Raw genomic sequence first — 144,179 nt, 5'->3', positions numbered from 1 at the left:
CTCCCCCAGCATCCAAGAAGAGCAAACAGAATGAGGAATGCCCTTTCTACCTCTACCAGACAAGTGGTATCAGGAAAATCATTGAAGAAATCAGAAATCACCACCTTCGGATGCTTGTGACCATATCCAATATGTGACCACTTATTTGTAGACACCAATGCTAATCATTAAAACAATTAATCCTGATTTTTCAGGTTGATCTCGACAGCAAGTCTCAGTATAGAAAGAGCAAAAGTCCAGCCTAATTTCCCCCTAGTCATGCAGAGACTCAGGAAAATGGTAGAATTATTGGTGCTCCTAATGGGCCTGATCTGATATTAGTAAATAAACCTTATATTACAGTAAGGTCCATTACTCTGTATCTCTTGAAGTGTAGTTTTAAACAAAACGAGGTAATCTCATTTAGCTGAAACAAATTCAAAATTCAACCATTTATTTTGATATGAATTTTAAAAAGAAGAAAGAAAAGGAGCAAATTAATTTTATATAACAGCAAAACTGAAAAAAAAAAAAACACTACTACTGCCTGGCCTCCCTTTGGCCTCCATAAACCTCAGAGAAAAAAAAAAAATCAATATATTAGGAATTCAAAATGGCCAGAAAACCAAAAGAACGTTTATTTCAACATTATCTGCAAAAGCCCCATGAGTCAGGGAAGTGCCCTCACAGCCCTCCTCACTTACAACAACTGACCAACCTAGAGTCAGAGAGCCTTGCCATCAAGGGTGGTGCTTCTTAACCATTTTGGCTTCATGGATCCCTTAGCATTACTGCTGCTGGAACTAATATCACTATACTTATGACTCCTGTTCCCAGCTTGCGTTTATTGATTGAGTGCACTCTGCTCTGCACTTACACAAACTCTCTATGTTAATGCTCAAAACAGCCTAGTGTGAAGAAATATCATGATGTCCTTCTCTTTTAATTGAAGGATAATTGCCCTACAGAATTTTGTGGTTTTCTGTGATACATCAGCAAGAATCAGCCATAGGTACACCTATGTCTCCTCCCTCCTGAAACTCCCTCCCATCTCCCTCCCCATCCCACCCTTCTAGATTGTCACAGAGCCCCTGTTTGAGTTCCCTGAGTCATACAACAAATTCCCGTTGGCTATCTGTTTTACATAAACTTCCATGTTATTCTCTCCATATATCTCATCCTCTCCCTCCTCCCCTCCCACCATGTCCCTCGGTCTACTCTCTGTGTCTGTTTTTCCATTGTTGCCCTGAAAATAAATTCATCAGTACCATCTTTTTAGATTTCATATACAATATTTATCTTTCTCTTTCTGACTTATTTCACTCTGCATAATAGGCTCTAGGTTCATCTATCTCATTAGAACTGACTCAAATGTGTTCCTTTTTATGGCTGAGTAGTATTTCATTGTGTATATGCACCACAGCTTCTTTATCCATTCATCTGTCGGTGGACATCTAGGTTGCTTTCATGTTCTAACTATTGTAAATAGTGTTGCAATGAACATTGGGGTATATGTGTCTTTTTCAATTTTGGTTTCCTCAGGGTATATGCCTAGGAGTGGGATTGCTGGGTCATATGGTGGTTTTATTCCTAGTTTTTTTTTTTTTTTAAGATATGTGTATTTATTTTTATTTTTTGGCTATAGTGAGTCTTCATTGCTGCACGTGGCTTTCTCTAGTTGCAACAAAAGGGGGCTACTCCTCATTGTAGTATGTGGGTTTCTCATTGTGGTGGCTTCTCTTATTTCAGAGCAGGGACTCTAGCTGTGGGCTTCAGTAATTGCTGCATGGGGTTCAACAGTTGCTGCTCAGGGGTGCTAAAGCACAGGCTCAACAGCTGTGGCTCAGGGGCTTAGGTGCTCCAAGGCATGTGGAATCTTCCCAGACCAGGGATCAAACCAGTGTCCCCTGAATTGCAAGGCAGACTCTTTAACCACTAGACCACCAGGGAAGCCCCTATTCCTAGCTTTTAAAGGAATCTCCATACTGTCTTCCATAGTGGCTGTATCAATTTACATTCCCACCAGCAAAGCAAGAGGGTTCCGTTTTCTCCACACCCTCTCCAGCATTTATTGTGTGTAGACTTTTTGATGATGGCCATTCTGACTGGTGTGAGGTGGTATCTCATTGTAGTTTTGATTTGCATTTATCTAATAATGCATCACTACGAACAAAGCTAGTGGAGATGCTGGAATTCCAGTTGAGCTATTTCAAATCCTGAAAGATGATGCTGTGAAAGTGCTGCACTCAATATGCCAGCAAATTTGGAAAACTCAGCAGTGGCCACAGGACTGGAAAAGGTCAGTTTTCATTTCAATCTCAAAGAAAGACAATGCCAAAGAATGCTCAAACTACCGCACAATTGCACTCATCTCACACACTAGTAAAGTAATGCTCAAAATTCTCGAAGCCAGGCTTCAGCAATACGTGAACCATGAACTTCCAGGTGTTCAAGCCGGTTTTAGAAAGGGCAGAGGAACCAGAGATCAAACTGCCCACGTTCGCTGGATCGTCAAAAAAGCAAAAGAGTTCCACAAAAACATCTATTTCTGCTTTATTGACTATGTCAAAGCCTTTGACTGTGTGGATCACAATAAACTGGAAAATTCTTCAAGAGATGGGAATACCAGACCACCTGACCTGCCTCTTGAGAAACTTATATGCAGTTCAGGAAGCAACAGTTAGAACTGGACATGGAAAAACAGACTGGCTCCAAATAGGAAAAGGAATATGTCAAGGCTGTGTATTGTCACCTTGCTTATTTAACTTATATGCAGAGTACATCATGAGAGACGCTGGGCTGGCTTAAGTACAAACTGGAATCAAGATTGCTGGGAGAAATATCCAGAACCTCAGATATGCAGATGACATCACCCTTATGGCAGAAAGTGAAGAGGAACTAAAAAGCCTCTTGATGAAAGTGAAAGAGGAGAGTGAAAAAGTTGGCTTAAAACTCAACATTCAGAAAACTAAGATCATGACATCTGGTCCCATCACTTCATGGGAAATAGATGGGGAAACAGTGGAAACAGTGTCAGACTTAATTTTTTTGGGCTCCAAGATCACTGCAGATGGTGACAGCAGCCATGAAATTAAAAGACGCTTACTCCTTGGAAGAAAAGTTATGACCAACCTAGATAGCATATTAAAAAGCAGAGACATTACTTTGCCAACAAAGGTCCGTCTAGTCAAGGCTATGGTTTTTCCAGTGATCATGTATGGATGTGAGAGTTGGACTGTGAAGAAAGCTGAGCATCGAAGAATTGATGCTTTTGAATTGTGTTGTTGGAGAAGACTCTTGAGAGTCCCTTGGACTGCAAGGAGATCCAACCAGTCCATTCTGAAGGAGATCAGCCCTTGGTGTTCTTAGGAAAGAATGATGCTGAAGTTGAAACTCCAGTACTGTGGCCACCTCATGTGAGGAGTTGACTCATTGGAAAAGACTCTGATGCTGGGAGGGATTGGGGGCAGGAGGAAAAGAGGACGACAGAGGATAAGATGGCTGGATGGCATCACCGACTCGATGGACGTGAGTTTGAGTGAACTGTGTGAGTTAGTGATGGACAGGGAGGCCTGGCGTGCTGCCATTCATGGGGTTGCAAAGAGTCGGACACGACTGAGCAACTGAACTGAACTGAACTGAACTGAATGGCTACTGATTTATTGCCATATTTCCTTCAATCATTTTTTTTAAGCACTTTTAAGTCAAAATAGAGGCGTCATTCTTTTTTTTTAACTGCTTAGTTGAAATATAACTCACATACCACATAACTCGCCAATTTTAATGCCTATGGATTCAGTGATTTTAGTACCTGCACAGAGTTGTACAATCATTACTACGATCTAATTTTAGATTATTTTTGTCTCTCCAAAAATGCTCCACAGGACTTCCCTGGTAGTCCAGTGTTAAGAATCCACCTGCCAATGCTGGGGAAACAGGTACAATCCCTGGTCCGGGAAGATTCCACATACCAGGGCATCTGAGCCTGTGGGTTGCAACTGAGCCCTGACGCCACAACCACAGAAAGTCCACGCGCAGCAACAAAGACCCAGCACAGCCAAAAATAATAGGATAAATTATAAATAAACAAAGCCAGCCTTAAAAAATGCTCCACATCAATTCCCCCACCCTCCTACCTCCTGGCTATGGGCAACCGCTAACCTACTTTCTGTCCCTACAGATTTTCCTATTCTGGGCATTTCATATAAATAGACTCATACAATATATGGTCCTTTGTGACTGGCTTCTTTCACTTGTCATGATGTTTCCAAGTCCATCCATGCTGTAGAATGTATCAGAACCTCATTTCTTTGAGTCATATTTCATGATATGCATATACTGCATTTTGTTATCTAGGCATCTGTTGATGGACATTTAGGTTGTTTGTACTTTTTGCTATTAAATATAATGCTGCTTTGAACATCCACATATGGTATTCTGTGTGGACGCACATTTTCATTTCTCCCAGAAATGGAATTTTTGGCTTATAAGGTAAGTAATCAAGTGTTAGTCGCTCAGTCGTTCCCGACTCTTTGCGACCCCATGGACTGCAGCCCACCAGGCTCCTCTGTCCATGAGATTTTCCAGGCAAGGATACTGGAGTGGGTTGCCATTTCCTCCTCCAGGAGATCTTCCCAACCCAGGGATCGAACCCGGGTCTCCTGCATTGCAGGTAGATTCTTTACTGACTGAGCTACAAGGGAAGAGGCCAGCTTATAAGGTAACTCTATGCTTAATTTTTGAGGAAATTCTAAACTATCTTTCCAATTGAGTGTACCATTTTACACTTTCACCACAACGAATAAGAGTTCTAATTGCATCACATTCTCAGCAGTGCTAATTGTTGTCTGTCTTTTGATTATAGCCAACCCAATGTAGCTCACTGTGGTCTTGATTTGCATTTCTGAATAACCAGTAAGGTTGAGCATCTTTTCATGTCTTATTTGCAGAAATCTATTTAAATCCCTTGTCTGTTTTAAAAATTGGGTATTTCTTTTTATTGTTGAGTTATGAGTTCATTGTATATTCTGGATACATTTCTTTTATCACATATCTGATTTGCAAATATTTTCTCTCATTTTATGCTCATTTTTTCACTTTCTCAGTGGTATTTTTAAAAAAACAAAAGTTTGTAATTTCAGTGAAGTCCAATTTATCTTTTTTTTCTTTGGTTGCTTGTGCTCTTGTGCTTTTGATGTCATGTATAAGAAGTTCTTGCCTTATTTTTTATAAAAATATTTTTAAACAAACCAGAATCATATTAGAGGAAGCATTTTGTGTCCAGCTTTTTTTCATATTATACTTTCTCATGTGTATTTTCACCTAAAATTTCCCCCCAAATTTTACTTTAAGGTTATGCTATTAAGTTTTATCAAGCCTTCAGAGATATTACAGGATTGGAGAAGACACTGGAAAATATTGCAAAAAACACTTCAAACTAACAAGTCAAATCTCTAATACAAAAAGTTTAATAACATTTATTTTTAAAGTAATATAATTATGTTACAAAAATGTAGAAAGAAGAGAAAATAAAAATAGCCTTCTCACCCTAACAGCCCCATCATTATCATTTTAATGCAATTTATTCCGGCACTTTTTAAAAAGCATATCTCTGAAGAATTACAATCATACAGTATACATACATTTGCATTCTACTGTTAAAATTTAACACACCATAAGATTTCTTCCATGTTTCTCCCTAGTTTTCATAACTGTCATTTTTACCAGCTGCAGAATATATCAAATGAATGTACTATATAATCCACGTAACTATTATTTTATTAGATATTTAGCATTTTTTTCTGGGACATCTACTTCCTTTTTTCCCCTATTATGAGTGATGCCTAGATTAATGTTTTCTTGTTTATAGCTGCTTCCATGCTTGGGATTATTTTCTTAGGATACATTCCTATAACTGGAATTGCTAAATTGAAAGTTATAATTTTTTGTGTCTCTTAATATTATATTGCCAGATTACTTTCCAAGAGGTCTGAATCACTTTGAAATGCTTCCAGTTGGAAGGACTGATGTTGAAGCTGAAATTCCAATACTTTGGCCACCTCACGCGAAGAGCTGACTCATTTGAAAAGACCCTGATGCTGGGAAAGATTGAGGGCAGGAGGAGAAGGGGACGACAGAGGATGAGATGGTTGGATGGCATCATTGACTCAATGGACATAGGTTTGGGTGGACTCCGGGAGTTGGTGATGGACAGGGAGGCCTGGTGTGCTGCGGTTCATGGGGTCGCAAAGAGTCAGACACGACGGAGCGATTGAACGGAATTGAACTGAACTGAAAAGAACTTCTACATATCAATATGTATTCTAGTAAGAAGGAGCTTTGAATTCTTTCCATTTTATACTACAGTCTCTATCTTGCTCCTTAAAGTAATCGTATATGTAGCCAATAAGTCTCAAGGAGTTCCTTTAGATAAGCTATGAATTTTAAAACTAGCCCACATTTTTATTGTGCTACAAAAGTACATGCTAAAGGATTTTCACTGCGTGTTTTCGTGCCTTCACTAAGCACTTTTCTTTCATCTGATTATTCAACATGCTGTTTTCAATGAATACCAACGACTTCTATTTGGCATTCTATTTCTTAGTGAGAAGGTGGATTCACCACATTCTAGTTATCATTATTATTCCATTAAACAGGTAGTCCTTGGAGACCACAAGGATTTGTCCAGTTACCTGCAGTTACGGTCAATCATCACACCCAGAACTAACGCACAATTAAGGCAAGTCATAAATATTCTAATTCAGATGTCTATCTTGAAAAACTGAAGTTAAGAAGGCATTTGGGGCAATTTCAGAATACATTTTTTTCCTCATTGCTTTTTAAAAGAGCCCATCAAAAGTTTACAAAATGTTATCCACTTACTTACCACTTAACTTTGGGTATTTTTTAGAAATTTAGGACACTCTGAGGAGAGGCACTTATTTGAATCAAAATGAGGGCATTTATCGGTTCCACTTCTCCTCCTCCATTATTATATTCATCCATCACTGTGGTGGGTTTCTTCTTTCTCTCCCTGATACTCCTTTAATCTCATCCAGATCCCTGTTTCTACCTTATTCCCTCCTTTTGGGTGCCCTTCCTTTTATCTTGCCCTGACCTTTCTCTGAACACCACCAAATGTCTAGCTGCATCTCTAAGTTATCTTACTTTTCATATTAATGTTTGTTATCTTAATTTTCATTGCTTATCAAAATAATTCACTCCCATGATAGAAACTGGAAAAACACAAAAAGTAAGAAGAATCGAAAACCACCAGTTATTCCAACAAGTAACTACTATTAATTCATCACTACATTCCCTTTGTCTTCTTCTCATTTAAAAAAAAAAAAGGATATTAGAGGCTTCTCTGGTGGCTTTTTCTAGTAGTCATATATGGATGTGAGAGCTGGGCCATAAAGAAAGCTGAGCACCGAAGAATTGATGCTTTTGAACTGTGGTGTTGGAGAAGACTCTTGAGAGTCCCTTAATCAGTCTTGAGTATTCATTGGAAGGACTGATGCTGAAGCTGAAGTTCCAATACTTTGGCCACCTGATGCGAAGAACTGACTCATCGGAAAAGACCCTGATGCTGGGAAAGATTGAAAGCAGGAGCAGAAGGGGCCGACAGAAGATGAGATGGTTCGATGGCATCACCGACTCAATGGGCATGAATTTGAGCAAGCTCTGGGAGTTGGTGATGGACAGGGAAGCCTGGTGTGCTGCAGTCCATGGGGTTGCAAAGATTCAGACACGACTGAGCAACTGAACTGAACTGGTGGCTCGGTAGTAAAGAATTCGCCCACCGATGCAGGAGTTTGATCCCTGGTCCAGGAAGATCCCACAGCTGCAGGGCAACTCAGCCCTGTTGGCCACAACTATTGAGCCTGCGCTCTAGAGCCCGAAAACCGCAACTGTTGAGCCCACAGGCTGCAGCGACTGAAGCTCAGTGCCCTTGAGCCTGTGCTCTGCAGCAAGAGGAGCTGCTGCAATAAGACTGAGCAATGTGATGACAAGCCCCCACAGCAGCAAAGACCCGGCACAGCCGAAAATAAACAAGGTTTTTAAAAAAGAACGTTAAATCAGGATCTTATTAGCTATATTTTCTGTCTCGCTTTTCTTCACATTTCATCTACAAGCATTTCACCTCTGATTTATCTAAAATGGAAAACAGCATTGAAGAGAAATTGAAATATACAGAAAAGAAAGAGGAAAATGAAAATCACTCAGAGATGATCACTTTTAACATTTTGATCTATTTATTTCTTTACTCTTATGCATATTATTACAAAAGCTGGATCATACTTTATATATATTTTTATAAAATACTGAATTTTGTGTGAAAATTTTCTACATTTCCTCAACAAACATTCGTTGAGTACTTAGCATGTCCTGGTTGTTGGACAATATAGAGGAGGGGACAGGAAATGTTTTTACCTTCACAGAGCTTACATTCTAGTGAGGAAAGAAAAAAGACAACAAGCAGACAAATAAGAATAGATATGACATCCTGAGGGACAGGTGCTATGGAAAGAAAGCAGAGTGAGGGGATGGAGACCAGTATAAGGGTGCTGCCTTCCTTGTATGGGGTGGTGAGAGAAGGAGGGCCCCCCCAAGGAAGATGATATTTTAGAAGACACCTACATAAACAATAATAAATAAAAAATATAGTGTTGTTATTCTCACTTTGCCGACCAAGGTCCAGACGGTCAAAGCTATGGTTTTTCCAGTGGTCATGTACAGATGTAAGAGTGGGACCATAAAGAAGGCCGAGCGCCGAAGAATTGATGCTTTTGAATTGTAGTGCTAGAGTAGACTCTTGAGAATCCTTTGGATAACAAGGAGATCAAACCAGTCAATCCTAAAGGAAATCACCTCTGAATATTTGTTGGAAGGACTGATGCTGAAGCAGAAGCTCCAATACTTTGGCCACCTGATGCAAAGAGCCAACTTCTTGGAAAAGACTCTGATGCTGGGAAAGACTGAAGGCAAAAAGAGAAGAGGGTGGCAGAGGATGAGATGGTTAAATAGCATCACCGACTCAATCAACATGAACGTGAGCAAACTCTAGGAGATAGTGAAGGACAGGGAAGCCTGGTGTGCTGCAGTCTACAGGGTCACAAAGAGTTGGACATGACTTAGCGATGGAACAACTATAAATTATTATTATTCTAGATTTTTGTGTTATTTGTGGTGTACTTAAGCTTTTTAATTATTTAACTTGAGATTTTTCCTTTACATTCTAAATAAATATCTGCCTTTATCCCAATTTTGTATTCTTTTTCTTAAAGAGGACCCCTAAATTGTATGGGCACCCGTGCTCACAAATCGCAGATCTGTGGTTGGCAGTGCTCTCTATGAGGGAGGCTGGCAGACATAACTCTTTAAGGGAGAATGGGGTTGGACATCAGTCCTTAGACTGTCATACTGGTGGGTGGTCACTGACTTAGCAGACTACAAGCCCAACTGGCAGTAGAAAAGCCCAGAAGCAGATTCACATTACATAATTCTGGGCAGGTTTAAGATCTGGACTGGGAATTCCCTGGCAGTGCAGTGATTAGGATTCAGGGCTTTCACTGCTGTAGTCCAGGTTCGATCCCCGGTCAGAGAACTACGATCTTGCAAACTGTAGGGGTGTGGACAAAATAAAAAGATTTGGGGCCACAAGTATATCTGAAAGTGATGCTGAAAACAAAAGGACGGGTTGAATATACACATACAGCAAAAAGTTACAGCCACCTCCTGCCTCTCCCCAGCTGACGGAGCTTAGTTTACTCAGTTCATTCTCTGAGCTATTGCTATCAGCAATTCACCTTCCTCAGACACCTCTGTATTTTTTTTTTCAACACATCAAAGTCTTCTGAAAACCCAGTGTCTGCTTGCATTCAGATAAGACCCTCTATGCCTTCACGTGTTAGTTTATTTCTTGACAGAAGAATTTTGAAACCCAGACCAATTTGCTTCCATGCCACAGAAAGTGGAAGATTTGAAAGCCTCAGATGATGACAGGAATTAAAGTCTGAGTCTGCCGAGGTTTTAACACCCTGTTAGAGGAGACATTTACTTGGCAGACTCCCAGTCTGGATGCCACGCGGAACTCTCAAGTGATACAGCAGCCTTTGAAACATGCTCTGCGTGTGATGCTTATTCTACGGTCTGGAAAAATAGAGTGGTGGTGTTATTACTGTCACTTACTTTGCTGCCTTTGAATATTAGAGCCACCGTTATATTAGCTACACGGATCCTGTATTGCAGTGATAATGTGGATGGATTTACATATATAGCTCCCTAGAGAATGTTTTTTAGAAACAATTTTCAGGAGAGTTAAAAGTAGTAATAGATGACAAGCAACTTGATTACTTAATCAAAATGAAAAATGACCAACATTTTGGAGAATAGTGTTGTTTGAAAAATGTCTTTCCCTTGATTTTTCCATTTTCCCAGGCTTGTTTCCATTCATATAAAAAATAACCACCACACTGCTGAAGCCTGTAATACTCAGCTCATTTCTGAACTCCAGCTGCACTTTAGAACAATCTGGAGCTCTCTGCAACCTATCAATGACAGGACTCCATCCCCAGAGACTCCAGTTCAGTTGCTTTGGGGTGGGGCCCTGGCTCTGATAGCTTTCCAAGCTCCCCCAAGTTGTTAATCAAGCGTTCAGGATTGAGAATCATAGAACCTGGGATAAGATGGCATGAATGGTGATCTATCTTTTTCCCAAGAAATGAAATAGCAGAAAATCCAGCTGATTGCAGAGAACTTAGCCTCAGGGGTTACCAGCTTCCAATGACAGCATGCTGATGTCATCTCTTTCTTCCTTTTCCTCATCATGACATACCTAGGGTTTGAGGTAGGAGGGTATCTGGGGTCCATGGGGCACAACACTCAGCTCAGGCTGTGAAGGTGACTGTCATAGAAAACATGCCCTCCTTCTAAGCAAAATACTCAGAGTAAGAAGACAGGGACCTGAAACTATCACAACTATCACAACAAAGTGGATTGGCTATACACCAATACAAAATGTTTTGGGAGTTAAAAATTAAATTTAAATTAAAAAAGAAGAAGAAGGCACAGACCAAGCCTTTACTGTTAAAAGTGATGCTGTGATAAGAAAAGGAAGGTCTCCATAAAAGAATCCGGGCAGCGGGGCGGGGGTAGGTGGGTGGGAGGGGGCGCATTTCATTGGGAGGAGGACTCAGGTCACAAAGCACAGGGAGCAAGGAGGATGCACGAAAGTGATCCTGAGAAGAGTTCCTGGAAGTCTAGCTACTGAGGCTTGCAGCGAAAAGCTACAATGACAGAAAGGGCAGCTTCAGCTAAGTTCAGAGTAAGAGGTTCCAGGAGGGAGATCTGATCTGGGCTCATTACTTGGAGACTACTTCATAATGTTGATGGATGAGAAAAGAAAGTGAAACTCCACAACTTTTTATTCCTGTTTATTCCATTAAAGGAGGTAATCACTGTACTGAAAAGGCTAGGCTGACTTTGGGTTAGAAAGAACTGAGATCAAAGATAGAAAGTTTAACTGAAAAAAATAGTCTAAGCAGCTAGGAAATTTCTATTCAAAAAGAAAGTAATTAAAATGGAATTTTAAAAATAAAATAAAACAGGAATAAATGGATTGGTGGAATCTGGCAGAAAAGTAAGGCATCTGAACACATTTTGAAATCTACCATATGATAAAAGTGGCATTTCAGTGGGGAAATGGTAAATTAATCAAAATGATGTTGGGGCAAGTGGCTAGTCATTCTGAAAAACAAAAAGCTGGATTCCCACTTCATTCTTTATGTTAAAATAAACTTGAATTTGAGATGTATTTTTAGATACCAGAAAAGCAAAAGTAAAAATGATGATCTTGGAGAAGAAAAGAATTTTCTGAATCTATATAACTATATGGGGACTACCCTGGTGGCTCAGCAGTAAAGAATCTGCCTGCCAATGCAGGAGACACAGGTTTGATTTCTTTTTTGTTGTTGTTGTTGTTTTTAGCTGTCTCGTTTAATATTTGCTTTTCTTTATTTTTTTTTAGAAGTCTAAGTAATACTTTATTTTTAAAAATATAAATTTATTTATTTTAGTCGGAGGCTAATTACTTTGCAATATTGTATTGGTTTTGCCATACATCAACATGAATCCCCCATGGGTGTACACGTGTTCCCCATCCTGAACCCCCCTCCCACCTCCCTCCACATACCATCCCTCTGGAGCCTATTATACAGAGTGAAGTAAGCCAGAAAGAAAAACACCAGTACAGTATACTAACGCATATATATGGAATTTAGAAAGATGGTAACAATAACCCTGTATGTGAGACAGAAAAAGAGACACAGATGTATAGAACAGGTTTGATTTCTGATCCAGGAAGAGCCCCTGGAGAAGGGCACGACAACCCACTCCAGTATTCTTCCCTGGAGAACCCCATGGACAAAAGAGCTTGGTGGGCTATAGTCCGTGGGGTTGCAAAGAGTTAGAGACAACTCAGTGAATGAATACATGCACACACATGTATCTGTATACACATACTTATATACATATACATACACACATAAAAAGCATGCTACATGCCTGTTTATGAACCAAAAAAAAAAAAAAAAATCCCCTAAGAAAATGCTTGGCAAGATACATATTATAGTTAACAGTTGTTATTTTGGGGGCATGAAACCAGAAGTCAATAAAGTGAAACAGTTTCTCTTCTCTCTCTATTCTTTTTCTATGTATGTGTAATATATACACACACACACACACACACACAAAAATATATATATATACAGAGGGAGACATATAGGTAGACACAGATACACTAAGTTCATAACTAAATACATATTTTATCTATAATATAATATATTTAATATGTATTTAGGTATTAGTTGATTTAGTTTTACAGAGAAGTATAGAATTTTTAAAATTGTAAAAAAATCAACATTGGTCAAGAGTTTGAGGGAAAGCAGTTGCTTTCTCTAAATAATTTTGGATTTTTTTGGCCCAGACACATTTGCCCCCAGGTTCCTGAAGGAATGGGTGAGTGAAGTCACTCAGTCATGTCCAACTCTTTGCGACCCCATGGACTGTAGCCTACAAGGCTCCTCTGTCTATGGAATTTTCCAGGCAAGAGTACTGGAGTGGGTTGTCATTTCCTTCTCCAGGGGATCTTCCCGATCCAGAGATTGAACCCAAGTCTCCTGCATTGCGGGCAGACACTTTACCATCTGAGCCACCAGGGAAGTCCAAAGAATGGGGGACATGGCTAAATGATGATCCAGGAAAGGGAAGACTTACTGAGCAGGCATTATGCTGGGGAGTTTGATACTGACTAATGGGACTTAGAAAGGAAGCCATAATTGCTAGAAGCAAGGATCACCACTAAAAATTTTGTTGGTCATGGCAGAAAGTAAGGAACCCTGTGTCCTATCTGAGCTGTGCTACTTACCACCTCTGTCAGCCTTTATACATTACCTAAACTTCCTGAGCCTCAGCCTCCTCATTACAATATCATGGAGTTGTGTGAATGTTGTATGAAATGATTCTAAAAACACTTCCCATATGTAAGGGACTAGCCACAGGTAAAGGATTATTAGACTATTTCATCAGAGGAATGTGGTAGACACAGCATACCCAGACCTCAACAAAACATCTGACAGTATCTTCCACTGTATCTTTTAGGAAAGGTTGGAAAATATGAGCTGGGGGCTGGGACAAGTGAGTGCTGGATGGCTGTACCTGAAGAAGCTGAACTATTGGACTGATGGGAAATTTCTGTTGGCCTGATGCAGGAGTCTAGGATACACTCACTATCTTTTATAGTGTTTTAATTCTCATCAAAGCTGGAAGTGACATGAAGTTAAAGAGAGAAAACTTGTCAGAGACAGAAACGGAATATAAAATGTCCTCATAGGCTAAAACAAAGAATTTTCAAGATGGAATGTAACTAGGACGACTGTGCTTTACAATTACACTCGAACTTTAAACACCTTGGGGATTAAGGGCACTGACCCTTTGGGGAGTCGAAAATAGCATTACAAGATGGTCACTTACAGTTGGCCCTCCACATCCTCCAATCCTCCATATCTGTGATTCTGCACCCATGGATTCAGGAACCATGTGGATCAACCATGTAGCACTATAGTATTTATTATTGAAAAAAATCCAAGTATAAGTGGGCCTGTGAAGTTCAAATTAGTGTTATCAAAGGGTCAACTGTATATAAAAAATAAAATGTGCAAAGATCTTTAAAAATATATATAAATCCCAGAGCTAGCAAGTGTTGGGAAAACAGATTACTTCAAAAACTCTTGGTAAGAGTGTAAAGAGGTATGCTACTAAAAGAAAATTAACAATGTATATCACTGGCCTTTAAAAAACAGACTTTTAAAACAAGTATATTCTTAGACTCAAAAAGTCACTTTTGAAAATGTGTAAAATATATAAAATAACAAAAAGAGAAATGTCCATCCCAGCATTATTTATGATAGACAATAGCTATGTATAGCATACATTGATATATCTAATGGTATGACTATATAAATAAAGGATAGTAGTTACATAGGATAAAGTACTATAAAGCAGTGATTCTCCACTGGGGATAATTTTTCCCCCAGGGGACATTTGGCAAAGCCTGGAGATATTTTTGGTTGTCACAACCTGTGGGGAAGGGGAGATGTTCCTGGTATTTAGTGGGTAGAGATCAAAGGTATTGCTAAAAATTCTACAATGTATAGAAAATTTCCCCACAATAAAGAATTATATGTTCCAAAATGTCAATAATGTTGAAAAATAGTGTTGAGAAACTCTGGTATATGGTCTTTAAAAATAATGAGGAGAAAGAATATCTGATGGTACAGGAAAATGTTTAAACATCTTCTAAATATTTTCAGTTATAAAATACTAAGAGATTGCATTTGTGTGTGATTTTAAAAAATGAAAGATGTAATCAAAATAATCAGTAGTAACTGATGAGCAGGGCTATGAATGATTTAAATTTTCTTTTGCATGCTTTTCTTCATTTTCAAAGTTTCTTATAATACATGTAGTATCTTGAAAATAAAGAAAACTATTCAATGAAAATTAACTATCAAGGTCTTTTCTGTGAGCAATGTGAAAAAGTTTTGATGGTGTTTGCTGACAATGAGTCTGCAATCTCAGACTAGATTAATGAAGATATATCCTATAAGATCTGGAACAAGGGATTCACGGTCCTCTCACCACTGTGCTGGCCAGGTCTCACCTGGACTCTTATGTTCAGGTCCAGGTATCACATTTTGTCGGGAATGTGGAATATGTATATTTACACTGCCTATTTATAGAGGGAAATTGTGTGTGTGTGTGTATTTTTCTATTGATTGATTTAGTAGAACTGGCGATCTCAGTCTGATCCAATAAACTGAAACTTCTCCTTAGGTAGCTCTAGGGTGACTCCTTAGATAAATATTCAGTCTTTCAGAGGCCCCCTTCTTCCTGAGGCATGGACAAAGTGAAAACCAGGCAGAGGGACCGAGATCCACACCAGGTCCTGCGGGTCCTGGCGCCCCCTGCTGGTCCTAGGCTGCACCTGGCATGGTGGCTGGGGAGGGGCACGGGGTCCTTGCTCTGAGGTATTCCGTCGCTATCTGCTCCTGAAGCTTTGGCTCATGCACCTTCCTTTCTTTTCCAGTCCTTCCTGAGCACCACCTCGTTCCTGCTGGTGCTGTGGACCCCTGAGCTCAGTCTGTAAATCTCACTGAGGTGACATTCTCTGGCAAGAGCATCAGCCAGACTCTTAGCCCACTTCTATACCCCTCAGTTGGGGACACAGGAGAAATCGGTCTCAGCCATAAAGGAAACAGGGCTGCCTAGAGGGAGTTAAACTCAGGCCCTAGTTGTTAATCTGGGTCACTAAATTATGAGACATGTTTGATGTAATTTCCAACTTTTAAAATTGTAAGTTACATTATACCCTTTACCTAGATTCACCAGTTATTTACCTTTTGTCTCTTTAGCCTTATCTGTGTTTGTTTGCACATATTTATTTTTTTCTGAGTAATTTGAAATATTAAAAATCTAAGAAAAATTCACATATAGATAAGATTATTCTAAATTTTATATGAAAAGGTAAAACAATTTTGAAAAAGAAAGATAGTGGGAGAAATCATTCTACTTGATTTCAAGGCTTACTATACAGATACCAGTAAATAAGACTGTATGGTGTTGATAGACATAGATCAATGAAACAGAGAACCCAGAAATAGAACTCTGTTAACTGACTTTTTACAAAAATGTAAAAGCAATGCAGTGGAGGAAAGGTGGTCTTCAACAAATGGTGCTGGAACAACTGGACATAGGTAGGTCAGAAATGGATCCTGACTTGAGTCTCACATCTTTTCTGAAAAATATTTATTTAATCTATTTATTTGGCTGCACCAGGTCTTGGTTGCAGCACACAGGATCTTTGATCTTCATTGCAACATCTGGGTTCTTAGTTTTGGTATGTGACATCTAGTTCCCCAATCAGGAATTGAACCTGAACCCCCTGCATGGAGTTTTAGCCCCTGGACCACCAGGGAAGTCCTGAGTCTTACATCTCATATAAAAATTAACTGAAAATAGATCACATATTTAAATGTAAAACCTTAGGGAAAAACATAGAAGACAATCTTGGGGAACTAGAGCTTGATGATGAGTTCTTAGATATGACACCAAAAACATGATCCCTGAAAGAAAAAAAATTGATATATTGGACTTCATCAAAATTTAAAACTTAAAGACCCTGTTAAGATGAAAAAAAAAAGATATAAACTAGGGGAAAATATTTACAAGGACTAGTATCTAGAATATACACACACACACACACACACACACACACACACACACACACAACCTCTCAAAACTCAACAGTTAAAAGAAAACAACCCAATTAGAAAATGGGCAAAAGACACAGATAGAGATTTCACTGAATATGATACACAGATGACAAACAGATGAAAGAATATCCAGCATCACATCTTTAGGGAAATAAATGTATAGTAAGACCATAATGGGAGAAGGCAATGGCACCCCACTCCAGTATTCTTGCCTGGAGAATCCCAGGGATGGGGGAGCCTGGTGGGCTGCCGTCCATGGGGTCGCACAGAGTCGGACACGACTGAAGTGACTTAGCAGCAGCAGCAGCAAGACCATAATGAGATACTACTACACACTAGTTAGAACCACTAAAACTAAAATAACAGCAACAACAACAACAATAATAATACCAAATGTTGGTGAGGATGTGGAGAAATTGGATCTCTCAAAATTACTGGTGACAAAGTAAATGATACAGTCACTTTGGAAAAGTATGGCAGTTTCCTTAAAATCAAACACACACATGGCCCAGCAATCATACTCCTGAGTAATTACCCCAGAGAAATAAAAATTTACATCTATACATAAAGCAGCTCTATTGTAATGGTCCAAAACTGGAAACAACCAAAATGTTCCTTAATAGGTAAAAGGTTAAACAAACTGTGGTACATCCATACCACGGTATCCTGCTCAGCACTAAACAGGAAGAAAATATTAGTACATGCAGCAACTTGGATAGCCCTCAAGAGCATTACACAGAATGAGAAAAGCTAATCTCGAGAGATTATATGTTGTATGGTCCCATTTTTATAACATTCCCAAGTGGCGAAAGTACAGACAGGGAAAACAAGTTAGCAGGTACCAGGCTTTAGTGGTGAGAGGGAAAGGGAGAAAATGTGTGAACATAAAGCGATATAAGAGAGAATTTTAGTGGAGCAGTTCTGCATTTTGATTGCAGTCCTGGTGATACAAATCTACACATATGATAAACGGCATAGACATAAGGAATTTCAAGGGACCTTAACAGCCAAAACAATCTTGACAAAGAACAAACCTGGAGGACTCACACTTCCTGACTGCAAAACTTACTACAAATCTACAGCAAGCAAAAGAGTGTGATCGCAGCATAAAGGCAGGCACACAGACCAATGGGATAGAATACAAAGCTCAGAGGTTAAATTCTCACATACATGGTCAAATGATTTTTGATTAGGGTTCCAAGACTGTTCAATGAGGAAAAGATAGTTTTTTCTACAGATGGTGTTGGGGAAACTGGATATTCATATGCAAAACAATAAACCTGGACTCATACCTTACACTTGACTCAAACTGGATCAAAGTCACAAAGGTAAGACATAAAACTCTCAGTAGAAAACATAGGAGAAAAGCTTCAAACTCAGCAATGATTTCCTAGAAAAAGCACAGACAACAAAAGAAAAAATAAATCAGACTTCGCCAAAATTAAAAACTTGTGTGCACTCAAAGACACTATTAAGAAAAGCAAAAAGAAAGACGATCCACTGAATGGAAGAAAATATTTGCATATCACATATCTGATACAGGATTAATATCCATAATGTATAAAGAACTCCTACATGGAAACAACAATAACAAAACTCCACAAACAATCCATTTCAAAAATGGGCAAAGGACTTAATAGACAGTTCTCCAAAGAAGATACACAAATGGCCAAAAAGCAAATGAAATATGCTCCGCATCACTAATCATTAAGGAAATACAAATCAAAACCACAATGAGATACCACTTTTCGGCCATTGTTGTTGTTCCGTTGCTAAGTCATGTCTGACTCTGTGTGACCCCATGAACTGCAGCACGCCAGGCTTCCCTGTCCTTCACTATCTCCTGGCGTCCGCTCAAACACATCCATTGAGTCAGTGATGCCATCCAACCATCTCATCTTCTGTTGCCCCCTTCTCTGGACCTCAATTTTTGATGGCTATTATCAACACACACACACAACCCCAGAAAATAACTTTTGCCAAGGATGTGGAGAAATTAGAACCTATGTGCATTGCTGGTAGAAATTTAAAATGGTGCAGCCACTACTGAAAATAGTACTGTGATTCCTCAAAACACTAGACATAGAATTACCATGATCCAGCAATTCCACTTTCAAGACGACTGAAAGCAGGGACTCTCAGACAGATGATTTGCACAATTTTGTTCACAAGAGCATTATTTGAAATAGCCATAAGGCACAGATAGCATAAACGTCCATTGACAGGTGAGAGGATAGATGAAATTTGGTGTATTCATATGATGGAATATTAACCTGCCTTAAAAGGAAGGAAATTCTGACATATGCTATAACATGATGAACCTTGAAAACATCATGCTTAGTGAAATAAACCAGACACTGAAGGACAAATATATGCTCTAGCTTATATGAGGTACCTAGAATAGGGAAATTTATAGAGACAGAGAGTAGAATGGTGGTTACTAGGGGCAGGGAGGGGGGGGATATGGGAAGTTCTTGTTTAATGAATATGGAGTTTCAGTTTGTTGTGATGGAAACGTTCTGGAGTCGGATATTAATGATATAATGATACGAGTCCGCACAGCAATGTGAATATACTTAGTGCCACTGAACTGTATAAACTTGAAAAGGGTAAATTTTATGTTATATATATTTCATAACAAAAAAGGCACTCACACACACACTTCACAGTTGCAGTAACCACATTCCCAATACTCAATAGCCATATGTGGCTAATAGCCACTATGTTGGACATTCTCAGCCTAAAAAAGGATTTGGGGGCAGGCATATATTTGGTAGGAACATAACAGTAATTTGGTTTTCACATTTAGCTCAAGGATATCAGTTCCATTTTTCCAGCCTTAAAATAATAAAATAATTGTTGTTCAGTTGCTAAGTCATGTCTAATTCTTTGTGACTCCATGCACTGCAGCACGCCAGGCTTCCCTGTAACTTCACCATCTCCCGGAGCTTGCTCAAACTCATGTCCATTGCGTCGGTGGTGCCATCCAACCATCATCCTTTGTTGTTCCCTTCTCCTGCCTTCAGGCTTTCCCAGCATCAGAGTCTTTTCCAATGGGTCAGCTCTTTGCATCAAGTGGCCAAAGTATTGGAGTGACAGCTTCTGCATCAGTCCCTCCAATGGATATTCAAGGTTGATTTCCTTTCGGATTGACTGCTTTGAGTAAACAGCAAAAACATACCTGCAGGGAGCTCAGTTCTAACCAGCAATGCCGAGTCACTGTACCTGGGAGCCTCTTGGGAACAGGACTGGCCCCTCCTCCACTCTGTGTGATTTGGGCAAGCCATGTGAGCCCCAGGCTTCACCTCCTGGTGCTTTCTAGATGAGATTACACATCTTTTTACCTTGGAGAAGCAAATCTGTTCCTGAACCCAGAGCACCACCTGCCTGTGCCTGGCATAGAAGAGTTTCTGGAAGCCAAACATCTCTAGAAAGGGAGGGTACCACATGGGGAGATGGGAAGGGCTGGGGGGCCAGCCCTGGTTAGTGCTGATGGGCAGTCACCTATGGCGAGAGGCACAGGGGGCCACAGGGTAAGGAAGACCAGGAGGGAATGGACTGGAAGCAATGACCCAAAAGAGAGAAACTGAGGTGAAGGTTATGCCAAAGCCACCAGAATGAAGACTGGAAATCCATTTTTTCCGAACTCATACCCTTGCTTTTTGCAGAGAAATCATCCAGCAAAGGTAAGATCTAGGGAAACTGAGGGGATAATGGCAGGTCCTTGAGTGAGGGTTAGGGAGTGGTCTGGGCTGAAGATTGGGTTCCCCAGGTGGTTCAATGGATAAAGAACCTGAAGACCTGGGTTTGATCCTTGGCTTGGGAAGATCGCCTGGAGGAGGGCATGGAAACCCACTCCAGTATCCTTGCCTGGAGAATCCCACAGACAGAGGGGCCTGGCGGGCTATGGTCCATGAGGTTGCAAAGAGTTGCACATGACTGAAGCTACTGAGCACGCACGCACACTGTACTGAAGACCAGTGAACCCCCAATGAGCCAAGCATGGGAATGAACCAACCACTGGGAATGCGACTAACCAGGGGCCATGCTCTAACCAATCTACACAGAGCTCAAGAACTGGGGCATGGGGGGAGAGGCAGGGGGTGGGAGAGTGGAGGAAGAGAGCTCTGTCTGCAGACGCAGCTGCCCAGAGCTGGGCTGAACTTGCTCCAGTCATGCCCAAAGTCAGAGCAAACACTAGACACTCTGACAAGGGCTCCATAACTAACAAATTCTGCAAATAAAGAGTGAAAAGAATGCCATTTCCTGATGCTTTCAAGTTCTCACACAGACGCCAACCCAGACTGTGGAATAAGAATGAAAGAAAGCCTTGTGCTTTGAATGTGAGCACCAGTGGCTGTCAGCCAGGGAGTGGCTTTTCTCAGGTATTAAAAATGCAGTTAAAAACATTTTTGGAGACACAAATACGTTTCTCCCATGAATACTTCAAACAACTGTTAAGCATGCCCATACGCGCACACACTCTCACAAGCCCCTTGCAGGAGAGGGTATATGACATTCAGCATCAGGATTAAATGGCTCCTTGTCTGATAGTGTATGGCACCAGGGGAGATCAGTAAAGATAAACATGTGCTTCTTTCATATCCGCTCACCTGGAGGGAGACCAGGGGCCACTTTAAAAAGTGGGTGCTTAAATAAAATAAAAGGTGACCTGGCAGTGGGTAGACTGGGAAGTTGGGACACTGCCCCAGAACAAGGGTATTCAAAGCCTTCGGGCTCACTTAATAGCACTATGTGCAGTGGCAGCTCGTCAAGGCTCCCATCCCTTACTGGGGAACCCATCAGCAGGAAAGCAGGGGCTGCAAGGGAGGGTCTGGTCCAGGAAATAGGACTGTGCCCACAGGCTAACTCCCCCATAAGGCCACCAAAGTGTGCTGCCCAGTGTTGCAGCTCTGGGGACGCCACCTCTGAACCACCCCGAGGAGTGCAAGACCGCTGCAGAACACTGAAGTCCAGATAGTGGAGCGAGGCTGCTCTGCTTCCCGCGGAGAAGGACCATGGCTCTGGCAGAAGTGCTAAGCTCAGGGCTGTTGCTACTCATGCAGGGATACAGAGAGCAGGCCTAGTGGGAAAGACAGTCAGGAAAGAGATATGAGAGTGTCAGAGTGAGGCCTGGATGGTGCCCGTCCATGAGAAGCATGCTTGCAAAGATTTGGAGGTTACTGTCGTGAGGCGAGGGAAGCTGGTTTACAGACCAGCATCTGCACACTGAGACTAAGCCCCCACATCCCACACACCATCCCTTCCAGCCAGGGTGAGGAGCAAGCTGCTGCACAAAGCGGCCCCCGGCCCATGCCGGATACTCCCCAGTCCACTCTAGATGCCCTTCCAGCCTGGGCTTGACCATTGCACCATCCCCTGGAGTGGAGACTTAGTCTTCTTTAATGGGAGAGCTGGGAGGGGATGGAGAGAAGAAGACAGTAATAGCCAGAGAAAGAGAAATATGCAAATACATTCCAGGGAAACACACCCAAACTAAAACCACAATGATCCAGAAAAAGCTAATGCTTGGTTCCCATAAGCTTCACAATCCCATTTTCCTGACCATCCTAATGCATTTCCCTCCCCCCACCCCCCAAATCAGTCATTGTCCAACAGGCTATCTCGTGATCCGATTCCCCTGTTACGCTCTCCAGTGGCTGACTGGGGCCAGTATCCCTGCCTCCCTCCTCACCCGCCTGCTGCAAGGTCTCTCCTGGACAGACGTGACCAAGGAGTGGGGCTCCCTGTCCCCCAGGAGAGGACAAAGAAGGAGAGAGGAAACGGCATCCACCTTTGGGCTCCGCGGAAATAACCCACACCACCAAACAATCGGTTTAGTTTTATTTCAAAATTGTACAAAACGGCCATACGCGGCTATAAAAAACTTCGTCTTCAGAACACGTGGAAATTCAGAAAGAACAACAAAACAGGTATCGTTCACAGTGTAATGGAAAAGCTTTCTCTGAGGCAGAAATTACAACTCTTCCTTCTTCTTTCCGAGTCTCTCATGGTCTCCCTCCCGGAGCGTTCGGATAAAACTGGTAAATCCCAGCTCCTGTAGGGGAGGAGAGACGAGGACCTGTAGCTCCTGTAAGGCCCTCCCCTCCCGCCCCTTCCCTGACCCTCCGTGTGCTCACACTTCTGCACACATAGAGGTGCCTGAGGGGGCGGCCGGGGCCATGTGGGCAGCATCGGCTTGACTATGGAGAAGCCCTGAAAAGTGGGAGAGGAAATTCTCCCCGACCCTGGAACCCTGGAACTCTCCTCTGCCCCTACCCTGCTCTTGGGCCAGGACTTGTACGAGAACCTCTTGGGATACCCTTCCAGCTGGGCTGGAGCCTCGCCTTCTTGGCTCTGAGCGTTGCAGCTGACTGTGCTATCTGGGAAGCCCCTCAGTGGCTGTTTCCCTGCCCCTCAGCAGACAGAGCTCAGGGCAGTGCCCCCACCATGACTCACCGTCGGATTGGTGTCATACTTCTCCACAAACTTCCCATAGTGGTAGTAGTGGAAAGTGGGGTAGGCCTTGACAGCCTCCTGCTGACACAAGTCCTTGTTCTTCTCTTTGACGCAGTCAATAGCGGCACAGGCAATCTGCAGGGAGCAAGAATGCGAGGCTCAGGATGGGGGTCTCCAGTCTGAGAGCTGAGGCCTGGACCCTCTGTGTGAAGGTTGCACCCGAGGCCCAGATCCTGTGACTTCTGAGCTCCTCCCCAACAGCAGGGACACAATGAACCAAAGCACCCCCAGCCCATGCTCCACTGAGGCCAACAGCACTTGGCTTTTAATTTTCCAGGCAGACAGGTGAGGAATGCCCTCAGACTACCCTTTAAAATCAAGAGTACAATGTAAAGGAAATTAGGACTTGAAAGCATCTGTAAACACTACAAGTTTGTGATACTTCCTGTGAGGCACTGTGAGACTTATTCATTCATCAGCTAATATTTCCTGGACATCTTTTTGGGGAGGCAGTGTAGCACCAAGGTCAAGAATAAGAACTTCGAAGTCAAGTTTTCCATGTGTAAGTCTTGGCTTGGCTGCATATTACAGGAAGTCACTTAGCATCTTCATGCCTCAACACCCTCATCTGTAAAATGGAGACAGTACCAATACCCCAGCTATCAGGATATCCTGAAGACTGAATGAGATAAGTCAGGGGAGATGAAGGGCACGTGGTCAGAGGTCAGTACACACTAGCTGCTGTTAGAGGCACTCCTACTGGCCCAGGACACTGGCTCTGTCCCCAACAGGAGCTCAGAACCTGGTCAGGGAGCTGGGTAAGGAGGCAAATCCAAGGCATGGCAAGAGGTGTGTGGAGGTGCTCCACGGTGCCAGGATGGCTTGCAAAGGGGTTCAGAAGCACTCTGCAAAGTTTGCCCCCTTGGCGGAGGACTGATGGAGGGGGAAAAGCAGATTCCATCCTGGGGAACACATTCCAGAACCCGGGACAGAGTTCAACATGACTAAAGCAAACAGGTTTTGGCCAGAAAGAGATTCCTAAATTGGCCACTGCCTTCTTCTTTCCCATTTAACAAATTTCACATGCTGGGCAGTTTTTCCTTATTTATTGCTCTTTCCCTACAAGAGGGTACAAAGCAGACATGGGGAACTTTTCTCCTGTTGAGGGTCACAGAGCAGCCGGGGAGAGGGGAAGGCTGATTAATGGCAAGAGCAATCCACAAGCGTTACAGAAGAGGGGTGGGATTGATGAAGCCAAGCCTGCTCTGGATGCTATGAGCACAGTGGTGACCTTGACAAAGTCAGCCATCGAGCAACTGACATTCTTACTACAGGAAGGCAGCACAGACACATAACCAGAGAGATCACTGTGGAGTCCAAAGGATGCCCTGAAGGAACTAAGAGGGTGCTTGGATAGACCACGGCCAGAGGGGCTGCCTTCACCAGGATGGCCCGGGAGGCCTCTCCAAGGAGCTAACATTTGATCTGAGCCACCAGTGATAAGGCAGCCAGCGGCACGAAGGCCCGAGGGAAGAGCACCCAGCTAGGACCAGCCCATGCCAGGACCCAGGAGAGGAAAGGGCGTGGCGCCTTGAGGGCCAGAACACACTCAGGAGCCCACGCAGAACTATGACTGTGCTGGAGGTTTAAAACTGCTGAACAGCCGTCACTCACAGGGTTCTCTGGCTGCTGGTTATTCACATTTGGATGGAGGCCCCCTTTCCAGGCAGGAGAGCCCTGCAGGGCACCAACAGTCATGCTTATTTACCTGTGCCCAGGTGAGCAGGGCTGACAGACAGCGAAGAGCGAGCCTTGCATTCTGGTTACCAGTCACTCATCCCCCACTTACCCACCCTCAAGCCCCCTTCTACCTCCTCGGCTACACAGCATTCTATACGATGAGACCTCTTAGAGCAGACTCTGCAAACTGCCCACAATCGCTATTTGACTCTCAGTCCTCTTCTGTTTGGCCCACAGGAAAAAAATAAATAAATAAAAGAATCTGACTTAGTCGCCAACCTAGAAAAAGAGCCCAGAGATTTTTATATAAAGTTTGGCTTTCCAGCTTTTCTTTAAAAGCCAAATCCAAGGGCACTTGCCCTGTATTCCCATAGGCAATATGTGGCTAGGAAAGTGGGGTAGCTGTCTCCTTGAGGCAGGGTCAGCTTGCTGCCTGTCTGTGTCCACACGTACCAGCAGGCTTCTGAGAATTCCAGCTCATCCCCTAAAGCCCTCCCTGACTTATTTAGGAATGTGAGGCAGAGGCTCCTCTGGCCATCTTCAGGGCTCCGTGTCTCCGGGCAGGAGCTGAGCGGCCGGCCCGGTGGGAACCGTGCACCCGGGCAGCCCTCGTCTAGGGGCCATCACCCCCCTGCTAGGCTGTGAAAGTGTTTAATGAGCTTTGCTCCAGGCCGCTGCTCTCCCTGCATCCGCTTTAAATTATGAATTTAATTTGTATACATTCCCTGGAGCTGTGGGAAATGTAGTGTATGGTTTTATAAATTGACTAAATAAAAAATGGGTACTTATTCTGAATCCCCTAATATAGCTGCCAGTTACATATCCGAAGTGCTTCTTCCAGCTGCAAAGGCTCCTCAGCTCTCAGTCTCTACAGCAGAAGGGGAGACAAGCATGAGCCCTCTACAGGAAGTGGCTTAGACTCTCTGGAAAGAAGGCAGCAAATAAACCTCTCCACATCTATCCCAATTTCACCCCAGTGCTGCCCCCCTTATACCCCCTCTAGATTTGCACCCACTCACCCACAGCACTGAACGCACACTAACTTCTAGATTTGTTCCACGGCAGGTGGCTGTCAGTGTCCTGCAACGTCCTGTCCGTCCAGCACTTGCCAATGGCACCTGCAACTCTTGGCTGAAGGGAGCTAGAAATGAGGCCAGTGATGGAGAGGCTTGAGGGCACCTCGCCTGGCTTCCTCGACCTCCGAGGGGGGCGACTCTGTCCCTGCTGAGGTCTCCAGGGACTGAGCCTAGTTAGCCATGCAGTGATTTGCTCATTAACACACCTGCTCTGGCTTCCCTTCCTCCGTCCCCTCCACTGCTCCCCAAGACCACCTCCCCAGAAAGCCCCTGCACAGGAGTCCAGGCCTCGAGTCCACTTCTGGGAGACCTCTGACAATGCCTATACATTCAGTTCTGATGCTGCCCCTTTCCATCTGGTAGCTTTGGGCTAGTCACTTAACCTCGCTGAGACTCAATCTCCTCATCTGTAAAATGAGAGAGTAATATTACCGAGGTGACTAAACTACTGTGAGGACAACGTAACAAAAGGCTTTAGAAGTAGTATCAGCAGAAGAGGAGGAGCACTTAGGAACTATCAAACATGCTACCCAGGTCCTTCATCCAGTCAACATCTACAGAGATGTCAGGCGTCGAGGCTGGGGGGATTCAGGGTCAAATGAGGTCTCTGTCCTCAGGGAGATCTCCCTTCTATGAATTCGAGGGATGATACACAGCACACAACACACAGCCAGAGCTAACCTAGCTTCGCCAGCCAATCACAGAGGGGCTCCCGCTGCTCCAGGGCCTGCTCCTGGGATGACCTTGCACCTGGCCGGGAGCTGTGCTGAACTGCTGACCCCTCACCCCCAGGCTGGGACACTTTGCTGAGCCGTGAAAGACAGGCCCCACTTTGCCAGGCCAGTGGTCAGCCTTCCACTTGAGATCCTTGTCCTCACGGCCACCTCCAGAACGCCTCCTGTTCCAGCACTAACAGTGTGTGGCCCTTTCTCCCCCCAGCACGTCAACTGCTGAAGTCCCCAGTAACCTCCTGGGAGGGGGAGGCTCCCCAGTTAAAATATGAGCTGCCTCATGTGGCTTTATTGATTCAGTAAAATAAATCTCTGCAGGAGCTAATATTGACTTTAGCTATGAAAATGGAAGTGAACAACCAACTGCATATTGATTGGGGAAGGAACAGGGACAAGCTTCTGGGTGGAAAAAAAATGCAATTCTGCCTCACAGGTGGCAGCATGGGGTGTCAGGAAGAATTGGGAGTCAGGAGACCCACTTCAGGCTGTCAGTGACACACAGGGTGTCCCTGGGCAAGAGACACAGCTCCTCTTTTCTGGGCCTTCATCCCTCAGGAGGAGGAGAGGGCTGGACAGCCCAGCAGTCCCTAAACACCAGCCTGTGGCCAGCACAAATTCCTGGAGCCATCCCCCAAGGCTCTGATCTGATAGTTCTAGGATGGCACCCAGCCATCACGGCACCAGTGCCCCTGGCTGAAAACAGGATGCTTCCTGCTGCTACTGAGAGCCGTCTCCAGGAACGCTGGCCTGCCAGCTGCCTGGGACAGAGAGCTAAGTGTGTTCCTGAAAATGAGTGAGGGCGATGCCTGGCTTGGAAGGAGAGACAAGGAATAACAGGGGGAATAACTCTAGGAAAAGGTCAGCAATGTTACTGGCCCAAGTTAAGATAATTAAGCAAAGGCATATCGGTATCTCAGAGAAGGAGGGGTTCACCATGGAAACGAGACCCCTGTGCATCAGCAGGGGGGATGGAGAAGAGAAGGAACAGCCCTCAGCTGCCAATGGCGGGCACAGCCAGCCTGGTCTCATGAGGACTGGTGTGATCCCCTCATGGGCCCTGGAGACCTGAGCAGCCAAGGGGCAGGGTGCCCCCACTCCGGTCACCCTCCTGTGTGCCCAGGGCACCAAGTGTTCTGGGTAAAGAATGATGGGAGCTGTGTTGGAGAGACTGCCAGTCCAGCTCTGGTCCTGGGGCGTAAAGGCCTCCCTGAACCAACCCACGCCCAGCCCTGCAGGGATGAGCAGCGTGGGCTGAGCTGGAGCGGCCAGACTGGGAGCAGCCACCCTGCTCAGGTCGAGGGTGGCAGAAGCGGGTGGAGGGGTGAGGGAGACAGAAGACAGGAAGCACCTCCCTGCTGTGCCCCTCTCAATGCAAGCCAAGTGGCAGGGAGAGGACAGAAGTGTTCCTGGTCCTTATATTCCCACTTGACGGTGAAGGGTGTCTCAAGGGCACAGGCAGGGCTCGCAGGTGACCATGGGACTTCCTGATTCAGGGACGGTGTCTGGAGCCTGAGTCTTCCCACATGTGCCTGGCTTCCTCTGACTCACTGTTTCTATGCAGCTCTCACCACCCCATCACTGCCATCCTGGGGCCAATGCAAGGAGATCTCTGCATCTGTATCCCACCTGCCCCAGCTGCGCCTGACAATTCAACCTGGAAAAATAAGGCAGAGATGTATTGGACTTTGGATTTGGGTGTGTGTGAGTGTGTTTGGGGAGCATTTCAGGGGACAGGTTCCTACGATGGAGTCCCAGGCTGGGAAGAGTCTTTGAGACCATCTAAGCGCTGTGACTTTAGAAGAAAGAAACATTGAGACCTGGAGAGTCTTACAGCTCACGCAGCTTAGCAGCAGCCCAGATGCACCAGCCTGAGTTCTGGGGTCTTCTCGCTGCCATATGCCCCCGCAGCCTCGGAGTCTGCCTGGTCTGCTGGAGCTGCCTGGGGGAGTGCCTGGGGCACCCTCCCTGTGCTCTAAGCCGATCTGCAGCTCTAGCTTGTTAATTTTCTGCTTCATCAGTCAGCAGCTGCAGGAGCCTTTCACTTAGGCGGGATGAGGCTCTGTTCCCATGGCCTTGCTCTCCTCCACCTTGGCCGCCTCCAGTTGACTTTTGTGGGATATTTTTATTGGTACTTTTAATTACACAAGTAGTGCATGACTACAAATCCTACCGTAAAAAGATGTGAGCATTAAAAAAGAATGAACAAATGACCCCTTTACCACCCCCTCCTTCAAGGAAGGGCTGTAACGGTTCAGTGTATCCCTTTCAGTCGATTTTGCAGCATAAATGCAGCCAGCTCTATCCTGCCTTCTAAAAAGGATGTCCTGGTTGCCAGAAATCCCTCTGTCTCAGCAGAAGCTGCTTGGGGAGGGCAATATGAACAGAAGGGAGGAAGGTGTGGGCACTGGAGTGGGAAGCTGGAGGCGGGACAAGAGACGAAGAGGAAGGGTGTCCTTACCTTACGGTCATCTTTGAAGGCATCAGCAGTGGCAGTGAAGTGTGGAATGGCCTTCTTACAGTGCGGGCACCCTGTGTGAGAGGGAAGGAGACAGCCTTGCACATGGAACTTCCAGAGAGGCCTTTCCAGGAGTTCCTCTCCTCCCAGCAGACTTCAGGGTTCATCTGACTCCCACCGTCTGCACACCCACCGTCAGGGTTCAGGTATCAACCCCACCACTCGAACCCTCCATGGTGCGTCTGCTGTCCACACGAGGTCTCTGCAGGAGGCCTGTGCCAGTGTGAGATTCACAGTGGCCTGGGACCTCCCACCCCATGCCCACCCCCAAGGCTGGGGGTGGGGGACACAGACACTGTGGTCTTGCTCTGCAAGCTCCTTGCACGGAGGGCTGCCCTCAGGGTTCAGAAGAGCCTGATCCAGGGTGCAGCGGGAGCTTCAGGCTTCGAAGAGAAGGACACGTGCTCTGGCTCTTCTGAGCCTGTTTTGAAGCTCCTCCTTGTGCCCCAGTGACAATGGCAGAGCTCGCCACTTCATGACTGAAAAGGTGCATGTGGGAAAGTGGAGGGCGGGAGGAAGCACTCCTGACTCGGGCAGCTCATGCACTGCTGTCGAGCCCCACAATCCCCCCAGCCCTCACCCCCGGACCGAGGACCCCTGGTTGTCATGCTGTCCTTCCACTCCTGCCCTAGAGTCCGCCTGAACTCTGGATCCAGAAACGGGAGCATCAAGGTCAGGCTAAGAGGAGGACAAGCTGCTGGATCCCTGCCGCTTCTCAGGGCCTGGGTTCCCGACTTGGGGACGAGGACCACAGCTCCAGAGGCCCTGAATGGGACAGTGGCAGGTGTGCTGCCCCGAGCCCCTCCGGTTCCAGTGACAGGTCCCTGGCATGGGGCCCACCTGCGTGCAGCCTCTTTCTTCTGTCTCAGCAAGCCCGGGACACCGTCCTCCAGGAAGGAAGCCCAAGAAACTGCAGGCTGCTCTGGCCCAAACCTGCTTTCCTGGCCTTCCCCTCAGCTTTGGTCCATTAAAACCCAAACCCACCTCTCCCTACCACTCTCCAGACACTGAACCCAACTGCCAAGAGAACAGAACTGCTCTGAGGGAAGGAGTTCCCTGACTGTGGTAATTAATTCTGATCAAATCACAGGTGGGAGAGGCCAAATGCCCCCTGGGGAGCCCGGGCTCCAGCCAACTTCTTGACCAACAGTCGGACCAGGCCTTCGGGCCCTCCCACGGCCTTGGGGAAGCCAAGGCAGAGAACAGAGACAGCCTGGCTCATCTGTTCTCTCTCTTTTTAAAATAAGGTAATAATGACTGACATTTCAAAGGGTTTTGTGAAACCAAATTAAGGCAGAGCTACAACTTTAATCTGAATTTAGCACCTGAGCTGGTTTCTGAGACGGGCGGAACCACCCATATGGCCTGGCTAGTGGAGTGGCCAGCTGGCCCCACAGCAGCATGGATGGCGGTGATGGGAGGATTTTCCCAACGTCCATCACAGGAGTGGAGAAGCGAGCTGGGCTGGTTACAGTTACACCACAACTGAGACAAAGTACTGAGCACAGCCTAACTCATGGCAGATGCCAATGGCAATTATAAGAACATGGTACTAATCTGACCCAATAGAGAGAAGAATGGCTCAAATTCATGCAAATATCAATACTACAAAGGAATGATGGTATAGAGCTTTCAAAACATTTAAAGAGCAAAATATACTGGTCGAGAGTTCATCAAAGTGTGCCCTGCAGTACCTAGAGGTCCCCTGTGAGTGGCACGTGAATGCCCACTAAGACATCAGGTTGGCTGGAAATAAGCTACTCCCTTCCCCCAAATCTGGTATCACTACTAATTTCTCCTTTTTAACTTCTCTGCTTACTGAAAGCATAAAGGTCACTGTCAGTTTAGTGCAAATTCCTGCTACCATCAATTTAAAGCATCCAGGTCTCAGATTAATGGCCTTCTGCTACATCTCATTTTCTCATTATCCAAAAGAAAGAGCATGGCAGATGAAGAACTAGAGGGGCGGTTGTTTTAGAAAGGGCATGAAGATGTTCCCCAGACATGTCAGGTGGGCCAGAAGAGGCATGATTTTTTAATATGGGCTCTTTAAAAAGGCACCACCTCTGTGTCGCAGGAAACTAAAGCAGCCTCCCAGAGTTGGGAGAGAGAAACAAAGACCAAGGACAGGACAGAAAATTCCAATTTCAACTCAGCCAAGCTGGCTTAAGAGGGGCGGTCACCACGACCAGACCATTCAGAGCCAACAGAGGGGCTTGGAACAGGAGAGAACAACAAAACAGCAGGAGAAGGGGCTGTGTAGAGACTATGGAGGGAGGATGTGAGGGGAGGTGGGATTGGGGGACAGGGCAAATGGGCGCCTGCTTTTTACTTTACACCTGCCTTTATCAGGTATGTGACCTTTCTGCAGTATTTAGATTCTTTATATACAAATTAAGTATATGTTGCAGTCCATGGGGTAGCAAAGAGTCAGACACGACTGAGTGACTACCCTTTTACTTCACTTCACTATACACTACCTATAGGATAAATAAGAATATATTATTTTATTGCCAAGAAAAAGAAATGCAAAAAAGGCAAAATGGTTGTCTGAGAAGGCCTTACAAATAGCTGAGAAAAGAAGAGACGCTAAAGGCAAAGGAGAAAAGGAAAGATATGCCCATTCGAATGCAGAGTTCCAAAGAATAGCAAGGAGAGATAAGAAAGCCTTCCTCAGTGATCAGTGCAGAGAAAGAGAGGAAAACAATAGCGTGGGAAACACTAGAGATCTCTTCAAGAAAATTAGAGATACCAAGGGAACATTTCATGCAAAGATGGGCACAATAAAGGACAGAAATGGTATAGACCTAATAGAAGCAAAAGATTTTAAGAAGAGGTGGCAAGAATACACAGAAGAACTGTACACAAAAGATCTTCACAACCCAGATAACCACGATGATGTGACCACTCACCTAGAACCAGACATCCTGGAATGCAGGCCTTAGGAAGCATCACTACAAACAAAGTTAGTGGAGGTGATGGAATTCCAGTTGAGCTATTTCAAATCCTGAAAGATGATGCTGTGAAAGTGCTGCACTCAATATGCCAGCAACTCTGGAAAACTCAGCAGTGGCCACAGGACTGGAAAAGGTCAGTTTTCATTCCAATCCCAAAGAAAGGCAAAGACAAAGAATGTTCAAACTACTGCACAATTGCACTCATCTCACACACTAGCAAAGTAATACTCAAAATTCTCCAAGCCAGGCTTCAACATTTCCTGAACCATGAACTTCCAGATGTTCAAGCTGGATTTAGAAAAGGCAGAGGAACCAGAGATCAAATTGCAAACATCCGTTGGATCATCAAAAAAGCAAGAGAGTTCCAGAAAAACGTCTACTTCTGCTTTATTGATTATCCCAAAGCCTTTGACTGTGTGGATCACAACAAACTGTGGAAAATTCTGAAAGAGATGGCAATACCAGACCACCTGACCTGCCTCCTAAGAAATCTGTATGCAGATCAAGAAGTAACAGTTAGAACTGGACATGGAACAACAGACTGGTTCCAAATCAGGAAAGAAGTATGTCAAAGCTGTATTTTGTCGCTCTGTTTATTTAACTTATATGCAGAGTACATCATGAGAAATGCCAAGCTGGAGGAAGCACAAGCTGGAATCAAGACTGCCGGAAGAAATATCAATAACCACAGATATGCAGATGACACTACCCTTATGGCAGACAGCAAAGAAGAACTAGAGAGCTTCTTGATGAAAGTGAAAGAGGAGAATGAAAAAGCTGGCTTAAAACTCAACATTCAAAAAATGAAAATCATGGCATCTAGTCCCATCACTTCATGGCATATAGATGGGGAAACAATGGAAACAGTGACAGACTTTATTTTCTTGGCTCCAAAATCACTGCAGATTGTGACTGCAGCCATGAAATTAAGATGCTTGCTACTTGGAAGAAAAGCTATGACCAACCTAGATAGCATATTAAAAAGCAGGGACATTACTTTGCCAACAAAGGTCCGTCTAGTCAAAGTTATGGTTTTTCCAGTAGTCATGTATGGATGTGAGAGTTGGACTATAAAGAAAGCTGAGTGCTGAAGAATTGATGCTTTTGTACTGTGGTGTTGGAGAAGACTCTTGAGGGTCCCTTGGACTGCAAGGAGATCAAACCAGTCCATCCTAAATCAAATCAGTTCTGAATATTCATTGGAAAGACTGATGCTGAAGCTGAAACTCCAATACTTTGGCCACCTGATGAGAAGAACTGACTCCTTGGAAAAGACCCTGATGCAGGGAAAGGTTGAAGGCAGGAGGAGAAGGGGACAACAGAGTATGAGATGGTTGGATGGCATCACCAATTTGATGGACACGAGTTTGAGAAGGTCCAGGAGCTGGTGATGGACAGGGAAGCCTGGCGTGCTATACGGTCCATTTGGTTGCAAAGAGTCGGACATGACTGATTGACTGAACTGAACTGATTTTATTGCTGAAAACATTTTAAAGATTTTTTTCCATTAGGTAGTCCCCTCCCCCCTGCCCCTGTCCAGTGATGAACACACATCTCAGAGCCTGGAGCAGAGCTGAGGGCAGGACATGGCAGCAAGGGAGATGGGAGACTCCAGACACCAAGCCCTCTGCCAGCAGCTGAGTTGCTCAGCAACAGGCCCTGCATGGATCACATTTAGTTATTTCTCATTGGGAAGGACTGTGAGACTTTTGAAGTGGGCAGGGACCAGGCCTCTTTCCCAGGTATCCTGGGTCCCAGACATGAAGCACAAACTGTTACTTTAAGGAGGTCATTAGCACCCCAGCAGGGTAGGTGTCCCCACTGAGGTCTGGGGGCAAGGGGAGAGAATTTGGGGAAAGTATTCAGTCTGCAGTACTCTCTCAAGTCCACCCCATGGCTGGTCAAAGACTTTCTCCAACCAGGTTCTCACCAGGTGCTGGGAAGTAACTACCATCTGAATCAGGATTGTGACTAAGGCAGGGCATCAGCCCAGGCCGCAGAAAGGGCTCCATCATCACTAACTTGCTGCCAAGCCTCAGGCAAGTCAGGCATCTCCTGGTCTCAGTGCTGCACCCCCAACTCTGCCTGGAAGGAAGACAGCTTCTTAAGATCTACAGTCTTATGGACTTACTCTCAGGACAGAGGAAGACAGGAGGAAGCTCTGCAAGGAACTGAAAGAGCGCAAGGCCCACTTGCAGAAGAAAAGGCACAACCAGAGGAAGCGTCAGCCACAGGAGGGCGGGGTTGAAGGCTAGGCTAGGAGGTGACCTGCCTGGACAGTGAGAGCTGAGCAGACCTTCCTCACTGGAGAGGAAGGGACGGGAGGCTAGGACTAGACTGAGCCGCCTGCTTCTCTGCGGAGCGCAGCTTTGTTATCCCCATTCCATTACACTAAGCTGTAACATGGGGGAGAAAGGGCAGAGCAAGAAATTCAAGAGACTTTCCCTTACGAATCAGTGAGCAACTTTAAAATGGGAACACACACAATTTGAGATCACAAACATCTACATCAGCAGACACGTCATCCCCTCAACTTAAGCTTTGATTAAAATGGGGATCCTGGTGGGGAGCTCTGAGCGAAGGTGACTGAACTTCCACCACAGCTTCAACCCCATGGCTTCCGAGCCACTCAGGAAGGTCAGGGAGAGGAGGCTGGGCTGGCGGTGCTCAGGAAGACAGGGACACAGAGGCCTAATGAGGCAGGCTGAATTCCCAGCTAAGAAGTGCCAGGGTTCAAAGGTGAAGTCAATGGCTGGAGGGATGGAGGGAGCCAGAGGGGAGGGAGCCCAGGGACGTGAGGTGGCTGAGTAATCATTAATACAAGGCAGGCCCCAGGCACAGGCAGCAGCAGAGGGCTTTAGGACTGTTGTGAGAACAGAACTCAACCGAGCTGGCCCTGGATTCTGAAGGACCTCAGCCAGGAATGAAACTAGAGCCCTGCTCACAGCAAAAATGGCCCAGAGTTGGCGTGCGGCTGCCCAGGTCCCTAGGAGATCTCTCACCCCATCCTTCACCCCTCGGTGAGCGCCCCAGCGACTTACATGGGGCGTAGAACATGACCAAGGCGTGCTTCTTCCGCTTCAGGCTCTCCCGGAAGTTGTCCCCAGCCAGATGCAACACGCTGGTTTGCTGCTCTTCCCAGGCGGGGTCTGGGGGTGGCAGGGACTCGGGGCTAAAGGAATTGGAATGGAGGGGAGACAGTCACTGGGAGAAGTGCTTCCACCACTGCCCCAACCCCCAACCACTCAGGGGAGCACATAAGAGAAAATCACTTTGCATCCTTTCCAAAACTGAGTTCAAATCCTCAGTTTAAACAGAAAGAAAAGTGAACTGTCTGCAAAGATTCCCTCCAAGGAGCCTCTTAAGAAGCCATTTTGTGAAGGTGTGAGGGACCTGAGCCTGTTCTGGGGACAAGGAGTCTCTCCAGTCGTCTCCTCGCCCTGGGGAGAACCCCAGCACCTGCGCGCCCTCTTTCCCTCCCTCCTGCCTCTTCTGGTACCCTAAGCACTCCATGATCCTCTGCTCCCAGGCCTTTGTTCTGGTGGAGAGAGCATGAGCCACAGAGTGAGGAAGGGTCTGCGTTCAAATCCAGATTACCGATCACCTGCGTGACCTTAGGTTAGGTTACCAAACCCTTCTGAGCTTCCATTTTCCTTTCTGTTATATGAGTACAATGATACCTACTTCCTGGGGTCCTTAAGAAGAGCAGAGACAGAGAATGTAAAGCACCTAGTCGGTCAAGCAACTAACAGTCGCTAAGAGCCTGTAAGCGCTCATAAAGGACAGGCATTCGAGAAAGGTTCACAATTTTTCAGTCTACTTCTGTCCACTGGTTCCCTCCACTCTGCCTCACAGAACTATAGATCTCCAGGGTCTTTTAAAGCCCTTGTTGCCCTTGACCCCCTTCCTACAATCGTGCTTCTCTCTCCCTTCTCTGAGAAGTGGCTCTGGGGAGTGGTCCAGAACCCATGCTGCCACGTCCACTCCCTGCCTGCACTCCCTTCTTCTCCCGGTGCCACATAGCTCCTGCCCGCTGGACCTCAGGCCTCGTACCCAGAGAGGGCAGCATAGCGCAGTGCCAGCTGCCCCAAGTTCACACTCACCTTTCAGAAGCCCTCCTTCCAGGCACCTGCAGAGACCCCACCCACCTTCCCCAAAGCCCGTTCTCTTCTTCTGGTTCCATCTCCATGCTCCTGCAATTCTCAAAAGGTTTCATCCATCTGCGTGGCTTCCATAACCCCCTAAGCTGAGGATGACTCGAGCCCTGACCTCTCATCCAAGCCCATTTCCAGGTGTTCTCCCAGTATCTCCACCTGGAGGTCCAACTGTCAACCCAATCCCAACAAGATTTAGAATTGTTCCCCTTCTTCCACACCTCCCAAAACAGTTTTGTTCCCCACCTTCTTCATTTGGTTAATGGCACCCCTGCTCTTGTGACCAAGACTGGCCCCTCTCAGCCTTCCTGTCTTGCCCTGTTCTTTGCCCTCCAGATCCCCTCATACACCCTGGGTTCCTCAGCTGACACCACCCACCAACCCTCTGCTCTGTCCCAGGATCCTGCTTCCCTGGGCTGGTCTGCTGGTGGGCACATCTCAGTCACCTGATTGGGTCACTCGTGCACAAGCCTGCAGGCACCATCAATCTAACCCGACACCATCTGCTCGCCCTCCTGCTGGTGGCCTCAGCTCCTCATCATCTCAAAGCATCTGCTGTTAAATGATGCTCTGCCTGGTGGATTCCTTTTGAGCTTCCAAAGGACCACAATTTGTCCCGAGGAAAGGCACTTCACCTCTCTGAACCAAGGAAATAGGGATAGGCTTCGGTAGGATCTGAGTATAAAATGGGGCAACAGTTATACAAGCATGCTGCCAAGGCTGGGAGGTTCCAGCACTTAGGTGGTAGCACCATCAGTTACTGCACCACATGAGAACTGGCATCAATAACAAACACAGCTTCCTCTGCGTATTTCCACACACCATGCACAATAATCCAATTTAATTCTCTGAACAAGTCTATGGGAAAAGTATTGTCTCCACTTTACAGATGGGAAGCTGGGGCTTAGCAGGGTCAAGTAAATGGCCCAGGGTCATGATCTGAGTACAGGGTTCTCAGACTCTGAAGCCCATGCTCTTACCCTAGTGCTTTTTCAGGTGGTGACTAGGACAGGAAGGACAGAGACCCTCCATGCTCACTATCTGTGTCCAGTCCTCTGGACCAAGGATTGGCAATAATCAATCCTCTGGTTCCCGCAGCCCTCTAACCACAGTGCAAGCACCAGGGACCTCACCTGAGCCCCTGCCCTGCTCAGACCTTCCCAGGGAACCAGCCCTGGCAGCAGAGCGAGGCCAGAGAGGTAGGTGTGAAGAGCAACCTGCCTCCTGCACCAGAGGACCGGCAGAGAGAGCATCTCGTTCCTCTTGGAGATGAACCCCTGCTCCCTCTAGTCCTAAGACAAGGCCTGGCTACTCTGAGCATCTACCCCTAGCGATCAGCAGGAGACTAGAGGGGCTGAGACCAGGACCTGACCTGTCCACTCACCTCTTGCCAGGAGCCTCTCCTGAACTGAGTGGTAACTTTGCTCCTGTTCCATAAGCTGGTGTTTCTCAAAACCCCATCACTGATTTCTTTCATTCACATTTTCCGAATCAAGGGTTCAGAATCTGCACTTCAATAAGCATCCCAACACCAGGTAATGTTTACACACATCCAAGTTTGAGGACCAGTGTTCTGACAAAGTAACTGCCCCTGGATGCTGCCATTTCTCACAGTTCTCGCGTCACTGGGTGACTCTCAAGTCTTGGTTCTCACTCAGGCATGATTATGCCACACACCAGGGGCCTCTGCAAAGGCTGGAGAGTGTCTTCTTTGACTTTACCTTTCTGTCAGTGCAGAAATGGGGCGGTATTCTCAAATATTCAAGTTATGTATGGGTGTGTGTCTCGGGGGAAGGGTGAGGACAGGAGAAAGCACTTGTGTGGTGGCGAGGGGAGAGGCTACTAACTGCAGGTTCCAAAGTCCTCGAATGAATAATTGCAAGGCTCCTCAAGATGTTTTTTTGGACTTGCAGGCTGCCACGGAGTAAACTGTGTCCCCTACCCCAAATTCTTATGCTGAAGTCCTAATCCCAAATACCCTAGAACGGGACTGTATGTGGAGAGAGGGTCTTTAGAGAGGTAAGTTAAAATGAGGTCATTCAGGTAGACTCTCATCTGATCTCACGGATGTCCTTTAAAGATGAGGAGATTAGGGCACAGCTGGTGGAAGACCATGTGAGAACACAGGGAGATGGCCACAGAGAGGCCTCAGGGAAAGCACCCCCCCCCACCCCCCGCCGACATCTTATCTGCTCTCTAGAATTGTAAAAAAAAAAAAAAAAGAAAAAAATTAACTCCTGCCAGTAAGCCACCCAGCCTGTGGTCCTGGCAGTGGCAGCCCTCACAAACTAATACCCAGACAGAGGGAGCTCTTCAACCCTTTCTTTTCAACCCAAAACCACCACGGGCCACCCCATGGACACTACTGAAGGCCCAGAATTGGGCCCCTGGAGTCCAGCTCTGGATGTGAAGAGCTGCGTTTCCTTTGTCCACTCACAAGGAATGCAATAAAGTGTATATGATGAAACCTGGGGCTAGCACACTGGGGAAGGCTGTCCTAACAGAGAAACACATGGCTTCCTGCAGCTGATGCCACCACACCTAGAAAGGTTACTGTGACCTGCTGGATGCAGACATGGGGTCAGCACACCCAAGGTGCCCTAAGGATTGGGAAGCCCTGTCTGTCTTGGCTCCCAGGCCCTGAGCCAAGGTCAGCGGCTCCTAAGTTTACTTCATCTCCTCAAGGCCCTGTCCAGTGACTGCCAGCCAGGGACCAGCATGTGCTATCGAGACCATCAGACTCACTTTCGCATCCACTCAATGAAGCTCTTCTTTGTTCTGAGCGCAGGCACGGCATGCTTCTCTCCATTCTTAAAATATTTGAGCGTAGGAAACTCGGAGATGTGGAATCGTTCTGCCAGGGCCTTGTTGACGGTGGCATCGACAGCTGCAAGGACACCAGAGCTCTGGGACAGGGGAGAGGCCAACCATGCGTGACACCCTCAGACGCGGTGCTGGCAGAAGAGGAGCCCGGACGCCGGCCCCAGCCCACCCCGGGCCTGTCAGAACCTCACGGGGCGGGAACTCCACACATGTCCACCCGTCTCATCTGCGGCCTGAGATGAAGCCTTTTTATCACCCCCATCAACCAGGTGGAGTAGACTGCGGCTGTTCCCAGTAGGCAAGGTCCCACAGAAAAAGAGCCATGGGGCTTCATCCCAGAGCCCAGGGCCTTGGCAGAGGCCACCTGGATGGGTACCTCTAGTATATTCCTCTGAACCAGACCCCATAGTCTGAGCATGCTCCACCCCTGGTAGGAGCCCCACCTGCTTGACTAAGACACATCTACTCGGGGACAGAGACGTCCTGCAGGGCTCTATGGAGCTGGCGAGCTGCTACAGAGCTTGCAGGGGAAAGCTGTCCTAACGGTTCGTATTACTGAATGATACGAATTTAGTAGAGAGCAACGGGGGAGGTTAAGGAAAGAAAGCTTACATCTCCTTCTCCGTGGAGGACTTCTGCTGCATTCTCAAACTCTGGCTTCATTTTCTTACAGTGTCCACACCCTGTGGGAAGAAATCAAGAGAAACCATCCCCATGGCATGGAGGCTCCAAGGATGTCCCCTGCCTCCGGAAAACGGCTGGGCCCTAGTACTAAATATCAGGGGTACCCAGGAGAAAAGAATAACAGTACCAGCTCAGAGAAAAGAAAGCTTTCACCTGATCCATTGGGGGTGGGAGGGGCACAGAGGCAGAAATGAATCAACTACATCAACAATACTGGTGATATGTATATAGGTCCCATGTGCCAGGCACTGCTCTAGGTGACTATCTGTATGACAGCCCTACAAGGTCTGAACTACGTTATCTCCATTTTACAGATGAGAAAACTGAGGCACTGAGAGGGTGGATGACTGCTCAAGGTTACATACACAGCCACAGGTCACAGAGCTGGGCTGAAAGCCCAAGCAGTCTAGCTGGAGGCCACAGCCACCAGCAGCGTGTGCTTCCTAGCACCACGCAGGCAGAAGTGAGCTGGGCCCTGAACTGAGAATAAGAATTCACAAAAGCAAGAGAATGGGGAAAAAATCAAGTTCTGACTGTCCCCACAAGGGAGGTGGTATAATCTGACAAGCACTTGTCATTTCCAAACAAACCATTTTTCTTGGGATAGATTGCTTTGCTTTGCCCTCTTCTCCTTACAACCACTTGAATGCAATAATGTTACAAATAATAACATTTGATACATTAAAATGAAGCATCAACTACTTTCTGTAGTTGATAACAGGACACTTTTAAATTGCTTTCATTTTGGCAGAAAGAGAATTTTCTAGCATCTCGGCAAAAGGGGCTACGAGGCCAGTAGGACCAGACTGGTTCAGGCTGGAGACCACTTTCAAGGGAAAGCTGGCTGGGGTGGGTACACACAGACAAGGCTAATTGGATACAGGGATGTGACCTGGCCTTCTTGTGGTATGTGCTACTGCTTGAGATGCAGAAAAGCAGTTCTAAGACATAAGTTTATAATGATAAAGGGGAACTTCAAGAAACATCTCAAATAAACAACCTAATCTATCATCTAAAGGAATTAGAAAAAGAAGAACAAGCAAACTTAAAGGTCAGTTGAATGAAGGAAATAACAAAGATCAGAGAGGAAATAAATAAGACAAAGACCAAGAAAACAATACAAAAGATCAATGAAACCAAGAGTTGGCTTTTTTAAAAAGATAAACAAAATTAATAAACCTTAGCCAGGCTCACTAAGAAAAAAAAGAGGACTCAAATAAATGAAAGAGAAATAACAACCAATTATCAGAGATATGAAAAAATCTACTATGGTTATACACCAAAACCTAGAAAAAAAATGAACAAATTTCTACAAACATAATCTTTGGAGACTGAATCAGGAAGAAATAGGCAATCTGAACACATTGATCACTACTAGTGAAGCTGAATTTATAAAACAAACAAACAAAAAAAAGCTTTCAGCAAACAGAAGTCCAGGACCAGACGGCTCCACAGGGTAATTCTACCAAACATGTAGAGAAGAGCTAATATCTATTCTCAAACTAGCTCCTCAAAATGGAAGAGAATGGAACACTCCCAAATTCATTCTACAAAGCCACCATCACCCTGATACTGGGACCAGGTAAAAGCACTACAAACAAACTACAAACTGATTTTCTGATGAATATGGATGCAATATACTCTCCACAAAATATTAGCAAACCAAATTCAACAACATACATAAAGAATGATACAGCATGATCAAGTGGGATTATTACAGGGATGAAAGGATGGTTTAATATCTGCAAATAAATCAATGTGATACAACATATTAACAAAGAGATCATGTCAATAGATGCAGAAAAAGCTTTTGACAAAATTCAGTGTACATTCTTGATAAAAACTCTCATCAAAGCTGGCACAGAGGCAACACAGCTCAACAAAATAAACACCATTCATGACAAACTCACGGCTAACATCATACTCAGTGGTGAAATGCTGAAAGCCTTTCCTCTAAAACCAGGAACAAGACAAAGATGTCTCGCACCACTTTTATTCAACACAGTCCTAGCCATAGCAATCACACAGTAAAAGAAATAAAAAGCATTCAAACTGGAAAGGAAATAAAATCATCACTATTTACATATGACATGAAACTACATTTAGAAAACCCTAATGTCTCTACCAAAAACCTGTTAGAACTAATAAATGAGTTCAGTAAAGTTGTAGATATAAACTTAATACACAGAAATATGTCGTTGTCTTTATACGAATAACAAACTATCAGAAAGAAAAAGCAAGAAAACAATCCTGTTTAAAAACTGTACTGAAAAGAACAAAGTATCTAGGAATAATCTTAAGGAGATGAAAGACCTATATTCTGAAACTATAAAACAGTGATGACAAATTGAAGGTGGTACACAGAGGTGGAAAGATGACCTGGGTTTGTGGATTAGAAGAATTAATTACTTCATTATTATAATGTCCATACTACCCAAAGCAGTCTACAGTTTAATATAATCCCTATCAAAATGCCTATGACATTTTTCACAGAGTTAGAATAAATAACCCTAAAATTTATATGGAGCCACAAGAGACCCTGAATTGCCAAGGTCATCTCGAGAAAAAAGAACAAAGCAGCTGGAGATATCACATTCCCTGACTTCAGACAATGCTACAAAACTCAGTCAGAACACCATGGTAGTGAGACAAAAACCGAGATCAGTGGAGCCGAACAGAGATCCCAGAAACAAACCCACTTAGGGTCACTTAATCTCATCTATGACAAAGGAGGCAAGTTTATACAAAGAAAAAATGACAGTCTCTTCAATAAGCGGTACAGGGAAAACTGAACAGCTGAATGTTAAAGAATGAAGTTAAAACATTTTATTACACCATATATGAAAAAAAAACCCAGAGTCAAGACCTAAATATAAAACTTCTAGAATACAAATGGAACACTGACAAATTGTAGTAAAATTTGTTTGGATTTGTCTCTTAAGGCAAAAGAAACAAAAGCAAAAATAATCAAACGGGACCTAATTAAACATAAAAGCTTTGTGTAGCAAAGTAAACCACTGACAAAAGACAACCTACTGAATGGAAGAAAATATTTATAAATGATATGACTGATAAGGGGTAAATATACAAAACATAAACAGCTCATATCACTCAAAATCAAAAACAATCTGTTAAAAATGGGCAAAAGACTTGAACAGACATTTTCCCAAAGACATTGCTAATCATTAGAGAAATGCAAATCAAAACCACAATGAGATACCACCTCACAGCTTTCAGAATGGCTCTCGTCAACAATGAAAGTTGGCAAGAAGTAGAGAAAAGGGAACCTTGGGACACCATTGAGAATATAAATTGGTGCATTCACTATGGAAAACAGTATGGAGGTTCCTCAAAAAAACTAAAAATAGAACCGTCAAATGGCCCAGAAAGTCCACTTCTGGGTATATATTTTGAAAGAAAAACAAAAAACCCCCACTAATTTGAAAGGATATATGCACCCCAATGCCCATAGCAGCGTTATTTACAACTGCCAGGATATGGAGGCAACTTGGCCACCTCATGCGAAGAGTTGACTCATTGGAAAAGACTCTGATGCTGGGAGGGATTGGGGGCAGGAGGAGAAGGGGACGACAGAGGATGAGATGGCTGGATGGCATCACTGACTCGATGGACGTGAGTTTGAGTGAACTCTGGGAGTTGGTGATGGACAGGGAGGCCTAGCGTGCTGCGATTCATGGGGTCGCAAAGAGTCAGACACGACTGAGCGATTGAACTGAACTGAAGTGTCCTTGAACAGATAAACGGATAAAGAAGAGGCAGTACATGTATACAACGGTCTATTATCCCACCATAAAAGTAATAAAATTCTGCCATTTGTAACAATGTGTATAGACATAGAGGGTACTATGCTTAGTGAAGTCAGACAGAGAAAGACAAATACTCTATGTTAATCAGTTATATGCGGAATCTGAACAATAAAAGAAGCAAATGTTTATAACAGAACAGAAGCAGACGCACAGATGGCACAAACCAGAGGTTACCAGTGGGGAGAGGAAAGGGAAAAGGGGCAAGATAAGGCTATGGGATGCAAAGTTACAAACTACCATGTATAAAATAAGCAACAGGACAGAGCACAGGAAGTATGGCTATTGCTTTGTAAAAGCTTTAAATGGAGTACAGTCTATAAAAACGTTGAATCACTATGTTGCATACCTGAAACTAATATAACACTGTAAATCAACTACACTTTAATTTAAACAGAGAGAAAGAACTGGGACAAAAAAAGAAAGGAAGAAGACACACACCAGTATTGTCAGAGGAGCCCTCTCACACCCACCCCTCCTCCCCAGAAGCCACTGGGCCACGTACACAGCTTTCTTTCCTGCCTCCATCTGAGCACTCTGGCTAGGACAAAAGTTCCTCTTTCCTTCAAGGTCATTCCTGCAGAGCTCAGCTCCACGTGACCTTGAGACACAGGTTCGATTTCTGTTTCAGCTTCCTCAGTCTATGCACACTTTGTTCCTCCCAGTGACGGAGGCCCCACAGTGTCTACCCTAGCTGCAACTCCCCAAATACAAATGCACACACACACATATATATATAATGGAAAATACAGGGGCCCCACAGTGTCTACCCTAGCTGCAACCCCCCAAATACAAATACACACACACACATATATATAGCAGAAAATGCAGGGGCCCTACAGTGTCTACCCTAGCTGCAACTCCCCAAATACAAATGCACACACACACACACACATATATATAATGGAAAATACGGGGGCCCCAGTGTCTACCCTAGCTGCAACCCCCCAAATACAAATACACACGCATATATATATAACAGAAAATACAGGGGCCCCACAGTGTCTACCCTAGCTGCAACCCCCCAAATACAAATGCACACACACACATATATAACAGAAAATACAGGGGCCCCACAGTGTCTACCCTAGCTGCAACCCCCCAAATACAAATACACACACACATATATATATCAGAAAATGCAGGGGCCCTACAGTGTCTACCCTAGCTGCAACTCCCCAAATACAAATGCACACACACACACACACACACACACACACACACACACACACACATATATATATATAACAGAAAATACAGGGGCCCTACAGTGTCTACCCTAGCTGCAACCCCCCCAATACAAATGCACACACACACACATGTAACAGAAAATACAGGGGCCCTACAGTGTCTACCCTAGCTGCAACCCCCCAAATACAAATACACACACACACACACACACATAACAGAAAATACAGCGGCCCCACAGTGTCTACCCTAACTGCAACTCCCCAAATACAAATACACACACACACACATATATATAACAGAAAGTACAGGGGCCCTACAGTGTCTACCCTAGCTGCAACCCCCCAAATACAAATACACACACACACATATATATATATAACAGAAAATACAGGGGCCCTACAGTGTCTACCCTAGCTGCAACCCCCCAAATACAAATACACACACACACATATATATATATATAACAGAAAATACAGGGGCCCTACAGTGTCTACCCTAGCTGCAACCCCCCAAATACAAATGCACACACACACACATGTAACAGAAAATACAGGGGCCCCACAGTGTCTACCCTAGCTGCAACCCCCCAAATACAAATACATACACACACATATAACAGAAAATGCTGGCCAGTGTTGTCAAACCCTCCTCTGGAGAGTGCGCTCTGGGGAAGCCATGAGATGACTCGATGGACGAAATTCACTGATGGGATCCAGCCCGGGGAGTGGCCACAATTCTCAGCTGCACTAACATGTTGGTGCTTCTCAAACGAGCCCGAGGAAGAGGGACACCTGTGGGTTCATGGTCTGACTAGAGTCCACTTGGGACCCCAGTGAACCATAGAGGTATCAAAGTCATCACAATATTAAAATATAAGAACATTATTCTCCAGAGCTGAACATTTAGTATGATCAGAACCCATGTGTACTTTATAAACAATTGAGCAACAAAAGTATGTTTTGTTTTGTTTTGGTAAACTTTGTTTGGAACTGAAAATGTGATTTCCCCACAGAAACAATCTTCTACACAGATTCTATGTAGAGCCTCAAGAAGGACCACAAAAGCCCATTTAACAGGATGTTCCTGAAGCATGTAGAGCACAGCATTATTTCTGTTTAAAGCATGCAGCCCACAGTCCAGCTTGGGACTCCCCCCATGGGCCTCTCCCTGCAGGCAGCAGCCGCCAACAGCCAAACAGAGAGCATCCTCCTCTGGTCTGGGTGGACTCTGGGCTTTTTGGGGTCACTAACATTCTTGAGAATTTAATGAAAACTTCTCTTTCACCTCTCCCATATTGATGCACATATAGTCTATATTTATGAATAACTTCAGAGGGCTCTGAATGTCCTGACTGGTTCACAGACCCCTGGTCTTACAAGAGGCCAAGACAGGGAAGGGCTGACTCTGAGGCAGTCATTTTCCCGTAGTGGTAGGGGTAGAACAAAGGAGCTGTCTACATAGGTGTTAGACTGAGGTTCCCTTCCATGTGGATCCCCATGTCTAGTGTAAATCAGATATTCTAAGGAGGATTCTACTGACTTAACATGAATTATATTGACTTAAAAAAAAATTTTTTTTGATCTGACTAAAATAAAAGGAATAAATCTCTCTCTGGGGTTTACAGTCAGGAGGGTCTACAACTCTTAGAGAAATCCACAGGCCTGCCTCCAGGCTGAGAATTCCCTGCACCCTGCCCCGAGGTGACCACCCCCTCCCCACCACTACCTGCAACTCCCAAGCTGACTTCCCCTGGGGTGGAGGGGGCTCACCTTGCATGAAGAGACATCGAGAAAAAGAAGCTCACAGGCTCTCCCCCTGCTGTGGGGTCTGACACCCAAGAATTCTCTCTGCCTTTACCCAGAAAAGCAGAAGGAACGAGGCCTGGGCAAGCCTCAGGAGACTGGGGCTTCCGGCTCCAAGAGGCCTCCACGGCAGGCAGGAGGGGCAGGAAGGGGATGCTCCCCTGACCACCCCCTCCTCCACCAGGATAAGAATGTGATGTCAGGCAAGTGCTAGCAGGGCCCATGCTCAAGGTGGGCAGTGGAACTATGTGAGAGTGAGAGCAGAGAAGACAAAAAAGACAAAGTCACTCCCAGAAAACCATTTTTTCTTTCCAAAATGTACCAGTCAATGAGGCAGGACCCCTGAAGATCAGCGAGTTCACCCTCATACTTTTGACAGACTCAGTCCTTTGATGCTACTGCTCCCTGGGGAAGCACACGGACTCCACATCGCCTGCCAGCCTCTATCAGCGGCAGGCTGGAGGTGGACTCCTGAGATGGAAAACTAGCTCACAGGGAAGAGGAGCTGTGATCGACCCGTGAGGCCTGCTCTAGACATGGGGGGGAGGCGGGGGGTGGTGGCTGGAGGACACGCGGAGGTGACAGACTCTGTGGCGTGCACACACGGCTCTCCTGAACCTCCAGCCCCGTCTGTAGGACTCTACCAAGTAATAAAAGGGCTCACTCTGTCTGCACTGGCCCTCCACACACTGTCTCCGCAGCCTCACGAGACACAGGATAGAGATCCTATCATCAGAAATGACAGCTCTGGGAGATGAAGCGATAAACTGGGGGTGGGTTCCCGGGGCCACAGACAAACAAGATGGGATTACAAAGTAGGATTAGAAGGCTTCTGGCTGGAGCACACTGCGACCACGCAAGCCAGTCTTTTTCCCGAAGTTCTGTCCACAGCCCCCAGCTCACTCCATCAGAGCCTCAGCCCTGATGGACAAGGCCTCTGCAGACCAAGAGTCCACCCCAGCTCTGGCCCAGCCTTTGACCCTCCAGTTCACTCCAGCTCCACTAGACCACCTATTTCTCTTCTACTCTTAAAAGACGGCTTATTCATATACTCCTGTGGTAGTTCATTTTGCAATGCCCTGTGACCGTTAGATTGCTGTCTCCTGATATTTAGGGGGTGACCAGGGCATCTTTTCAAATCATAAATCTTATCAAATTCCCTTGGTCAAAACTTTCCAATGGCTTCCATCACAAGTAGATTGAAATCCAAACTCCCTCCCACAGCCACAAACTCCACATAATCAGACCTTCCTGCCTCCAACCTCAACTCAGGGAGTGTCCCTCTGTCCTCTACACTGCAACCATGTGACCTCTTTCTGTTTTCCTATCTCAGCAAGCTCATTTCTACCCTCACAGCTCTTAACGAGCTATTGCCTGGAACACGATCTTCCCCCAGGTCTTCGTATGGCTGACCGCTTCACATCATGCAGGCTTTAGCTCACATTTCACTTCTACAGAGAAATTCCCTGACCACTTAACCCCAGGGAGCCTCAACCCATCACATTCACTTCCAACAGCCTGTTTATTTTCTCGACTGTTCTCCAAATAGCTGGAGTAATCTGCTTACTTGAATCCTCCAATCCCCCAACTGGGATGAAGCTCTGTACAGACTGATCTCACTTAGTCTCACTCCCCACCACATCTCTGGTACTGAAGATGGCATCCCACACACACTTTGTGAATGAATGGCTGTGTTGTTCAGGTTTAGAGCAGTGCATACAAGGTTGAACTGAATCATTCATGCCTGGCTGAGGAGGGGATGGTCAGGAGAGCATCCGCTTTCTTTTGGGGGCAAAAGCCACACCAGTTACTAGGTTGACTAAACCTCTATTTAGTAAAACCAGCAGCTATGTCATTTACAATGTGCACAGCCTCACCCCCCGCCCCCCAAATTTATACACTTCCGTGCTCCTTACTAGGTCTGGAAAACATCTTTGGAAATCTTCAATCTCTCTAGATGTTGTCCTGAAGTTTCCCATTCATTTCCAAGAGTTCTCCTGATAGCATTACTGGTTTTCACTACTAGCCGCTATTCCCTCTGCTTCCTGAACAAGATACAAAGGCTAAGCAATAACCTTCTGTAAACAGTTTGGGTTGAGGAAACCAGCCAGGTCCCTGGGAGGAGAGCTGTCTGGTTGAGCAAAGGTCTCCCTCGCTGGCAGCGCCTGCCCTGGGGAGCTGAGGGTGTGAGTGGTGACTGCCTGGACCCCAGCCTCCAGGACGGCTATGTGGATAGGACAGTGAGAACTCCGGCCCGCTGCATTTTACTGTCCTGACTGCGATTTGATGGGCTATTAAGTTTTACTGCCAAACTTCCTTGTTGGGTTTTTATCAGCTGTGTAAGTACACTTACACTGATTTTCACAACCTGGCAAAGAGGCTGCCCAACAGCTCCGCGACCACACTCTTTTCTGGCTGTAGGAATGCTGGCCTCCTGTCAACCTTAGGCCTTCACATTCCTCTGGATTTCATTAACTTCAGTTACATCTAGGATTTTATTACAGACCAGCAATGGAGACTTTCCTGGCTCTTGTAACCAGAATCTTCCAGGGGACCAGATTATTCTAGAAAGCTCCCTAGTACCTGGCACTCGATAGGAACCTGGATTTTCCTACCCACATTCCTGCTGCCTTGCCTGGACCTTGGCTTGGACAAGCCAGGGAGGTGGGGCTCCTAAAGATGCTAGCAGAAACACTAATGCTTTAACATTGTTACAGCCCCGCACCACCCCCCCACCCCCCGCCCACCCCAGAGAGACCTCAGGGCTCTTTCCAGGCTTCCAGCTGTACCTGCACCAAAGCTAACTGTAGACACGCAGACACTCTGGGGCAGACACATCCTGATGAATGGCTCATCTTTCTCGTTTAAAGAGAAAGCATGGGGGGTTTTTTTGCCCTTTCTTTACATTATTACAAAATGTAAATAACAAGCTCTAAAATTTTTTCTTCCAGGCTTCTATCCTAAGGAAATAATCTGACATGTGGACAAATATTTATACATGAAAATTGCCCTCTGCAGCATGATTTATAAGGGGAAATACAGTAAACAACTCAAACCTCCAATATTATGGGGCTGGTTAGGTAATTTATGGTGCTATTATATAATGGAATATTATGTGACCACAAAAGCATGAACAAATAAGCATTTTTAATAACATTATCTAGTATTATCTTATGTTAAGAAAAATATAAATGAAAAAGCATGGAAAAAAGAACTTAAAATGAAATCCCTTCCTCCCCCCGGCAAAACAAATGAAAAATCCAGATGAATTAAAAAAACAAAATGAGAAAAAAAAAAATATCACAAAATAGATGCATGCTAAGTTGCTTCAGTCTTGTCTGAATCTTTGAGACACTATGGACTGTAGCCTGCCAGGCTCCTCTGTCCATGGGATTCTCCAGGGAATACTGGAGTGGGTTGCCATGCCCTCCTCCAGGGGATCTTCCCAACACAGGGATCGAACCCGCATCTTTTGTCTCCTGCACTGGCAGCTGGATTCTTTACCATCAGCACCACCCAGAAGTCTTAGGACACTATTTTTATATCCCGGGGATGGATATCCCAGAGGTCAAGAGGGAAAAGGCAGGTTCTCAGAGGGCTTGGTCCTTGCAGGCTGTGGCCCCTAGGACCTGGGTTTTTCCCTGGCCCTACCTTTTTGGCTAATGTGACCTCTGGCAAACTTCTCAACCTTTTGGTGCCTCCCTTTCCTAAGCTGTAAAATGGAGGTAATCATGATACCCACTTTACAGGACTTGTTGTGAAGATTAAATGAGTTCATATATGGCAAGTGCTTAGAGCAATGCTTGATCCACACCAAGTGCTCAATAAACATTCTAGCTTGTATGTGACTATAAAAATGTAATGCTGTTGTACAATGAAAAGGCAGCATAGACAAAAGTAAGCAACAGACCAACAGGGAACATCTGGAACACAGAAAACAGATAAAAATGAATAACCCTAAGTATGGAGCTCTAGGTCAAGAAGAAAAAGACAACCCACAGAACAGCGGGCAAAGGGAATGAACAGTTGGTTCACAGAAGAAATACGAAAGGCTGATTGCCGCATGAAGGGATGCTCACTTCCCTGGAGGCCTGGGAGCTGCGGACAGGTTGTCCCCTTGCCCCATCTAGCAGGAATGTAAATGGCTGACAGTATTCAGGGCTGGCGGGGATGCAGGCTCTGTCACGCACTGCTCACCGGGTGTGGTGAGCCCTTCCTGGAGAGAAGTAGGTGGCATCCATCAGGGCTCAAGCACACTTACCACAGGGCCTAGTACCCTCCCTTCCCGGAGTCTAACACATCTCCACATTTAGACGTGTTCCCTAATACATTTGTTGATAAAGGTTTACTGCATTGTCTGGACAAATCCTGGAGATAGATGTCTATGATGGGATGGTTTAAAGTCCATAGCATATGTAAATTATAAAATACTATTTATTAGTTTAAAAGATTGTGGTAGATTTATATGCTAACATCTTACATTTACACAAAAATATATTCAAGACCTATATACTGATAAGTGAAAAAAATGCAAATCACAGGAAAATGGGTAAGAAACAATCCCTGCTGTTCAGGGAGAAGCACAGGAGGAAAAAGGACAGCCAACAGTCAGCACTGGTCAACCCTGAGAAGGGGGGCCCGGTGGGGAGGGGACTGTCACTGCTTACACTATATTCTATGTATCCCTTGAACTCTGTGCCCCCAATAACAAGAATGTTAACATTGTTCTTAAATTATTTGTGCCCTTAAAAAATAAGAGTGATCGCACAAAGGAGTTTTATAGCAAGATGGTTACACAAATCTACATATATTAGGAAAAAAAGTCAATTTAACTGTATGTTAATTTTTTTTTAAGTTGAAAACAAGGGAAAAAGAAAAAAGAAAAAGCAACTAGAAAGAATGATGACAAAAAAGAACAAAGTGGCTGCTTCTGAATAATGGGATTATACGTAGTTTTTTTCCTTGTTTATATTTCTCTGTACTGTCCCAGGGATCACATATTACTTGGAGTAGACATAAATGAAGAAAGAAGCAGAAATTCTGGAGTCTGACAGGGGTCTGATGCTGAATCCAGACAGGCAGCCCAGCTCCTGAAGGCAGGCCGGGCCCACAATCTCTGGCACACACCTGCTATTGGGAGTAATGGCAAAGAAAACCTCTCATCCTCGGCGGCCTGCTGCCAAGAAATGGGGCAGAGCTGTGGGCAGGCTGCCACTGCCCTGGGGAAGGAGCGGCAAGGGTGCTCTGATTCCCCAGCAGCTTCTCCTTAGGCCGCAGGACACCCATGGGAGAGACAGGCTGCTCCTCAGGCCCCCTCCTTGGAGCCCCACTTTGTTCCTTCTATCTCCCCATGTGAGTGACAGTCACTGTGGGGGGTGGGGGGTATTACAGCAGCATGTCCTGCAGGCACACAGAGAGGGAGCTGGTAGACATCACAGCGGCAAAGCAAACGTTGGAGAGAGATGAGTGACAACGGGCAGTGACTTTTCTCATTCAGAATGCAGCAGGAAGAAACACAAGGCACCACGGAGCGCTGGCTGCGGGGGTCCTGCTACCTCGCCCTCTTCAGATACTATTTACTGCTCTGCAGACCAGGGCACTGGGCCTGGGGCTGTGACCTCCCCCCAACCACTCAGAGCCCTGTGTCAAGGGCCATATGGACCGCAGAAGGGACTGGGCTCTGTCCTTGCCCGGCATGGGGCACGACCCCTCTAGGAACCCACTGCTCGCAACACACTGTTCCTTGGAGGTGGCCCAGGACCTGGACAGTGAGCTCTGGGGGCACACCTGCTTGTGAATCTCAGTACCCCCTGTCCCCTTGTTGTGACTGTTCCCTCGTTGTGGCCAGGCTGAGTTTATTTGTTCAACGACAACTCAGGCATCGGGAGTAGAAGCTGCAGAAAGATCTGTGTGGGATTTCTCCAGGACTCCAGCTGGGAGGGAGATGGAGGAAAAGGCTGGGATGGGAATTGCATGGCAGGAAAGCTGGAAAAGAGGGTAAAGAAGCAGGGGGTCCATGGAGGTGTTTGATAATCCCAGGCGCCTCTCCTGCCAAGAACCCAGGAGTGCAGTTCTACAGGGACTTGATGAAGGTTCCAGGCAAGTGGGACTCTGACGGAAACTAACATTGAGCACTTCCTCTGTACAGAAATAACACGACAAAGAGGGACCACGGCTCTTCTTGGGAATCTGTACCAGGATCAAGGTTAATCTTCTCTGTACTTTCCTCTGTTATCCCTTTATAAAGCATATATGCACTCCCTTTTTAATTAGCAGAAAATCATAAAGATAAATTCAGCTTTACAATTTGACTTCCAGTATTTCAGTCTGTGGGGATCTTTTAAAATCTTCATGCAGTTGCTCAGTATTTTAACTAGCTTTCCTTACTCTAATTCTAACCCTCGTAGATTTGAAAGTCTGCCTTTTTTTTTTTTTATAATTTCAACAAAACTGCTGATTAAAAAACAAGTAGCACCCTCTAGACAGAACCAGGCCAGACTCACAGTCACATAGCACCAAGGGGAGGTGTTCCCCTCGGGGTGGCCCCACCCTGCCCAGTTCTCCCAGTTGCACTTGGGAAAATAGCAACTCACCTTTGATAAAAGAAAGACATACTAATCCATCAACCTGGCAATCCTATACCAAGAAACAAACCAAGCTTATATGACAATCCTGAGTAGAATCCATGGTCTTCTATGTTGATAGATCCCAACTAGTGTTCCTAGGTCTCCAAAATGGTCTGTTTCTTAGCCACTCCCTATATGGTCTGGGATTGGCACCTATAACACTGTGATTTCCAGAACTCATGTTTTATTTAGTATTTGCTTGGGAACTCTGAGGCAGCAGTGCAATCTCTGGCCTCCTGACATTTGTCCTTTTCTCTAGGTCCCTCGAATATCACAGAAGTGGTCTCCTGATCAGGGTGGGTTCTCGGGAGCACTCCAGCAGAAGATACACACAGCTAGGCAGCTAGGGGACCCTGCTGTCTGTTAAACTCCTGGGCTCAGATTCCTCTCAAAACCACGTGCATTCCATCCCTTCTAAAGCCCAGGCACCTAGATAGAGAAGGAGAACTCTGTAGAGAGATTATTTAATGTGGAGCCACACGCATCAGATGTAATTTAAACGGGCAGTTCCTCAGGGAGCTTCACCTCGGGCTTCTGCCCTGGCCCTGTCACTTTGATAGTCCAGCAGAAACACACACACACACACACACACACACACACGTGTGCACGTGCGCAGGGGACAGGCAAACACCTTGTTAGAGAATGTAGGGTCTGTGATCTGCAGACACCTAACAAGCGAAACTCCAATTCTTTGGCCATCTGATGTGAAGAGCTGACTCATTTGAAAAGATCTGATGCCAGGAAAGATTGAAGGCAGAAGAAGAAGGGGACAACAGAGGATGACATGGTTGGATGGCATCACTGACTCAATGGACATGGGTTTGAATAAACTCCAGGAATTAGTGATGGACAGGGAGACCTGAGGTGCTGCAGTCCATGGGGTTGCAAAGAGTCGGACACGACTGAGCGACTGAACTGAATAAGCGAAATCTCAGCTCTATTCATTTGTTAAGTCTGAAGCTGGAACAGCCTCAACAGGGCTGGTATTCATAATACTCATTCACAATGACTAATGGGGAAACAAAAGGCTGCCATCTGGTTTCTAGTTCTCATTTTCTAATTTAGCTCTCAACAACCTCATTTGTTCGTTTTCTCATTCATTAAGCCCTTACTCTATGCCCACAGATGACTTAGATGGGGAAGTGATGATCACTCTGGTTCAGGGAGCCAGGTGGGTGCATTGCAAGGGGAGAGGGCAGGAAAGAACTCGACAACCAGGCTCCGGGGCCCAGACCCTGCCAGCATCTGCTACTACAATGAATTCCTTGCAACCTAAGAGTGCAAGAAAGAATACAGACAAAAATTTTCCCAGTTTGCAACCAGGGTTCTTTTTTTTTTTTTTTTTTTTTAAAGGGCTTAATAAACAATTGGGTTTCCCTAGTGGCCCAGCAGTAAAGAATCTGCCTGCCAGTGCAGGAGATGTGGGTTCGATCCCCGGGTTGGGAAGATGCCCCGGAGGAGGAAATGGCAACCCACTCCAGTATTCATGCCTGAAAAATTCCATGGATAGAGGAAACCTGGTGGGCTGCAATCCAGGGGGTTGCAAAGAGTTGGACATGACTTACGGACTAAACAACAACTAATAAACAGTTAGTTATTAAACAATTCCAATCTATCAGGTTCATGTTGTTAAGATTCATCAAAGGGGACACATACTCTTCATGCTGTGATGCATAAGGCACTGTTCAAACCACTCTGTAATATTCCAGGAGCCAGAGGGCTCTCTCTGGCACAGAGTAGAAGCACCAACACGCAGGGTGAAGTTCCCAGGAAGGAACTGAAAACAGTGAGCCCGGGCTCTGCCTCTACCACTGGGGCAGGAACTGGGGCAGGGTGAGTTCAGCTCTGGATGCAGCCTGACTTCCCGTAAGACTTGCTTTCAATAGCAAATCTGAGACTGGCTAGGAGAGTGTATCTCAGCAGGGAGAGGGCTGCCGTGCTACCTGGCGGATGTTCATTCATCAGGGTTCCTCCAGCCACAGGGACTGAGCCTTGGCAGGGCTGGGGTGACATGCTCCTAGGGCCCTCTCTGTCACTGCCCTTAATCAGAAGCCCTTTGAAATTTGGGTTTTTTAAGGGTTTTTTGGGGGTCATTTTTCAGGAGAAAGGCCAATAATTTTCCTTTGGATTCTCTTCAGAATTTGGCACTTATAAAACGGACTTGGGGAAATCCCCAGGAGTGGTCTACTTATGAACAATTGCTAATTAACCAAACCCCTGTGATACTGCAGGGAAGCTGAGTGTGGCAAGGCCAGGGCTCAGCGGTATAGGACTCAAAGAGCAGTGAGTGCCATTTCTCCACACAACTGTCTACTGGTCTGTAAAGTGGAGTTAATCATATTTGCTTTGCAGCACTGTGGGTGAGACAGAAGGAGATGGCCCTGTGGGCAGCCACTTTGTCACCACAGAGCAAATCACAATCAACAGCAGAAAGATCTCTATGACTAAGAGAATTAATAAAGTAATCTCTCACTAAAGATGCCTCTGTGGACTGGCAATTATGACACTGATCTGTGAAGAAGTTATTTTTGCTTCTTCTTCTCTTTCACAATCCCTTACCCACCATCACTGGGCCAAAGAGCTGGCAAGAAGCTATAAGAGAAGAGCACCCCACACCTGTACCCTGTCCCAGGGTGCTGGGGACCCAGCTTCATCACCCATTAGGATGGGCCCGCCTTTCCCAGAAGCTGCTCCCAGGAACTCTGGCCAGGGATTGTCATCCCTTGTTCACCTTTCCAGGAGCAGCCTTCTCCCTCTTAGAAAGGAATTACAATCCATTTCTATCCTTCATGGGAATGGGAAGGACACTGGCCTAGAAAAATCCTGAGCTACAGGGCTGTCAGTCAATATTGCAAACACTTTACAGGATTCACGTTTTTCTTCCCTTGATCCACGACGGCCACTGCAGGCCATGACAGATACCAGGTGAAACAGAAAGAAGGGGTTCTAGGTGCTGTGGGGACTGAGGCTCCAGCCCTGGCTTCACTGTGCCCTTTCAACTACTGGACAAGATACAGGCTCTCTCAGGGCCTCAGTGTCCCCACCTGCAAGCTAAGGGATGACTGCTGCTCTAGGTAAACAGCTAAAGGCTCAGAGAGGTGTCCACTCTGAGCTGAGGGAGAGAGGCTGTGGCGGGGAGGAGCAAGGTTCCACTCACATGGGGCGTGGAACATGACGAGCACAGAGGAGTGTTCCTTCACAAACTGGTCAAAGTCTTCATCGCTCAGGTGATAAACGGAGCCGCCCTCATCTGCCCAGGGAGTCTCGGGGACCTGGGGCTGTGGCGGCTGCGGACTGGAAGACCAAAAACAGGCAGAGCTCAGAGCACACTCCGGGGCCAGTGAAGCCCTCACCCCCACTGGCTCACACAGCCTGCTTCAGGGCTCCCCGCGACCCCCCGGGGGGAGCAGGGGGTGGGGGACTCCTCGGCCCTGCCCACCTCCAGCATCCCCTCAAGAGCCCAGAGGTGCTCAGCTGATATCCTCTGGCAAACAGTGGCTCCCAGCTGTGGCTCTCTAGGCAGGTCAGGAAACCTCCCTTCCTCCCTGTGATCAGGGTGGGGTGGGGGGATTCATTAGCATCTAAAACTTTAGCCAACTGGCAAGAATATAAACTATGGCAACAAAGAGTGACCTCTGACAAAGCTAACTGTTGTGCTGAGTGCTGCCCACAGGGTGAGGGGTGAGAAGCAGAGGGAATAAGAGGGGAGGGGTGGTGGGTGAGGAGGAGAGAGAGAGGCCAGGTGTCTTGAGAAGCACTGGGGGTGGAGTGGGGGCTGAGAGGTGCTCACTAACCAGTGTGGGAGGAGGGTCGTAATGAGAAAGAGTGGGGCCCAGGGGAACAAGGCTGGGGGCTCCCTAACCATGAGAACACACACTACCGTAGGAACCCTTCCTCAAGACCAGGAACAAAGTTCCCTAGTTCTCCAGAGGCGGAATGCTCAAGCAGAAAAGGCCAGTCTCAGAGGTCAGGTCAAATCCCTGTTCCCACCATGAGCTGCAAAACCTCGGGCTGTGGCCCACCTCCCTGGAGCCTGCCCCACCTGGGACAATTGTGTGCTGACTTTTACATCACCAGCTGTTACAGTGGGGGAGGCTCACAGCTGCCCTCTCTTGCGTCAAAGCCAAGGGTAAGCCTGCCAGTGACACAAACTCCCTGATGCTTTATGAACACCTTTGCCAGAGCCACCTTAATCATTACTTTGAAAAAATACCCTTTAGGATGACAAATGTGAAAAGACAACCATTGCTTCCTGCCTTTGAGAGCCTACAGTAAAAAAGAAAAAGTGCAAATTTCCAGCGGTCAGGACTGACAAGTCATAAGAGCAATGTGGCCCAAACAATGGAAGCTGGCTGTCCTCTCATGTGGCTGACGTGGTGGAACCTGCCACCCCCACCCCATGGCAGAGCCTGGGTCTGACAGCACCTTCAGAAACCCTCTCTGGTGCTCTTGACTAAGCCCCACTGGTGGTCTTAGCAATGGGAAGTAGCCGGGACAGGGTCAAACCACTCTGAGCCCATGTACATCTGACATTAGATGGGGCTGATGGCAAAGTCAAGCTTTAGAATGAGTCACCACCAGCCATTCAGCATTCCCAACACCAGGAAACCTAGGCTCCCATACACAGACTCAAGATACCAATTCCTGAAAGCATCACCAATTCCACTTCAGGGAATTTATCTTTTCAATATACCTGGACATGGTCATATTATACATATTCCAAGGTATTTATTAGAGATGATTTGTTATAGCAAAGACTGGAAGAACCCAGTACCCACTGGCATACGAATTGCTTAGGTAAATTGCAGTCCATCAGGACCCCAGAGGGCTGAGTATGGTGCAGGCGGACAAGGAAGCTCCCTACACTCTGATGTAGACAGCAGGGTCAGACCCAACAGGCCATAATATGCTAACTTTTGCATAAAATAGAGAGAGATAAAAAAATACTTATTCATATTTGCATGTGTCTGCATAAGGAAACTAATTAAAGTTTCTACCTCTAGGGGGTGGGAGGGAAAATAGGATGGAGGAAACAGGTAAAAGGAAGATGTTAATGCATAATTTTTAAGTATCTTTTAAAAACTTATTTAAATTATGTGAATGGAATCTATTCTAAAATTAAAATAATTTTTAAAAATCCGGCAAGAGTACACACATAGAATGGAGGAGCCATGCCTTAGTGGCAGCGCAAGTAAATGAAGGTGACTGTATTTCTAGTTAAACCTAGAGGAGGACGCACTCCAAAGCCACTAAAATAACATCACAAGAGCTAAAAAAGAAAAAGGTAATGAACTCACAGGAGCAAAAGCAAAGACAGAAAAAGAGGTCATTGCAAATTTAGAAACTAGAAAACTGACTTGGCAAAAAGATTTTTGCTTTTCTTAGAAGACAGAAACCAGAGGTGCTGGGTGCTCAGAGAGGGCAGGGACCCAAGAACTACCCCAATATGCAAAGGCTCCAGAGAACCAGAGGCTCCTCTTGAAGTGGGGCTGGGGCGCAGCGCTGGAAATGGGAGATCTTGGGATCTCCAGCAGCCCCTCTCCCACCCAGTGGACAGTAGGAAGTTTGCTTTCTGGAGGGGCCTGCAGACCTAGGCACAGCGGTAAGAGGGCACAATGACTGAATCGTGCCCTTTACTGTGTCTCCCCTTAAAGACAGGGGCTCCCTCTAGATCATCTCTCTACTTCCTGTGCCTCCCACAAAGCAGGTACCCAATAAACACTCTTTGAATCAATGCGGGAATGAGAGCAGAATGGTTCAAGGAACTGGAGGTGTCTAACCAGGAGAAAGAAGAGACAAGGGGAACATAATAGTTTTCTTCAAACATTTCACACATTAGCGGGAAGAGGAAGTAAGATTGATTTTCTACAGCCCCATAAAGGAGAACCAACACCAGATGGAAGCTCTAGAGAAAGAAACTTCAGCTCAACAGAACTAAGAACCTCCTATCTATGCAGATAAGAGAGAAAGAGCCAGACTAGGAGTCAGAATACCTGGCTCTGAGTCGTTTCCTCCACCTTTCAGCTCTAGGGGCTGAGGCAACCAGTCCGACTTAAAACATCTATCAACATACGTGCAGGCCCTTCTTCATCTGCCCTGCAGGTATATCTAGACAGACAATGGCCTTGAGATACTTTGTAAATGTATAAAGTACTACCCAGGTATCCCTAGACATCACTCATAACCTAGATCATAAGAATCACTCAAACATGAGTGGGCCCTCAAAATGAGTCGATGTAACTGCAAAGGGTTAATTTTAAATTCACACAGGATCTGCTTCAGTGACTTTAACCCTTTTTTGTTATAACGGCCTGCCTCCTGTGAAGGACTGTAAGGAAGTGAAACTAACACAGTCCCCTCCCTGCCTGAGGCTTGCCACTCTAAGGGACATTTGCAAGGATTGAACAGTCTTATTACTTTATTTCCTCTCCTCCCCCTCATCTCTGATCCATAAAAGAACCTGGCAGCCAGGCCCTGACAAGATGGTTATTTTGAAGCGCTAGTCTGCCACCTTCTCGGTCAGTTGGCTCCCAGATTAAAGTTTTTTCTTCGCCTCGACACCTCATCTCTCGGAATCACTGGCCTGTCGTGAGGGAAGCAGAGCGAGCTTGGACTCGGTAACACCAAGGCCCTGTTCTCTAAGGTGCTCAAGCATGATCAGTAACTCCACCTGTCCTAGAGATAAAGCAACACTGAAAGGGAACTGCTGGGGGCAGGTTCACTGACATTCACATTCCCTTACCATCCTGTGACCCTAATTCCCGGACTCTCCAGGACCGCGAAATGCACACAAAGCAGGTCCTTGCCTGAGGGAGGTGCACATGCCAGAGACGAGAAGAGGCAACTTAAAGCATGACAAGTCAAGAACACTTTGTGTTTATTTCCAATCCACTTCTGCTTCATATAAAAATACACAGGCAGAACTGGGTAGCCAGGTCAATACTGATTGCCACTTGTGAACACTCTACCTGCCAAGCCCAACTCAGCGGCATGCAATCTGCAGAGAGCGGAATGAGAAATGCAGCTGCTGGGAGCACAGAGGGCACAACCACCAGGATCACTGCAACCACCCCAGAGCCCCCGGCCGCTCCGACACAGGGATGCCCTGCTCTGCCCACTCGCCAGAGTCACATGTCACAGGGCAGGATTTGGCCCTTCTCTCCTGGGCTTCTGAGAGTCATCTGGAGAACTAGGAAGGCTGGACCATCCTCCTCATTGTTCTGCATTTAGCTGCCATAAGCCATGAGCAGCCAACGGAGAGGCCCAGGGAAGAAGTGCAGGGCAGCAGGAAAGGTGGGATCACTTCAACCCACAAACCAGGATGTGGGGGAAACCTGGTAAAGACTTAAAACACCTGATATCAGGGAAAAACACACACAGAGCGGGCTATCTGTTGCGGGGAATCTGTAAGAAAATGTCAAATGCCACAATACATTATTCTTGGGTAGTAGGGTAAGGGGGCCACTTTCCCCTTTAAATATTTGAGTTTTCCAGTAATAATATACCTCACTGAATAACCTTAAAATCAGAAAAGACTTTGAAAAAAACAATTAGCTACCTGGAAGCACAATGGCACTCCTAGATCTTGTTGGGGCATGAGATGAGGCAGTCCATGAGGGATCCTTCAGGAAGCGCCTCTCTGCCCCCACCATGCTGGGAGAGTGGGCTATGGTCCTGCGTTTGGAGGAGCTGCTGCCCAGAGGTACCCAGAGGCTGCCTTCTCTTCCCCAGAGTTACCCCATCAACCTCAGCGTGGAGACTGCACACCCAGGGTGAACCAAAAGCTGCTAACAAGGTCTCCTTTCCATGAGGGGCAAGGAGAGGAGAGGTGGGAAGTGGGGAGGTGCCAGCCCAGGACAAGGTGGAGGAACCAGGCTGGGGCTGTGTGTGGGGTGGGGACAGAGTGGTGGGTTCCCACGGGGAGAAAATAACCTGTCTCAGAGCCCCCACTGACATGCTCCCCTGGTCTAGGAGAGCAAGCAGTTCTGAACACTTTCTGAAAAAATAAATAATAAACCTTATGCATTTTGAAACCAGAAAAGTGAGTGCATTTTGAAACAAGAAAAGGTTAGAGAAGGGGGAGGGAAGCAGACAGATTTTATGCTCTGGTGACAAATGAGATTGCCATTTGTTGAAACCTTCTCCCAAAGCAGAGTGAGATATGTCTGGCTGGAGGAGAGGACATGCTTATTATCAAATGAAAAGGAAAACAGGGGTGTGAAAGCCCAGGTTAAGACAATGAGTACAGAATAATGGGGAGCTGCCTTCCTGGGCATGGGCTGGAATTGAAGTAAGAGATGGAGACAGAGATGTGGAAACGCTTCTAAGAAATAAAAGACAACAGGCAAACATGGTTTGGCTGTGGTATTTTATCTCCCGGGCCCCTGGGAACCCATGGAACAGAAGATTGAGAGTTTCAGCCTTCAGAATCAAACCGTTTGTTTCCTGTGGATTCTGGCGTTTTTGTTTTTTTTTTTTTGTACAAAATTTATCCTCCTTTCTCATTCTGAAAACACACATTTTCAAGCTCCATGTCTTTGGATAACTAATTCTTTAACCCTGTGCCCATGCAGTAATAATGCCAATAAATATCCACCATGCTGGCATCTGGGTAAAAAGGGGAGGGCTCCAGCCAGAACTCAGGGGAGCTGCTGCCCGGGGCCAAGCCTGGCCCTGCCCCTGTCAGCTGCAGGAGCTTGGACGAGCCACTCCATCACTCTGCTTAGTTACCTCATTCATGAAATCATGAAATAAGGATAATAGTATCTGTTCTGAGGATTCCATAAAATCCACAGAAAGTGCTTAGAACAAAGTCAGGCACAAAGTGGAGCCCCCAAAATACTATTATTCCAAGGACTGTGCACAAATAGCTGCACATGGGCAATGACTGGCAGAGCCCAGAGCAGGTGAGCGCTTGGGGCAGATCAGGGTGGTCAGAACTCCAGCCATGAAGAAGGGGGGTGGGGGAGACAGACTCCCCATCCAACACACTGGTCAGGGTCCAAGCATCACACAAAAGTCACACGCCTAGCATGGTGGGGGTGCGGGGCGGGGATAGTTTGGGTTGTAAGGATCTAATCACATTACAAACAGGATCACAGGGTGCTATGAAGCAGCTCTGCAGGGATGCATGGTGAACCGCAAAGCAGTCTGCAAATCTAAGGCATTAGGACACTTCTTAGCTTCACAGCATCTAATACAAAGTGTTATGTTTAAAATAAGCATTCGACTGACAACTCTATTTTCAGAGAGACCTGCAGCGGAACCTCTCTCAAACCTGCCATCCTGAGTGAGAAATGCTTCTATCCATCAGGTAGACAGTAAGGGGGGGAAAAAACCTATCTGAAATGCAGTCATCACAGCAAGTCACATGAAATTCTCCCAACTTTCACATCCTGCACTCAAAGATCCCTCACCTAGATGCCGCCCACAATCAGCTGTGTGGGCAGCAAGAAATGGTCCTTTCCTTCCTCATTCATTCTCCAACCGCCAGGCAGAGCCCTGTGACCAGGGAAATACTGGGGCCCGGCAGATGCCCCTCCCTCTGGGTAACCCCACCAAGGCAAATGCCAACTTACTTCTTCAGCCACTCCACAATGTCCTCAGCTGTGGACCCGTAGCTGTCATACTGGAACAGAAACCGTCCTTTCCTGTGAAATGTGGGGAGAAACCATGGGCTCAGCCAGGGGGCAGACACCGTGGGGGGAGCAGCGTCCACAGGGAGGCAGGGGACTTACTCGAAATAGCAGATGGTGGGGTAGCCACGCACGCTGTACTCCTCCTTGATGTTTTCAAATTCCGAGGGGTAGACGTTCATCCCGGCCAGCACCTGGGAGCAGAGGGAGAAGAGACCTGTCCACTCGCTGCCCGCAGATGCCCTTCACTTCAGCCACACACGGCTCGTTCAGCTGTCCCACCAGAAACAGATGATGGGGACTGAGCCTCAGAGACTGCTGCGTGCAGTGCAGAGCGGAGCAAGGCACGCCAAGCCAGCTGGGAACAATGCCCGAGCGCTCTGGAAAGACAGGCATCTGGGCCGAGGGTTGCCCCCCAGACAGGCATTCCCACCTGCCTGCCCTGCAGGGAGGATCATCCCAGAGCAAAACATAGTTCTGAGGACTGAAGAGGAAACCTGGCCTCGTTACCAAGGTCAACCAGGTCCGAGAGTAGGGCCACTGCCTCCGAAGTTCATACTATGCCTCTTCTCTGCCCATGTCAACTAAGGGTGGACTCTTCACTCAGTCACTCCACAGGGACACCTCAGTCTGTCCACCCCGGCTTCACACACCACATTCTCAGATTACACAGCTCATGTGGCCAAAGAGGGTGCGTAGTTCTCAGGACGACCCACCTGCCTGACTCTGCTCCCTCCAGACCCTGTTAGGTGACCTGTGGGTGACCATCACCTATGGCCTGACCTGACCATCATTTCTGAAGTCTGAACACACTCTGGGTCCTGGGGTCCACATATGCCAACACCCCTGAATGGAAAAGGAACTTCAGGAGCTGTGTTACCGACAAGACTGTATGCTAAGAGCAACCCAGAATGAGTCCCCAGGAGCTCCTTTCCCAAAGCAGCAACTTTTTCCTGTAGGGCAGGATCAGGTGCCCAGAAAGAGGACTTTGGCTCTGTCATCACAAGAGAACAAAGCACGACCAGATGCAGGAAGACCCCCACAAAGCCAGGTAGCATAGAGGGGAGGGAAGAAGTAGTTCAAAAGAGCCAGGAGTGGTTAGAGAAGCAGAGAGGAGAAACCAGGAAGTAGAATTTTGCTGAACAATACATAAGGAGGCATATGGAGAGAAAACGAGGAAGAGCAGTCTCAGTGGACAGTGAACTTGACTCAGAAGACTGCTTCCACTTGGCAGTAGTGTGACCTTGGGCAAGCCACCCTCCCTGAGGTTCCTTGTTTGGAAGATGTGGTTCAGGAGAAGATCATAGGGTTCTTAAGAGAACTGAAGGAGATGACCCAAGTCAGAGGGCTTCCCTGGTGGCTCAGATAGTAAAGAATCGCCTGCAACACCAGAGACCTGGGTTCAATCCCTGGATCAGGAAGACCCCTGGAGAAGGAAGTGGCTACCCACTCCACTATTCTTGCCTGGAGAATCCCACAAACAGAGGAGCCTGGCGGGTCACATGGGGCCACAAAGAATTGAACACAACTGAGCAACTTAGCACAAAACTGCTGCTCAAATTCATTATTTCCTACCAAATTCTCAGTGGTGGGAATCACCTGGGCCTCTGGCAGCTCCATCCCGCAAGGCATCTAAACATACCAACCATTTTAAATATCCAGCACAGTTTCTGGCATAAAGCAGACAACAATGCTGCTGCTGCTGCTAAGTCGCTTCAGTCGTGTCTGACTCTGTGCGACCCCACAGACGGCAGTCCACCAGGCTCTGCCGTCCCTGGGATTCTCCAGGCAAGAATACTGGAGTGGGTTGCCATTTCCCTCTCCAATGCATGAAAGAGAAAAGTGAAAGTGAAGTCGCACAGTCGTGTCCGACTCTTAGCGACCCCATGGACTGCAGCCCACCAGGCTCCTCCATCCATGGATTTCCCAGGCAAGAGTACTGGGGTCGGGTGCCACTGCCTTCTCCGAGACACACAATAAATGCTTGCTAATCTGATTTTTTTCCTCCCATCCCATTTTGGGGTGCTACAAGGAATACAGGGAAAATAAACCTGAGATAGATTTACTAGAAGCTCTGGAACCCTCTAAGAGCCCTTCTGCTCATTTCCCCAGACTGATTCAGCAGCCAGTTCCAGTAATAACTGTCTACTTTAAAGTTCTTTTTTTATGTCTAATTGATCTCCTCATTGTTGGTGCACATTCACCACAAGATTAATCTTCCACATCCTCCTCTTTCATTACATCACTTCCCTGCACAAAACCCTTCAGTTCCATTGAATGGAGGCCAACGTCTAACCCCACACTCAAAGATCATATGGTCCCTATCTCATTTTTTAATTCTTCTTTCCTACAAAACCCTTAATTGTACATCTGCTAGGCTCTAGATTTTTTATCCTCCCAGGAATGACACGGTCTGAGATCTCTGCTCAGGGAGGCAGCTGGACTCTTGGCCGTCTCGGGCACCTTGAAGATAGAAATGTACCACAGTGTGGGCTCGGGGGTCAGGATGCTGGATCTAAAGCCTAACTCCCCTCTCGGCAGATGTTCTCCTTGAACAAGTCACAGTTGTGTCTGCACCTCACTTTCCTCATCTGCAGCCCCGGCTTCTGGCTTCTGTGAAGACTAAATGAGACAGTGCGAGCAAAGTATCTACAACACTCAGAATCTGTTAGCTGTCACCACAAACATGAATACCACTAGAAGCCCTGCAAATCCGCTTACGTTCCCAGAGCCCACACTGTGCCTTCTTGGCACCGACTCCTGAGTCTTCTAGCCCTGTGCTCAGGTTGCCCACACCCCATCTCTTGGCCACCACAGAAGATGCATTCATCTCTTGCTGCTAAGTCGCTTCAGACATGTCTGACTCTGTGTGACCCCATAGACGGCAGCCCACCAGGCTCCCCCGTCCCTGGGATTCTCCAGGCAAGAACACTGGAGTGGGTCGCCATTTCCTTCTCCAATGCATGAAAGTGAAAAGTGAAAGTGAAGTCGCTCAGTTGTGTCTGACTTTTAGCGACCCCATGGACTGCAGCCCACCAGGCTCCTCAGTCCATGGGATTTTCCAGGCAAGTGTACTGGAGTGGGGTGCCATTGCCTTCTCCGATCCATCTCTTAAGGCAAAGCAAATCCCACCCAGAAGGTGGCCTTTGTCAACCACCTTTGCTTGTAATGAAGTCTTAATTCTCTGGGTTTTTGCAGCAGTTCTGACTACTTTGGGGGCATTCATTAGTTAACGAGGTAATTATTTTTTGAACAACTACTGACAAGCACTTTTTGGAGTTTGTGATTCCAAATGAGGCAAAACTGACCTCAGCCTGCAGAGAAGTGAGGGCTGCCTGACACGGAAACATGTGTGCTGGGGGTCGGTCAGCTGGCACCAACATGGCCTTCCTCCTGTCCAGCCCACGTCCCATGGTTGTGGGGACAATCACAGAAGAATCAGAAACTCCATAAAGCAGGAGCATGTGAGCAAGTAGTCAAGAAGGGTAAGATTTCCACAGACATTCCAGAAAGAGAAAACAGAGGTAAAACAAACCAAGATGCGGCTCAAGAACTGGGGACCACGTTGGTTTAACTGCAGGACACAAGAGAAGGCAGTGAGAGAAGGCAGGCAGGTTCACTGAGGCTGTGGACCAGCCTTTAGTGTCTAAGAAACCAAGACTTCATTCAGGAGGTGCCTGGGGGTTGTAAGGGGAAAGCTGTGGGGTCAGGGAGATAAGAGAGCAGTCACAGCAGCCACGCGGGGTGGGTTCAGTGGGGTCTGACCCAGGCTGGTGGGCAGGTGTCTTCTCGGATGGAGGATGTATTGAGGGGGAGATGGATGGTGACAGCCTGGCAGAGAAGCCTGCAGTGCTCAGGAGGAGGCATGGAGGAAAGCTGGCCACCTGCCAGATGGAAAGACACTGAATTTTAGTAAATATTTTAGACTCCCTGCATCTGGGACCCAGGGAGAGAAATCCAGACCAAGATGTCAAGCAAGCAGTCCGACACATGGTACTCGAGCTTAGAGACTCCGTCTCCATGGAGCTACCTCTTATGAGCTATCGACACAGATAAAAACCACTGAGGGACAGTCCGCAGAAGACAAGGAGAGCACAGTGTCAGGCCCTCATGCCAGTGCATTACTAAGAAAGAAAAGAGAGTGGAAAGCAGAACCCTCGGAGCACTCCATGCAGTGAGTGGAAGGAACAGCGAGCACAGAGCAGCGGGCTGGGGGGTGCCCATCCCTGTACCTGTGAAGTGTCTGCAGGCTACAGAGCTGTCCCCGTGCACCAGCCCGTTCACTCTTCCAACAGCCCGGTGAGGCAGGCAGGGCTGGTGTTATCATCCCCATTTTAAGAATGGGGAAATGAAGCCTCCAGGGCTACTTGCCCAAGATCTCCCAGCCAGTTAGTAACAGCCATCAGCAAAGTCTGCTCTGCACAAACCTGTTGCCAAGACCAACCCATTTCACCATTTACACCCAGATGGCCCATCATGGCCAAGGTTAACAAAAGACTTGGCGTGGACGTCGATAACTGGCAAGGCTGGGAAGAGGAGGTGGGCAGGCATGGGCTTGTTCTGGCAGCTGTGCTGGCTGCTAAGGGTGTCAATCAGCGGGACTAGATGGGACAAATGCGATGACTCAGTGACAGCAAAAAAGAAGAGGAGGATCTGAGTTTGGAAAATGGCAAAGGCTGTGCATCCCTGACCCAGCCTGCCTTCCACCTTAATGACATCATCAGACTGGATGCCTCCCAAGAAATCTGTTGAGGAGGAAGGTTTCTAACCCCTGCCACAGATAGGGCCAGCCAAGGAGGGCTCAAAGATGACAGAGATGAAGAGAAGATAGAAGGTGCTAACCAGTGGATTTCAGCAGGGTGGAGGAGGTGAGCTTTCGATTTCAGGGAACAAGCAGTCCATCTCTGCCCCAGGTTTGAGGACAAAAAGGAACCCACCCCTCTGGCTGCCCTGTTCTTGGGAGGCTATGGCTGCAACCATGAGCCCTGGCCTCGAAGGACTTCCTGAAGTAGGTGATGTTCATAGTGGTGAGGACCCTTCCCCTAATGGAGCTAGGAAAGGTGAAAACTTTTCAAAAGATACTTTCCTAAGAAACCAAGGGGAAAGAACAAAACAAGCCCCAAGTAAGAAAATACAGAAGCAAAGAAATGGATGAGTTCACATAACACAGAGGCAACTAACACCTGGTCAAAGCTGGGGTCAGTCGGCCAGACCCTCTGACCTGGGCCCAAACAGGAGCAGCGAGCACTGTTTTATTTTGTTTTGTTTTGTTCTTTCTTTCCTTTTTTGGAAGCAGGTACCCTTAACAAGTAATCTGCAGGGCAAACATTGTAGAGACTAGTGTGAACCTAGTATGAACTCAGGGCCAGAAAAGAAGACCCTTGTTCCACAAACATCCTTCCTCCTTTGCCTCTGTCCCTAGGAACTAATGCTCTGACTTCTTTTAAAAAGGAGAACATCACTTTTAATGTAAACATACAGCTTAAAACAAAATGTACTCAGGAGCGGTAAGCCATATGCCCATTCTTTCATTCATTAGGACATGTTGTGCTTCTACTCTGAGCTTGGCCCATACTCTGTACTGAAGAGATGCTTAAGAAACTCATCTCTCAGTTAGAAAACCTCCTCATAATTAGTATCAACTGCGGATAAAGTGACTCAGAACATAAGCAAAGATGAGCAGACAAGACCATGCAACGCAAGGACAGGCTCTTGGGGACCACGGGAGGGGCCAGGAAAAATGCTTTTGGCAGGGAGATGCAGCATTGGCTAGAATCTTCCAGAAGGTGCTAGAATTGGCACCAATTCCTTACCTGCTTTGATGGGACTGGCTAGCTAATTTGTGATCTGACTGGGGCTGGACCAGAGTTTGGAGGGTGAGCTGAGCACTTGTCTAAGTGTATGTGGGTAAGAAAGTGAAAGTCACTTAGTTGTGTATGACTCTTTGCAACTCCATAGACTGTAGCCCACCAGGCTCCTCCATCCATGAGTCTCCAGGCAAGAATACTGGAGTGGGTTGCTATGCCCTTCTCCAGGGGATCTTCCTCATCAGGGATTGAACTGAGGTCTCTGGCATTGCAGGCAGATTCTTTATCATTTGAGCCACAAGGGAAGACTATGCGGGTGAGAACTTGTGGGTAATTAAGTCTTTCCTTCAGGTAAAATCATCTTAAAATATGGTATCTATTGAGGCCCCAAAATGTGCAGTGAAACTTCCCCAGAGTGATGTATGTGTGCCGCAGGGCCAAACGTCTCCAGGCAGCTTGCTAAAAATTCGTTAGTGAGGAACAAGCAGGACCCTGGTGTCACCCCAGAAATGAGGTCAGAAAAGAAAGCACATGGCTCTTTGCAACCCAATCCCGGGGCTGGCTAGCAGAGGCCACCATTTAAACTTTTTAAATTGACTCTGAAAATCACCAATTTGATCCATAAAGATCAGGATGAGTTTTAAGATCTCAGAACTCCTGTAGCAGGACTCTGGCCTGCCCCACTGAGATGGCACCTCCCGACTACCTTTCAGGAAAGGCATATGGACTTTTCCATGCTCCCAGAGGAGCCAGCAGTTATTTTTCTGTTGCCACCAAAAAGCAAAATAAAAACAAGCAAAACACCCAAAACTAACCAAACAAAAACCTCAGAACATCTGTGGCTGGGGGTAAGTGTGAAAATGGACAGACCTATGGCACAGAGAAGGTAAGCCTGGCAAGGCAGCAGGAGAAACACAGAGACAAGCAGGGTCAGTGACTGATGCTCAGCCCTGGGTGAGGTCTGGCCGCCCTGGCCTGCCCTCCTTCCTCACTGACCATCCTGGTCACTCCTACTTCCCTGAAGGCCCGTTTCCTCTGTGGCTCACCTTCCCTTTTCTGTCTCCCAAAGGTGGGTGACCCTGAGACGACCTTGTCTCCTGTCCACTCCCCCTGCACACTCCTTCAGAGAGCTGGTGTGTTTGGGTCTCCAGCTCCCCACCACCTTGCTCCACTGCAGTCCCGACATCCCTCCTGCCCCACAGACGATGGCCTTCCTGTTCCCTCCGGAACCATAGAGCCCTACATGCCTGGGCAGGAGGCTGCCTCGTGGGCCTGCGTGTGCTCTGGGCCCACCACCGGGGTCACTGTGCCTCTTTCTTTGCCACTAGGCTGCCCAGCATCCGGAGCCTCAGCCTGCCCTGGAGCCCAGCCCCCAGCATTGTAGACCCTGATGGTCTACAGTCAGCCCCTGGCCTCTGCACACCGCAGGGCTTTCTGCCACTGTCCTGGCTATTTCATCACTGGCCTTCGACAGGCCCCAAATTCTCCTGGTCCCAGAAATCTGGGGAGTCTTCAACATCCACTGAGGATAGGTCTCTGAACCACACGCCAGGGGCAGCAATAATAAGTCCTTCTCATGATTTTAAAACGTGCCCTCTCCCCTCCCCTTGCCGTCTCCCCAGGTGAGAGAGAGAAGTCGAGAGCCAGCAGCCAGCCCTGCCTGGCCCCTGGCACCTCACTTACGAACTGGCCCCGCAGCTGGGTCGCAGCCTTCTGGAAGTGTGGCATTATCCTCTTGCACACGCTGCACCCTGGTCACCAGCAGGAGAGAAATGAAACGGTTACAATGGGCCCCATGCTCAGCCCTCTCTCCCTTCAGGCCCACCTCTACCAAGAAGCATTTACCCCACTTCCAGAAGCCAGGACCGCCCAGGCTCTGGGAACACACAGGCTCAGAGGCAAAGGCCCCAGTCCCCAGAGCGGACCAACACCCAGCCGGGCAGGCCCTCAACAGGTGCGGGACTGTCAAAGCTGACGCACCTGGGAGAGAGCAAAGCACTAAGTAACGGAGAGCAGGTGAAGAGGTCAACAGGAATCCAGAGAGCCAGGGGAGCGCCTGCTTCAGGCACAGCTGAAAGCCTCCCCTCGCTACCCAGCCGGGGGCTGCAGATGAACCTGGAGCAAATGCTATTAGGAGGGAAAACGTGCAACCACACACACAGTGGCTTTGGGGACTTCTTGCCTCTTTTCCTTCATTAACAGGTAATCACGCCACGACAGGAGGCAGCCGAGCGCCGGCCAGGATCCAACGCTCCGATCTCCTCTTCCGTCGACCTGCCCGATGACCCTGACAGGCCACCTCCTCTCTCTACTGCCCCTCCCGGCAAACGAGGGAGCTTGGAGCAGACGGCCTCAGGCCCCTTCCAGCACTGATACTGGCGTTCATTCTCTCTGACGTCTCGGGCTCTATCCCCTCTGGTCCATTACGGTCACACTCCTCTCCTGGGTGGTGAAGCCCCCAAACCTGGGGGACTCAGGGCCCCCAACACCCAGTACTACCTCAGAGAGACTCTGATTTACACACAGTGCCACATACAGGCACTGACCCCACAGAACATGAGCCCCAGTTTCCTCCGTCAGGAGGAATTCTGACACACAAGGCCGTTACTCTTCCTGACAGCTGCTCTGCTGCAAAACAGGCTCTGAGATGCTTCTGAAGGCCACAGACACCAAAGCTACCTGGAAGCCCACGTCAGTCTGGACGTCAGCTCGACACAGCACAGTGGGGACAGGGCCACGCAGCAGCAGGCTGACAAGCTCTGATCTACGTTTAGCTAAGGCCTCAGCAGGCCGTGGGCAGAGCAACATGGCTCAGAGAGGAGCACACACCCACTGGGCCAGATACAAACACTGGAGACCGTGAACAGCTCAGAACTCCCCGGGGACCACTCCAATCTCCCCAGTACCGCATCTACCAGATAAGATGCAGTGCAGGATATTCTGACGTGAAACTCTCAAAATGCCCACAGCCCCTCTGTGACGTTCCTGCCCAGCAGACAGACAGACGCGCAGACATGCCAACACATCTGGGCTCAAGTTTATGCCATTAGTTCAGGCTCAGACTCAGGGGGACATGGGAGCTGCAACGAGCTCAGCCTACAGCACGGTCCATCAGTGTCTGCCCGCAGAGGACAAGCGGCCCCTTTCCCCAGCAGCTGCCACCACAGCGTGGTCCCCACCAGCACTGGGAAGGGAGGCATATGACACCTGTCAGGGGGCTTTGTTCCCACTGTGGGGATTCACGGAGAACGGAAACCGAGGAGGCAGTGCCAGCTCCCTGGGATGTCCAAGCTCCACGAGGTGGATGCGCGTGGTAGGGATGGGAGGCCATGCAGCAGAGGAAGGGGCTCGGCTCCAGGGAGGCTGAGACCCAGGTCTGCGTCTCCCCTGGACTGCTGCTGGGTGACCTGGGGCTAGCGGTGAGAGCAGTCTGAGCCTCAGCTTCCCCATCTGTAAGGCAGAGGGCAGAGCCAACACCTGGGGGCGGGGTTGGGGGGTCAGGGGCAAGGACCAGCACCAGGAGGGGAGGCTCTGCCAACACAGGGCCCAAGAGCCCGCCTCTCAGTTCGTGGTGGGGAGACACTTCCACCGGGAACAGGGATGTCAGTCGACTTCCCAGGAAGGATGATGGGGGCACACTTGAGCCCTTCACCCTCTCTTTAGCCAGTGACTTGATGAGATCGGAAGGGGGGGCAATCAGACACCCACTAGGGCACACTCTGCAGTCTAGAACTTACTGCCTGTCCTCAGAGCTGTGGCCTCTCTCCCCCAGCTCTGCCTGTCTGTGACCTCAAATCACATTATCCCCCGTGACCTCTAAACGAATGGTAAGTCGGCCAGCTGTCCCCAGGGTGGAAATCAGCAGTACCAGGTGAAGAGGTTATTGGCAGGGGAGAGATAATGGAAGAGTAACAGGAAGCTCTGGGCCAGGTCAGCTGCCACTTGAACTTTACCAGAAATAGAGCAGGTATGGTGGTCCTTATTTGAGTTTACCTTTCAGCTGACATGACTGGGAGGCAGGGAAAGAGAGAAGACTAATGACCACTCTCAAACCCCAAAGCTTAGAGCACCAGCCCATTCATTTTCCCATCAGTTCAGTCAACAAGCATTTACTGAATAACTTCAGCAGGTCCTGGGGACACAAATTTCTTGTCACAACTAAAAGTTCCCACTGGATCTGGGTTCATTCACCCTTCAGTTCAGTTTAGTCGCTCAGTTGTATCCGACTCTGAGACCCCATGAATCGCAGCACGCCAGGCCTCCCTGTCCATCACCAACTCACACAGTTCACTCAGACTCATGTCCATTGAGTCGGTGATGCCATCCAGCCATCTCATCCTGGGTCGTCCCCTTCTCCTCCTGCCCCCAATCCCTCCCAGCATCAGAGTCTTTTCCAATGAGTCAACTCCTCGCATAAGGTGGCCAAAGTACTGGAGTTTCAGCTTTAGCATCAGTCCTTCCAATGAAGACCCAGGACTGATCTCCTTTAGGATGGACTAATCACCCTAGTTGTGATCAAAGGAACAGAGTCCTGAAGGACTTCCCAGTGAGGGATCTGGTGACTCTCAGGAATAAGCTGAATTATAAGGCCACAAGGGCTTGACAGGATCAGTATAAGAGCACAACAGCACCCACAGAATCTGGGGGTACCTGGGACCCAGAAAGCCATCCAATCTGGCCCTCACAAGTGTAAACAGCTCCAAGTTTCCTCACTCCCTCCTCACTACTAATCATTCCGTAACACCTACAAGAAACCTAGCTTCTTCTGTCCTAGCTTTCTACTCTAGGAAGATAATTCTGCTCATAGTCCTGCCTCCTGTGATGAGGATGGTTGCCCCACCAGACAGCCTGGGGAGGTGCTGTCAGGGGGAGAGGATGGCACATGCACTTAGGGGCACATTGCCAGGGGACCTCTCTCTGGGACTCCTAGATCACTACACTAAAGCCTGCCCAGTTGTACCGTGAACCTGCCTCATGACATGGACTGCATACTGACGTCACTGTTTTAGTCTCATTTAGCCAATGTGTTGAGACTGGAAGCGTTCTAAGATGAACCAAAAGAGGCCCATCCTCAGGAACTGTGCGAGCAGGATAATTCCTGAAGTAATTCACAGTTGGGCAGGCCTCATAGCTTAGTTGGTAAAGAATCTGCCTGCAATGCAGGAGACCCCGGTTCGATTCCTGGTTCAGGAAGATCCTCTGGAGAAGGGATAGGCTACCCACTCCAGTATTCTTGGGCTTCCCCTGTGGCTCAGCTGGTAAAGAATCCGCCCACAATGCAGGAGACCTAAGATCCCCTGGAGAAGGGAAAGGCTATCCACTCCAGTATTCTAGCCTGGAGAATTCCATGGACAGACCATGGGGTTGCAAAGAGTCAGACACAACTGAGCGACTTTCACTTTCATGGAGAAACAAAGGGCTTCCCAGGTGGTGCTAGTGGTAAAGAACCTGCCTGTCAATGCAGGAGACCTAAGAGACCTGGGTTTGATACCTGGGTCAGGAAGATCCCCTGGAGTAGGTAATGGCACCCCACTCCAGTGTTCTTGCCTGGAGAATCCCATGGACAGAGGAGCCTGGTGCGCTGCAGTCCATGAGGTCGCTAAAAGTCGGACACGACTGAGCGACTTCGCTTTCACTTTTCACTTTTGTGCATTGGAGAAGGAAATGGCAATGCACTCCAATGTTCTTGCCTGGAGAATCCCAGAGACGGGGGAGCCTGGTGGGCTGCCGCCTGTGGGGTCGCACAGAGTCGGACACGACTGAAGCGACTTGGCAGCAGCAGAAGGAGCACATGCACACAAGGAAAAACAAAAAGGGGTGACACCGAGCAGAGAGCGTTAATAGAGAGAAAGCTCAGGGATTACAGTGCGGGCCACCCGGGCAGAGCCAGATCCAATAGGAAGTGCGACTCCAGGGCCTCTTCCCACCGGCAGGCACAGTCCTGGGGTGAGGTGGGGGGCCGAGCAATCCAGGAGATAGGGTAGGGAGGGAGGTGGGAGGGGGTTCAGGATGGAGGGGACACATGTATACCTAGGGCTGTGCCATACTGATGTATGGCAAAAACCACCACAGTATTGTAATTATCCTCCAATTAAAATAAACAAATTTCAAATATATATACACACACACACACACACAATATATATATATCCCACTTCCTGTTGTACTTAAAAAAAGTAAACAGAACCCTATGCCACCCACTCAAGCTACAGACATGTCTGGACACACCCACCTCCCATCACACACACCTCTCTTGCTCGGGCCTTTAGGTCTTTGCTTTTCAATCCATGGGTAGGGACAAGTCAGACTTCAGAGGTGGCCCAGATTGGGGAGTATCTGTGGCTTGGAGGACAACTGCTCCATTCCACAGCTGCAGCTAGAAGGCAGCCACAGACAACATGCTGTGAAGAGCCACATGAAGCGATGTGGCTGAGTTCCAACAAAAATTAATCTACAGAAAAGGCAGCCAGTCCACAGGCCGTGATTTTCTGACCCTTTATTAGAGGGTTATGAAGCAGTAGGAAAAAACAATTAAAAAGAAAATATCAGGGCTTCCACATCTGGTAGAGTGGATGGCAAGCAGTAAGGAAGGGTCAGTCTGGTTTAGTGAAATTTTGCAGCTTATATATAGTTTATATACTTACGGTGTACAGGTCTGCACTATAAAATATGCTTAATACTACAAATACAGTCCAAAAGTGTGAAAGCCACAGCTCGGATCCAGCCCCTTTCTGCCCTCTCAGAAATGGAAACTGAGGCACAGAGCGGTGAGGACTTGACCAAGGTCACCTAGGGCATTGATGACACAGTTGGAATTAGAACCCAGGTCTTCTGCTCACCAGCTCAGTGATCCTTCTGCTGTTCTCATGACCTCTAGCCTCATACAGAGACTGAACCCCAATAGTGGGCCCCTTTCTCCCTGGTCCTGATCACTCAGCCCTCCCAGCTGGATGTGTGGCTGCCCCGAGGCCGGCCAGGCTCTGGATGGTCAGCAGCAGTAACCACAGAGAGCATGCTGCACAGCTGCCAGCCAAGGGCTTCAGGCCACAGGAGGCAGAGGGCAGGGAAGGCGGAGGTACCTGGAGCAGATGCCGGGGGAAGGGGACAGAAGGATGCCAACGGCGGTGAGAGAAAAACGTGTGGATGGAGGGGCAGGGCCAGACGAAAAGGCACAGACAAAGAAGAGAGGTGCAGGCAGAGAGACGGGGTGAGCACAGCAACTAGGCAGGCCTAGGTGTTCCAAAGGGAGGCCGGGGGCTAGTGTTCCGTCCCCCTCACAGCCACAGCAGCCCCGCCCAGAGTCTGACCATCCAACTTGAATGCAGAGGAGAAAGGCACTCACATGGAGCATAAAACATCATCAGGATCGGCTTCTCTTCCTTCTTCAGGAGCCGACGGAAGTCCTGAGGCACACAGAACATCACAAGTCAGAGACAACACAGGACAGAGGCAACAACCCTGGGGACCCTTGTGGGTGGAGTGCGGCAAGCACTTCTGAAATCCCATGGTCTGACTCAGGGGATGGAGTGCAGTACAGATCCTAGCAAGTCAGGGGCTGAAACGCCCTCAGAGACCATCTATTCTAGCTACCTCACAGGTTACAGACAGAGAAACTGGGGGCCCGAGGGGACAAATGGCTTTCCCAAGGCCACCTGGCGGGACAAGGTAGTTGGGACCAGGTTACCAGCCTTACTTTCAGCTCCCACTCAACAATGAAAACACTGCAAGGAGCCAACTGGGCCCCACGAGGCTGTCTCTTGTTCTATGATCTATGGCTCTGCTATGGTGGGTGCTTGTTTTCATGGAGGCTCAACTTGGCCAGGCGGGGATCTGCTCGTCACACAACCCAGGCTCACCCAGCCCCATGAACCTTCCCCAGCCCAGCCCTGTCATGCCACCAACCATCCAGGGCCCAGAAGACCATGGCGCACACAGGAGCATCCGGATGAGATGCACCCATCCCCTGGAGGCTACAAGCTAAGTGGATCATTTGTATTTGTAAAACCGCTAGAACGGTGCCTGGCTGGTTATCAGGCAATATATAATCATTTGTTAAATGAATATAATAAATGTAGAAAGACAAATGGTCACAACAATGCTAATGGAGAGACTTCAGCGCAAAGCAGGGCAGGAGACTTTTCTTCCAACCAGTCAATGATGCTCGGGAAAAAGCAAATCTATCAAGGACTGTGGAGTAGCACCATGACAGAGCACATTTTGATTAAAATAAGCTCCTCTAACCAGTTTCCATGGAAGAAAATTAGAGGTTTTTCTCTCTTGAATAATGAAGAAAATAAGAGGAAATTTCAAAATGCAGGCTTCCTGGCAGCAACAAGGCATTAGGTAAATAGATGATGGTACATCCTACACAATGGAATACTACCGCAGCATTAGAAACAATATAGAGGATTATCTAATGTCACAATAAGATGCGCATGTCACATTAAGTAAGGGGGGAAAGCAAGTGACAAAGCAGCATGTAAAATGTAATGTTTATGTGTGTATTACACTAAAAGCCTGAAGGCTACAGAAAATACTGGCAGTGAGTACCTCTCAGTAGGCAGGGATGGGGTGATTTTTTTTTCCTTTATGCTTAAGCTGTTTTTTTTAAATTTTCAACAATGAACGTATATTAGTTATAATTTTTCAGTAAGAGAAAAAAGATTAAAATATTTTATGAGAATTTAAAACATTACATAATCAATTCTGATAATGTTAACTCTTATTTATATAGCTAGAGGGTAGAGGCACCCATTTGCAGAGAATCAGTAACCAAGATCTTTGACCCTGACTAGGAGTGGAGGATGCTTTGAAAATGATCTGGAATCCCCAGAGCTAAAACTGTTAAAAAGATCTGAGAAGAAAAGGTTTTTCTGAGCCTGCAGCAATTTGGTTTCATACCCTGAACAGTAACAAAGATCATATTACATTCAAAGATGCTTAATTACCTTCAAATAAGTGTGGAACTCTTTAAGTTTACAAACAGAAGTCAGCAATTCAAACTTGAGTTTGGAACTTCAGTTATTTTATGTGTAGATTTTATAGCACAAAAGCAGTTAATATTTCTACATGAGAGAAAATAGTACACAGTATAATAATAGGACTACCTACAGGCGTGGAAAAGATATCTCTGCTTAATATTTCTAGTTACAGAAGAGCAATTTTAGGAGTTTCAGGACATGAACATTTTGGGGGAAGGAGGCAGCAGGCAATCGCTTGTCTGAGAGGCTTTAAAAACACATATTATCATAAAATCCTCCCAGGAGAAACCATCGGTTTAGGCTGTCTGTCTTTTCATGGCTATGGGCACAGGAGCCACCACCTCCGGACACTGGGCCCTCCTCCCCTCCTCCTTCTTCTTCCAGCTGATGACACTGGCACTTTCTATCCCAAAAATGTTGACGCCCAGCACCTTAATTCAAAACACCCTTCATCTGAAAGGCCCACTTGGTTATCTCATGATGATCACACATGATCCCTCCTCCAGAAAGTATAAATGGCATCATTTCCTTCTGAGCTAATAACAAGCATCAAGAGTCAATGATTTTAAATGAAAAGGGAAGGGAGTCAGAGGAAGATAAAAGGTACGTTTTATCTTCTCAAGATAAAACGAACATTCTCCCTCCATCTACAAAAAAGCACTGCTTGCTGCACAGGCCATTTGAAATGTGACAAAGAAGTTCTTGCCCATCCCAGTGGGAAGGCGCAGTCAACCAAGTAAGGCATACATGCGCACATGATAAAAACATAGGCACCCGTGGACAGAGGCACCTTTAGGTCATGTGTGCACATGATAAAAACACAGGGCAGCCATGGACAAAGAGGCACCTTTAGGTCACATGTGCACATGATAAAAACATAGGTACCCATGGACAGAAGCACCTTTAGGTCACATGTGCACATGATAAAAACATAGGTACCTGTGGACAGAGGCAACTTTAGGTCACGTGTGCACATGATAAAAACATAGGTATCCATGGACAAAAAGGCACCTTTAGGTCATGTGTGTGCATGATAAAAACACAGGCACTCAGGGACAAAGAGGCACCTTTAGGTCATGTATGCACATAATAAAAACATAGGTGAGTGAGTGAGTGAGTGAAATCGCTCAGTCGTGTCCGACTCTTTGCGAGCCCATGGACTGTAGCCTACCAGGCTCCTCTGTCCATGGGATTTTCCAGGCAATAGTCCTGGAGTGGATTGCCATTTCCTTCTCCAGAGGATCTTCCCAACCCAGGGATCGAACCCAGGTCTCCCACATTGTAGACAGACGCTTTACCATCTGAGCCACCAGGGAAGTCCAAAAACATAGGTACCCATGGACAAAAAGGCACCTTTAGGTCATGGGTGCACATGATAAAAACACAGGCACCCATGGACAAAGAGGCACCTTTAGGTCACGTGTGCACATAATAAAAACATAGGTACCCGTGGACAAAGAGGCACCTTTAGGTCATGTGTGTGTATGATAAACACACAGGCACCCATGGACAAAGAGGCACCTTTAGGTCACATGTGCACATGATAAAAACATAGGTACCCATGGACAAAAAGGCACCTTTAGGTCTTGTGGGGCAGGCTTCGAAGGGAAGAGGTTCAGGGTTGTATGCAGACTAGACTTCAGAACCACCCTTCCACCCCAGCCAAACCCAGAAACTGAACTTGTTCAAAATTAACACAGTGACCCAGAATTGTAAAGACCTGACTCAAGTCTCTGAAAATCCAACCCAAACCTCTCAAATATTTTTAAACAACAACAAGAAAAAAAGCAAACACAAAATCCACCTTAGAAATAATGCCAAAAAACACAAAGGCAACAACCACATTACATAATGAGAAAGAAACATTTAAATGTCCCTATAAAGAAAAGGTACACATGTTAAAATACATTATATAAGGCAGTGGAGAACAGAAGAAGTCCCAGGCAGCTAATCTCCTGTTGTTTCCATCTCGGAGCTCGGAAGGGAAACCAAATGTCAAGGCCTGGCCCCTTGGAGGTTCCACAGTATCCCTACTTCTCAGTTCCTCAGTCATCTCTGCTGGAGGACCCTGGTTGGGGGGAAGCTTCCAAAGCCCATCAGAATTGACATGGAAAAATTACCTTTTCATTGTCAATGTGGACAACATCTTTGGCTCCAGGATCTTCCTCCCACAGTGGGGGCCCTTTCGGATCCTTCAGAAAGGCCACTATTGACTGAGGAAAAGGAGAGAGAAGGGAAAACTCATTTTAGCCAGGAAAAGAGGAAGTGAGGGGATCAGGAACCTGCCCCATCCCCTACCTGGAGACTATAGTGCCTGAAAGTGGAAGCACGCAGCCTGTGGGCAAATGACTGGGGTGTGCCATGCCATCACCCACTGGCAGCACTGCTAAGCGCCCTAAAAACGCACCCCACATGACACTCACTCTGGTCCACTGACACCTACGATGCTTCTTCAGGGACAAGAGAGAGGAAGTTCGAGACAACTAGCTGGCTTATTCAAAACAGAGGCACATGCTTGTAATAAATTCTCTTCCAGAAAGTCTCCCTGATCAGTTTGAATAAAGGTCTCCAGTCTCGGGCAATGTAAGATACTTACACATTCACACAGCCATTAAAACTGTCAATGGCATAAGCAAGTTAATCACGCCTGCTTGTAACCTGCTTGGTATTTCATGATCTAAACTGGTTTGGGAGTGCATTAAATCCTCATCATCCTCTCTGGGATGCAGGTGGGAAGCCCCCCAAGGCAGGGTGCTCATAACTGTGGCCCCCTGGTTGCTGGACTTCTCTCCTTAGAGACACTTTTCTAGACGGACCAAGACCTTCAGGATAAAGGACTTAACTAGCCTTTGTCTTGTGGACAACTGACTCAGCTCTCTGCTCCCCTTGGGCAGGACACACATGGAGCAGGAATGTGGGGGGGTGGGGGGCTTGGGGGGACAAATCCCTCCGCTCCCCTCCTGACCAGCCACACGACAGAAGCTGCATTCCCTTGGCTTTCAAACAGTCATCTGAGAAATGCCGCTCAAAGCCTGTGAGAGCCAGGACCGGGTACCAGAAACCAGCTGAGCCTCTATCCCTCCAACCCTGGAGAGGTGGCCTCCTTGTCATCAGACGAGCCCTCAGTGTTCTGCAACTGGATCCAAGATTCCGTGACATCTGCCTGCTTTGAGCATGCTCCTGTGGGCAGATGATGAGCTGGGTGTGCCACGTGTGTGCTGGGGAGGGAGGGAGGTCTGTGGTGAGGACAGAAAAACCCCTGAGTGAGGCAGTGAATCCAGCCCCCCACCGGTCACACACAGAGGACCTGGGAGGCTTGCTATTTCTTAGAAATTCCTTTTTGGAAACAGCTCTATGGGAGAGTGGGAGACAGCCAGGACTTCGCAGAAGTTCATTCAGATAGTGGTCCCTGTCTGTCCAAACAGAGCTATGAAACGCCTGCTGGCAAGAGAAGATGGCTGTTCCTACCAGGCAGAGGCGGATCAGCCTTCTCTCAGCACCTTGTCAAAGCTTCACTGGGATGATAACAGCCAAAGTGAGGCCAGCAGGGCTGCCCTGAAGCCACACTCACCCACAGCCACAGGGCACGCCCACGAGCCATGTGATTAAGATGCTTATGGGAGCCCACCCGTCTGCTGTTCCAGAAAGCTTGGTGCAGATGCTATCAACTTAGGGTGCACCGTGGACCTCAACAGTCTGTGTAGCCCGAGACTCATGGGAAAACGCTCCCTCCAGTGTATGTATGCACACAGTGTCTAGTGATAAAGCCCACAGCTTCCAGGAGATTCTCAGTAGGATAGGAACTCAAAGTAGGTTGGAACTACTGCCCTGGGGCGGGGAGTGGCACTCCTGGCCTGTGCCAGCACCAGCTGAGTTAAAGTACTAGCACCCCACCCCTGCCTCGGCGTCAAGGCCCCTTCTGAACCGTACAAGGGGACAGCAACAACAGCCAGACTGTGCACCCACCCTGCCGGGGGACTCCTCCATCTTTCCAGAGATAGAAGCTCAGGGGAAACCCTGAAGGGAAAACGGACCCCAGACCAAGGAGGGCTTCGCTCACAGCTGCTCCCCTTTGAGAAGCTGGAGCTTTCGGGCAGCCATGGGGAGCTCCACCATCACACACACCTACTCTAGAGAACGCCAGGGACTCCTCCCCAGTCCTTGATGGCCCCATGGGCTTCGGGGACCCTGGGACAAAGGTTGCCCTCTCCCTACCTAAGACCTTGACCCTGTACCATGCTCAGCCACTTCTCCAGCTCCTTGATGCCAAGATCACAGCAGGACGGGAGCGAGCAGATCCCATACACTTGGTCTTTGTGAGAAGGTGGACAGAAGCCAGGACTCGGCCTCCCCGACCCAGGCAGGTCCAGACCACCTACCTGGGTGTCTCTCCTGCCACTGCAGTTCTGAGAAGCTGCTATTCCCTGCTCCTCAAGCCCAGGACAGACTCCTCAGAGGGCCAGCTAAATATACACTGAACACAACCTCCAGACACAAAACAAAAAGCCCCACCACCTCTATCAGCAATGCCCCCACACCACCCAGCTTCCACATCTGAGGAGCACGTGTTCAGCTGACATCTTAACACAGAATAAGAGGGGTTAAGCAACTCTAGTTGGTAGAATTATCTCTAAGTGTCTAAGTGGGTGTTAAGATGATGAGTAATCAGGCTGAGTCTGTATTAGGTAAAAGCTGCGGCAACTTTAAAAAAAATAAGAGTTAATGGTTAAACAAGAAATGACCAGGGAGGTAGGGGGAGAGAGGCAGAGGGAGAAGTGCATGGACAGCCACACAAACAGATGGACAGACAGAAAAGAATGGAAGGAAACAGATGGAAAGAGAGAGACAAAGAGAGAGGAGCCCAGGCTCTAATGCAGTCTAAGCAGGAGAATCAGAGAGGGTGGGTTCAACATATGCTGCGACAGAAGGAACACATGGCCCTAGCCAGGGCAGGGGAGGCCGCCTGGACCAGAGCAGGAGAAGAATGATCTGAGGAAGGGAACACGGAGGAGGAGAACCAAGGGCAGTGGAAGGACTTGGGCCCCGGAGAGCTGCCAGGGGAGACAGGACAGCACCTGCAGGGCAGAGAATCTCCATTCTTATTTTCACTGATGCTTTTCTATCTCTTTTTGAATCGGATTTGTAGCCAAGAATGGCTCAGTGACGTGGGCATCTCATCTGGACCAAGCTGCTGCCCTGCCCAGGAACTGCAGGCTGTGCTAACCTGGGCACCGCTGGCCCCCTCAGGCCTATGGGCAGCCCCCAGGGACATGACTGCAGAGGTGAAGGAGGGCTCTGGACCACAGTTGAAGGGAGACTCTGGCCTCTGCAGAGGAGGGATGATGTCAGACGTCTCACTGGACAGAGTGATGTCAGATGTCTCTCTCACTGAAAGAGTCACAAACTGTCTACAAAGCGGCAGGTCATCCCCACTGGTTTCACAGCTACAAACTTCTCCAGGCATTCTGCTGACCTATGCTCTACAGATGAGACTCCCTCAGATCATTCGGAAGGGCATTTGTGCACTCTGCCCTTCCTCCTCTGCTAAGAACAAGGCAGGGAAATTTACCTTAAACGTCATAGCTCGGTTATATTCAGTATGAAATGCACCATCCCTATGAAAACAGGAGAAAAAGGTGTTAACTTTAGGATTGGTTATGAAGACATGGGCTTCCCAGGTGGTGCTAGTGGTAAAGAAGCTGCCTGCAGGAGACAGAGAGACTTGGGTTCGATCCCTGGGCAGGGAAGATTCCCCGGAGAAGGACATGGCAACCCACTCCAGTATTCTTGCTTGGAGAATCCCATGGACAGAGGAGCTTGGTGGGCTACGGTCCATAGCATCACAAAAAGTCAGATACGACTGAAACGACTTGTCACGCACTCACGTGAAGACACTTAACCTTTTGGTTTCCTGCAGAATCTTAGTAAGATTCAGCTGCTGAACACAGCTCAAGTTTGTTTTTAAGAAATAATTGTAAACACACAAAAAAATCATTCTGAAATAAAATTAATCTCACTAAAAAACTGCAGTTTGCGGAGAATACCAATGAAAGCTTTCAGCATTTGTTTGGAAATTGGAAAAGTCTATGTGTACTTACTGGTAATGGAATAATTCAACCTTTTTGTCCTTCGCACTCAGGTCAACTTTCATCTTCTTGCACAATTTTCTACTTTCTGCGTCACTGAAAGACACAAATGTTGGGGAAAAGACACTTGTTACCTAAAGTCCTCGTGAAGGTTTTTGACCGAGGAAAATCTGCTGGTGGCCTAAGAGTAAAGGAGATAACTTGGGATTCTCAACAGCAAGTGAGGCCCTCACTACAAATGAGTTCTCAGAGAACTGGAGGAAGGAGGGAAACCAGCAGGATCGGGACTGATCTGGAAAGACAGAGGCAAGCAGATGGGGAAGACATATCACTACCTGTAAGGGGCCATCTGGCAGATCTGGACAAAGTAAGTTCCCTAAAAGCTTAGTGGGCAGGTGGTACACTGTAAGAAAAACCAGCTCAGGGGAGTGGTTCCCAATCCTGGCTGCTCATTAGAATCACCTGGGGGAAGTTTTCAACCATACTGATTCCCTGACCCTCTCGCAGACCATGACTCAGAAGCTCCACCTGTAGCCCCAGCGAGTTTTTCGTCTTTTAACCTCTGACATGCGGCATGTGCCACCACCAGACCAGGGTAGGAGAGAAATGTTCTATGATGTGGAAGGAGTTACAAAATCTGATCAGGTATTGATAAAAGCCAGAGAGAGAACGGTGAAAGGTTCAGTGAGGTGCTGGCATCTGCAGATCACACTCCTGCAGCTCTTCTAACGAGAAGCGTCGGCCGGGTGCCATCCACTATTCCCCAAGTGCTTATGCATGACCCCTCTAATCTTGCTTCCCGTTCTGTTAGACCTCTGATCTCAAAATGTGGTCCCTGGACCAGCAGTATCAGCACAGCCCAGGAGCCTGTCAGAAGTGCAAATTCTCAGCCCCCTCCCAGACCTACTCAATCAAAACACCCAGCGGGTCCTCATGCAACCGTGTTTTAAGGTTGATCACAGGTGATCTGATGCCTGCTGCCACCCTGCCTGGCTCTCCCTCATCTCTCCAACCCCTCTCCCACCCCCATGAGGCTTGGTTTCCCCTGTGCCCTGCACCAGCCCCCTCATAGACCTCACCTGTTCTCGCAGCCTCCCTATGACCTCACCACACTCAGCCAAGTCTTCCCAACCTCCAACCAGAGGCAACCAGCTACCCCACTCATACAGCCCTGCTCCTTATGCCAGGACCCTCTCCCCACATCTCAGTGGACTCAGTGAGGGTCTCTCAGCACCCCCACCCTGCACCAATCCCAGCTGACTACACTGCATGAGAAACTTTGTTCTACCTGGTATGACCACCACCTGAGGGAAGTCCTGTCAGCTCCCACCTGTTCACCTTTGACAGGCATCAGCTTCACACAGCTGTGCACCAGCCCTGGAGCAGATGGACTAATTACACCATTCAGCTCAATTCTAAAAGCCACACTCACAATGGACAGGCAACACTATGGAACCTCATTTCAAGTGTGAATATGCAATTTGCAATTCAAGAAGCATGTCTTACTGGCCAGGTGCATGGGTTGGACAGGGTGTGTCAGGCACTCTCAGGGACCCCCCTAAACCTCCAGACCATCCGTCCCTATGCAGTCCTACTTGTTGGACAGGGTGTGTCAGGCACTCTCAGGGACCCCTCTAAACCTCCAGACCATCCGTCCCTATGCAGTCCTACTTGTAGCGGCCATCACTGTAGCCCCTGCAGCTTCCAGCCACAACCCCGCTCCAGCACACAGAGAACTCAAGAAACGCACACTGATCTCAGGAAGGAAGGCTAATGACGCGGCCATGGCTGCTCCCCCAGGGAGGTGAGGACCTTTTAAGATAGGGAGTCCAGAGAGGACAGATAAGCTGGGGTGTGGAGGGGACCCAGAAGGGCCGAGAGAGTGCATCCAGGGGCCCTGTAAGGTGCAGCCACGAAGCCACGCACCCACTGACGGTGGTGATTACCGTCTAGTCTGCCCGTCCCACACGTGCTCTGTGGTGAAGCTACATGGACAGGCAGCAGGGTCTGTTTGACAACTGAGTCTGAGGCGCCCTTTCTGTGCCCCAAGGAAGACGAGAGGGCTCAACTGGGATGTTTACAACCATTCCCTTGGCACTTTCCCTGTCTGGCTTTGTTCTGCTTCATGCAACGATTTCTGGGACCACCGACTGTCCACTCAAACATAACAACAAATAGCAGCTATGGCAGAAACCAGGTCCAGGTGCCCGCGGCACCCTTGCCCTACGTTGGCATCCAGCAGGGGCACCCAGACTGCAAGGCAGCCTCATACCAGCACTCTCCTCATGGAGCCTGGCTGGCAGCCTCTTCCTATGATTTTATGAAGCAGAGAAAGGAGAGACGGGGCCTAGTCTTTGCTACCCCAACCCCGGCCAGCTGTGCGGAAAAAGCCTACTCCTTGGAAAAAAGCCTTGCTGTCCCGGGGAACCCAGGCCAGGCTTAGGAGTATCCCAAAGCAGCTGGGTGGAGCTGGGGGGTGGGCATGGGAGTTCCTCACAGGCATGCCCAGCCCCGCCCACAGCCAGCCTATGACCCGATGACTGTCCAGCAACCACAACTCCATCTTGGCCACAGGATCCCTCCGGCTGACTCTGCAACCCTCTCCTCTCCTCTGCTCCACACACCACCGCCGCCCCTGTTCCCCCGCCCCGCCCCCCCAACCGCACATGCACACGCACACGCACGCACGCACGCACACTCGCGCGCGCGCATGCGCAGGCACCCAGGGCAGTGGGTGGGGAGCCGGCTTCCCAACCTCTCTGAGCACCTCTGTTCTCAGATCCCAGTGCCTCAGCCCCCCTCATCTGGCACTGCCGCCGCCCTTCCCCACTGGCTCTCTGCCCTTCCCCCAATACGTCCACTGACTGTCACCCCCATCAGAAAGGTTTGCTCCACCAAGCCGATGGCTTTGTTTTGTTCATGGCTGGTTCCCCAGGGTTACAGCGGCTGCCGGCACATAGCAGGCGCTCTATAAATAGCCTGAGTGAGTGAGTGAGTGATGCTGAGGCGCTCATGGCTGGCTCTCTGGGCTCTGCCTACTGAGCTCCAGGAATCCTGCCAGGTGACAGTTCCTGACAGTGCGCTCTCATATCGGCACCCCCACTTCCTACGATTCTGACTCTCAGAGTGTGTATGTGTGTGTGTGTGTGTGAGCATATGCACTAACTGTGCAGTACACTAAAAGTCGTAAGAGTTCAAGAAGGGGGGAAATTACCCAAGCTCAGGGACTTTAAAGGATCTGGGTTGATAGATTTCGCAGTTAATTGTGCGCCGCCCTTCCCTAGCCAATGACTAATGCTCTGGCGGGGAAGGAGACAAAGGCAGACAGCAGGGAATGAGCTGCTTTGCTGGGATGAGAGGGAGGGGACAACCACAGAAAGTGGCTGGCCTTACAAAGGTCTTCACCTGTCACTCCCCAGACTGTCCTGCAGGAACCAGCCTTCTCTGCTGGCGCCTCACCGTCTTCTGCCTGGTTACTGGTTACTCACCCCCTGACCTGCCACATCCCCTCTTCTCCCGCCTCCCTGGACTCTGCTCTGCAGAGAATGTGGAGGAAGATCACTGAGGCCTTTTCACACTTCCCTCCCCATCCCCAGCCCAGACAGACAGCCCAGTGTTTTTGTTCGACTTTGTTGTGGGTCCCTGGCCAGCAGTGCAGAGAGTGGCTGCAGGTACACAGTGCTGTGCTTACTAATCTGCACGTGCAATGAGGATCATTCAAGAGACCCACCAGAGATACAAGGTGAGAGGGTGAGAGCAGGAAGAGAGAGAAGTAAGGTGCTGGAGGCTCGGAAAGTGGGTACCAGACTTACAGAAGTCGCAGCCTAAGTAGGAAACCCTCCCGCAGTGGCCGCAGCTGCAGCGACTGGGCATCTAGGTCTGGCTCTGCCACTAGCCAGCCTGTGACCTCCAGTAGGACCCTGGTTCCCCAGCTGCAAAATGCAGAGTTGTCGCACAAGCTGGACAGAGCTTTCCATCCCTCTACGGGATCAAGTATTACTTAAACACCAAGGCAGGCTGCTTGTATCCTGACGGACAAACCAGGAGCCAGAAGCCAGGACAGATGGTGGAGATTCAAAAAAAGATCTGAACCTCCATCATCTCTCTCCTAACTCACGACCAGATCCTCGCTTGGCCAGGCAACAACCTTACATCCACTCAAACCCTGGGCAGCCTCCTGCAGCAGGCAGAAAACAGATTATAAGGGCCCCCAGCCTGTCTTGGACACTGTGCGCCCTTGGCCCACTCAGCCTTCCTGGGGTCCATTTCCCTACCAAAGAAGAGACCCCATCCACTGGGTCTGACACGGCAGGATTCTGAGCAGATGTACCTGTGACCCTGAGGGTGGGAAGGAGAGGAAAGGTGGGACATGTTCCTCCCTTCAGAGACATGAAGAAAATGAGAGATGAGCGAGTGAGCAAGAAACAGCATCAGAGTGACTTGTGGAGGACAACATGGAAGGAAGGGGTTGGCGGACAAAGCTGGGAGGCAGAAAACAGCCCTGGAAGAGCTGGGCCTCCAGTTTGCCAGGACCTGGGGGCCTGGTCATTAGCCCTGCTGACAACAGGACTCCCACAGCAGGATCCTCCCAGGTCTGCCTGTCCTCCTGGGTATGACCTCAAGAAGGCACCTGATTGAGTATGAATCACCCAGCAGAGCTCATAAGAGAGACAGGATGCAAGAAAGAGGAGTGTGTCATCCCATCCTCCACCTGCTTCCCCAGCCCAGCAGTTCTGGAGGGGATATAGCACCCTCATGAGAGCATGGCAGCATGCCAGGAGATGTCTGAAGCTACAACAAAAGCACGACAACCTCTTCTGGAAGCCCACTTTATATCCCATGGTAATTCAACATGGTTACATGTAAAGGAGCAAATAATTTCTGGAAGAAAACATGGGCTTCAAAATATGTCATGCCTGCCCTGGCAGGCCCCCCATCCCGGATCTGGGAAGCCAGTGCTGCTCCTGGGGAAAGACAGCAGATAGGAGAATGAGAGCAGGGAAGAAGGGAAATGCTGTAACATAATGACCTTAACCCTCGGGAGAAGAAAGCAGCAAGCACCCCATAAGGCTGCCTCGGCCCAGTGAGAATCAGCCCCTGGAATTAGCACGCCGGGCACAGGTCCTGCCTGCTGGCTCCAGCTTCGCTGCCCAGACAGCAGCACTCCGAGCCAAGGCTGAGCCCGATGCCAGGCTGCAGAGCACGCAGGGAATACCAACTCCCTCACACACAACCCACTTAAGAGCTGAACAAGTACCACCAGCCAACCCGAGTGTGGCTGCCGAGATCTGAGCCAGGAGGTAGAGTGAGGGGAAGGGAGAGCTGACAGGTCCCTGGACGGAGGCCAGAAAGCCTACAGACACCTCAGAGCAACAAGTTATGGGCCCGGGACCTGGGAGAAAACCGGCAGAGAAGGGTGTGTGTGGCTGTGGGTGTGCAGGCAGGGGTAGGGAGGAAAGAGCCTGAAAAGCAAGGAAAAGAGAAGAAATATCCACATAGAGAAGAGAGGAGGAAAAAGACCAAAAGAACGGGCAGGGACCAGAGACAGGAAGAGGCAAGAGAAACCATCAAAGGAGGAGAGGGGAGAGAGGCTGAGAGGGAAGGACAGGAGGGATGTCAGAGGCAGACACCTAGGATGGGGAGAGACATGAAGACCAGAAGCCTCCCACACACTTACATGAATACACGGGCCTTCATGTGCATACATACAGGCACCTATGTGTATGCACATAAGAGCCTGGTAGCTTCCAGAATGTTCTCAACCAGGCTATGTAGGGATGAGAGCAGCTTGGAAGATTCAACTCCACGTTTCACACAAGAGCAGACTGAAGCCCAGAGACGGGCAGTGACTTGCCAAAGGTCACACAGCTATTCGCTGTCAGAGCCTAGGCTCAAAGCCAGGGCTCAAACCTGCAGTCCTACAAGTCTCACAGCACCCCACAGTTCTTAAGGGTCCAAACAGAACAGCCCGTGCACTGCGGCTGACTCATCTCTCTTCAGAGGCATCCTCACGATGACCAACGGGTCCTCACCCAAGGAAAAGCTCTTGAAGACAAATACATCATCTTCCCCCCTCCAGCTTCTTGATGCCCTACCAACCTGGCCCAGATGAAAAATAAGGAGAGTAGAATGGGATCTCAGATTTAAATTCTATTCTACAAAGAACTTTCATTTACCTGATCCTCACCATGGACCCAGAAAGAAAGCAGAGTATGTATTACTGTCCCATTTTACAGATGAGTAAACAGATTCAGGGTAAGCGACCTGGTCAGGGTCACTGGGCTAGTAAGCAGCTGAGCTGACCCTTCAGCCAGGGGCTGTGTCATTACTGCACACACTCTACAGACTCCCCACCCTGGAGCACTGTCTTCTCTTCCCTGGATGCCCCCTGGCCCCCTCACCTGCCTTCTAAAGGAGGAAAGCAGAGGGGCCATCATCCCACCCCAAGTCCCAGCATCCCCATTCTGCCTCCATCCCTTCGCTGGCAAGGTGGGACGCAGAGGTGGGGAACCACACGCAGCAGGGCCCACGCACGGGCAGCCGTGCTCCAGCTGTTCACCTGTGGTCCCCGGCTCACACGCCTGCAGAGCAGTGGAGAGCACTCGCCAGAGCATTTCTGCCCTTCCATCTGCCCACCCCAGGGGCATCTCATTCAGACTCACGAACACAGCTGAGTGCTGCTAGGGCAACGGTTGAGAGCTGTCATCACAGGGCTTGGAAAGAACACACTGGGTTCCCCTAATGATTTATGGGGCACGTTCGGAAATCCCTGAGCAGGAGCAGCTGAGCAGAAGGGGTTCTCCAGCTCACATCCATGGGGATCTCCCTCTGTGATGGTGATCCGTGCCCTGCCACCCAGGGTGGCCTGCACAGACCAGAGCTCCCAGTTCTATCCCTGTGGTTGTTCTGGGGAAGATTTAGTTGTATCCTACTTCTGATATTCTGGCTTCCAACATCACCCATTATAGCTCCATAATCCACCTACTTATCTAAACTTTTAAAAGCTACTTAATATTTCAGCTTATGCCTCCTCTTAGAGGCATGAGTTGAGTAGCAATTATGTGAGCAGTCAACCCTTTGTCTTCAGGTTACCTCTTTAAAGTCGAAAGTGGCCCCCTAGATCTTCATCTTAGAGCATCAAGTCACAAGATTCTCTCTCCCAGTGGCACTTTTTATTGATTCCAGACATTATGTCTCCAAATGAGCCCCCAGTTCTCTTCTTAGTCTGTCTTTACACACTAAGCCCAGCCCCACACAGTCCTGCCTGTCCAGGGAGCAAGGCAGGACTGTCACCTCCAGACCCATCAGCCAGACAACCCGCGGGGCCACACCACAGGGAGCTGCCTGCAGGGAAGGCCAGGGCATGTGAAGGACCTTGTCCTCTGAAGGTGTGCCCCAAGTCTGAACTCAACCTCCTCTGTGAAGTTTTCTTCAACCTTTCTAGGCAGAATGAATGAAGTGACTGTAAGCACCTGGCTAGATGTCTGCTGCCTCCTTGCACACTGCAATCCTCAAAGACACTACTAGCCAGGTCTGTGCCTCAACGCACAGAGTAAGCGCTCACATGAATGGACCCAGGTGGATGGGGTCCATCCACCTAAACCAAGCTCTTCTGCCCACTTCCGCCACCTACAAGCCTGGGAAGAACTCCCTGTGATGAGGCTCCACTGGCTTGGTATGGACATTCCAGAGCACCCTATCCCCTCTAATGGGCTCTATCACTTTGCCAGTCACACAGAGCAGTCCTGGTAAAATACAGGAGACAGAGACACACACCTGGGAGACAAGAACACTTCCAGACCCACTTTGAACTAGAAGTAACCAACAACTGAAATCTCGTCAACTGTTTAGTGAGGCGTCTGGTCCATTAAACTGGTGTTTGAATCAATTGGGAGGCCAGACAGGCGCGCGCGCGTGCACGCACACACACACACACACACACACACACACACACATTACAGCAAACACTGCTTGACGAAGACTTCTGGTCTCATTCAGTGCTTTGTCAAAATATGACTCTCTATCAATTCTCTCCAATGACAGGCAGGACCCGCTTAAGGCTACCAACTTATAAAACAGTTGTGTCCCAGAAGTTTATTTGCAAAACAGCCACTGAGAACTTAGGTTGAAGAGGGAGAAGACTGCACTGGAGTGGAGCCCCTAACAGCTCACGGAACCCACAGAGTGGGAAAGGGTTTGTGACTCAGGCAAGGACAGAGATATTAAAGGTTACATAGACCCTTATGGGCCAAGCAGGAGAAGAACTGCCACTTTCCCAGGAGAATCCCACCTTGTCCCCATACTAACAAAACTGTAGTACTACCTGTGATCCTCTCCCTTGCTCTTCCCAAACTCACGTTCCCAATAAACCCCAAGTCCAGGTGAGGACCCAGCGGCCCTGGGAACACCTCCTGTCCTCGATCAGAAGGACATGTAAATGCTGGTGTCCACCCAGTGCAGTGCCTTGCAGACAGACAGTGCTCAACAAAAGTGCAAAGAACAAACCTATTCTTCCCGACCTTTTCCGTATGTTTCACTGTCTATGTGTCTTTGCTCTGTTTTTGCCAATCTATGCCCAATTGGGAACTAATTATGTGACAAGAGGTGTGTGTATATAAATCCCAGCAGCAAAAGTGCTGAATGTGGAGAGATGTGGCAATTATCCCTAATGAGGAGAAGGAAAGGAAGCCGAGAACATCACAGACTTAAAACTCCCAAACGGAGAAGGATCTGAGCAGTTTAAAGTGCCCCCTTTGCCACACTCAGAAGGTGCCTCCTGTGGGCTGGCGTGTGATTCTGCCCCCGTGACACTGACACAGAGTCTCTGGGAGGAGGCAGGGGCAGCAGGAGGAGAAGCTCACAGCCTTGTCATCGGGACAGGTTGGGATAGGGACACAGGCCAGAGGAAAGAGCTGGAAGGACTCAGACACCTCTCCAGGACTGACCCGTGTGACGGAGCCTCCTCGGAAGCCAGGGCAACAGACAGGTCTGCAGCTGACTCCCCAGTTGTGCCCTGTGGGCCCTGGAGACCCCCGTGAAGGGCCTGGGCTGTGGGTAAGGCACACAGTTCTCAACGCAGACTCCCCCCATAAGCAAGCCCACCAAGTGGTCCTGAAAACCATCTTGCCTCTTCGGGCATCAAGGCTCCTTCTGCCACCCTCTGAGAAGACAAAAATCAAGTGCATGACAACAGAGTGAGAAGTAAAGTACTATGTAAAAGGGAAGAAGAGGGGTGGGGAAAGACAGGAGGGGGAGCCACACCTACCCTTCTCCAGCCCATAGTGGTCCTGCAGCATCACTGGGGGGTTTCGGGGGAGGGCGTGCTTCAGCAGTTGTCTCTCCATCATACCTCCTCTCCCAGAATATCAATCAGGAACAATTCCCACCCCACCCACCAGAGCCCACCCCTCGCCCTCCAGGCACCATGTCCCAGGTCCCCAGGATCATACCCACAGTCCACCCAGCAGATGGTGCCTTGTCCTTTCACTGCCTGGGCTACAGTAGACAATAACTTGAGGTGACTTTCAGCTGCAGCTTCTGTAAAATAAATAAATAAATAAACACCTGTACCCAACCCACTGCCCCCACCCCTGCCATCTTGCCTCGGGCAAGGAAGGACGGAGGCCAGTCCTAGAGGCGAGGTTCTTAGCACCAGCTAGAATACATCCCTATGGGCAATGGTTCTAACTGAGGACCATCCAGCTCTTCTCAGAAAGCCCCACTCCCGCCACCCTCACAGACACAGAACCCGTTACCCCTCCTTCAAGCCACGCCTCACACCTCACTCTGCCAAGTCTCCCAGATAGATCCTCAACTCGCTGTAGAATCTCTGACTCATTACCTTTCTGGGACATATTTTGAAAATTCTATAACCAAACAATTACAGTTCTATAACTAAGCAGGCAACGAGTCTGCTGGTTCCACGCTTGCCTGTCCTGGTGCCCAACCTGGGAACTGACAAGGGCAGGGACCAGACCCTTTCCTTCACCTGTGCACCACACACTCACCTAGGGGCTCTGCACAACACAGTGATTAAATGAGGTTTACTTGTGACTCTGGTCTCTGATGGACCCACACTAAATGTACCCAACTAACTCTCACAGCCTGCTTCCCCAGCCTGGCAGTACCCCGGGGTGGTCAGCTGCGGACCACGGACTACGCCGCAGGGCCAGGCGGAATGAGCGCGAGAAAGGAAGAGGTGTTGGGGCAGAGCCCCCGGAAACTATGGTAGGGGGGCAGGCTCTTAGACATGGAGCCCCTGTGTCCAGGATCGCCATGCCACCAGCCTGCGGCGCTCCACTGCCTGGTGGCTGTGGCCGGGCTGTCACGCTCCCCCATTGTCCCTGTCAGCTATCTCCCTGGAAAGGGCCCCCATGCAGACACAGTGGGGACAGCAGGCTGCCGCCCTCACCCGCCAGAAACTGCATGATCTGTTCCAAAGCCAAGCAGAAATGATATCTGAATTATTTGCCTCCTCAGATCTCCTTTTCTAGTGTGGATAATGGAAGCTGTTTGTGAACACAAAGCCTGCTGAGCCTTTTATGCAGTGAACAGAAAACATCCTTCAAGAGCCCTGCACAGAGCCACCCACAGAGGCCCTCCCTGAAACCCCCAGGCCAATGGCAGGGTGGGGGTGGGGGGAGGTGGGCGGGGGTGCAGCCGAGGTGGGAAAGGTCGTCCTCACCCTTCAGACTGGGATCAGGAGGCGGGGGAGGGAAACTTGAGTAGAGCACATAAAGCCTCGTCCCTAAGCCTGCCTTTCAGCCATGGAAAGGGAGGCACTGGCTGGGACGAGGAGGGGAGAGAACCCAGTGCTCCTGAAGCCATGGGAGGCCCCCAGTGTCAGGATAGGCCTGGGCTGGAGGCAGGAAGGTAAAATGACCACTGGGGTCCAAGCCCAGAGATCCAGACCAGGGAGGAGCCAGGTGCACAGGGCTGCTGAGAGCTCCACTGCCAAGAGGCAGGGACAGAGGTTGGGCCAGGGCAGAAGAGAAAACAAGAGTGCTCCCAGCCCCTCAAGCCCTGGGCTAGATACCTCATCTTCCCACTCTCTACTCTCCGCATCCTTTGCTAGTGGCTGAGCCTCCCGTCACTGTAGACTTTGCACATTCTTCCTGCCTCCAACAGAGGAGGCCAGGCAAAAAAAAGGGGACAGAGGGACCCGCCCTAGCGTCCACCACCTGGTGGACCTCAGGCCAGGCAGCTCCAATTTCCTCACTCTTAAACTGGACATCACCTGACAACCTGCACTGCCTCCTCATGCTGCTGCTGCTAAGTCACTTCAGTCGTGTCCGACTCTGTGCGATCCCACAGATGGCAGCCCACCAGGCTGCCCCGTCCCTGGGATTCTCCAGGCAAGAACACTGGAGTGGGTTGCCATTTCCTTCTCCAATGCGTTAAAGTGAAAAGTGAAAGTAAAGTTGCTCAGTTGTGTCCTACCCTCAGCGACCCCATGGACTGCAGCCCACTAGGCTCCTCCGTCCCTGGGATCTTCCAGGCAAGAGTACTGGAGTGGGGTGCCATTGCCTTCTCCGCCTCCCTCACGGCAAGGCAGCAAATAAGAGTGTGCCTCGGAAGTTCCTTGCAGAGCCCTTCTAAGAAGGTGAGCTTATGTGAAGGGGTGTGCCCGGGGAAGAAAGTGAGCATGTTCCTGGGTGGGCTGACAACCCCCCAGCTCCAGGGGCACCCGAGGATGTTGAGACACGCTTGTTCAAGGCCCTGGAGCCCAGGCCTCAGGAGCGACTCTTACTGTCCCCTGCCTCAGTTTCCCCCTATTCCCAACAGAAAAACAACCCCTGGAAGTGTGTGCCAGGCCCTTAGAAGGGCCAGCACATGCCGGGTGTGTGGAGGACACAGGCCTCAGGAGGGACACGCATCCAGAAGATCCATCAGCATCACCACCTCCCTGCCCCTGCCCCGGGCTGGGTGTCGAGGACGAGCTGCTGAAAGAGCTGTGCCGGAACTGGCCCCGACTACTGGCTACTGCTTCTCTGAGGCACAGGAAACTTGGCATCCTTGAGGGCAGCAAGAACACTTAACTCTGCTGGAACAGCATCAAGTCATATGTTCGAAGTTGCAGCCAAGAGCTGAGCAAACCTCTCCGTCTGTGATGCCCTCTCCAGCCTCAAGGTCAGAAGAAGCAAACCGCTATTTCCACCCCACACTGAGCACGGAGCCCACTCCAAACTCAGTCTCCTGTTCTGACCCCAGAGCGAGACAGACTGGGGCCAGGCAAGGCCAGGACTGCCAGCCTGGGTGTGTGCCCCCATGCCTGGGGCAATTCAGCTGGAGACAGGCTGGCCCAGTCAGTCAATTAATCCACAGCTCCGGTGAAGTGTGGCCCTGGTGGGGCTGGCCTGCTGTCCAGCAGCCAGAGAGTCCATCCTGGGTGGTCACTGTTCTCTGGCCTCCTTCACACACATTTTGTCTCCCTCCTGAGGCTCTGAGGGACTCCAGGGGGCTTTTCCTAAGAACCCTGGTAAAAGGGAACTGAAATAACCTCTTAGGGATCCAAAGCAGCAGCACTAATGCCTCTTTGTCAGGACCCTCGGTGAGCAGTTTTTAGTCCTGGGGTCTCTGCCTCCCACCCCTGCCCCCTCTCCTTCCTATCCCACTGCGTCCCTGACCACGGCCCCAAGGCCAGGAGAGGCACTCACCAGATCTGGAGTAAAGCACCAGTACATTATTCCGGGTCCTGAGAAGTTTTTTCAAGTCCTTGGGGTCAGAGATTCTCTCGATGAGTGAGGAGAACTTTGCGGAGGACAGCCACGTCGGCAGGACCACCTAGGGACCAAGGAGCCAAGGACCATGAGTCCCGAGTGCCAGCCGGCCCGAGGACAAGAAGCACCCCCAGATGTGTTGCCCCTAGGCACAGCTGACTGGGGAGGGATAAGGTACACCCGTCCTCTCAACCCGACACCTGCCTTTTGCCTCACCCCCTCTCCAAACCCCAGGCAGCACTAGTGGTAAAGAAGCCGCCTGCCAATGCAGGAGACCTGGGTTCCACCCCTGGGTCAGGAAGATCCCCTGGAGGAGGGCATGGCAAGCCACTCCAGTATTCTTGCCTGGAGAATCCCATGGAAAGAGGAGCCTGGAGCACCACAGTCCATAGGGTCACAAAGCATGGGACACAACTAAAACAACTTAGCACTCATGCACATACTCTCCAAGTAGCACCCGTCCCACAGGGACTCTTCCAGCCCACTCCCAGTCACCAGCTCACCCTTCCTCTTCATGCACTTTTTGTATGAGGCCATATGGACTGCATGAGTGCATAAGCATGCTGCATGGACGTTCCTGCCACCCTTTCAATCAAGACCTCTCTGGGAGGTCAAGGTCTGGACCCTACCCTGCCCTCAAATGTCACACAGTGGAGCAATGTGAAAACTCCATTCCGCCTAGAAGCACCAAAGCCCCAAATCCACAGAGAAGTATGATCACCTCTTTATGCGATCCCATTCAGGATGGGAATGAATGGGTGGGTGAGGGGTTCTCTACTTCCCCCACTTAGCCAATGTCTAAGGAGACCAGCCAACAAGAAACAAGCCAATGCTCCCACAGAAAACCCTGAACACCCTGGGCCCTGGAAGTGCCAGGCACTGCTGCAGCATGAGAGGTGGGCTGGAAGCAGGAGCAGGGAAGGGGAGGCTGCTAAATGTCTGAACTGAACTGTGACACAGCAGAGCCCCTCACCCACACAGCCAGCCAACAGGCCCCTGCACAGCCAGCAAAGAATACCGCGGTTAACACCTGGAGAGACAGAATAAGAAACGCTCCGCCAGGAGACACCAGGCAGGGTATAGACAAACTGAACCTTGAGATCACCCATCTTCTCTAGGCCTCTACCCCCTCAGCACCTTCCCCTCCCTCTTCCAGAATGTTGCTAACCTACTCCCTGCAAGAGGGTTATGGAGGAATGTGGTAAGAAGAGGCAACTACAGATTATCCAATGCACTTGATCTTACAGATCAGTTAGTTTGACCAAAGTTGCATAGCTAATACGAAACAGGGCCAGCATCTGAACCCCTGTCTCTCTATATGACCCCAGGTTCTCTTAGGCCACTGCCGCTTTGTAGCCAGAAGTCTTGCATTGAGTCTGAGCTCTACTCAATAGCTAAGATGCCCAGGCAACATCACTCAACCTTCTACAGACTTAGTGCTTCGCATCTGATGCAAAGATAATGATACCTCCCCTCGTGGGACAGCTGTGAGGATGAAAGGGGGTAACTTATCGAACATGCCTTATAAATCATACAGCACTCTAACAGTATCAGTTACTGTAATATATAATATAAATTTCCATCTCAGAAGCGTGGAAGGCAGAAATGTGCCATACTCTAGTGTTCCTAAATATAATCTGCCACTGGATGCAATTTAACCTTCTCCACAGAGTAAAACCATCAGAAGGAGTTGTCCAGGAATGATTTTTCCTTTATTCTGCCCTGGCAGGATGTGTGCAATGTCTGAGGACCACCCCCACCCCCCCCCCGCCTCCATACAGCAGCTTTGAGAGTGCACCAAAAAGTCCATTCCACCTTATTATTACATGTTATTCCAGAAAGGTCCATAACAAAATGCACGTGGTTAAAGGGAAAAAAGAAAAGAATCTGTTGGGAAAACATGTTGATGCTGCTGTTTTTAATCCTCAAATAACCTGGGTAGTCAATAGAAACAACTGCCCTTGCCCAGTGCCTCAGGACTCTGACCCGCAGATCAGCGCTCCTGAGAGGCACCTGCGTTTCTGGACTGGGGGGTCAGGAAAGGGGAAGGGATGGCGGACCCTGTGCCCACCTGCCCAGGCAGCACAGCAGCATTCAGCTGGACCAAGCGACAACAAAGTGTCCACAGCAGAAACCACAAGAGCACCAAGTCTCAAGGCTTATCCACCGCTTCCTTCCTAGAAAGCCCAGTGAATCCCTCAGGTCATCTAACGGTTACATTCTAACCAACAGCTACTCTCAGAGTACACAAACCACCAAAGCCTCTGCCCCAGCGTTCACCCTCACACAGCAGACAGCTTCAGGTCTACCAGAAATACACTGAGGCTGGGGCTTAAACACAGCACTGTCTGCAGCCAGCCTGGTTAAGAACTCTTTATGGAGGGTCCACCTCCTCCTCACCTTGCCCCATCCCTACTCCACTCCCTAAACTAGGAGCACCTGCCCCTTGAAAGGCCTTAGGATATGTTTGTCCAACACAAGAAACATGACACACACGACTGCCACACTCTTGACCTTTGCAGAGGTCCTCCGCTGGGAGCATGTTACAAGGGGAGTCTGTGACAGCTCCTGGGAGACCCAGAGGGAGCATGGAAACCAGACAGACCCAGGGCAGTCAGGCAGGGTCTGGGCTGGAGAGTGGTAGGAGAGGGACGGTGGGGCCAGTCCAGGGTGGGCGGGGTGGGACCTTGAAAGCCTGGCTCGAAAGCCCCATCTGGCTGTGATCTCAGATTGGGCAGTCGCCAGAAGGCTGGAGGTGAAGGGACTCCCCGGGGGCCACCCAAGTAAAGAGAAATGGTTCAATCCACGAGGCTCGAGATAAAAACAACAGAACTCAATGACTATTCATCTGTAAGCAAGGGAGAAAGAGTAGAAGCCAAAATGACCCAAATGGAACGAGAATCAAAAGTGCAAGAATGGAGAAGCAGAGGAGGCTTTTATCTCTATTGAGGAAGGTGACAATAAGCTTAGGCACAGATACGTGGACAAGATACCCCACCGAGGTGTCCTCCAGACTGGAGAGTGAGACTCAGTGAAGTCTCAGAGGTCAGGGTCCAGAGGGAGAAGTAAGGAGGAGGAGGAGGGACCAGGAGAAAGGTCGGGAAGAAGGCAGGAAGTACCACATCAAGGCAGACCAGGGAGGAGACACACAGGCAAAGGCCGGGCCAAGTGCAGTGGGAGGCCAGGCTGCAGAGAGAAGCACACACACGCCGGAGGAGCACAGGCGGCCGCAGGGTGGGGAGAAGGGTGGGCTGTCTCCACCGAAGGTGGGGAGCCGCATGGACGTTTGTGGGCACGGGAGAGGCAGGATTTGCCAGGAGAGGATTTGAAATAAAGGGAACAAGAGGAAAACAGTCAGGATAGGTAGATCCAGGGGTAATCAGGGGACTTGGTGTGCAAAGAGCTCAGATGCTCACTTTAGTATCTCTGAGAGGAGGGTAAGAGGCCCCTATATATGGCCTCAGACAGACCCTCACCTTAGCAAGCAACCACAGGGACAGGCGGGAGCACGGCCCTTTCCTCCCTCCTCTAAATGCAAGGAGACTCTCCTCCAGCCACGTAGCATTCTCCTTTCTCCTCCGCTTCAGTCTATCCCAACCTTTCCAGCATGCACACTCTTTCCCTGCGTTAAGATGCAGCTCCAGGGAGCCCTGGATAGCCCTGCCAAGAGCCTTCCTGCAGACTTCACAAGTCACAACCCACAAACCTTGATAACAATAACTAAGGCGAAAATAACAGTGTTAGTGATGCACAAACTCTGTTTTGTCAAGCCCTCAGAGGGGGACAGGGCAATGTGTGCGGAGGAAGCCAGCCACCTTCCGAGCCAGCCATGGAGCTGTTCCTGGGTTTGGCAGGCAGGCAGGCTCTTTACATCCTAAGTCTTTCACTTTGGAGGAAGAAGAGAAAAAAATCCCCTTCTGTTGCCTGTGCAAACTCCTTCTGACTTTCCCCCAAAAATTGCTTTCTTTCTGCTCGCCAACCCCAGCCTTCACAGTATTTCCATCAGGGCCGAACTACTCCACTGGCTGGGCTGAGACCCATAAATCCTCCCCTGGGTGCAGGGCAGAACACACCTGGGAAGGACATGCCCTTCTACTGCTGGGGAACACAGGCCCCAAAACCAGGTCCCACTTGCATCAGAGAGCCAGGGCCCCCCATCAGAGTACTGGTCCCCAGAGCTCCCAACCCCTGTCACAGGACCCTTCTCAGAACACCAGGCCCCAGCATCAGAGAAGCAGCCCCCTCCACTCGAGCCCCTCCCCCAATCAGAGTATAAGACACCTTGCAGAGCCCAGCAGCCACTCAGGGTGCCTGACACAGAGGCCCTCACCCCCACCCTCTACTACAGGGGGAGGCAATGGGGTCGAGGACATTGGCTTCTCCCCTCACCTTCTGAATAGGTGTCTGCCCGTTTTAGGACCTGCCGGACACAGGGGCTTCCAGCCAAGAAGCTCGCTATCCTCCCTCTGTGGTCTCACCACCCCCAAGACACATGGGAAGAGCACTGTGTCTGGAGTCAGACAAACCTGGGCTCAAATCCAGGCACTGTCATTTACAGGAGGATGATCTGAGGGGTTACGAGTGTCACTTCCCTACCTATAAAGGGGAGAAGATAACACTGACACCTGCCTTGCAGTGTTGGCTGAGGATCAAACAAGGGGGTTAAACTACACAGAGAACCTAACGTTATGCTTGGCACACAGCACACAAGCCTTGTAATTATCTGTATTAGTACTATTAGTGAGACAAATCACAGGCAGAGCAAGGACAACCGGAGACCCAGCACCACCTTTTCCTCTTCAGGGCCCTGCCTGCAATCAGGCAGGACAGCACATCCAAGCAGGAAGAAACGTGCACGTACACAGATCCAGCGTCAGCAGCGAGAATAACCACCTGTCTACACAGCGAACCAGACCCACAGGCTACACAGCACACAGAGGATGGTCCTTCCTGGCTTTGTGCCCATCTGCCCCTCTGGGACAAGTGGGCACTAGCCTCATCCTACAGATGAAGAAACTGAAGCTCAGAGAGATTGACTTACTTACCAAGGTCACACAGTAGGTCAAGTCACAGAGCTCGGGCCTCCCAGGTCCTGGCCAGAGGTAGTGGCTTACCCTACCCCACAAGCTCCCTAGACTCACAGCACCTCAAGTGGACCCTTCCCAGAAGCACCTCCTTCCCGCAGTTGGGGGAAATCAAATCAGCCAGGAAAAGCCAAAATCTTCCAGAATGGGCAAGGAGGGTCCCAGCAGGGATTTACACCAACTCTCTACTTCCTGCAAGCCCAGAACACCTGCTGTCGGCCACCCTTCTCAAGACCCTGGGGCAGTCAGCCCAGATCTGCGGTTCATCAGAGGTGTGTGCAGAATCTGGGCTCCCTTCTGCCTCCTCTCATTCTCTCTAACACACCGCATCACAACTTCCGCTCTCTTCACTTAACCTCACCCACCAGACTAGACACAGAGTCATGCAATTCTGGAAGATAACAGGATCAGGCCTTACACCCTCAGCTTTAAAAAGCTCCAGATCTCTGGGGTACATGCCAGCACCCTCACATTCTCTATAGCCCAGGAGGCTGTCTGTTATTACAGATTCACCATTCAATGCAGATCATGAAGCCAGAGGTATTCAATTATGTAAAAGCAACTTGCTAAAGGAAGAAGAGTTGAGGACAGAAGTTTAACATTTAGGAAAAAGGGTGGAGGTGGGACTTGACCTTCTTTTTGTTCTGTCACCTGGAAAAAAGATAGCCTTCTTATGTTTGGAGCTGTGAAGAAACTGGTTTAATTTAGTGTAGCCCACATCTTACTCAAAATAGTTCTGAAATGTCAGAATCTAAGTCTAGACTCTTAGAAAGCTGGTGGTAAAGGGATCCAAGAATAAGGTTAAAAACAGATGACCTGAACCCCAGGTCAGAGAACCCCAGCTGGCTGAGTATTTGAGAGCTAGAGGTTTGGTAGAAAGAGTCAGAGACCCAAGTTTTGTGCTGGTTTTGATATTTACTGCCTGTGTGGCTTTGGACAAGCCATGCCTCCTTCTCTGTGTCTTTCTCTGTAAAATGAAGGGGTTGAAAGTGATTTCCAAAGTCCTTTACAATTATGCTGCTGCTGCTGCTGCTGCTAAGTCACTTCAGTCGTGTCCGACTCTGTGCGACCCCATGGACGGCAGCCCACCAGGCTCCCCGATCCCTGGGATTCTCCAGGCAAGAACACTGGAGTGGGTTGCCATTTCCTTCTCCAATGCATGAAAGTGAAAAGTGAAAGTGAAGTCGCTCAGTCATGTCCAACTCTTAGCGACCGCATGGGCTGGAGCCCACCAGGCTCCTCCATCCACGGGATTTTCCAGGCAAGAGTGCTGGAGTGGGGTGCCGTTTACAATTATGATATTCTGCAAACCTCGTCTAGTGACCACCACCGGAGAAGTACAGTGAGGTAATTACACCTCAAGAGGAAACTGCTGAGTTGCCTTGGGCATGTGGCCACCCACATTAAAAGTCAAACCTTTCAGTCTTCCCTGCATCAAGTATGGCCCTGTGGCTAAATTCCAGCCCCAGGAATGTAAACCAAAGTGTTATGCAGCAACTTTTAGGAAGTGTCCCTAACAGACAATCTAAGAGTTTTCTTAGTCCCTTCCTCCTTTCTGCTCCCTAGAATCTGGAAAGATGGCTGGAACTCAAGCAGCCACCTTGAGACAATGAGGTGGAAGGCCTTGCTAAAGATATAGAGTTATCAAAATAGAAGGCGCCTGGGACTATGATACCACAGAGGAATATGCTGGCCCTTGAACACCCCTTTCCAGACTTCTGTGTGAGTGGAATAAAGAGTCTCTTTGAGGCACTATCATTCTGGGTTTTCTGGCACACGTCCAAATAGATCTTGAGTGCCTCCTGAAACTTTCACTAGAAAGAAATATTAACAACTACTCCAGTTGGGATATTTCAAAGCATCTAAAGCCTCAAGTCATGCATTATGCTTTAGATCAACTGCTACAAGGAAGGAGACAGACCATCAAGGGTTTGATTTACTGTGTTCCTCCTAATTACTCGAGTTTCACTATGCCTATTCCCATCCCAACTATCTTGGTCACCTGGTGATGGCTACCCACAAATGAAAGAAAAACCAATAACTCTTCAGTTTCCCCACAACCTCAGCCCTTTACTATTAATAGAGACCACTGCAGGAGACCAACAGGCCAGGACATCCCTCAGAGTTGAGCTGGGCTGGTTGGTTTCCAGATAGAAGACTCCTCTCGACATTTCTCCATGCCATCTCCAGCCTCCAGAGCCAAGAACTCAAAATCTCCTGAGGCTGCTCAGCACGCTGGAGTCCGGAAGGCTGTGGAAACTAAACATGTTAATACACAGAAGTCCATGTCCTACCATTTCATCTTGGATGGCTCCAGTCATTAGAAAGTTCAAATCCCTTCCCCTCCCAAGCCATTCTGCCAGCCTACCACACTCTGAAGACAGCAAACACATTCACTCTTAGGATTCTGTAGGTGAAATTCCCCAATCCTCACGTGCCCCCAAGCCCCTCAGTGTCCTGAATGGTCTGCCCTAGACACACCCATGCTCCCAGTTCCCAGAGCTATCCCAAGGCCAGGAGTGGGGTGGCAGAGCCTGAAGGGAGTAACGTGCCATATTACACTATAATTTACTTTTGGAAATAAATATCTATGCTTTCATAATTCAAAATACAGGAAATTAATCTCAACACAAATTCTGATTTTTGGATCACAGTTTAAAAAAAAAAGTTGAGAAACACCATTAGTGAATCTCTTAAAATATGACACCCAACTGTCATACAGTGCTGGCAAAGACTTAAGCCAGTACAATTCTTTTGAAAAGCTATTTGGCACAATTAATCAAGTATCTTAAAAGCATTTCTGCTCCTCCACGTGGTAATTCCACTTTTGAGAATGTGTCTCAAGGAAATTCACAGAGATTCTGACACATATGTGACTCACTCATTCCTACTCATAAGAGTCAAAAATTGTAAACAACTTGAACATCCAACATCGGGGGAACCGTTTCTTAGAACAAACCACTTGACAGGAGGAAACAGGAATTTAAGTGATGTTTTCAAAGATTGTGCAGTGAAAAGATATTTGTTTTAATGTTAAGTTTTTAAAACAGAATTTAAAATGTACATGGTATGATTACAACTATACAGCCAATTATGCTAAGAAAATGACCGGAAGAAAAAGAAATTCACCAAAGTAAGGCTGTGCCCTTGAATAGATTTTATTCTTCTCCTTTGTGTATTTTTCTAACCATAATAGGCATGCCTGATACAAATACTTTTTTAAAATTACCATCATTTGGCTACCATCATGGAAACAATTAGCAATCTCCAAGTATCTCTCCACTACAAGAAAATGCAACTTTAGAGAAATCTGGCAGAAACCTCAACTAAGGGAGCAATGTTAACACCATCAGGAATGGGTCAAATGAACATATGTTTCCTGACAGAAGGTACTGAAGGAAGGGAGACATCATCCAAAACAAAACTGAGGGACACTCTTCAAAAATGCCAAGGTGCCCGAAGACAAAGACTGAGAGAGTGGCCCAGATTAAAGGAGATTAAAGAGAAGTGACAATTAACTTCAAATTCCAACATGTGATTCTGGATCAAGTCCTAAGCCAAGAGCTACCTTCCTGATTTTGACTGTTGTTCTCTGGTTATATAAGAGAATGTCCTTGCCTCTTAAGAAACAATAAAGTGTTTATGGGACAAAGGAGAATCGTGTCTGTAAACTTTATATATGCAGAGGGAGAGTATGATAAATGTGATAAAATGTTAATATTTGTGGAATCGAGTGAAAGGAAGGTGGAAATCCTTTATACTCTTCTTGCAGCTCTTCTCTATCTCAAAATTAGAGTTAGGGAAAAAACACCTAAAATAAGAGAAAGAAGAAAAAGAGAGAGATGCCCAGAATACAACCAAATACTGCCCCTCCTCTTTCACAGGCCTCCTGATACCCTCGACCATCTACCCAGCGTGCCCTGGCACCTTCCCAAGCGAGAGCAGTGCTTATCTTCCCCTCTTCACTTTGAGTGGACTGACTGCTGGCTCCTCTGTTCACCTGACACTGTGTAGTTTTTAATAAGAACTATTCTACAGAATCTGCAGAGAACTCTGCATGCAACGCATACCTAGAATGGCTCTGACGAGAGAGAAAAAGAGAGCGAGAGGGAAATGTTCATTTTTAAATACAGGTAATTTATGCTCCTTAAATGGATAAATTGTAAGCATCTGTTACCAATCACCATGGCTAAATACCCTCTTCACAAGGAGCTAAGGCCTGACCTCAAACCAAGTTTGAAGATTTCACCACTGATATTTCCCAGTGTTCAAAAGTCCACCACCCAGCAGCCTTTGAAATAAAAATGAACACTGCCTGGATGGCACGTGCGTGTGTGTGTGTGTGTTTGTGTGGCAGAGACAGAAGCTTGGCCCTTGGAATGTGGACCCCGACTAGCTGCAGCTGAGGAGCTAAATGTGCTAAAGAAAGAGAGGGAAACTGGAAAGCACTCAGCTGGGATGGAACCCAACCCAAGAGAGGACTCTTTAATCCTGAGAGGACTCTTTAATCCCAACACCGAAGGTCTGGGGACGAGGCCATGATCACTGCAAGAGCTGTGAGTTTAGAGTGTTCATGTGTGCCCAGGAGCCAGCAAAACTGCTCACATGACTGTCCCAGCTCATTCTCTTGATAAGTGAACTAAGTAGGTACTTTCAATATACCTAGTCTATAGATACGGAAGCCAAGATGAAGAGTTAGAAACTTGCTCAACATTACCCAGCAAGTAGGTAAAAGAGCTCTGACTTGGACCCAAGGTGAAGTGGGAAGACCAAGAGCCACACACATCTCACCACTTGCTCCCATGAATGCAAAGCCAGGGTATGTCTTATATTTTGCTTCCTTTAAAAACCACACCTTTGACGTGGGCTCCACAGTTTTCCCACCCATTTTCCATGGCACAAACGTGGCTGTCAACAAGGAACAATTCAGGGGCAGGACGACTGATCCAAGAGCTTATAAAAACAGGTTTTTTTAATCCTGAAATTGCAACTGCAGTGCATTTAACCAGGACTTAAGTCCCTAAAGCTTTTAATGTTGTGGAAAACCTCTTCAAGAGCCAAGAGGGCTCTGGGCTGCTGCCAGCCTGGTGTGCCAGGCCTGCTAACGAGGAAGAGCTGGAGGAGGAAGCAGAGAAGTAGGCAGCAGGGCCCGAAGAAGAGCAGGTGAATTCCCACTCCGGAAACCCAACCCTGTCTCAAAGCTCCATTAATTGAAAAGAAATAACAATTCAAGGGCTCATGACCCATGAGATACATCTGTGCTTTGATATACAGTATCTCATTCAATCCCCTAAAGCTGAGAGTTGAAATCAGTATTTTCTATCCCTCAGGCCTTAACCCAAGAGCAGAGTTATAAAATCGCTTCAGTGGGTTACCACCAGCATTTTTTTAAATAACAGTAAGAAGGAACCATCAGTGTGTACATTGGTAGCAAGACCAGTTCAGTTGGAAATCTGCATCCGTTATGTTCATATATAGATATATGTACTTGGTTATAAATGTAAAATGCAAAACTGTTCTTGCAGGAATTGCAGTAAAAATGTTTGAAAACCTGCTGTAAACAATCGGTGTGGGAGGTGTACTATCCCTACTTTAGAGATGTGAAAACTGAGGTTCAAAGAAGTAAAGACGCTCAACTTAGGTGAAGCCTAAAACAGCAGAACCGGGACTCAGAGGTCTTCTGGGCACAGATCACAAGCTCTTGTCTTTGCCTGTCAATGCACACACTTCCCACTGGTGTGCCTCAAGCTCTCTCCACTCCCCAGAGCTCCACCCAAACAAGACCCGAGAGGCCAGCAAGTCGGCTTCCCCTTCCAATCTAGCTGCTGAGCGCAACCCACTGGAAAGAGCTTCACGGACAGCGGGAGCCGTCTCTTCTCTGCTACCTGTTGTGCACAATTCCCTCACTGCCCACAGAAAAAAGCAAAAACGGCACACGCTCCAGCCGAGTGAGTCTCACAGTGTCACTGGTGTATGTGGCTCTTATCATGGGAAGAAGCTGTGTCATGCCACTCGGCCCAAAGAGGCAACTCTGGCTGGCAAGATACTGTCCACCACGTAAAATTAATGTCAGCTTGTAAACGTCTCTGGTTTGTAGCTGTACAACAGCAGTAAGTAAAAGCTTTCTGGAAAGATAGCTTCCTGGGCCTCATCCTTGAAGAAAATCATCTTGTGGATCTGGAGAGCCCAAGAATCCATTTTTACACATACCTCTTTAAGGTGGTCGGAGTCACAGCTGGGTTGGAAGGCCACTAACCCATTTTTCAAAAACCTCCTCTCTGGACCCCATACCACTCCCCACTCCTTCACAGCCAGAATTTTCCACCTCCCTCCTCCCCGTCTAAGCAGTCCTTAGCATCCTCAGATCTGCCCCCACCACCAAAGAGGCTCCTGGTGGAGGTTTGGCAATGACCTCCATGTGGCTGACCCGGCGGGCACCTCCACTTCTCCTTTTGCTCAGCCCCGGCACAACACACTTGGGCTCCCTTCCACCTCTCCCACAACCCTTACTGTCTTCTTTGTAAATCCACTGCCACCATCCTGCAAATCCAGAAGTTCCTCAGGGGGCTCACTCAGTCCACCTTCTCTACCTGCCCTACGCCGTCCCCTGGGGTACCCCACCTGAGCCGCACCCCTACATTAACATCCCCATCCAGACCTCCCTTCTGAGTGCCACAACCTCACATTCTGCTCACTCCATGGCTCTTCAACAGGGATCCAGCATAATTTTCAAATTTAAAAGCCCAATTTTCACACAAAGACTGAACATATTTCAAAGTGTTATCAGCTCAATAAGGGGCCCACTAAAATGACAAAGCTAGGTCAAAAGAGGATGTAAGAAAGAAAAAAAAGGTTAATAAAAAAATTTTTTTAAAGAAGTTATAGAGAATTCCCTGGTGGTCCAGTGGTTAGGACTCTAAACATTCACTATTGGGGGAACTAAGATCCTGTAAGCCCACAGCCAAATTCTTTAAAAAAAGATGTTATAAGAAACTTAAATGTGATCGATGAAAAAAAAGTATGATATGATTGCTAAAAGAGATAACAAGCCAGTTAATATCCTGAAGAATCTCTCTTCCCTACCTAACAGAAATCATCTGCATCCTTTCTAAGTTTACAGAGTATGGGTCCTAAGGAATAAAAAACACAGTGACAATCCCTAAAACACTGGATGCCCCTGAGGTGGGCTTCCTAGACAGTGCTCCAGCGTGACAGTAGAAAGTCATGGAATCATATTTAATTTCCAAGTTTGAGGATAATTTTTCTTACACTGGGGTCTGTGAATTTGGATGAGATCTTTATTTTCACTAATTTCACTGAAATTTAGCCTTCCCTTTATTATGAATGTAGGTAACCAATTACAGTAGCACTGACAATGTCCGTGACTTCGTCACCAATAGAAATCACATCTTCTCAGCACAAGAGGATTGCTGCAGACATCTACGCTCATCACTACTTACAATTTACAGAAATTATCAGCTCTGTCACTAGATCTTCCTACATGATGCATTAAAAAAAATACGTACTATTTTGTCACAATTTGTTAAAATATTTTGATAACTATTTCAATATCACGGGTTTCTTCTATAATCCTATGCATACTGTTTTATACATTTAAAAACATTTTTTTGAGAAAGGGTCCATAAGTCTTGAGAGAGGCCTTTTCTGACACCCTGCAACAGGGTAGGGACCCTTGTTACACACGCTCTAACCACTTTATCTCCCTCCTTCTAGCACTTCCTACTTGAATTAAATAATAAATTAGTGGCCTCTCACCAGGCAATGGGAGGAAGGGATGGTATCCATCCTTTTTATCAGTTTGTCCCCAATGCCTTGGCACAGTATGTCTGGTTCATGAGAGTCTCATGAGGTATCTGTTAAAAACAAAAAAAGATCTGTGGAATGAATGAACATGATATATGCAACATGCAAACAGTGGTCCATGTTCCTTTGAAATAAGGAGCATGTACAACACCCTGCCCAGGACCCAGCCAGGTCAGACTCCTTGGTGAGAGCAAACCTGCTTGTTCCTCGGGAGACTGCCCTACTTGGCCCTAGAGCAGAGCTTTCCAGCCAAGCCCACGACTTGGCTCAGAAGCTATATCACCCTTATGTTTAAGCCCCAGCGTAAGCCCTCGACCTCGATCTCCATTAATACCTTCCAAGGCAAGGATTAAAGGATCTGCTCACAAATTAAAGACATCTGCTCATGCCAAGGGGTTAGAGGAATGGTGGGATTCTTTGCAGTGATGGATGCTCTACTCCTGCCCCGGCCAGCTGTGAGGAGCAGGAAACCCTGAAGCCGGGCACAGGCTCGTGACCAGGCCATCTGGGCACAGAGCACACATCCAAGCTGGGGGCTCAGTATGATCTCAGGGAATAAAAAGATGCAAAAAGGCTATTCCAACCCCACATCCCCACCCCTCACCACATAACTGCAAAGCTCATTATTTAGAAGTGATTGTAAACTGGTGAATGGAATGAGGCCCTGATGGACGTTACCGAGGGAGTAACGGGGACAGTTACCTAGAGCCCTGCAGGGAGGGTGATGAGAAGGGCGAGGAGGGTGGTCAGTGAGAGCCTGGCTGCAGCCCTGTCTCCTGTATTCAGGCCATCAGGGAGCTAAAGAACAAGGATCACGGACACCCCAGGTAAATGACTGGTGCTGCTATTTCAGAAAACAGCACCTGCCAAGGAGGCTGCTCAGTCAGATGACCCATTCATCTGTCTACGCCCTCCCCTTCCAGGCCATGCCCATCAATGGTCTCTCTCTCCCCACTCTCTCTCAACTTACCCATCCCTCTCTTGAAGTAACAGTACTCAACCAGCTTATCTTACCCAGCTCGTGTGGGACACGGAACTACACAGACGTGAGATACACCGAAATACTTTGCAAGCCCTCTACAGTGTACCAGGTGTTTTATAATTCTTGTCGACAGGTCAAATGGGAAGCCACAGACTCAGGTCAGTGCTGCAGGATGGGCAAGGCACAGTGCTCCTTCTCTCTCCTGCCAAGATGCCAGGAGGAAACGAAAGGAGGGCAAGAAGACCACCAAAGTCTGGTGATGCAGGAGAACTTAGGCTCTCCTACACCCTGGGGGTCACTCTCTGGTCCACTGTCAGCCTCCCAAATCTACTACAACCACCAAGAGAAACACAAGAGCCTCACAGAACAAAACCACAAAGCTGGGGCAAACCCTCCAGGGAGGCAGTGTGGTTGGTATCTCCAGTCTCAAGAGAGGATCCACTTTCAGAAAAAAGGGGAAAAGCAGAGCACTTAAACTCTTAGCCCTTCTGTGTACACACACCCACACCTCCCACCCATCAAGAGTCTCTGAAGGGCCCAGTGCAGAGGGGCAAGGAGCCATCAGGACCTCGGCTCCAGCAACCCATGATGCAAGAATCCAAGAATCATGGTACAGCCCCCTACCCATGGCTCACAGCCTCCACTCACAGCCCCTCTGGCCCTTCACTGGCTTCCAGGCACCCATTCTCCAACCACCTGAGGTGCCTGCCGGCTCCTATTTATTGGGCGTGCCCATGTGCCATGCACGATGCTGGGTGCTCCCTGTATTATTTCTGATCCTTTCAACTCTGCACAATGGGTATTATCACCACTGCTGACAACAAGAAAATAGGCAGAGCCCAAGGTCACACAGCTCCTGAGTGTGGCTAAAAGCTCATATTCTTTCCATAACATCACACTGGACTTCATCTTGTAGATAACAGAGAAGAAAGTAAGAGGAAGAAAGTGTTGTTTTGGGAAAATTAATCTAGTCTCTCCCGCTCCAACCCAGCCCTGCACTGTGGCCTCATTGTTCTTGTTATTAAAAACGGCAACTTTCATCATGTCTCTCCATTGTCTACAGATTTGAGTCCTGAAAGCTTTGCCAGGCATCGAAGGTTCTTTTTTACTGGATTCACTTTTCTAGTCTTATTTCCCCAGCCCCAGACTCAAATCCTTCTGTCCATCTAGCATCGTCCATTGCTCCTCATTGCCTACAATTCTGTCTTGGATTCCCTGCCTGCAACACTGAATCCTTTCAGCAAATATGGACCAGGGATGACTGCATGTCAGGTTTGGGCGAGGTGCCAGCACCCAGAGGATCCCCACTGTCACAGAGCTCAGGGTCTGCCCTCCTTGTGAGGCATAAGCTAGGGCCCTTCTCTGGTCGCTGGGTGCCCCAGAGGCTGACTCTGGACAGAATCCACAGCACCCTGTTTGCCGCTCCTAAGGCACCTGGCCATCCCCCCAACTCAGGTGCCAGTTCTGTTTTAACACTTCCTCTGCAAAGTGCTTATTTCTGTGGGAAAAGTGCACTCCAGGTTCCAAGCAGCATTATAATTGGCAATTAGGCCCCCAGGCCAGCCCACCAGAGCCTATTAAATATATAATGGTGTAGAACCTAAATACATATACACTAAAAGCTCTGCAGGAGAGACGGGGCAAACACCTGCTGCTCCCTGCACCTCTGCCCCCTGTCCCACCAGGTTCTGAGCTTCATGCCACCCTCAGGGGCAGAAGCCTGGACAGTGGCGTGGGTGGAAGGAAGCAGGTGGGAGCTGGATGACATAGATGGAGTGGGAAGAATGTCCATCTGTAATTCAGGAGCCTGGCTCTCACACCGCCTTGTCTTTACAAACTAGGCGGCCTCACGTGGGTGAGTCCCTTCTCTCTCAAAGCCTCATTTTTCTCTTATAAAATCAGAGAATTTTGAATTAGGTCAATAGTTCTCAGACTTCTGAAGCTCACAGAGTAGCAGGATATATTTTAAAATATAATTTAAATATATATTTTAAAATATGTTTAAATTATGTATATAACATACATATCTGAATTTAGATTTTTATCAATCGAAGGCTTTTTAAAAAAAATCACAATACAGTATCACTGCTTTCATCTTTTTTTCCGAAAGGACACTCTAAGCCACTCCCCCAGCACCGTCTCAATATGGATACCATGCCAGAGAAATTAAGTTTTTAAACTGGAAATACTCAGAATCATGAAAAAAAAAAGAAAAAATTCACCGTTGTTATTTTTCCCACTTGTCTATGAACCTGTGAAAAGGTCATCACAGGCCCACTCTGGGCCTCAGCCTGACACTGAGACGCTTGAGCAGGGTGAGGGTGCGTTCTCCCAAGTTCTGGATGGAGACTATAGGACAGTCAGCATGGACGGCCTGAGGAAGGGCTGACTGCAGGGGGAAGCTAAATGGGACAGCATGAAGGGCCAGGCAGCTGCAGGGGTGTGGGGACAGGACAGCCTGGCCCCCACAGCTGCAGGCCCCATGCACAGACACCCAGCCTGGAAGGGCTAGGACCAACTTGTCCAAGTGTTGACTGCACCTCTTTCCACATCACAGTGTTGGAAGACTGGGAGTCCTCAAAGAAACATTTTTTTAAGTTCCTTTACTAACTTCTGATTAAAAGCTAATGCACATTCATTAAATTCAAGAAAACTTGGGAAATATAAAAAAAAGCATAAACAAAGAAGTAAGCAAAAGTCACCCACAACTCCACCTTCCAGAGCAATCACTGTTGACATTTGGATGTTCGGCTAATCCCTCGCCTCTGTAGCTAGCTTCAGCCACCCTGGGATTCCGTTTTGTATCCCGCTTTTCCCCTAATTATCATATACAAGTACTTTTTCGTGTCCTTAGACAGTCCTCATAAGCATTATAAAATATTTTGAAAATAAATCCAGCATTCTAGCAAATACATACATCCTTTATAAACATCACTTTCCATGGTATGGGTAGGGCTACAAGTCATTTAAGCATGTTGCTATTGTTAAGCATGAAAGCCACTTGCATATTTTTGCTACTGTAAAAAATAGGATGTGTGTACACCCCTGTCCATGAATCTCTGTAGACTCCTTCACACTTCTTTGCGTTTCTTGGGTCACAGCCCGGGGCCCTGTACATATCAGCTCTCAGTAAATACTGAGTGAACAAAGAAACTCAATCAAGTCCCAGGAGCTGGGGAACCCTTATCACATGGACACAGTTAATATTTACAGAGGCCCATCCTGGTGTCCGGGCTTCCTCAGTGGTAAAGAATCTGCCTACAATGCGGGAGCCGCAGGAGACATGGGTTCGATCCCTGGATTGGGAAGATCTCCTGGAGGAAGGCACAGCAATCCGCTCCAGTAATCTTGCCTGGAGAATCCCATGGACAGAGGAGCCTGGCAGGCTACAGTCCATAGGGTCGCAAAGACTTGGACACACTTGAACCAACTTAGCATAGCATGGCACCCTGGTGTCCACTCACCACTAGTCACTGACTCTACACCTCAGTCTCACACCTGCTAAGCCAATCTTGGGCTTGGGGAAAGGAGAAAATGCCAGTTCCTTGCTGATGACCCCCAGGTTCTAGTGCTCTCAGCAAACCTACCTACCCTCCACACCTCCCGTGGAGGGCATCAGCAGACCTCAGCTGCCTAGATGACTCCCACACTCGCTCCTGACAGCTCAACGCACCTCTCAGGAAAGTCGTGGCTGACCTTCCCTCTAAATTAATGCACAGCTCTCCTTCAGTGGTGCTCCCAGACCGTCGAGTGTTGGGTATTCACTCCTCTGTCTTTATTTGCCCACAAGACTGACTTCCCTGCCCAACTCAGGGCAACACGGGAGGGCAGGAACAATGTGTATTTTGCCCTCCATCCCAAATCCAACCCAGTGCCAGCCAATAAATGAATGTTTGCTGAATGAAACTTCTTTCTGGTCAGAGTCCCAAGTCTTTCATTTTCACAAGAGGGAAAAGAAAGGGGAAGAAGAAAGTAGACCTCCTAAAACAGACTGAGTTCAAACACCTTCCCGGGGTGGCACTGGAGACGGCCCCCTCTGCACAGTCCAGCAGCCCTGCCTGGCCCAGAGACCACCCAGGCCAACTGGCTGAGGGAACAGAATGAAAACAGAGCATCAGACAAGCCTAAACAAACCTGGGCAAGTGACACTGCCCCCTCCAGCCCCGCTTCCAAGAGGCAGAAACAGATCTAGAGGGGCAGGGGCAGCTTCCTTTTCTGCCCACTTTCAGACAACCAGAAACTACTGGGCCACTCCTCACTGGTGATCCCAGAAGGGCACAGTATTGAGAGCTGGAAGTGTTTAAAACAACTCAATCCACACTCCATTTTTTCTCCTCACGCGTTGTCCAGCATCCTTGCCACACCCAAAAGAAAAAAAAAACGAAACTGGAAAATCCAGGTTGGAAAGAGTGCCAGCAGCAGGAGTCTCTCTTCAGGAGCTTCAGGAAAAGAAGGAGCCAAAGCTGTCCTATAATCAGGGAGACCAGAAACTACGAGAGAGGTATGGAAGGAGACCGTATCACACACCCATGGGAACACCAGGGCCAGCCCCGGGCCCTTGGGGCTGTGGACACACCCATTCCGACCTCTCCGCGATGCCCTGAGGTACACTCTCCACCCTCAACCCCAAGGGTATCAAATTGCTCCGGAGATCCCACACTCCCATAACCCGGGCCCGTCCCTCCTCCCCTCTTGTAGGATTTCGAAATTTAGAGCTTCCTCCTCCAATTTGTCATCCGATCATCCTGGCAACCGTGCGGGGGGTGGAGGGAGAGTGGTATCTAAAGCGTCCCCATTTCACGGATGAGGAGACTAAGTCACCTACATTAAAATGATAGGCCGCATCACAAGCCAGAAAGTGGCTGAGGTTCCAGCCAGCCTCAGCTGGGTAAAGGAGCAGAACTCCCCGCCCCGGCGACCCCACCCGGCCCAGCCAAGTCTGGCCAGCGGGGGCTGCTCGGGAGGGCAGTCCATGTGGTGGCCGGCAGTTTCCCGGCTGCTCAGGGCCAAAACCAAGAACTAGGTGGTCCTAAAACAAGGTTTTCGGCAGTGCAGGTGCCAAACATCCCCTTCCCACCCCAAACTCACACAGGTGCAGGGCCCCGAGTCTGGGGCGCAGTGCCCCCCCCACGCCGCCGGCTTTCCGCCCTAGCCCATGGCCGCGCCCTGACCTGCACCCCCATAAAGTCGTGTCCACCGCGCAAGCCCCCAGCCAGCGATCTCCCGGCGCCCCCGGGCTCCCCCACCCCGGGCTCCTTTCGACCTTTGAGCGCCGAAGCACTTCGCAGGGAGGGCACGGCGACCGCCCCGCCGCCTCCCGCACAGCCACCGGGTCCCCGCCTGTCCAGCACGCATGCCTCCACCCAGGCGACCGGAGGCATCATCTCCCCGCAAGCCCCGGGAGCAGGGAGCTTGGACCTGCACGCCGGGCGCACGTGCCTTCCCGGCCCGAACCCCAGCGCCACAGCCTCACCCAGACCGCCAGCGGCAGGAGCAGCCACGCCGGCACGACCCGCGCCATCCCTGCTGCCGCTGCCCCCAGCCGGCTCCGGTCCCCACTCGGGCTCCAGCGACCGCAGCTTCGCCGGGTGCAACCGCCGCCGCCACTTCCCAATTGCTCCCCGCCTCCGAGTTCCCGGTGCCACGTCTGCCAAAGCATGCGCACCACGCTGGGAGAGCCTGCCCGGGAGAAGTGCGTGCTGGGAGTTGTAGTTTGCAGCACGGCTGAACTTGGCCCCCTGGCCAGGTAGAATCAAGAGCCTAGTGCGGTATGGTCAAGGTTAGAGTAAGGGAAGGCAGTTAGTTAATTTGGGGGGCTTACTCTGTGCCTAGAACTTTAGAAAAAGCATGTCCTTCGGCTCACAGAGAAAAATTTTATTTTCCCCACTTTGAGGATGAAGAGGTGGCCCAGAGAACTTCAGTCATTTGACCCAGATTACACAGCCTGCAAATGGCACAGTCCAGTTCTGCTTGTGGAGGCCGGAAAAGCCCTCATCCCTGCCTCCCACCTACTGTTCCTTTTCTGCATTCAAGAAACCTTTATTGACCTGTTGGAAAACAATTTGACATTTCCTCAGAAAGTTGGATACAGATTACCATATAAGCCAATAACCACATTCCTGGGCATGTACCCCAAAGACTTGAAAACAGGCATCCAAACAACTACTGTCACACAAATGCTCACTGCAGTCTTGTTCACAATAACCAAAAGGTGGAAACAACCCAGGTGTCCACTGAGAGATAAATGGGTAAACAAAATGGGATATATTCATACAGCGGGATATTATTCCATCATTAAAAGTAATGAGCTACTGATGCATGCTACAATGTGGATGAAGCTCGAAACTATTATGCTGAGGAAGAAACAAAAGTATGCATATTGTATGATTACATTTTTATGAACCATCCAGAAACAGGCAAATTCAGAGGCACAGAAAGTAGATTAGTGGTTTCCTGGGGCTGAGAGGAGGAGGGATTGGCGAGTGACTCTTCACTGGGTGCAGGATCTCCTTGGCGGGTGATAAAGATGTTTTGAAGCAAGACATAAGCGATGGTTGCACAACCCTGTGAATGTACTAAAAGCCACTGAATTGTACACTTTAAAATGGTTATTTTTTATGTTTTGTGAATTTTATCTCAATAAAAAAACCTTTATCGAACCGATTCATGTGCTAAAACATTCATGCATGGCATCAGTTATTCATTTAAGAATGTTTATTAAACACCTACTATATTCTGAGGCTTGAGATGGACAAGGATGTATAATCTAGGATTGATAGGTTATAGCTAAAAGAGCTTTTCATAGTCTGGAGGTCCCAAGTTCAATGCCTAGAAGTCGTCCTTGATCCATCCTCACTTCTCAACAGGCCCATTCAACCCATCACCACGTCACGTCAGCTCTACTGCCAAAATATTGGATTGGCCAAAAAGTCTGTTCAAGTTTTCTAAAAGATGTTATGGAAAAAATCCAAACAAACTTCTTGGCCAACTCAATATCTCTCTCCCAAGTCTAAGTTACTGACATCTCACCCCATGCGAGGGTAAGGCTGCTCCTTCTATTTGCCTGCTCCTTCCTCCCTATACCCCCTACAATACAGTTGTTAATGTCAGTTGGATTTTGTTTGCCATTTCCTTGAAACCCTCCAATGGTTTCCCATTGCCCATAAAATGAAATCCAAACACTTCCGCATGAGCTGTGAGCCGTGAATGGTCTGGGCCTGCCCTCTGGACTTCATCTACTATCTCTCCTCTATGTTGTCTACTTGGCTCCAGTTACACAAACCGTTATTTCCTGCACATTCCCGGCCATCAGAGCTGTTCCTACTTCAAGGCTAGTACTTTTCCTGCCTTAACACTTTCCCTGGCCCTTGGTCCAGCTGCCACCTTCTCATCCTTTCAGGGCTCTCCTCTATGTAAGAGAAAGGCCCTTGGAGCAACCCATTTAAAGGAGATTTTACCCTCTCCACCCCAACCCCTTATTCTCTAACTCAGCTTCCATTGTTTCTTTGCTAGCACTTGCCACATTCTGCAATTACTTCTTTAGCTGGTATGTTCATTTTCTGTTGCTACAAATGGGATAGAAGTTTCACATCTCTCTTGTTAACCACTTAACTTCAGAGCCTAGCCTAGGACCTGAGCCTCAGGTGGTTTTTGGAATTCTTTTTGATGAGTAACTGAATGATTGAATGCAGGAACGTGTTGGAGAATTTCAGATATTCCTGAAGCAAGCTGGGACAGGGCTTCCTCTGCCTGCTCTGCATCTTCAAGCTCATGATCTACAAATGATGATGGGAGCGTAAATTGGTTTGACCACTTTGGACAGTGGTGCATGTACAAAACCATACCAAGATGTTCATAGCAGCTTTATTCATAGCAGCTTTTTGGGGACTGAATTTTATTCTTTCTCCACCACTGCCCCCCTCCCCGACCCCGCCAAGTTCATATATTGAAGTCCTACGCCCAGTACCTTAGAATGTGACTCTATTTGGAGATAAGGCCTTAAGAAGTAGTTAAGTTGAATGAAATCATTGGGGTGAGCCCTAATCCAACATGGCTGGTGTCCTTATGAAAAGACAAAGGAGAGGAAAGATTGTGTGAAGACACAAAGGGAAGGTGGCCAGCTACAAGCCAAGGAGAAAGGTCCTCAGGTGAAACCCACCCTGATGATACTTTGACCTTGGACTTCTAGCCTCCAGAACTGTGAGAAACTAAATTTCTGTTATCTAAACCACTCTGTGTTACTTTGTTACAAAGTAACCCTAACAAACTAATATAGGGGCAAACTGAAAACTACCCAAACGTCCTTGAAAAGAAAAGTAGGTAAGTAAATGATACTCTATTCGGCAACAGCAACAACAACAAAAGAACAAAGTACAGATATCCACAGCAACATAGATGAATCTCCAAACCCTGATGTTGAGCAAAAGTAGCCAGGCATGAAAAAGCACATACTGTATGATCCCATTTATCTGAAATTCAAGAACAAGCAAGCACAATCTCTGGTGATAGAAGGAAACTAAGGGTTCCCAGGGTCGGGGGAGGGAGGGGAGAAGGAGAGATCAACTGGGAAAAAATATGAGCAAACCTCTGGGTGCTAGGAATGTTCTATATTTTGATTAAATGACTGTTATGTGGCAGTCTACATATGTAAAGACTAATTTATTAATTGAGCTATATGCTAAGATTTGCATGCGTTGTGCTGTGCTTAGTTGCTTAGTAGTGGCTGACTCTTTTCGACCCTGTGGACTGTAGCCCACCAGGCTCCTCTGTCCATGAGGATTCTCCAGGCAAGAATACCAGAGTGTGTTGCCATGTCCTCTTCCAGGGGATCTTCCCAACCCAGGGATCGAACCCAGGTCTCCCACATTGCAGGCAGATTCTTTACCATCTGAGACACCAGGGAATATTGGAGTGGGTAACCCAGCCGTTCTCCAGAGAAACTTCCTGACCCAGGAATCTAACTGGTGTCTCCAGCCTTACAGGCAGATTCTTTACTAGCTGAGTTATCAGGAAAGCCCTTGTACACTTTACTATATGTAAATCATATCTTGATTTTTTAAAAGTTCAAAAAACGAAGGGTAGAATGAATCAGCTAATCTTCAGAATCCCTTGTATCTCCTGAGTCCAAGACTAGCTAAAAGCTCCTGGGTCCAGAGGAGGGCTGAACTCTGTAGCGATGTGACTGCCAAAAGGGAAAGAGTCCAGGAGAGGAAGGAAGGAAGGAAGCCACGCGCCTGTGAGCCGGAGAACCAGAGGGCAGGGGACTGAGAGGGAAAAATAAAAACTGCCGAGAAAACAAGCCATTTCATCCTGCAATCGAAGCACGCTAAAATGAGATTTATGTCCCTTCTGGGAATGTTTAACAATGCTAAGCTTTGCTCTCCTTGAAATATTAGGAGAATAGCGCAGGGCAAGTGCTGTCCCTCCTCCATTACAGCCCTCAATGGAAACCATCCATTCTCCAGCAGCAGCCCCACGGGGCCAGCCAGAGAAACTTCTCTTCCTGAGGTTTATTGTGAATTGTGCCGCCACCTGATATTTGTGTAGCCAGTTCCTCTCCATCATCTGGGCTGAGATGAAGACTAGCACAAAGACCATTTTCTGGCATTTAAGTATGGATGAGAATTGGCCAGAACAAAATAGAAGGAATGCTGAGTCAAAGAAGCCAGACACAAAAGAGTATATTCTTTTGTACAATTCCACTTATATGAGCTACAAGAAAGGCAAAAGTTCTGTTTTGTTATAAGTCAGAATTGTGGTTACCTTTGAGGGAAGGTTGCGGGTAGTCACTGGAAGGGGTCTCTTGTGATTCTGGGGTTCTGTTACTCCATCTGAGTACAGGGTACCTGAGTATGTTCACTTTGTAAAACTTCATCACACACTTTCATAGGTTATGCAATCCTTTAAGTTATATTTGAATAAGAAGTTCATAGGTTAAAAAAAAAAAGAGGAGAAATGAGATGGAGGGAAAAAGAAGTCAGCACTGCATAGGGATGGTGGAAGGAGGCGGAAAGTCTAAAGATGAGATAGCTGGGAGATCATTAGTAATCCCTACACCTGGGTGAGAAGCTAGTCCTAGCAGAACACCCCATGCTCCCATGCTCACAAGCATTTGCCTCTGCTCACTGAGAGATGTCACTCCACCTGCACCGCCCCCCCCCCCCCCCCCCCCCCGCATTTTGGCTGATACCCACCCATCTTGGGTAACCCCTCCTCCAAGAGCTTCCCCTGACACTCATCATTCTCCCACCAACACGCCCAGCAGCCTGGGGCCTGTGTCCCTTCTCTGTGCTCCCACGATTTCCCGTGTGGAGTGAGGTCCTTAAGAACACGGACTGGGATGCATTACAGAGACAGGAAGTAGAACAGTAGCTTCCAGGAGATGAGAGGAGAGGGGCCCTAGCACTTAGTGTTGGATAGTTACTGAACTTCAGTGCCGTGCTCAATCACTAAGTCAAGTCCAACTCTCTGCAACCTCAGGGACTGTAGACCAGCAGGCTCCTCTGTCCATGAGATTTCCCAGGCAAAAATATTGGAGTGAGTTGCTTTTTCCTTCTCCAGGGTATCTTCCTGACCCAGGGATCAAACCCACATCTCCAGCATGGGCAGGCAGATTTCTTTACCACTGAGCCACCAGGGAAGCCCAGAATTTCAGTGGACTGATGAAAAGGTTTTGGAGATGGATAGTGGTTGCTCTACAATATGAATGCACTTAATGGCATTGAATTGTAGACTTTAAAATGGTTTAAAGTGGAGGATAGATTTTTCAACAAATGGTGTTGAGAAAACTGGGCATCTACACACAAAAGATTGAAGTTGGACCCTTACCTTGAATCATATACAAGAATTAACTCAAATGGGTCACAGACCTGAACATAAGAGCCAAAACTATAAAATGCTTTAGAAGAAAATACAGGTGGAAAGCTTCATGACTTTGGATTTAGCAATGATTTCTTGGATATGAAACCAAAAGCACAAACAACAAAAGTAAAAATAGGTAAATTGGACTACATCAAAATTAAAAACATCCATGCATCAAAGGTCACAATTAACAGAGTAAAAAGGAAACCCACAGAATGGGAAAGAATATTTGCAAATCATATATTGAAATAAAAGGCACTAAAGTAAACCAAAACAGAGGCCACAGTTTGAATATAACCAGAGACCTAATGCTCATAGTCACATGTAAGTGTCCTGATTTTCCCAAAAAACTGACCCTGACCTTAAACAAAGCTTAAGCATTCTTCATGTCAATGTGATCTTATGGCTTCCTAGCCAATTACCTACAAATAAGCAAGCTTATGCAATGAAAAGAAATGTGAATTTCTAAGAACTAGTCACAAGTAAAAACAAGGTATTCCTCATTCATGCTTCACAAACTGAGCTGCAACTGGTGAAAACAAGCTTCTGAGGTTTCTCTGTTCTTTAACAGTTTATTTCTCGCTCAATAAAATATTCATATCCAGTAAAGCTGTCTGGATATTTTTTGACAGGGGTAGATATCCAGAATGTATGAAAAACTCCTTCACCTCAACAGTAACAACAAAAACCAACCTGATTTAAGAATGGGCAAAGAGCTTCAATAGTTCTCCAAAGAAGATATACAAATGGCCAACAAGCATATGAAAAGATGCTCAACATTACCAGTCAATAGGGAAATGCAAACTAAAACCACAATGAGCTACTACCTCACATCCATTCAGTTCAGTTCAGTTCAGTCGCTCAGTCGTGTCCAACTCTTTGCAAACCCATGAACTGCAGCATGCCAGGCCTCCCTGTCCATCACCAACTCCCAGAGTTCACTCAAACTCACGTCCATCAAGTCAGTGAGGCCATCCAGCCATCTCATCCTCTGTTGTCCCCTTCTCCTGCCCCCAATCCCTCCCAGAATCAGTCTTTTCCAATGAGTCAACTCTTCGCATGAGGTAGCCAAAGAATTGGAGTTTCAGCTTCAGCATCAGTCCTTCCAAAGAATTCCCAGGGCTGATCTCCTTTAGAATGGACTAGTTGGATCTCCTTGCAGTCCAAGGGACTCTCAAGAGTCTTCTCCAACACCACAGTTCAAAAGCATCAAATCTTCAGCACTCGGCTTTCTTCACAGTCCAACTCTCACATCCATACATGACCACTGGAAAAATCATAACCTTGACTAGACAGACCTTAGTTGGCAAAGTAATGTCTCTGCTTTTGACTATGCTATCTAGGTTGGTCATAACTTTCCCTCCAAGGAGTAAGCATCTTTTAATTTCATGGCTGCAATCACCATCTACAGTGATTTTGGAGCCCCCCAAAATAAAGTCTGACACTGTTTCCACTGTTTCCCCATCTATTTCCCATGAAGTGATGGGACCAGATGCCATGATCTTAGTTTTCTGAACGTTGAGCTTTAAGCCAACTTTTTCACTCTCCACTTTCACTTTCATCAAGAGGCTTTTTAGTTCCTCTTCACTTTCAGCCATAAGGGTTACAAGCAAACCCTCAAAAAACAAGTGTCATGAAGAATGTGGAGAAGACCTAAAAGAACTTCAGAGATCTGGGTTAGAGTATGTCCTTCTGAACGGGGTATAGAAGGGACAGCTTAGGGGTCTGCCCCTTGTTTCTGTGGCAGACCTGGAAAGAGTGTCCTTGGCTATTGAATAATAACTAGTGACTCATTATTGGATATTGATTGAACATAGGCTCATTGCAGGGCCTCCCTCTGACATTTCGTTTAAAAAAGTATCATGTTGAAAGACCAGTCCTCAAGCTAGTAAGAGTACTTCCTGCTTGTCCTCTCTGGCATTGATCCTCAGTTCTTCCCACGGTCTCACCCCCAACCCCTTCCTCCTCCCTGTCCTGACTCCAGCCAGCAGGATGTTTAAACCTGAGGTCCCCCCAAGCCGACCCCTCGGCCTTCACTTAGAACAGTCATCTTCCCTGTGTGACTGGGTTCCCTCTAAGCCCCTAGCACTCTACCCAGCCATGTCCCCCTGGCCTGAACCCCAGGGTGAAACCACAGCAGCCTGATGTTGTGCTTTGCACTTCTTTGTGCTGGTCAGGTCTCCTAGACCATGCCCCTGATGTCTCTGTATGTTTTTCACCTTCTTTTTTTCCTCAGGACTTAGTTCTCTAACTGGCTTCAACTATAGGGCCCCAGGCTTGAGCTCATTAAAAAAAAAAAAAGACTTGCTAAAACTAAATCCAGAGTTGACCTTTGATGATCCGTTTTCTTCCTTAACAACAGCGTTCACCTTACTAAAGACCAAGCTTGTATCTAAGGCCAAGTGTCAAAAGCCAGGATGTCCTCACATCCTCTATCTGGTGGGTTCACTCTTCTGTTGATAGTTACACTTATGAATCAACACCTTGCCCACATGTGATGAGAAACCCAACACCTTCCTCCACCATACACCTCTGGAGAGTCCCTAGAACCATCTCAGATGGGTTTCCAGGATGAGAGCTCTGGTATCTGGCTTCCACTGAAGCATGTAAATTCACTTTGATTTCTCTCCACCTGGTGCTGACACAAACATGCTGCAGCCACCCTTGCCTTTGATTGTCCAAGGCAAGCACAAGGATACAGCCGAGTTTTATTGAAGGATTTATTGATTACGAAGGAGTATTACATTATCATGCAACTACTAGGCAATACCACAAACAGCAGATGACCTAAATGGAATATATAATAAAAGCTCACTGCACACTCCATCCCAAGGAGCTCCTTGCTGGCTAAGGCTTCTCAGAGCCCCTGCCCACACCCACATTGTGCATCACCTGTCTTGGGTTTCTGGCACTGAGCTCCTGAAACTCTTGGAATTCCCTGAGTGGTGACAGAAGTGCCTTTTGTCATCCATAAGAGCCTCTGTGGACCCCACAAGAGTTTATGCTAATGAGTGACTCAGGGTGGGCCCCCTAGAAAGCGTCTAAATAGAACAGAACCCATCAGTAAAAGGGCTTCCCAGGTGTCACTAGTGGTAAAGAGCTCACCTGACAATACAGGAGACATAAGAGACATGAGTTCAATCCCTGAGTCGGGAAGATCCCCTGGAGAAAGGAATGGCAATCTACTCTAGTATTATTGCCTGGAGAATCCCATGGACAAAGGAGCCTGGCAGTCTGCAGTCCATGGGGTCACAAAGAGTTGGACACGACTGAGCAACTAACACTTTCACTTTCATCAGTAGAAAGACAAAACACCTGATTACAGAGTGGGAAATTATAGCCCCTAACCCAAACCTCCAGGGAGAGGTAGTGAGCTGGAGCTGCTGCTGCTGCTGCTGCTAAGTCACTTCAGTCATGTTCGACTCTGTGCGACCCCATAGATGGCAGCCCACCAGGCTCCCCCGTCCCTGGGATTCTCCAGGTAAGAACACTGGAGTGGGTTGCCATTTCCTTCTCCAATGCATGAAAGTGAAAAGTGAAAGTGAAGTCGCTCAGTCGTGTCCAGCTCCTAGCGACCCCATGGACTGCAGCCTACCAGGCTCCTCCATCCATGGGATTTTCCAGGCAAGAGTACTGGAGTGGGTTGCCATTGCCTTCTCTGAGTGAGCTGGAGACTGAGATATAAAAACTCTTGAACAATAAGATTTCCAAGTTGGTGAACACATTGATGTGCTGGGAGGCTGATGCATGTGGAGAAGAGCATGGAAGCTCTGTGCCCTCACAAATACTTTGCCCATTAGGCTGTAACAGAGTGGAATCCTCAGATATGCTGATGACACCACCCTTATGGCAGAAAGTGAAGAGGGACTAAAAAGCCTCTTGATGAAAGTGGAAGAGGAGAGTGAAAAAGTTGGCTTAAAACTCAACATTCAGAAAACTAAGATCATGGCATCTGGTCCCATCACTTCATGGGAAATAGATGGGGAAACAGTGAAAACAGTGACAGACTTTATTTTCTTGGGTTCCAAAATCACTGCAGATGGTGACTGCAGCCATGAAATTAAGACATTTGCTCCTTGGAAGAAAAGCTATGACCAACCTAGACAGCATACTAAAAAGCAGAGACATTTTGCCAACAAAGGTTTATCTAGTCAAAGCTATGGCTTTTTGAGTAGTCACGTATGGATGTGAGAGTTGGACCATAAAGAAAGCTGAGTGCCAAAGAATTGACGCTTTTAAACTATGGTGTTGAAGAAGACTCTCAAGAGTCCCTTGGACTGCAAGGAGATCCAACCAGTACATTTTGAAGGAGATCAGCCCTGGGATTTCTTTGGAAGGACTGATGCTAAAGCTGAAACTCCAGTACTTTGGCCACCTCATGCGAAGAGTTGACTCATTGGAAAAGACTCTGATGCTGGGAGGGATTGGGGGCAGGAGGAGAAGGGGATGACAGAGGATGAGATGGCTGGATGGCATCACTGACTTGATGGACGTGAGTCTGAGTGAACTCCGGGAGTCTGTGATGAACAGGGAGGCCTGGTGTGCTGCAATTCATGGGTTTGCAAAGAGCTGGACACGACTGAGTGACTGAACTGAACTGAACTGAACTGAAACTTAAGTACAGTGTTTCCTGCATCCTGTGAGTCATTCTAGTGAATTAACAGGCCTAAGGGTGATTGTGGGAACCCCCAAATATGTAGTCAGACAGAATTGTGGGTCTCCCAGGGACTCCATTTCTAGCTGACATCCAAAGTGGAGCAAGGGAGTGAGCCTTTAACCTACGGGGGTTCATGTTAAATCCAAGAGTTGGTGTCAGAATTGAATTATTGGATACCCATTAGAGAATCAGACAGGAGTCCTTCTGTGATGGGCATTGTCTTCTGAGGTGTGTGTGTTTGGAAGATCTACAACTATGTAGGTCTTGGTGGGAGTCAAGATTCTGCCTCATATTAGAGGAGCCCCAAAGGTCGTGTTGCAGGCAGAATATGGGCAGGTGTTCCAAATCAGCCAGTCAGCTGCTTAGGCCAGAGTGATTATGTCTCTGGAGCAGATGCTACATAAACACAGGGAGTGTTTACAAGAGGAGGACCCATGCTTGGGCAGCAGGTCACACACCCTTAACCAGTTGTTCTTTGGTGTGACCTTGGCTGAGTATCTTGCTTCCAGCCTGATTTTCAAGTCTGATCCTCTAACTGTCCTATAATGGTTATTGTCTAAAAACACATCCACAGAGTTTTGATACTCCTCTCTCCAAGAGCTGGGGCTCACTGCCCCCTGCCCCTGAGGATGGGCTAGACTTAGTGACTCTCTTCTTATGAACAGAATACGGTGGAAGTGACAGAGTATGACTTGCAAGACTAGGTCATGAAAGGCATGGCAGCTTCCTCCTGACACTCTTGTTTGGATCCCTCACTGTCGGGGAGGCCAGCTCCAATGCCATGAGGACATTCAGACAGTCTCGTGGAAAAAACTCATATATCAGTACAGGGGATAAGAGCCTCCTATCAATAATTAATGAAGTACTGAGCTTTCCTGCCAACATCCAAACAAGCAAGCCATCTTAAACAAGCTCCCCAGCCCCAGTCAAACTTCAGATGATGGAAGCCCCACTTGATGTCTTGACTAACAAGCCTGAATCTTCCAGGTGAACTGCTCCCAAATGCCTGACCCACAGAAACTAGGAGATAATAAATGTGCATGGTTTTTAGCCTCTAGTTTTATGGGATAATTTGTTATAGAGCATCAGTAGCTATTACACTTTTGGATTCTGTGAGCCACCAAAAAGCCTTCCAATGGTTTCTTTTTCTACATAAATTATCCAGTTTCTGTTTACAATCAAGAGCCTCGACTGGTACTACTTATGTACATCTTCCTTGACCCCTGACCCACGGCCCCAGGCTCACACCCTCCCCTTTTATCAAGCAGAGTAGTTCAGACTCAGGTTACTCATGTCACCAGCCTACCCAGGTACATCGAGGAGCTTTCACTTCCTCACTCAAGCAGGCTGTCCAAACATCTTCTTAGCTGCAAAATCAGTCTCACCACCCCTTGAGAAGGCAAACGCAGCTGCAGACCACAGGGGCACTAAATCGCTTCTAGCCTGTCCTCTCCCGCAAGCCTTGCCGCCTGCCTTTTCCCCTCATTATCCACTCCTGGCTCCCTTACAACATGATTCCTGTGGTCTTGTCCTTTCTGGAAACTGTCAGTTTCCTCAGCTTTGCCCATGCTGCGTGTCTGCCCTATCCCTCTTGAGTGCTCTCTCCCTATTTTCATTCTCTCACTTCCTGTCAGGCACCCACTGCCTTTTCTTCCTCTTGCTCTCCTTCAGCCGCCTTGCCGTCTCTGCTCTACAGCCAGCTACTCTCCCGAACACCAGGACGTGTTTCTTTCTGTTTAGTTACTCTAATTAGCTCTGTCACTGGTACATTGGCTCAGGGCTGATGTGTGAGAGCCACTCAGCTCCTCTCCTGCCTGCCTCCTTCCATTTGTGGTATCCTCCTCCCTTCTTGAAACCAGTCTCCGATCCCCAGTCCTCCTTGACAGGTACGTCTCCTTTACTGCCCCATGTTCTCAGTTGCTGAGTTCAACCACATCCTTTGCCTCGGCATCCCTCACATCTCTCTCTAGTCACTCAGGCTCTACACACCTCTCAGACTGGCCTTTTGCAGTAACATCCCTCTTTATTATCCCCGCTGCTTCCCATCCATGTTCCCCCAAGTAATCTCTCCTACATACAGCCTCCAGGGCAATATTTCCTCAAGAATAGTCCTTATCCTACCATCGCTTCACTTAGAAACTTTCTATTATAGTCAACAGTATCAAGTCCCAACTGCATGTGAATTATTTATGATTCTTTGCATAAAACCTAGTGGAACCAACATGTGCCAGTTTAAACTGAAAATGAGATTTGATGACATAGCTACGGGTGGGATCTCACAGAACTCATGGGCAGGAATGCAGCCAAGCCTCAGACCTAGAAAACTCTCAGGACTCCATGGTGTTTTCTGACAATGCCTTCTCTGCCTTTTTTAGCATCTGCCCCTCCATCTCCCCTACAGACTCCTGCTCTCTGGTGCTCAGTCACTTGCAGAAGATGCCTGCCTCACAGGAACCAAGGTTTCTTCTTATTGACACCACTCAAGAGACCACTCCCCAGGGGAAGGGAGTCTTTTGGTCCCAGTTTCCAGTTTGCAAGTATGCTAGTGAAAAATCTTCTGCTTGCAAATGATGGACACCCAATATAACTAACCGCGGCAAAAATGTTATTTATAGGCTTTGATAAACAAGCTTTGGGAAGGGTGGGCTTGTGCGAGGCCTGCTGGATAGGAGGTTACAGAGACTGGATGTCATTTCTCTATTTCCCAACTCTGCCCACGAGTGTCCTTTTCTTGAGGTAGATCTACTCTACCTGGTATCCACATGTTAAAGGACACTAGTGACACCTGTTTAATCTTGCCACCTGAGAAGACTGGCTCTTTTCCACAAATTCAAATTTAAGAAAAATTCTTAGAGTGGACTTGAACTGATCCAGCTTGGGGCATGACTCCATTCATGGGTTGGGTGAGAGGGGCACTAGATAAGGGTAGAGGAGAAAGCAGTGACTTTGGAGTAAGACTGCCTGGGTTTAAATCCTGGCTCTGTTACTTATTAGCTGTGTGACTCTTCGTAATTAACCTCTCTGTGCCTCGGTTTCTTTGTCTGTAAAATAGGAATAACAATAGGATCCATCTCATAGATTGCTGCTAAGATTAAATTCAGAGTGCTTAGAGTAATGCCTACCACATGGTAAGACTCTAAGTGTCAGCAATGATGATAATGATGGTGATAATTATGACAACAACCACTTCAAGGGAGGATGAGAGGAGACACATTCTTCTTGAACGATATGCTTGAGACAGGAGGAGGAGTTCAACCAAAGGAGTGTGTGTTGATTTTCTAGGGCTGCTGTAACAAAGTCCTGCAGACTGGGTAGCTTAGGATGGAAGTTAATTGTGTCAGCCCTAGAGTGTAGAATCTGAAGTCAAGACGTGGGCAGGGTGGTTCCTTCATGGGCTGGGATGGAGAATCTGTTCCAGGCTTCCCTCCTCACTGTTGGTAACCTTAGACATTCCTTGATTTGTAGATGTCGGTTCTCTTGTGTCTTCATGTCTTTCCTCTGTATGACTCTGTCTCTGTGCTTCATTTCCTCCCCGTATAAGGACACCCGTGTTTTAGATTGGGGCCCATGCCAGTGACCTCATCTGAATCATCTGCATAGACTCTATTTTCAAGTAAGGTCACAGTCACAGGTCTTGGGGGTTAGGACGTCAGCATTATTTGTAGGCGGGGGAGTGGGAACACACATGAGGGTGGTTTAGTCACTCAGTCGTGTCTGACTCTTGAGACCCCCATGGACTGTAGCCCGCCAGGCTCCTCTGTCCATGGGATTCTCCAGGCAAGAATACTGGGGTGCATTGCCATGCCCCCTCCTCCAGGGGATCTTCCCAATCCAGGGATCGAACCTAGGCCTTCTGCACTGCAGGCAGTTTCTTTACCGACTGAGCAACCAGGGAAGCCCAACAATACTGGAGTGTGTAGTCTATCCCTTCTCTAGGGAATCTTTGCGACCCAAGAATCAAACCAGGATCTCCTGCATTGCAGGCAGATTCTTTACCAGCTGAGCTACCAGGGAAGCCCATATAATTCAAGTCATAACAGAGGTGGGACAATGCTGGGGCAGACCAACATAAAGGTCCCCTCTGCTTCCAGCTCCCAGGACCAAACATTCTGATCAGCCCAGCTTGGGCCAGCGGCTTATACCTAGTGCTGTCAGTAGTGTCTGGAGGGGACAGCAGGGACAAGGAGTCACACTGCACAAAGTGATCGTGGACATGCCTCAGAGAAAGGGTTGGGAGATTGGCTCACCTGCTGGATACATGTCTCAGGTGTTGTCCCCTCCAATGGGCAGAGTGCCAGTCACTGGGAGATTCCTGGAGATGAGCAAGAAGATGTTTACACTAGAGCAAGGGAGAAGGTCCCCTACAAAAGCACTAATGGCAGGTACTACAGAATAAGTGCTCCAGTGGGAGCACAAACAAGCCATCATGAGAACGTGAGGGAGGACTGAGAAGTCCCCCATTAGAAACAGAATGGAGGTGGGGAGAGCAAAAAGGGCCTCTCTGGAGGAGTGAGAGTTGAGCTCCTCTTAGGAGAGGAAAATTAGGATGAGTGAAGAAAATGTAAAGGTGAGAGAGGAAGAAGAAATCAGAGAATAGTGGGGAAGAAACCTACTGTGTCTGGGCAGTCAAGTGAAAAAAGAGACGAGATATCAAACAGTTACTGAGTAGTAACTGGGCCCCCAACTGCTTTATGCACTCCGAGGACGTAACCTCTGCTGTCTTCACCACGCTCTCGGTAGATCACCATCACTCCTGTCTTCTGGTCGGTTTGCTTGTTTTTAAGACTTCCTCTCACTCAGTGGGTGCGGGCCAGTCTTCACGGCAGAGCTTGGGCTTCTCATCATGGTGGTTCCTCCTGCTGCAGAGCTCGGGCTCCAGGCAAGCGGGTGTCAGTGGTTGCGGCACACTGGCTTAGTTGCTCTGTGGCATCTCCCCTGACCAGGAACTGAACCTGTGTCCCCTGCACTGGCAGGCCGAGTCTCAACCCCTGGACCATCAGAGAAGCCCACTACCACTTCTGTCTTACAGGTAGGGTTCAGTCACTTGTCCAGGTCACATAGCCAGGAGAAGGGAGGGCTCAGGGTCTTATGTTGTGACTCCTGTGGAAGATTAGGTTGGGAAGTCAGTTAGGCACAGAACATGGCTAGTTTTGCCAAGGAGTCTGGAGTTTATTCTGGCAGGAATGAGGAGCTAATGAGGAACTGTAGACAGAGGATGACTTGCCCCAGTCTTTTTTCAGAATGACAGCTCTATGGCAGTGTAGAGGATGCTGAGGAGCTGAGAAACCAACACAGGCCGTCTCCCACCCCACGGGGGAGGAGAAGAATTAACTAGTCATTCTTTTGTATAATAGAGTACCAGGAATTCCAGGGACTGTTTGCTGGCTCGTTCGTTTAAAGTTTTAGTGAGGCATAACTTACATACCAAAAAGTGTACAAATCATAAGGGTGGCTGGATTGATTTCTCATCAGATGAGCACATCTCACCAATTCATTCTTCATATAACAGTCCTGCATCTTTCCCTATCAAAGCTATCCTGGAAACCATCCCTCTAACTACTCCATCCTGCAGCAGGAAATCTCCTACTGCCTAACTAAGATTTGATATATTCTGCTGGAGAACTGTTCTGCCCTTGGAAAGTGGTCTAGGCCATGGCGGAGCTGGAGGACTCTGAGTCACCCTGCCCAAGGGGCCTGGCTCCCCTCATCGTCAGTGTAGCTTCAGACAAGCTCCCTTATCTCTGTTGGGCTCAGAGTCTCTGTCTGTAAAATGGAGTCATTAATGGTTAGCTTCTTTTGTAATTTATAGAATTTCTACAAATTCTTCTATAATTTATGGAAATTTATTAAATTGATGCAATATAATGACATTATATAAGGTCCATCTAATTTATAGGATGTATAAAATTAATAAATTGATTAATAAAATGGAATAAATATTGACCATCACCATCTTTGTTGGTGTCCGTTCCGTCTTACTTTGATATATATTCACAGAGGAGTTTTTACACAACCAGCTGGCAAGTTACTACAGAGGACACAGAGGGGAGGAACGCATCTCCCACCACCCCAAGCACCTCAGATGGGGTAGGGATAGGTGAGCAGGTACAGTGCAGAAGCCAGATACACAAGTGACCTTTACAAGATTCTCTCTTAGATGTGGTGGTTTATGGAACTCTGATGGAATTTGTAAGCTATCCTCTCCCCACCACCCTCCCTCTCTCTCTCCCTCTTGATTCCCCTGGAATCAAGGCCCAGACTCAGCTGGTGCTTGGATGGAGTTGGACTGCTTGTGGCTCCCTAAAGTGCTACCTGTAAGCTCCATGGTGCATGTCACATTTTCAGTTCTCAATGACTCTATTCCCTTCTTTCCCCACAAACACTTTCAGCAAGTTCACCCTTAGACTGCCTGTCTCCTCTGCTCAACCCACAACCAGGGAGGCAGAAGAACTGTAACAGTGAGACTCCAGGAGAGGACCCTGGCCGCCTCTTTGGCCTCATCTCTGCCATTGGTCTCCTGGCACGTGAGCTCCCCAGCTCTTCTTGATCTCCCGTCTCCTCAGGGAGCTGGGTTCTAGGGCACTGAGGTCCCTACTCTGGGCTCCACTACGTACAGGGTGGGAGCAGGGGAAGCCACAGCCAGTGGAAATTAGTGGTTTCTGGGACATCAGAATCCTGCTCCTCCGGGATTTAATTCTGAAGTGTGGAAATGGAAAAAGGTTACTGGGGTTAGAGTCTTGCAGTCCGGAGCCCTGGACATCAGTCCACTTCTTGACAGGTCCTGATGCTTTGACTATCTCTTTCCTTTGGTGAGCTTCAGTTTCCTTTTCTATAAAATGGGAGTAATACTGACCCAACTCATCCCAAAATGGATAGTGGTAGCACTTTTAAAAGTGTCATGGGCTGTGAGGAATGTACGAGATAATTATTCTTCCTATTATTGTTTCTCTTTTGTGCCACTTTGCCATTGGAAAACCTTATAATATTTTTAAAAATAAAATTAAAAACAATACATTCTTGAGGCACACAATACAAGCAGTAGAGAAGGGCCTAAGGTAAATAGTTCAAGTTGCCCTCATTCTCCCTACCACAAGGCCCCAATCTCACCCTGCTCCGACCACTACTCCTATTCATTTCTTATGTATCTTAGACACCTGGGGGCACATGCAAGTGAACATGCAGGCAACGGGTTCTTTTTATCTCCAAATCAGAACATATAGTACATGTCTTCTGTACCTGGCTTTTTTCCTTTAGTATTCTGAAGATCTTTGTATTTAGCATGAATATACTCTTTAATGGTTACATGATACTCCACACTATACAATGTGTTTACCGATCCCTTAAAGTTAGACATTCAGGATTCCCATCCATTTAAGGTACTTCAAGTTGGCTGATGAAGACTCTACAATTGTCGCTAACATTGTGCTCTTCTGAGTTTCCTCCTCGTTGGAATTCCTGGGCCTCCAAAGTCAGGGCTTGTGGAAGCCGAATGCAGCCAGGCATATCCGGCCGCAGGATGGGAGGAGCAGTGAGAGACTTCTCGGCACCCGTGGGTTGAGGTCTCCCTGGGGGCACAGGAAGCAGAGAAGGAAGTAGGTCTGGAGACATCACTCAGGGTCATTGCCTCTGTTGACCTCTTCAGCCTCCCTGCCTATCTCTGGGTCCAAGAAAGAAAGTTCTCTCTCCTATTAGAATCACCTGATACAGTCTCCGAGCTGAATCACGCCCCAGGTCAATTCAACTAGAATCTCTGAGGACTGGCCCAGGACATTCAGTTTGATAACTGTTTTGGGTGATTCCACTGTGCAGCCACAAAAACTACATCCCAGAAGTCTGGAGATAAACACGGCACAACAAACATGAGGGCCTTTACTTTCTTCCTCTTGTTTCAACCCTGTGAGATGAGGATTATCCCACACCATCAGCCTAGAATGCATTTATCCAGCATGTATTTATGATTATACAGGAAGTGGTTCTTCATTTCCTGCTAAGTTTTTCTTTGATCACTGTTTTGATTCATTCAAAATTGCTTATGTAAATTGGTTAAGAAGCTTTCAGCAGGCAATTTGGCAATACATATCAGAAACCATAAAACTGTTAAAAATCATTGGCATACTTATTCTACTTTTGGAATCCATCCTAGAGAAATAACATAAATATAGGGGGAAGCTATATGCATAAGATGTTCATTGCCGCATTATTTATATTAATGGAAAACTGGAGAAACCTAAATGTCCAGTGTACGGTTATGGGTAAGTTAATTGTGGTACAATTATCTGCTAGACTATTAAATAATCATTAAAATTATGGCTAAGAAGACAGAGCAGTAACTTGGAAAGTGCTCGTACTGTAATGTTAAATGAAAACACAGGATATAAGTGTGTGGATACACTTTGATCCCATGCAGAGAAAACTAAATGTAAAAGAAAAAAATTAGAAAAGAACAAAATGTTAGCATAGACTGCGTTAGGATGAAGGGAATAATTTTCCCTACTTTCCAAGTTTTTACAGTATGGTTACAGTGCTGCTGCTGCTGCTGCTAAGTCGCTTCAGTAGTGTCCGACTCTGTGCGACCCCATAGACGGCAGTCCACCAGGCTCCGCCGTCCCTGGGATTCTCCAGGCAAGAACACTGGAGTGGGTTGCCATTTTCTTCTCCAATGCATGAAAGTGAAAAGTGAAAGTGGAGTCGCTCAGTCTTGCCCAACTCAGTGACCCCATGGACTGCAGCCTACCAGGCTCCTTCATCCATGGGATTTTCCAGGCAAGAGTACTGGAGTGGGTTGCCATTGCCTTCTCAGACATTGCTACTTAGACAGAAACAATTGCTACTTAGACAGAAACAAATAGCAAGAGAATTCTGCCTTATGTATTTATTCATGTCTGTCTGAAACTCCACCTACCATGCTGAGGCCAACATCCAGTGATTCACCCAACACAAAAGTATGATAATTGTGGAAAAGAAATCAGAGGATCTTATTTTTAGCTCTTGCTCCAGTTTCATAGTTTGATCTTGAGCACATCATTCCTCCTTTCTGAAGCTCAGTTTCCTCATCTGTGAAACAACAGACTCAACTAGAAGGATGCTCAGAAACTTTCGGTTCTGAAACGTGATGATCATGATATTGATGACCATTAAGACAATGCTAATGAACCCTAAGTGCATTCAGTAGCATTAAATGGCAGATTAAGAGGCAGAAAAGTATCTCCTTAAAAGGTCTGCAGGCAGGCTGCCTTTGTTCCTTGTTTCCACATGCAGAATTGCTCCCCTTCCCTGCCTCATATTAAAATCCTGAAGGCATAACTGAATAAATGAAAGGCAAATCACACACTGCTTTTCAGTATTTGGTGATTTTTCTCCACATCGTTCACATGGAGCCCTGATGACTTGTAAATGTAAGCGCCTCTGGAATACACAGGAGAGCGCATGGAGCCAAACAGGAAGCCCTGTTCCACCCCCACCCCTGACTTTTCATCTTGATAAAGTGATTTTCCTCAACAGGCAAAGGACAGAGAGCCATAAATCACGACAACACAGCTCCTTGGGGTCGCGAAGCCCTCTGCTTGGAAGAGACACCTCTCCTACGATGTGGATGCACCAGCCTGGGGCTACGGAATAACAGGGGGAAAGGTCTGGGGTTGTTAAAAGCAGAATCTTTCTGATGGGAAGGGAAATTGAAACCCCAGGATTTAAAGAGAGCAATAAAGGTGATGATGGGAAACGTGAGGCCCATGTATACACATCAAGGCTTGACTCATGTGGCAGGAGGGAATCCGCTCTTGGGATTAGTACATTTTCCACATGACTGACGTTTAACTGTCCAAGAGCCAGGATTGACTTTTAACTCCATTAAGATGCTTCTCCATCTTCTTAATTGTCTGTGCAGAACATACTTTAGCCTTTTTCTAACAACACAAGGAAATGGAACCAGGAATTATATACTTTTGGGGTGATTATTTGTGAATGCCTGTATTTCCCACTAGACCATGTAGAACATGCCTAGCCCAGAGCAGGCACTCAAGACATATTTGTTGAATGAGTAAGAACCCCTTGCTGTATAATATGCTATATTATGAGGAACTCTCTATTGGTCATAAGTATCAGAAAATGACTCTTGCTAAGCTCAGCAAAAAAATGGAAGTGATCAGGTGAATTTATGCGGTCTCTAATTGGAGTCTGGGTACTAGGCAATCACTGAGACTAAGCTGGAGCCCTGGGGGATCGGGAGGTCCAGGGAAATTTCCTTCTTCTCTCTGCTTATCTTTGGGCTTCTGCTTTCTTGTTCTCTCTCACTGATGACCATCGTTTTCTGCTCTGCAGAACAGGGCTTTCATCTTCGAGTTTATAGGTCTTCAGTTTCAGAAAGAAAATAGCCCTGCTCGCTTTGGTTGATTCAGTTCCTAAACTCCTGGGGATAGGACTCCAGTTGGTCCAGTTTGGTTGGTGTGAGCCTCAGACCCATAGGATAACTACCCTGGAAACTTTCTAGGTGGAGTTGCAGGGATCCCCAGACAAAGGAGTAGGATCCACAAACAATAAGCACATTTGCATTATTTCCATTAATCTTTCCAATAGCTTTAAGGTGGATGAGCCTGTTATCTGTACTTTTTAAGTGAAAAAAGTAATGTTGATAAAAGATATGGAATTTGCCCAAGGCCACACAGCTAGGGAGAGGTGGAGACTGGAGGCAGGGGTGGTGGGAGCTGGATGCCTTCAAAGCCTGGGCATTCCTACATGCCACGCGATCTCTTGTCAGCCTCCCAAACCACAGCCGTCAGTTTGCAAGGAGGTATTTGTGGCAGACAGGATGGCCCATAGAGATGAATGGTCACTGACCCCGGGAAACGCCCTGCAGAGTGCTCTCTTGGAAAGGCCACAAAGTCAGCTTGCTTTTCGGCTATTTGTTTCTCTCTCATAAACCTAGCTAGGTGCAGGTTGTATCCAGCCTGCTCTTGGGGGCAACATACTGCAAGTTGTTTTTCTGCAAAATTAATTAGCAAATCAAAGGTCAGAGCTGCCTTCTCCCCAGCAATTGCTCAGGCCTCTAAAATAGCTTTTTCTTCTTCACTGTGGCCATTGTGTCTTTTAACCCTTCTGCAGCATGGTAACTGTATCGGTTATTTCTGCATTTCTACCATCATCAGTTAGACTGGGACCCACAGTGCCTTCCTCACATGTGGGAGCTCTGTGATTGGATGTGAAGGAAGATTGATTATCTTTCGCCATTGCCAAGAGATGGTGCAGAAGTGTTTAGACACCAGTTTATTCAAAACATCACTATTATCATCCTCCTCTTCATCAGGTGATACTTTTCTCCAAATATGCCACTGATCTCAATTTCCTCAAGTTCTTTTTAATGTTTGACTTTCAACAGACTCTTAGCCACAAGCAATATGAAAGCCATATCTTTAATATTGTCACAAGGCTGAAGAAATCCTCTATAGTGCCTCTAAGTTAGAGCAGCTTGCTCATGACATTTATTTTTTAATAGTACTTCATATTCATAACATCCCCCTGGTCCATAGGTCAGATCAGGGAAGTAACATGGGTGGGGAGAGGGTGACAGGAAGGGTAGAAAGTCAGTAAAAATATCAGACAATAACCTCAGGGAGCATTTTATAATTATCTAGTAATAAGATAGCTTTACTTACCTAGGGAGTTCTGTGGTTCTCAAGTAAGCTTATCAAGCTTCAGAAGGATGTTAGTACTGTAAAAAAAAGAAAAGAAACAGGTCCAAAATGGAGGCCCTTGGGCTAAGCCCTTGTCACCAAATCAGTGAAGGTCGCTCAGTCATGTCCGACTCTTTGTGACCTCATGGACTATACAGTCCATGGAATTCTCCAGGCCAGAATACTGGAGCAGGTAGCCTTTCCCTTCTCCAGGGGGATCTTCCTGACCCTGCATTGCAGGCAGATTCTTTACCAGCTGAGCCACAAAGGAAGCCCATCACCAAATCAGGACAATACCTAATCTAATCACAGTTTCACCCTTTCCCAGGAATTTCCTGGAATTTCCCTGTCAGCACCAGTGAGGCAATGCACCTAATAGATCCTTCTGTCCCTAGAGAAATGTGACATTGCTTGAAATAGTTCTTTTTTTGTTTGTGACTTCCTTGTCCCACCCCCTCTCTACCTTTAAAATCTTTTCCTTTTCTATAGCTTTTTGGAGCTCCTTTGTATTTCCAGGTGGGCTGCTGCTGATTCATGAATCACAGAGTAAAGACAATTAAAATTTTAAAATTTACTCCATTGAGTTTTTTTTAACAAAATTTGGCATCAGCAAAGTGAACATCTGACAGCATTTAGAAATAAGGAGAAACACAGGCACGATGTCCTTGAACTTCTTTTTGAGGTCCCTGTCTTTTCTGCCATTTCTGAGAGCCAGGGTTAAGTTCCTCTTGGGTCTGAGCTCTATTCTTTGCATTGAGCTCCTGATCTAACTGGTTTTCCTTTGCAGAATATGTCAACTTGAGCTGGTAGACAGTTGTACCCAAAGCCTATACTCTACCCTTTATTTTGGACCACAGTTTCCGGGTTTTTGAGTAGAAACCCCAGCCCTTAATTCTGCCCCCAAGATCCACATAGGAACACCATAGTTGCACTTTCCACTTAAACCCCGCTCACAATGTATAGATAGGATCCTGAAAGAAGTGGCAGAAGTTGGCTAAGGATAAGAATTCTGAACAGAGTCAGCTCTCCTGAAACACTGTCTGTACAACCTGCTAAAGAAAATAACTGATAAAGAGAAAAATAAAATCTCTTCTGCACCCTCTTTGGGGATGCCTTGGTAGTCCAAGGGGTTATTTAATACTGCTAGAAATACTTACTGTTTATCCCGGGTGAAAACTGAAAAGATATCTAAAAGATTTTTAAGTAGGTCTGTAGTCGGAGGCTGATATTGAGAGTCTGGTAAGATTTTTTTTAAGGGCCTCCTCCACTAAGGTAAAATGAAACTATGTACTTATAGGAAAAGAACAACCTTTTAAAGCCCTTGTAAAAAGATTTATGAATGGATCTTCTTATGATGTCATTTAAGTTACAAATCCTGGAGGAATTGAAAGCAACAGTTGTTACCTTACAAATATTTACAAAATAGAAATACAGCTCTAGAAGCAATCCAAAGTTCACCTGTTCTTTGTCAGCAGTTCCCAACCTCCCCTATTCATCTTTAAAGGCTTGTAACTTTCACTCTTTCCTGTACCTCTGAGATGTAAATATTAAAGCACACGTTTCAGAGGGTAACTCTTATTTTTAAAAAGGGAGTGGTCATTTGAAACAGTTTTAGTTATCTGAGCTGGTAGCCTTAACTTATTCCACTACCAGGCAAACAACTTAGATTCTAACTAATCTTAGATTGTAACTAACAACTTATTTTGTAACTAATAAAATAAGAACTATACGGTTTCTGTTTGCATTGGACTGTATGTTCATATGTGTCTATGTGTATGTGTTGTGCTGCTGCTGCTGCTGCTAAGTCACTTCAGTCGTGTCCGACTCTGTGCGACCCCACAGACGGCAGACCACCAGGCTCCCCCATCCCTGGGATTCTCCAGGCAAGAACACTGGAGTGAGTTGCCGTTTCCTTCTCCAATGCATGTATGGTATTTTCTACCTTTAAATGGTATTGCCAAAATTAATTTGTAAAAGAGCTCTATTTAAGGGCTTAAAAGAATTAAGAACTTATATAAGTTAAATTTTCAGAAATAGAAACCATTTCAGGTTTATGTGATCTGGGAAATATTAAAGCTTAAGTTTGTGGTTGTCGTTCAGTCACTAAGTCATGACTCTGCAACTCTATGGACTGCAGCACGCCAGACACCTCTTAGTTTAATTTTTTTAAAAGGCAATCTTTAGAGTTATTGACATTAAATATAATACTTTTATTCTACTTGGGCTTATCAAAGATCAACTGAGTTCATGTTATCTCTTACAAAATTTGTCAGCAAGAAAAATGACTTGGGATGATGACTGACATTGTCCTAATGTCTAATGAACTTTTTGGTGGGTAGTTGAAACATAATCGTTCAAAACAACTAAATTAAATAGGTGTAAGTAGTATAAAAAGTTTTTAGGTGGGATTTTTAAACAGTTTCCCTAATCATTTGGGTAACCTGAGACCTTAAAATTTTGATAAATTAAACGATAGATGATAATTCAATACCTAAATAATTTCCAGATAAGATGAAATACTCAAACATTTGTTACTGAACCAAGTTTATGCATTTTTTGCTTCCTTTTACAGAGAAACTAAGACATATTTCGATCTATTAATAAACATGTTTTGTGCTACACTGAAAAATTTACTATGAGAAAGCATGCATTTTAGAAATCATAAAAAGTATTTACAAGTGTTCCAATCCACAGAAAGCTAGTATAAGAGTTCACAATCGTTCAAAATTATAAAAGCTTTGTGGAGAAAGAAATCTTTGGAAAGAAATTTTTAATCTGGTCAATCTGGGTATAAGAGTAAATGAGTTTAATTAAATAATCTTAAAATCAAAAGAAAGCTGGTACAAAGTTAAATTTGATTTTCCCTCTTGTAAAAAAACAAAGTTTTCTTAAACTATTGGGGTGCTCTTAAAAAAGTGATTGTAAAAGATTTTTCTCTATCTTCTAAGTAATCTACCTACAAAACAAGATTTTGTGTCTTGTTAAAATAAGTTCCTGTGTCTTTATCATCAGGCCTTTGAAAAGAAAGCTGAGTCTTCTAAATTAAAAGAGTTAAGTTGTTCTTTTTAAAACAATAACAACAACTATTTGTCTGCATTTGCCTTTGAAGTCTTTGTCTCTATGATTAAACGAATAACTAAATACTGTCTCATAGTGACCTGTGATCTTATTTGACCAAGCATTTTAAAGCTTTCAATATTTTTGACAAACTTCCCCAAGTCAAATTCTAAGTGAAATCTTTTTTGACCTCAACTAACTTAGGGGTTTTCTAGAGGGCCCCATAGTGTGCATGAGTGCTAAGTCTGATTCTTTACGATTCTCTGGACTGTAGCCTGACAGGCCCCTCTCTTCATGGGATTCTCCAGGCACCAATACTGGGGTGGGTTGCCGTGCCCTCCTCCAGGGAATCTTCCCAACCCAGGGATTGAACCCTAGACTCTCACATCTCCTGCACTGGCAGGCAGAGTCTTTACCATCAGGGCCACCTGGGAAGACCCCAGAGAGCCCCAAAACATCTCAAAAGATTTGCTTCTTTCCTTATAAGGAAGGAGATGCTAAACTTATTCGACAATTCGAATTGAGCTTTTTTAATCTGTTAAATTACATTGGAAGTATTGTCAAATAAGATGTAATACTAAGCCTTCTTTATGTTGTATGTATGTAGATATATGTTATGGATGTTCCCGACATTATATAAAATTCCAAAAGTCTGATATGACCTGGTATGATGTTATCATCATAAGTCCAGTTACCATCTTAAAGTGTTATAGGAACAATCAAATTTCATAATTCCATTATAATAAGCTCTCATTAGATCTGTAACAATGAGCATTTTTAAAATGCTTTTGTCATTTGCAGACAGTTATTGTTTTAGTCTGATGCCTTTTCAAAAGCACTCCTTCAAAAGTACTTCGTGGAAATTCAAGGAAAGGACTTTTGACAAGTACAAGTTTCTGATAAATTTAAGATCATAAAACAGAGCTGGGTAGAAATTTCCAGAACTGATGGGAAAAATGGATTCAAGCAGAACAATAATTAATACCATGGGATTGAATAAACTGAGGGGGATGATCATAATTTTTAATGATCATAAGTTTTGCTTGAAACATTGCTGATTTTTTTCAGTTTTATTTTTCCAGATTTAAGGAAACCTTTTGCTCTTTAAGTTTAGCAGCAGTTTGATAAGCTATATCTTTATGAATAATGATAAAACATTTACTACTCTTCCCTTAGTGATCTCTCCAAAATTCAAAAACTTTGAAGTATTTTTTTTCATGGCAACAGTTATTTGTATAAATTCAATTAAAATTTTTTGCCTGAAATAATCCTTTTCTTAATTTATGACTTCCTTGTCCCACCTCCTCTCTTACATTAAAAACTTTTCCTTTTCTGTAGCTCTTTGGAACTTTTTTTCTATTTGCTAGATGGGATGCTGGCTGCTTCATGAATCACTGAATAAAGCAAATTAGAAAAAATTTACATGGTTGAATTCTATTTTTTAATGGTACCGGTCAGGAAAAATACCTTTGCGAGCAATCTTTGCCATATATTTAAAAGATCCATTCTGTGACATTTAAAAAAAGATATGGCAAATTCCCCAAATAAGAGGCTTTTGAAAAACAGAAAACAACTCAAAATGATTGAAACATAAGAAGTTTAACAAGAAGGCTAGAGGTAAGGTAGTTTCAGGGTTGGTCAGTTACTTGGCTTAACATCATCGATGATCCAAATTCCATCTTTCCTTTCTGCTATCCTAAAGTATACTAGTTATCTTTCCTCGTGGTCACAAGATAGCTGCACTCTCTCCAGGCATCACAACATTATACACTGCCCTTCAGAGGCAGAAAGGGGCAACTTCTTTCTTGTGCCTCTGTGTAAGACTAAGAAATTTCTCTTGGAATATTCTACTCAGCAAATGGATACAAACATCTCACTGGACAGAAATTCAGTCACGTGTCCTTTTCAGAGTCAGACACTAGCAAATACACAGAATCATTCTGAATGACTACGGCTGTCTCTGGGCTGGGGTTAGGTGACCCATCCCTAAAATACATGACTGCCTGATATCTAAACCAAAGTGGAGGTAAAGGGATGGCTATTGGTCAGGACAACAACACTGTCTACTAGAGGGGTCAACACACGTTTCTTGGCTTTAATCTGTTAAATCCCAGGACATTTGATTCACTGACACCTACTGGGAGAGAGATCACTAAGGCTTACACAATAAACTGGTTTCAGAAACACTATAAAACTGCTCAAGAGAGACAGAATTCTGAAAAGAGTTCCTTGGAAAAGCCACAAAATTGGTCTACAGCTTCACGACAAAGTGATTACTTTTCATTAATTTGGTATAGCCTTCTAATTCTGTGTCTCATTTTGAAATGCTAAAGCAGCCTCTCAGAAAACACTTGACTCCATCAACCACACTGGCTCATTCAAATCCATTCGCCATTTCAGTAGACAATGGGCAAAGACAGGATGACTATATGATACACAAAATCATCAATAAAAAGTTTATCAATATCTACTTATATGCCTGGCTATCTGCATACCTACCCACCTGCCTGCCACCTTTTATAACTGTCCACATTCCAGCACAACTGAGACATGCTCTGTGACACGTTCATTAGAGCAACTTGGGAGCCCTTCATAAGATGACTCTTGCCACATCACCAGCTCTGTTCTGGCACGTGTGGTTTCCCTCCAATTTGACACTTAGGGTTTTTTCCATTGCAAGCAGCGGAAACTGGCAATGGCTAATTTATGTGGAAAGGAATTTATTTGACAGACATGGGGAAACTCATAGAATCAAGGGGAGTTCCAGAGATCGGGATAGAGGAACTAATCACAGTTGCTGGGATAAATTAACTTCAGCATGGCAGGTCTGTTCTCAAGGTCCAAGAATCTGGAAAGTCCAATTGGCTTAGCTTGGATACATTCCATTCTTAGGCAGAGGAAGTGGGCACCTTGATTAACATGTCTGTTAAAAATTTAGCATGGGAAAGGAGTCAGTCCCCACAGAGAAATCAGGGTGCTGCTACTGGAGGGGGCTGGAAAGTGGATAGGCAAATGCAGTCAACCACAGCACTAGCTGAGCACTGCTAGAAAACAAGGCACAATCAGCAAACAGGATTCATCAGATGTAATGATGAAACAATTTTTTTTCTGCTTCCCATGTCTCATTAAACTTCCTTAGTGATGGAAATCTACTTCCTGTGATGGAATGTACAAATTTTACTCACTTTAAAATAATAAAACAGCCTCTGATCACTTTAAGATGCAAAGACAACCTTAAATTAGGTAATAGAATGTTAATTCTATTAGCACTTTAATATTAATTCAAAGATAAGACTTCCCCCATTCACCCAATCAGGATCAGTTCAAGCAAGCTGCCTGCCTTTGGCAATGAGAGTGGTCAGCCTATTTTCTCACTACCTGCTGCTTCTCATCCCTTTGTGGTTGCAGCAGGAGAAGAAGGAATG

At 47.3% G+C, this 144,179-nt stretch overlaps 1 protein-coding gene across 1 annotated transcript; it reads right to left on the bottom strand.

Moving 5' to 3' along the window:
- Window positions 1-22,677: 22,677 nt before the first annotated feature.
- Window positions 22,678-116,097, bottom strand: PDIA5 (protein disulfide isomerase family A member 5). The gene is made up of 17 exons (XM_052642914.1): window positions 115,985-116,097; window positions 96,559-96,685; window positions 93,352-93,439; window positions 83,915-83,998; window positions 83,386-83,431; window positions 79,937-80,029; window positions 76,178-76,238; window positions 70,519-70,586; window positions 63,131-63,222; window positions 62,972-63,043; window positions 56,551-56,687; window positions 39,879-39,949; window positions 39,189-39,349; window positions 35,331-35,461; window positions 29,276-29,346; window positions 23,271-23,405; window positions 22,678-22,869 (listed from the first exon to the last, which is right to left on the bottom strand). Exons 1-17 carry the CDS (start codon window positions 116,030-116,032, stop codon window positions 22,789-22,791), a joined length of 1,566 nt encoding a protein of 521 aa, XP_052498874.1. The 5' UTR covers window positions 116,033-116,097; the 3' UTR covers window positions 22,678-22,788.
- Window positions 116,098-144,179: the final 28,082 nt, after the last annotated feature.

This window comes from Budorcas taxicolor, chromosome 1, assembly GCF_023091745.1.
Source record: "Budorcas taxicolor isolate Tak-1 chromosome 1, Takin1.1, whole genome shotgun sequence".
Lineage (NCBI taxonomy): Eukaryota > Metazoa > Chordata > Mammalia > Artiodactyla > Bovidae > Budorcas > Budorcas taxicolor.
This window is presented reverse-complemented; position numbering and strand designations above follow the sequence as displayed.

What these genes read in the sequence shown, in the direction of transcription:
- PDIA5 (XM_052642914.1), bottom strand. Translation starts at nt 116,032, where the DNA reads ATGGCGCGGGTCGTGCCGGCGTGGCTGCTCCTGCCGCTGGCGGTCTGG. An exon ending in ATTGTGGAGTGGCTGAAGAA is followed by an intron (nt 56,688 to 62,971) that starts GTAAGTTGGCAT and finishes TTGGTCTTCCAG; the next exon opens with TCCGCAGCCGCCACAGCCCC. An exon ending in TTCATTGAGTGGATGCGAAA is followed by an intron (nt 35,462 to 39,188) that starts GTGAGTCTGATG and finishes CAATTCCTTTAG; the next exon opens with CCCCGAGTCCCTGCCACCCC.